General features: G+C 38.6%; 3 protein-coding genes and 1 non-coding gene across 10 annotated transcripts; 3 read left to right on the top strand and 1 right to left on the bottom strand.

Annotated features, from left to right (window-relative positions):
- The first annotated feature begins 69288 nt into the window (after positions 1-69288).
- LOC107821932 (E3 ubiquitin-protein ligase UPL4) lies at positions 69289-79529 on the top strand. 7 transcript variants are annotated; one of them, XM_075222637.1, is made up of 18 exons: positions 69289-69385; positions 70711-71339; positions 71445-71555; positions 71653-71769; positions 71865-72023; positions 72123-72284; positions 73970-74122; positions 74213-74331; positions 74420-75536; positions 75651-75746; positions 75948-77174; positions 77250-77474; positions 77557-77661; positions 78364-78444; positions 78533-78601; positions 78685-78813; positions 78931-79014; positions 79114-79529. In XM_075222637.1, exons 2-18 carry the CDS (start codon positions 70743-70745, stop codon positions 79177-79179), a joined length of 4617 nt encoding a protein of 1538 aa, XP_075078738.1. In that variant the 5' UTR covers positions 69289-69385; positions 70711-70742; the 3' UTR covers positions 79180-79529. The 7 variants fall into 7 exon arrangements, with proteins under 7 accessions (XP_075078738.1, XP_016503904.1, XP_016503890.1 ...); XM_016648418.2 differs by having other exon boundaries at positions 75945-77174; XM_016648404.2 differs by having other exon boundaries at positions 69351-69696; positions 75945-77174.
- On the top strand, positions 78059-78246 carry LOC142165670 (U2 spliceosomal RNA). Its single transcript, XR_012696321.1, has one exon. It is a non-coding gene; the product is annotated as a U2 spliceosomal RNA (small nuclear RNA).
- Positions 79530-81958: 2429 nt separating the features above from the next.
- Positions 81959-84533, top strand: LOC107821954 (pentatricopeptide repeat-containing protein At3g09650, chloroplastic-like). The gene has a single exon (XM_016648438.2). The coding sequence runs from the start codon at positions 82600-82602 to the stop codon at positions 84319-84321; it is 1722 nt and encodes a 573-aa protein (XP_016503924.2). The 5' UTR covers positions 81959-82599; the 3' UTR covers positions 84322-84533.
- Positions 84534-85487: 954 nt separating this feature from the next.
- On the bottom strand, positions 85488-107803 carry LOC107821960 (putative DNA helicase MCM8). The gene is made up of 17 exons (XM_016648451.2): positions 107519-107803; positions 106608-106748; positions 106402-106519; positions 106078-106300; positions 105739-105902; positions 104039-104299; positions 98620-98715; positions 98374-98526; positions 94609-94679; positions 94408-94526; positions 89393-89522; positions 88565-88616; positions 88327-88483; positions 88068-88242; positions 87739-87909; positions 87537-87650; positions 85488-85746 (listed from the first exon to the last, which is right to left on the bottom strand). The coding sequence occupies exons 1-17, from the start codon at positions 107696-107698 to the stop codon at positions 85702-85704; spliced, it is 2370 nt and encodes a 789-aa protein (XP_016503937.1). The 5' UTR covers positions 107699-107803; the 3' UTR covers positions 85488-85701.
- Between the last annotated feature and the right edge of the window lie 36376 nt (positions 107804-144179).

Below are 144179 nucleotides of genomic sequence, written 5' to 3'. Positions count from 1 at the left end.
TGGTCATGTGTGGTGACTATTGGGGGTCTGGAGACCAAAGTGGATCTTTTATTATTATGTATGGTGGATTTCGATGTTATTTTGGTCATGGATTGGCTATCTTCGTGTCGTGCTATCTTAGGCTGTCATGTTAAGACAGTCACATTGGCTATACCGGGTGTGCCACGGATTGAGTGCCGAGGTTTGACTGATTATGTTCCCAGTAGGCTAATCTCGTTCTTGAAGGCCCAACGTATGATTGGGAAGGGTTGTCTTTTGTATCTAGCCTCTGTGAGGGATGTCAGTGCAGAGACTCCCATTATTGATTCTGTTCCAGTTGTGAGGGATTTTCCCGACGTGTTTCCTGCAGACCTACCGGACATGCCACCAAACAGGGATACTAATTTTGGTATTGACCTGGTGCCGGGCACTCAACCCATTTCTATTCCGCCGTATCGTATGGCACCAGCGGAGTTAAATGAGTTAAATGAGCAGCTTCAGGAACTCCTTGATAAGGAATTCATTCAGCCTAGTGTGTCGCCTTGGGGTGCACCGGTTCTATTTGTGAAGAAGAAGGATAGCACAATGAGGATGTGCATTGATTATAGACAGTTGAACAAAGTAATAGTTAAGAACAAGTATCCTTTTCCTCGCATTGATGATTTATTCGACCAGTTTCAGGGAGAGAGAGTGTTCTCCATGATTGATCTCCATTCAGGTTATCACCAGCTGAAGATCAGGGACTCGAATATTCTTAAGACGGCTTTCAGGACCTAATATGGTCATTATGAGTTCTTGGTAATGTCTTTTGGATTGACCAATGCCCCAGCAGTATTTATGCATTTGATGAACAACGTGTTTCGGCCTTATCTTAACTCGTTTGTTATAGTCTTCATTGATGATATTCTGGTGTATTCGTGTAGTCAGGAAGAGCACGCGGAGCATTTGAAAGTGGTGTTGCAGAGATTGAGGGAGGAGAAACTTTATGCAAAATTCTCCAAGTGTGAGTTTTGGCTCAGTTCAATGGCTTTCTTGGGGCACGTGGTGTCCGGTAAGGGAAATTAGGTTGATCCGAAGAAGATAGAGGTGGTTCAGAGTTGGCCCAAACCGTCCTCAGCCACAGAGATTCGCAGCTTTCTTGATTTGGTAGGCTATTATTGCCGGTGTGTTCAGGGATTCTCATCTATTGCGTCGCCCCTGACCAAGTTGACTCAGAAGGGTGCTTCATTTGTATGGTTGGATGAGTGTGAGGAGAGCTTTTAGAAGCTCAAGACAGCCTTGACCACAACTACAGTGTTAGTTTTGCCATCAACTTCAGGTTCATATACCGTGTATTGTGATGCTTCGAGAGTTGGTATTGGGTGTGTATTGATGCAGGAGGGTAGAGTTATTGCTTATGCTTCTCGCCAGTTGAAGCCCCATGAGAAGAACTACCCCGTTCATAATTTGGAATTGGCTGCCATTGTTCACGCGTTGAAGATTTGGAGGCATTATTTGTATGGTGTGTTTTGTGAGGTGTTTACTGATCATCGTAGCCTCCAGCGCGCATTCAAACAGAAGGATCTCAATTTGAGGCAGTAGAGATGGTTAGAGTTTCTAAAGGATTATGATATCACTCTATTGTACCATCCGAGGAAGGCCAATGTGGTGTCCGATACTTTGAGCCGAAAGCCGGTGAGTATGGGGAGTTTGGCATACATTCCAGTTGGGGAGAGACCTCTTGTAGTTGATGTTCAGGCTTTGGCCAATCGGTTCGTGGGGTTAGATATTTCGGAGCCCAGTCGGGTATTGGCGTGTGTGATTTCTCGATCTTCCTTATATGATCGCATCAAAGAGCGCCAATATGATGATTCGTATTTGCTTGTCCTTAAGGACAGAGTTCAACACGATGATGCCAGGGATGTGACTATTGGTGATGATGGGGTGTTGAGGATGCATGGACGGATATGTGTGCCTAATGTGGATGGGCTTCGAGACTTGATTCTGGAGGAGGCCCATAGCTCGCGGTATTCCATTCATCCGGGTGCCTAATGTATCAGGATTTGAGGTAGCATTATTGGTGGAGGAGAATGAAGAAGGACATTGTGGGATTTGTGGCTCGGTGTCTCAATTGTCAGCAGGTGAAATATGAGCATCCGAGACTGGGTGGCTTACTTCAGCATATGGATATTCTGGAGTGGAAGTGGGAGAGGATCACTATGGATTTTGTAGTTGGACTCCCACGGACTTTGAAGAAATTTGATGCTATTTGGGTGATTGTGGATCGGCTGGCCAAGTCCGCGCACTTCATTCCTGTGTGTACTACCTACTCTTCAGAGCGGTTGGCAGAGATCTATATCCGGGAAATTGTCTGTTTGCATGGTGTCCCAATTTCCATCATTTCAGATAGGGGCACTCAGTTTACATTGCAGTTTTAGAGGTGTGTGCAACGGGAGTTGGGTACTCAGGTTGAGTTGAGCACAACTTTTCACCCTCAGACGGACGGGCAGTCCGAGCACATTATTCAGATATTAGATGATATGTTGCGTGCTTGTGTCATTGATTTCGGAGGCTCATGGGATCAGTTTCTACCGTTTGTAGAGTTTGCTTATAACAACAGCTACCATTCGAGTATTCAGATGGCTCCATATGAGGCTTTATATGAGAGGCAGTGTAGATCTCCAGTTGGTTGGTTCGAGCCGGGTGAGGCTAAGCTATTGGGGATAGACTTGGTGCCAGATGCATTAGAAAAGGTGAAGGTAATTCAGGTAGGCTTCGTTCAGCGCAGTCGAGATAAAAGAGTTATGCTGACGGGAAGATTCGAGATGTGTCCTACATGGTTGGTGAGAAGGTTCTGTTGAGGGTTTCGCCCATGAAGGGTGTTATGAGGTTTGGGAAGAAGGGTAAATTGAGTCCTCAGTTCATTGGGCCTTTTGAGGTGCTTCAGAGGATTGGGGATGTGGCTTATGAGCTTGCTTTGCCACCCAGCTTGTCAAGTGTGCATCTGGTATTTCATGTTTCTATGCTCCAGAAGTATATTGGGGATCCGTCTCATGTTTTGGATTTCAGCACAGTGTATTTAGATGATGATTTGACTTATGATGTGGAGCCAGTAACTGTTTTGGGGCGTCAGGTTCGAAAGTTAAGGTCAAAGAATATAGCTTTAGTGAAAGTGCAGTGGAGAGGTCGGGTCGTAGAGGAGGCTACCTGGGAGACCGAGCGGGAGATACAGAGCCAATATCCTTACCTGTTTGAGGCTTCAGTTATGTTTCTTGACTCGTTCGAGGACAAACATTTGTTTAAGAGGGGGAGGATGTGACAACCAACCAGTTGTCTCATGAGTTACCGCTCCGTTTTCCCCATTTCTGCTTCTTATTGCTTTGTCTACCGGTTATGGTGTGATTGGGTTGGTTGGCTCGGGTTCGGAAAGGTTTTGGTGAGGTTTGAGACACTTAGTCTCTTTTGAGAAAGCTTAAGTTGGAAAAGTCAACTAGATGTTGACTTATGTGTTATAGGCTCGGATGTGAGTTCCGAGGGTTTGGATAGCTTCGGGAGGTGATTTGAGACTTAGAAGTGTGATCGACATGTTTTTTAGAGGTCCGGAGTAGATTTAGGCTTGAATTGGCAAAATTGAAATTTTGGCGTATTCCGATTGATAGGTGAGATTTTGATATAGGAGTTGGAATGGAATTCTGAGAGTTGTAGTAGTTCCATTGGGTCATTTGGTATGTGTGCGCAAAATTTTAGATCATTCAGACGTGGTTTGGAATACTTTTTGATCAAAAGTGTAATTTGGAAGATTTTGGAAGCTTAAGCTTGAAACCGATGTGTTTTGGTTGATTCGATGTTGTTTGAAGTGTTTTGAAGATTGGTATAAGTTTGGGTGGTGGTTTATGATGTGTTTGTACTTTTGGTTGAGGTCCTGGGGGCCTCGGGGTGATTTCGGATGGTTGACGGAAGATTGGAGTTGGGTTGTGGCAGTTGAAGTTTTCCCATTTGCTATTATAACCGCACATGCGGCTAGGGGACCACAGGTACGGTCTCGCAGAAGCAAATTAGGAGTCACAGAAGCAGAAAGGGCCTAGGAAGGCTACAGCCGTAGAAGCGGATGAGGAGCCGCACCTGTGATGGCGCAGGTGCGGGCAGTGCATCACAGATGCGGCATCTGGGGCTTAAGTGAAAAACCGCAGAAGCGGTTCATTGACCGCAAAAGCGGTACCGCAAAAACGGGGAATTGGCCGCAGGTGCGAAATCCCTGGGCCAGAAGGTATAAAAGAAATACTTTGCAATTTTGAGTAGTCTTCACCATTTGAAGTCCTTTTTTGAGCTTTTTGGGAGATTTTGAAGAGGGAATCAAGGGATATCATCTGGAGGTAAGATTTTTGAGTCTAATAATCGATCCTATGGTATTATTTCACGGATTAGAGCTGTAATTAATGGAATTTAAGGGTTAAAAATTGGGGAAACTAGGGCTTGGTATTGGAGACCTAGACTTGAGCATTTGAGGGGCCATTTGTAGTCGGATTTGGTACTTTTGATATATATATATAAACTCGTGGGAAGATAAAGAATCTATTGATGTGAATTTTATCGAATTCCGAGACGTGGGCCCCGGGGTCGGGTTTTGGTAATTTCGGGATTTATGTCGTAAATTGATTATTTTTGCTTGGGCTTCGTTCTCCTAGCATATTTTGACGTTGTGATTCTGATTTTAGATAAATTTGACGCAAGGGGAGGCCGATTCGAAGGGCAAAGGCATCGCGGGCTAGAGTTTGGACCAGATTGAGGTGAGTAATGATTTTAAATGTTGTCCTGAGGGTATGAAACCCCGAATTGCATATCGTGGTGCTATATTGAGGTGACACACACGCTAGATGACGAGCGTGGGGTCAGGCACCATTGGAGATTGTGACTTAGTCCATCCCGAATGATTGTTTTATCGCGTATTTGATTGAAAACTATTTGCTATCATCATGTTTTGGTCTGAATGCCATATTTGGGCCTCGTGCTAACTATTTTTACCCTTAGGGAATTTTTACTGATATTTCCTCATTATTTTAAACTTTATACTTGAACTCAGTCATGCTATATTCTACTTTTTCATAACTCAGTCATGTTTACTCTGCTTTAACACTTAAAATGATATTTTAGATGACACTTTGGGCTGAGCATCATATTTTACTGTTGCCCGAGTGGCTTGTGAGATTCTGACTGAATAAGGCCAAGGGCCTATGTTGTGAGGAAATACTTGATTATGATTATGAGGCCGAGGGCCTGAGATTTGTACGTCACAAGGTGGCTTGTTGATATGAGGCCGAGAGCCTATGTGATTATGCCACGAGATGACTTGATATTGCTCTTGGGCCGTAAGGGGCCCCTCCAGGAGTCTGTACACCCCCAGTGAGCATGGGTACCCATTGTGATATGAGATAGAGCCCGAGGGGCTGGTATTTTTTCATGTGTTGCCCGAGGGGCTGATTCTGTTGGTATTGTGCCCGAAGGGCGGTTCTTTATGTGTTTACCTTTTTTATTTGCCTGTTTTTTACTTTCTTAACTATTTAAAAAGGAAAATTTTAAGAAGCTTAAACTGAAGTTAAGTGACTTTACATATTTTCACTGTTTCATTGCTTTTACTGGCTTTTACTGCTTCTTTATAGCCTGTTGATGTGCCTTTATTTGATTTCTTATTGCTCAGTCTGCATTTATTATTATTACTCACTGAGTTGGAGTACTCACTTTACTCCCTGCACCCCGTGTGTAGATTCAGACGCTTCAGGTCCTGCTTGCGAGGGTTGAGAGCTTCTAGTAGATTCAGAGTTACACTAGATAGCTGCTCGGCGTTCGCAGCCTAGTGCTTCTCCCTCTATCTTATTTTCTTCTGTTTTAGTTATGTAATAGTTGAGTATACTCTTTCAGACTTGTAGTATTATTATAGATGCTCATGACTGGTGACACCCCGATGTCGGGCTATGTCTATTCCGCAACTGTAATATTCACCTTATTTTGGGATTTTATTATGTTAAAGTCTTAATATTTATAATTATAATTGCTTAAAAATTAATTGGAAGTGTGTCAGCTGGCCTTGTCCTCACGAGAGACGCCATCATGACCGGGTCCGGATTTAGGGTCGTGACAAAAATCATATTGCTAGTGTATTTTTTAAATTATACATCTGTTTGATTAAAAAGAAGTTGTATCAGCTATATATCATATTTGTATCTCTTGTGTATCACCTATGTATCCCTGTGTATCGATAAATTATATATCTGTTTGATTAAAAAAGAAGTTATATCAGCTATGTATCACATTTATATCATCTATGTATCTCTTGTATATCATCTATCTATCTCTATATATCGGCTCTTAGTCATGTCTATCTTTGTGTAGTAACAAAGCTAACTAAAGGAAAACAGTCGTAGCAGTTAGAAAACTATGCAAATAGTTTTAGAGATTTACGAATAAGAGTGTGGCTTCATCAATACATATTTCAAAACCAAACAAACTGCAGAACTCATTATTAAGAAACTAACTATGCAGCAATCCAAAACGACTGTATCATCTATGTATCATGTGTGTATCATATGTGTATCATATCTGTATCATGCATGTATCTGTAAGAGATAATGTATCACAAACTACCGTAAATTTTTCATATTTTTAATTCACAACACAAAATCAAGGGAGAAAATACCAAAATAAACTAAACTGCAACACTCCAATATCGCACTAAAACTCATTAAACCTTTATAATGGTTCAAACATCTCATTTGCCATACAACTCTTAAAAGTATTCATAAAACTCAAACACAAACAAATCTGATTCGTCTTACAACAATGACAACATATCAGAACACAATACAAAACAAAATTATTGAGCTCATCCTACAACAATGACAAAAGTAACTACTTCTTCCACTTCCGCGACTTATTTTGTCGATCAATAATCTCATCATCGCTTTGCACGTCCGGTTCCATCTTCTTTCTAGCATAATCCCACAAGAGAGCACCAAATCTGCGTCGGTGTGCATAGGCATTGAATTTTTTAGGAGGCGGCCCTCAATGAAATACTCGGAAAATAATGTCGTAAATACACCGCAATCAGTGCAAAAATAAAAAGAAGAACAATTATCAAACTGCAGAATCTAAAAACAAAACAGATTGTGTTGAAAGAAATTCATACACTTTGACTTGTTGAGGCAGTCCTTCAACCAGTTTTACATTAAAGGGGGTAATCAAGTCCTTTGATTTGTAGACACCAGTGCGCCAATTGATATCTTTTTTGTTTAAATAGAAACGTGTGTGCACGAAAAGATAAGACAACAACACTGAATACTTGGCCATGGTCTTATGAACTTTGGCTTGATGAGCAACTCCACCGCGCATAGAGTCATACATATAAATGCACCTATCCATGAAGGATAGCACAACCATTATCCAATGCCATTGTTCTGCAGACGTGCTCGACAGTGTGCCATGGAACATTGGCATCCAAGACAAACCCCTAAATATACTCTGCAATGACATGTTCCGAATTGCACACATCACTGTCTGCATCTGTATCAATAAACGATTGCCACAACTAATTAAGTTTCTCGTCGAAATACCAATATGTGGTGGTGAACGTTATAGGTAGGTCTTTGTCATACTTCCCCTTCTTCCTCAGATAATAGAACAAAATATCAATGTGCTGAAATAAAACATAACAAATAACTAATCACTGAGTGCTCGTAAGCTTTAAGCAGCTACGCTTTTCAAACCAAATTCACAGAAAATAAAGGAAAATGAATGCTCACTACTTCTCTTGTGCCAAGCAAAATAGCAATTAATAATATGTTTTAACTTAAGAGGACTGATCACGTGTACACTGGCTAAAATTAAAAAAAATAATGTAAAAGTAACTTCTTACATACCGAGTCATCCAAAGGCTGACCATTATATATCAAAGTGTAAAATTATTTTTTGTCTTCAACATGATATACACCAAATCATAAGTAGGATTGAGTTCACTAACATGTTTCATGTAAATTTCATTCCTGGTAACAGATATGCAGAAAAGAGATACAGTAATTTGGTATAAAATAATGATATAAGCGACAATATATTAAAATATAAAATTGAACAAAACTCAAAATTTGGAAACATACTTCTTTCTGGACTTTTCTTCTTTGACCCACGCAGCAAATACATTCTACAAAGAGCAGTTAACGCCAATTCCGATTTTGCTTTGAAAAGGATGCTTAACAATATAAATTTACTTTTTTCTTTCGCCGCAACAACACTAGTACTGGAACCTGAATGAAATACAATAATGAATGGAGGTTTGTGACGATCCGGCCAGTCGTCTCATGAGTTACCGCTCTATTTTCCCCATTTTTGCTTCTTTATGCCTTGTTTATCCGTGTTATGTAGTATCGGGTTGGTCGGATCGAATCCGGAATGATTTTGGTAAGGTTGAGACACTTAGTTTCTTTTAAGGAAGCTTAAGTTGGAAAAAGTCAACCGGATGTTGACTTATGTGTTAGAGGGCTCAGATGTGAGTTCTGATGGTTCGGTTAGCTTCGGGAAGTGATTTATGACTTAGGAGCGTGATCGGAATGGGTTTCGGAGTAGATTTATGCTTGAATTGGCGAAGTTGATATTTTGGCGATTTCCAGTTGGTAGGCAAGATTTTGATATAGGGGTTGTAATGGAATTCTGAGAGTTGCAGTAGTTTCGTGGTGTCATTTGGGATGTGTGTGCAAAATTTCAGGTCATTCGGAAGTGGTTTGGTTGGGTTTTTTTATCAAAAGCAGAATTCGGAAGATTTTAGAAAGTTTGAATTGAATCCGAGGTGTTTTGGATGATTCGATGTTGTTTGAGGTGTTTTGAAGATTGGAACAAGTTCGAATAAGGTATTAGGATATGTTTGTGCTTTTGGTTGACGTCCCTGAGGCCTCGGGGTGATTCAGATGGTTGACGGAAAGGTTTGAGATTTGTTTGCAGTTGCTGAACTTTTGCTGCTTCTGGTATTTCTGCACCTGCGGATTGGGGACTGCAGGTGCGACGCCGCACGTGCGGGATATCGGCCGCAGAAGCAAAAAAGTTCCTGATGAGCAGCGAACGCAAAAACGGCTAGGGTGACCGCATCTGCGATGTCGCAAATGCGGAAGGTTGACCGCAGAAGCGGTTTTAGCCGTTAAGTAAGGAACCACAGAAGCGGTTATTTGGCCGCATATGCGGTACCGCAGAAACGATAATTTGGTCGCAGATGCGAAAATGACTAGGCAGAAAGTATAAATTGTGGCCTTTGCGAAATTTGAGCTATTTTACCATTTTTGACTTTGACTTTGGAGCTTTTTGGACGCTTTGAGAGAGGGATTTCAAGGGAACTTCATTGAGGTAAGGAATTTGGACTTAAAACTCGTTCCTATGCTATTATTTCACGGATTAGAGCTAGAAATTATGGAAATTAAGGGTGAAAATTGGGGAAAACTAGGGCTTAGTATTGGAGACCTTTGATTGAAGGTTTGGTGGACCATTTGAGGTCGAATTTCAGAACTTTTGATATGTATGAACTCGTGGGGAGATAAGGAATCTATTGACCTAAAAATTATTGAATTCCGAGATGTGATCCCGGGGGTCGGGTTTTGGTAATTTCGGGATTTTTGGTATTATTTGATTTTTTTCGCATGGGCTTCGTTCCCTTAGCATATTTTGATGCCTTGATTTTGATTTTAGATAGATTCGACGCGAGTGGAGGCTGATTCGAGGGGAAAAGTCATCGTGGAGTCGTATTTTCACCGGTTTGAGGTAAGTAACCATTGTAAATCTAGAATTGAGGGTACAAACCCCGGTATTTGACTTGTTTTGATAAATACGGTGATGCACATGCTAGGTGACGAGCATGTGGGCGTGCACCGGTAGGGATTTGTGACTTGGTCCGTCCCGTAGCAACTATTAAGCCACGTATTTGATTTGGGAACCTTATGATATTCCGTACTTTAGCTATTTATACTATATTATGGGTTGTATGTCGTGTTTGGGGCCTTGTGCCGACCTGTTGAGACCCTTAAGGGCGTTTTTACTATTTTTCCTCACTTTACTTGTTAAAAGCATATCCTCAGTCATGTTTTACCTATTTAAATGTTTAAAACTAGTTTTATTACTCCACTTATAATTGTGAGGACTGTTTGGGCTGAGTTCCCTAATTTCTATTGTTGTGCCCAAGAAGCTGTGAGTTAATGACTGAGAGAGGTTGAGAACCTAATAGTGAGGATATTATATATATATTATGGATCGGATTGCATGACGCAGCGATACTTATATGGATCGGGCTGCACGCCGTGGCGATATATATACTGGATTGGGCTGCATGCTGAAGCGATATATACTGGATCGGGTTATGCGCCGCAGCGATATGATATTTGGGCTGTAGGAGCCCATCCGGAGTCTGTACACCCCAGTGAGTGTAGTCGACTATAAATTACGGATTGGGTTGCACGCCGCAACGGTTACTATGATTTCTATTACTATGAGATATTAATGAGCCTGAGTGCTGAGAGTGAGTATTGAGTGATGAGAGTTGAGTCACGAGTGACTGAGAGGCTGCCCGAGAGGCCATATTCTGAGTGATACCTTGCCCGAGGTGCCCCGTTATGATATTTTTACTGATTTCACTCTTCTTTTAAAATAAGCCTCTGTTGGAAAAATTGCTAAGTATATGATTTCAAGTGTTTAAACTGAAATTTGATGATTTTACGATGAAACTGGTTTTAAACTGTGAAGTTGACCTGTTGTCCTGTTGTTTCTTCAGTTATATGATTTTTAATCTGCTCGTCACTGCTTCCAGACCTTATTTACTTTAGTTACTTACTGAATTGGCGTACTCACGTTACTCCCTGTACCTTGTGTGCAGATCCAGGTGCCCAAGTGGCAGAGTGAGGGTCCTCAGTATTGTCAGAGTTTGATGGAGACTACAAGGTAGCTGCATGGCGTTCACAGCCCTGCTTTTTTCCCTCTTATCCTTGTTTTCCCGCATTTTAGACTTGTTATGTATTAGACAGTCAGATTTATATATTTAGAGGCTCTAGACTCGTGACACCAGATATTTAGGGTTATGTAGTTCTTGTTTATTTGACTTCCGCTTATATTTTGTTGTTTTAAACACTTATTATAGAAATTTAGTATCTAAACATGTGCTAGATAATGGTTTTATAATAGTAACTTGTTGTGGTTAATGGTTTGGGTTGGCTTGCCTAGTAATATGATAGGTGCCATCACGACCGGGTATTTGGGGTCGTGACAAGTTGGTATTAGAGCCTAGGTTACATAGGTCTCCCGAGTCATGAGCCGGTTTAGTAGAGTCTCGCGGATCGGTATGGAGACGTCTGTATTTATCCTCGAGAGGCTGAAGAACCTTTAGGAAAATCTTCATATTCTTGAAATTCTTGTCATGCGAACTTGTTGATCCGAATACTAAACTTCTGTTATTCCACTCTCTCATAGATGATGAGGACACGTGCTACCGGTCAGGGTGGACGACCACCAGTTCCTCTAGTTGGGGCCACCAGAGGCCGAGGATACGGTCGAGGCCGTAGTAGGGGCAAAGCAGCTAGAAAAGCACCTACAGATCCACCAGTTGTCCCAGTTCAAGATCAGGTCCTAGTTGTGGATGCTACAACAACACCAGCTCAGGCACCAACTGTGTCCATTGTGATTCCAGGCCTTCAGGAGGCTTTAGCTCAGATCTTATCAGTGTGTACCGATTTGGCTTAGGTGGTTTCAATTACTATGGCCGCAACTACTTCTCAGGCCGGGGGAGGCACCCAAACTCCCATTGCTCGCACACCTGAGCAGGGACTTCAGACACTAGGGGCACCTCCAGCCTAGCCGGTTGCACCAACTCAAGAGTTTGTGGTACCAGTTAAGCCGGAGGACGAGCAACGTCGACTAGAGAGGTTTGGTAGACTCAAGCCTCCGACTTTTAGCGGTGCAGAGGGCAAGGATGCCCAGAGGGGTTCTTGGATAAGTGCCAAAGGATGCTTCACACAGTGGGGATCCTAGAGACCAGTGGTGTAGTTTTTACCACCTTTCAGTTTTTTGGGGATGCCTTCACTTGGTGGGAGGCGTATGAGAGGCGTAGGCCTATTGGTGCAGCGCCCCTTACTTGACAGCAGTTCTCTATTCTCTTTCTAGAGAAGTATGTGCCACAGTCTCACCGAGAGGAGCTACGCAGGCAGTTCGAGTAGTTGTGTCAGGGAAAGATGACTATGACGCAGTATAAGATGCAGTTCTCCGAGTTAGCCCGTCATGCGGTTTGGTTGGTTCCCACAGATCGAGAGAGGATTATGAGGTTTGTTGATGGTCTCACATATCATCTTCGGATTCTCATGACTAGGGAGTGGGTGACAGGTGCTACTTTCGAGGAGGTTGTTTACATCACCTATGAGATTGAGTCGATTCGCCGCCAGGAGCGAGAGGAGAGGGAGTCCAAGAGGCCTTGGGGATCTGGTAGCTTTGGTAGTACTCCTTCGAGGGGTCAGTTCCAGTAGGGCAGAGGCCGCCTATTCAGACAGGCTCATTCAGTTTGCCCAGGTTATTGTGGGGCATTATCGGGTCATGGTTCTCACAGTTCTCATCAGGGCCACTCATCACTCAGTGCCCTCCCATCCTAGAGTTCATATCGTGCTCCATCAGTGTAGGGTTCTTCCATGCCAGGCCCTTCTACTGGTCATTGCGGTGTTAGGGGTTCCCTTCAGTCCCCATCTTTAGCATCGGGGAGTTGTTATGAGTGTGGAGAGTTTGGGCATATGAGGAGGCGATGTCCTCGCCTTCATGATGGTTAGTCTCAGCAGAAGGGTCAACCGTCAACTTCTGCTCCAGTTACTTCACCACCCGCCCAGCCATTTAGGGGTGGAGGTCAGTCAGCCAGGGGTCGCCCTAGAGGGGGAGGTCGATCAAGTGGTGGTCAGACCCGTTTCTATGCTCTTTCGGGTAGACCAGATGTTGCTTCTTCAGATGCCGTGATTTTAGGTATTGTTTTAGTCTGCCACAGAGATGCCTCTGTATTATTTGATCCCGGTTCCACCTTTTCTTATATGTCATCATACTTTGCCCGTTATCTGGATACGCCCTGTGAGTCTCTTGTTTCACCTGTTCATGTATCTACTCCAGTGGGCGATACTGTTGTTGTAGACCATGTGTACCGCTCGTGTGTGGTGACTATTAGGGGTCTAGAAACCCATGTGGATCTATTATTATTGTGTATTGGTGGATTTTGATATCATTTTTGACATGGACTGGTTATCTCCGTGTCATGCTATTCTGGACTGTCATGCCAAAACAGTCACATTGGCCATACCGGGTGTGCCACGGATTGAGTGGCAAGGTTTGACTAATTATGTTCCGAGAAGAGTGATCTTATTCTTGAAGGCCCAACGTATGGTTGGGAAGGGATGTCTTTTGTATCTAGCCTTTGTGAGGGATGTTGGAGCTGAGACCCCCAGTATTGATTCTGTTCCAGTTGTGAGGGATTTTCCCGATGTGTTTCCTGCAGACCTGCTGGGCATGCCATCGGATAGGGACATTGATTTTGGTATTGACCTGGTGCCAGGAACTCAGCCCATTTCTATTCTGCCGTATTGTATGGCACCAACAGAGTTGAAAAAAAATTAAAAGAACAACTTCAGAAGCTCCTTGATAAGGGGTTCATTCGGCCAAGTGTGTCACCTTGGGGTACACCGATTCTATTTGTGAAGAAGAAGGATGGCACTATGAGGATGTGCATTGATTATATGCACTTGAACAAAGTAAAAATTAAGAACAAGTATCCTTTGCCTCACATTGATGATTTATTCGACCAGCTTTAGGAAGCGAGAGTGTTCTCCAAGATTGATCTCCGTTCAGGTTATCACCAGTTGAAGATCAGGGACTCGGATATTCTTAAGACAGCTTTCGGGATCGGATATGGTCATTATGAGTTATTAGTGATGTCTTTTGGGCTGACCAATGACCTAGCATCGTTCATGCATTTGATGAACAGTGTGTTCCGGCCTTATCTTGATTCGTTTGTCATAGTCTTCATTGATGATATTCTGGTATATTCGCGTAGCCAGGAGGAGCACACAGAGCATTTGAGAGTTGTGTTGCAGAGATTGAGGGAGGAGAAGCTTTATGCAAAATTCTCCAAGTGTGAGTTTTGGCTCAGTTTAGTGGCTTTCTTGGGGCACGTGGTGTCCAGCGAGGGTACTCAGGTTGATCTGAAGAAGATAGAGGCGGTTCAGAGTTGTCCTAGACCGTCCTCAGCCATAGAGATTCACAGCTTTCTTGGTTTGGCGAGCTATTATCTCCGTTTTGTGCAGGGAATATTATCTATCGCATTGCCCTTGACCAAGTTTACTCAGAAGGGTGTTTCATTTGTATGGTCGGACGAGTGTGATGAGAGCTTTCAAAAGCTCAAGACAGCTTTGACCACAACTCCGGTGTTGGTTTTGCCATCAGCTTCAGGTTCATATACCGTGTATTGTGATGCTTCAAAAGTTGTCATTAGTTGTGTATTTATGTAGGAGGGTAGAGTTATTGCTTATGCTTCTCGTCAGTTGAAGCCCCATGAGAAAAACTACCCCATTCATGATTTGGAGTTGGCTACCATAGTTCACGTGTTGAAAATTTGGAGGTATTACTTGTATCGTATGTCTTGTGAGGTGTTTACTGATCATCATAGCCTCCAGCACTTGTTCAAATAGAAGGATCTTAATTTGAGGTAGCGGAGATGGTTGGAGTTGCTTAAGGTTTATGATATCACTATATTGTACCATCCGGAAAAGGCCAATGTGGTAGCCGATGCTTTGAGCCGAAAGGCGGTGAGTATGGGGAGTTTGGCATATATTCCAGTTGGTGAGAGACCTCCTGCGGTTGATTTTAAGGACTTATCCAATCGGTTTGTGAGATTAGATATTTCGGAGCCTAGTCGGGTATTAGCTTGCGTGGTTTCCTGGTCTTCCTTAAATGACCGCATCAGAGAGCACTAGTATGATGATCCGCATTTGCTTGTCCTTAAGGACAGAGTTCAGCATGATGATGACAGGGATGTGACTATAGGTGATGATGGGGTGTTGAGGATGCAGGGCCAGATTTGTTTGCCCAATGTGGATGAGCTTCGGGAGTTGATTCTGGAGGAGGCCCATAACTCGCGGTATTCCATTCATCCGGGTGCCGCAAAAATGTATCAGGATTTGAGGAAGCACTATTGGTAGAGAATAATGAAGAAAGGCATTGTGGGATTTGTAGCTTGGTGTCTCAATTGTCAGCAGGTGAAATATGAGCATCAAAGACCGGGCGGCTTGCTTCAGCAGATGGATATTCCCGAGTGGAAGTGGGAGAGGATCACTATAGACTTTGTTGTTAGACTTCCATGGACTTTGAGGAAGTTTGATACTATTTGGTGATTGTGGATCGACTGACCAAGTCTGTGCACTTCATTCCTGTGTGTACTACTTATTTCTCAGAGCGGTTGGCAGAGATCTATATCCGGGAGATTGTTCGGTTGCATGGTGTCCCAGTTTCCATCATTTCAGATAGAGGCACTCAGTTTATATCGCTGTTTTGGAGGTCTGTACAACAAGAGTTGGGTACTCAAGTTGAGTTGAGCACAACTTTTCACCCTTAGATGGACGGGCAGTCCGAGCATACTATTCAGATATTGGAGGACATGTTGCGTGCTTGTGTCATTGATTTCGGAGGGTCATGGGATGAGTTTCTACCGCTTGTAGAGTTTTCTTATAACAACAGCTACCGATCGAGTATTTAGATGGCTCTATATGAGGCTTTGCACGGGAATAAGACAGATCCCCAATATACTTCCTGAGCATAGAAACATGAAATATCGGATGCACACTCGATAAGCTGGGTGGCAGAGCAAGCTCATAAGCCACCTCCTCAATCCTCCGAAGCACCTCAAAAGTCCCAATGAATCGAGGACTCAATTTACCTTTCTTCCCATATCTCATAACACCCTTCGTGGGTGAAACCTTCAACAAAACCTTTTCACCAACCATGTAGGACACATCCCGAACCTTCTTGTCAGCATAAATCTTTTGCCTCGACTGCGATGTACGAAGCCTCTCCTGAATCACCTTCACCTTTTCTAAAGCATCCTGCACCAAGTCTGTCCCCAATACCCTAGCCTCATCGGGCTCGAACCAACCAATTGGAGATCTACACCGCTGATTTTAGCACGGTTCAGTTGGATGATGATTTGACTTATGATGTGGAGCCAGTAGCTATTTTGGGTCATCAGGTTCGAAAGTTGAGGTCAAAGGATATAGCTTCAGTGAAAGTGCAGTGGGGAGGTCGGCTCGTGGAGGAGGCTACCTGGGAGATCGAGCGGGAGATGCGGAGCAGATACCCTCACCTGTTTGAGGCTTCAGGTATGTTTCTTGACTCATTCGAGGACGAACATTTGTTTAAGTTGGGGAGGATGTGACGACCCAGCCAGTTGTCTCATGAGTTACCGCTCCGTTTTCCCCATTTCTGCTTCTTTATGCCTTGTTTATCCGTGTTATGTGGTATCAGGTTGGTCGGATCGAAACCGGAATGATTTTGGTAAGGTTGAGACACTTAGTCTCCTTTAAGGAAACTTAAGTTGAAAAAAAGTCAACCGGATATTAATTTATGTGTTAGAGGGCTCGGATGTAAATTTGGATGGTTCGGTTAGCTTCGGGAGGTGATTTATGACTTAGGAGCATGATCGGAATGGGTTTCGGAGGTTCGTAGTAGATTTAGGCTTGAATTGACGAAGTTGATATTTTAGCAATTTCCGGTTGGTAGGCGAGATTTTGATATAGGGGTCGGAATGGAATTCCGAGAGTTGCAGTAGTTCCTTGGTGTCATTTGGGAAGTGTGTGCATAAAATTTCAGGTCATTCGGAAGTGGTTTGGTTGGGTTTTTGATCAAAAGCGGAATTCAGAAGATTTTAGAAAGTTTGGCTTGAATCCGAGGTGTTTTGGATGATTTGATGTTGTTTGAGGTGTTTTGAAGATTGGAACAAGTTCGAATAAGGTATTAGGATATGTTTATGCTTTTGGTTGAGGTCCTGGAGACCTCGGGGTGATTTCGGATGGTCGACGGAAAGGTTTGAGAGTTGTTTGTAGCTGCTGTACTTTTGATGCTTCTGGTATTTCCGCACCTGCAGATTGGGGACCGCAGATGTGACACCGTACGTGCGGGAGATCGGCCGCAGAAGCGAAAAAGGGCCTGATGAGTAGCGATCGTAGAAGTGGTTAGGGTGACCGCATCTACGAAGTCGCAAATGCGGAAGGTTGACCGCAGAAGTGGTTTAAGCCGTTAAGTAAGGAACCGCAGAAGCGGTTATTTGGTCGCATATGCGGTACCGCAGAAGCGGTAATTTGGCCGCAGATGTGAAAATGACTGGGCAGAAAGTATAAATTGTGGCCTTCGCGAAATTTGAGCTATTTCACCATTTTTGACTTCGGCTTTGGAGCTTTTTGGACACTTTGAGAGAGGGATTTCAAGGGAACTTCATTGAGGTAAGAAATTTGGACTTAAAACTCGTTCCTATGCTATTATTTCACGGATTAGAGCTAGAAATCATGAAAATTAAGGGTGAAAATTGGGGAAAGCTAGGGCTTAATATTGGAGACCTTTGATTGAGGATTTGGTGGACCATTTGAGGTCGGATTTTAGAACTTTTGATATGTATGAACTCGTGGGGAGATAAAGAATCTATTGACGTAAAAATTATCAAATTCCGAGATGTGGGCTCTGGGGTCGGGTTTTGGTAATTTCGGGATTTTTGGTATTATTTGATTTTTTTGCTTGGGCTTTGTTCCCTTAGCATATTTTGACGCCATGATTCTGATTTTGGATAGATTCGATGCGAGTGGAGGTCGATTTGAGGGGCAAAGGCGTCACAGAGTAGTATTTTTACCGGTTTGAGATAAGTAACCATTGCAAATCTGGAACTGAGGGTACAAACCCCGGTATTTGACTTGTTTTGATAAATGTGGTGACGCACATACTAAGTGATGAGCGTGTGGGCCTGCACCGGTAGGGATTTGTGACTTCGTCCGTCCCGGAGCGACTATTAAGTCGCGTATTTGATTTGGGAACCTTATGATATTCCGTACTTTAGCTATTTATACTATATTATGGGTTGTATGCCATGTTTGGGGCCTTATGCCAACCTGTTGAGACCCTTAGGGCATTTTTACTCTTTTTCCTCACTTTACTTGTTGAAAGCATATCTTCAGTCATGTTTTACATGTTTAAATGTTTAAAACTAGTTTTATCACTTCAAATTGAGAGGACTGTTTGGGCTGAGTTCCCTAATTTCTATTGTTGTACCCGAGAGGCTGTGAGGTTAATGACTGAGAGAGGTTGCGGACCTAATAGTGAGGATATTATATGTATATATTATGGATCACGCTGCACGCCGCAGCGATACCTATATGGATCGGGCTGCATGCCGCAGCGATATATATATTGGATCGGGCTGCACGCCGCAACGATATATATATTGGATCGGGCTGCGCACCGCAACAATATGACGCTTGGGCTATAGGAGCCCCTCCGGAGTCTGTACACCCCAGTGAGCGTAGTCGACTATAAATTACGGATCGGGCTGCACGCCGCGGCGGTTACTATGATTTTTATTACTTTGAGATTATAATGAGCCTAAGTGCTGAGAGTGATTATTGAGTGACGAGAGTTGAGTCACGAGTGACTGAGAGGCTGCCCGAGAGGCCATATTCTAAGTGATACCTTGCCCGAGGGGCCCAGTTATGATATTTTTACTGATTTCATTCTTCTTTTAAAATAAGCCTCTGTTGGAAAAATTGCTAAGTATATGATTTCATGTGTTTAAACTGAAATTTGATGATTTTACGATGAAACTGGTTTTAATTTGTGAAGTTGACCTGTTATCCTGTTGTTTCTTCAGTTATATGATTTTTAATCTGCTCGTCACTGCTTTCAGACCTTATTTACCTTAGTTACTTACTGAGTTGGCATACTCATGTTACTCCCTGCACCTTGTGTGCAAATCTAGGTGCTCGAGCGACAGAGTCAGGGTCCTCAGCATTGTCAGAGTTTGTCGGAGACTACAAGGTAGTTGCATGGCGTTCGCAGCCCTCCTTTTTTTCCTCTTATCCTTCTTTTCCCGCATTTTAGACTTGTTATGTATTAGACAATCAGATTTGTATATTTAGAGGCTCTAGACTCGTGACACCAGATATTTGAGGCTGTGTAGTTCATGTTTACTTGACTTCCGCTCATATTTTGTTATTTTAAACACTTATTTGGAAATTTGGTATCTAAACCTGTGCTAGAAAATGGTTTTATAAAAGGAACTTATTGTGGTTAATGGTTTGGGTTGGCTTGCCTAGTAATGTGATAGGCGCCATCACAACCAGGTATTTGGGATCGTGACAAGGTTGCACTGCCTTTGTAAGACATCTCTTTCTTTTTTCCATTTGTGGTGAAACTTCAGGAAGTAATTCAGACTCGTACAGAACAATCTAAGATTCAGCAACCTCTTTCTCAGATTGTTCCTTCATCTCTCCTGCCGCCTCATCAACACTTGCAGTCACACAAACAACGCCAGTCTGAGATTCGGGAACCTTTTATTTCTTAAATTCTTCCTCCGTCTCCCCTGCCGCCTCATCTGCAGTCTCACCAATAGCACCAGCATGCGCTACATCTGGTGTGAAAGTTACTTTAACAACAAACATGTTAACTTTCACACTAGAAGGTCCTTCCATGATATTGACACCTAACTGATCTGTTACATCGAGCACAATATTGTTACAATGATACTCACTAGTATCTCCTTGAGAATATGGAACATCTTTACCTTCACTTCCACCGACCTATTTTTTTAAAAAAGAATCAAATTATCAAAAACAACAACAAAATGAAAAGGGAAAAGTGCAAAATGCAGAACTAAACACACCTTACAACCATCCATTTCAACATCTTCATTGTTACTAAAATTCATATTGCTCACAAAATCATTATCGTCTTGACGATCACTGGTGTCTTCCTCTGGATGTGCATCATATTTGTCTTTGCTTGCACCAAGTTATTTTTAAGGAAAAGGATACATTAAGTTAACTAAAAAAATAAAAGGAAATGCACAATGGAAAAGAGACACATACCTTGAAATTTATCAACTCAAAGACTTCCTTGAATTTATCAGAAACATACTCCAAAAAGGAATTTAACTGCTTATGGAGCTACAAGATGAAACAAATAAGAAAGATAATAGATTTTGAATATACAATTTTAATAATACTTTCAAAAAATATATATAAAAAGACCAATACACATCAGCTTTTAACTTCTGCAACTCACAGTCATAATCAACAGGTTAGACATCCAACGCCTTTTTTGGTGGGAGGGGCTCCTTAATTGTTTCCGGGGTAGCGTGACAAAATCATTGCTATCATTAATAAGAAGTTTTCCCCTATTACGTGATGTCAAATATTTTTGATACTCATCGGTAACTTCAATAAGAAAAAGTAAATCTCCTTAGCTTTTCAGTTGTCGGGGAAATATTTTTAAACTACAAAGGTAACCAAAAGTGCTTCAGTCCTAGATGTATCAAAGATGTATAAAAACTGTATATTTCATGTATCACAATGAATTGCAGTGTATTATATATGTATATTCCATCAAGACATAAAAGTCGTTACCTTATTCCCTGTGTTGTTGAAGAAACCAATAGAGAAGTCATCACATATTGGCCTGTCTGTCATTTCCCAATTCAATATGCGTGGTGTATGATCTCCAACGCGAATAACAAACTTTTGATCAACTACAGTGCAATATTCATAGAACCACACTTGTAGTGCAAGAGAAAATCTACCAATCCTATAAAACTCATACTTTCCCCTCAACCTGTCCCTCACCGACTTCATTAAACCTCGAAACGCAATCTTACCCCAAGGAAACGATATATACTCACCACTCTCGACAAGATGGAAATCACGTTTACTTATAAATATCTTCTGAGCCTGAGTGGACATTGATTGTTTTGAGAAGAAGAAATGACAGTCTGGTGATGACGTAGTTAAGATTACAATCATTTATTTTATAAACACATTTCTAATGTCCACTCAAAACTAGAAAAATTAAGTATCCACCAACCTATTGGGTCCACTGAGTTACCCTTAATATGTTCATTGCCACAACAGTTTAAACCACTTACAACACCAAATTCCCGAAGACCAAAATGTAAAACACATTCGCCATTCAATTTAACATAAAATTGATCACACTTATCTTGAACCAACTCCCTAAACATTAAAGAACGAATAAGTTGTTCCTGGATAGAAACTCGAGGTAAATCAAGGAAATAACCAAAACAGATTTTCCTAAACATCCGAAGCTGGACATCAGTCAAATTTGACTGTAAGACCGATACGATGTCCACATTAGTGTATGATGTCCAATGAGTAACAGGAAAAGGCTCACCAACTGGAATATGGAGCTTCCAAGGCTACAAATACATGACACGAATTAAAAACAAACAAATACAAATTAAATCCAATTTTAAAAGAAGATTCAACAATAGAAAAAATTATAACTGAAATTGTATGTACCTTTCAAACTTTGTCAGGAATTTTAACTTTTTCTGCCTTCTGAACCTTACTTTTTTTTTGGTTTGACACCCAAATTCACTTCGTCCTTCACAACACGTTTTCTCTTGCCTTCATCATCATCCACTCTAACTCTTTTGCTCTTATTTTTCTCAGATTGTCCAACAACATCCTTCCGAGATTCTAACACTTTAACACTGTCAGAACGATTTTGTCTTCGTATATTTCGTTCATCAATTGATTTCGCAACTAAATCCGGGGTTAAATGAGGAGATAAACTCATCAACCTAGTTTCTCTTCTCATGTTGCTCAATTTCTCAATTCAAACTGACTTTAAATAAGGTGATGAGGAGATAAACTCAATTTGTCTTCTCATATTGCTCTGTTTCACAATTGAAACTAGGATCAATGAGAAAATTTTAAAAAAAAAATTATACGAACAAACTGTTATAGAATTTTGTGAAGAAATTGATGCAAAACTCGATCAAAACTTACAAAATCGTCTATAAAAAATACATACGATGAACTCTAACTAAACAATTCAGTCGCAAAATCCTAAAAAAAGCAACATCGCTTCTCCTAAAAATACATGCAATCCGAAAAATATATAAAACAAGACGTTTTCTGTCATGACCCAAAAATCGATCCGATCGTGATGATGCCTATTGTGAAACTAGGCCAGCCAACTTATTTCCAAATACTCCATATTTTATTTAAAACTTAAGAAAAATTATAGTTTTAACAGAAATCCAATAAAAGGTAAAAGTAATAATCAAAACAAGCGGAAAAAAAGTACAAGCCCGACCTCAGGTGTCACTAAGTCATGAACAAAATACTACAACTGTCCAAAATAAACAAGACTATCATAGTCTAAAAATATCTAACAAATATACTAAGAGGAAGATAAGGAAGGAGAAGGCAGGACTGTGATCGCCAGGCAGATACCTCGATATCTCCAAGGAAGGGTCTCCAACTGATATGATCAGCAGCCACTACCGTGACCCGAGATACCTGGATCTGCACACAAAGTTGTAACGACCTGACCGGTCGTTTTGAGCTTTTTGTAACACCATGCAAATTCAGCTTAGGTATGAATGAGTTAAAGGAGTAGTAAGGATATATTTTGAATATGTGAAGTCTCATCGGGATGATTATGGGTGAAAATAGTTGTTTCAAAATCAAGATGAAAAGTGAGGTGAATAAGATTTGACAAAATCAACTAAGTTTGCAGAAGGTCTGTATTCCAGCAGTGTTTACTGAAAATGTGTAAGAAATTTGGGAAAACTCAAAGCATGAAAGTTGTAGGACCTTGAAATAGATTTCCAACAATATATTGTGGAGCCCAAACGGAGCTTTGTGCAAAAGGTTATGTCTGTTTTATAGAATGGTGTGTAACCACCGCGTTCGGCCGCGTTTTACCGCGACCATGGTCGTGAGGTAGTGTTCCAGCGATTTACCATGGTCGGGACCGCGGACGCGCCTACTGGGATGTGGTGGCCGACTTGGGAAGTCATTTTTAGCCCTATTTCGCCCCCCACAACCCCAAAACATAAAAACTTGCCCTAGAAATGAAAACTCTCAAAAACCAAACTCCTTAAGGGTCCCTCCACCACCCAAGGTAAGTTCTAATGGTGATTCTAAGTTAATTTCGATTTCTCAACATCTTATTAACATGAGTAAACCCTCCATATCATTAGATATTCAATGGGGACACCATTGTTGAGAGAAGAAACCCTAGAACTCGAATTCAAGAAGATTGAAAGTCAAAAGGTAATATCTTCACCCTCTAATTGATTATATCATTGAATTAATGGTTATAGACTCTATTTCATGAGATATGAGTTGATGGGTTTGATAGAAAAGCATTGAACGGTTATAAGTTTGGGTTGTTGATTGTTGATTATTGGTTAAGGGTGTTGTTTACCTTATGGGTGATAAAGAATAATATTGATTATAACCATTTGAGACTTTAGAATTTATTTAGGAGCAAGAGAATGGGTTATTGGATGTAGAAACACCATTAATAAGGACTATGAAGCTTTATGCCACCAAGTGTTTGATAAAATGTCTAAGTGACCAAAACATGGGTATTGTCGCTAATTTGGAATCCCTTTGACTTGTATTAATATAAATTAGAGTTGAAAGGATTGGCGAATGTGGTATTATGCTCAAGAGTAGGCAGTTAAGGTATGTGAGGCTAACTCTCTATGTTTGGGAATGTTAATGATTCTCCCTACACTACGTTTCTTTTACGACATTACTAATTGCCTCAGAAAAATAGTTTAGCCTAGTTCCTTGAATAGTTGTAGAACTTCTATTCTCTAGCTTCATAACTCGTTCATGACTTTCATTCTGAACGTTGTGAGCCCAGTGCGTATTCAATATAGACTTGGGTTTGATGCCTCTGAGTCTTAGTATAGATTACTCAGTATGCCATAAACAGTTGAAGTTTCAGTGTTCATAGTCAGTTCAAGAATACATATCTCAGTCTACTCCTATTCAGTATTCCAGTATTATGTAACTCAGTGTGATCCAATATTCTAGTATCATGTAACTCAGTGTGATTCAATATTTCACTATCATGTATTGCAGTTTGATTCTCAGTTCCTGAATGTTGAACACCTGTATTTGGGCCTGAGGCCTAGTTTATATGCTTTATACATACTTAGGCCTGAGGCCGTAGTTTATTCTTTATGCATTTTTGGGCTTGAGGCCGTAGTTATGTATACGTATACTTGGGCCTGAGGCCGTAGCATGTGCACATATATATTGAGCCCGAGGCCGTAGCTTATTCAGATAAACAGGTTGTTCATATTTCAGAATAGGGAGTATTCATATCCTTACTTCCTTTGTTCAGTTAGGTTATCAATTATCATTTCAGTTATCAGTTATCACTTCAGTTATCAGTTATCAGTTCAGTTATCATTTCAGTTCAGTTTTGATAGTTATCATTTCAGTTATCAATTATCAACTCTCAATTATCAGCTCAGTTTTAGTTTAAGCATTTATAATTCTTTCTTTCAGTTGCTTTACATACCAATGCAATTCAAATGTATTGACGTCCCTTTTGTCTAGGGCCTGCATCTCACGATGCAGGTAATGATTTACAAGTTGATGATTCAGAGTGCTAGGATTCTCGTACCAGCTATTTGGTGATCCCTAACTCTTTCGGGGCATTATCATTACTACAGTTTTCAGTGTTTTCAGACAGTTAGTGTTTTCAGTACTTCATTAGAGGCTTCATAGACTAGAGTAACAGTTAGACAGAGTCTCAAACTTTTCATGTTAAGTCATGTAGGTTGCAAATATGTTTCAGAATTGTATTAGTATTTCCGCACTTTGATTTATATCATCCAGACTTTCAGTATATCAGTATGTGTTAGTTTATCTTCTGCATTCAGTATGTTATGATATCACATGTTGATTCAGCCAGCCAGTTGGTTCGCTCGGTCACATGTAGTCAGGCACTGAGTGCAGTGTTACGTCCAGGCCCAGGTTCAGGGCGTGACACTTTTGCACTTTGCTTGCCAGTTCTCGGGCATGACTAGACCCATGTGATGTATTATGACTTATGTAAATCATCAATTTTGGTTTTCAGGGTAATCAGAATGGATTTAGAAGAACAATTCTCAGTTTGAAGCTTAAAATTTGAAATGTTTGACCAAGTTTTGACTTTTTAGTATTCGACCTTGGATTTGGATTTTTATGATTTGATTAGCTCCGTTAGGTGATTTTGGACTTGGGACCATGTCCGGAATGTATTTTGGAGGTTTGTGGTAGATTTAGGCTTGAATTGGTGAAAATGAAATTTTGGCATTTTCCGGTTGGTAGCGGAGATTTTGATATATGGGTCGGAATGGAATTCTAAAAATTGGAGTAGGTTCTTTATGTCATTTGAGATGTGTGTGAAAAATTTTAGGTCATTCGGGCAAGGTTTGATAGACTTTTTGATCGAAATCGAAATTCGGAAGTTTTTGGAGTTCTTAGGCTTGAATCCATGGTTGATTTGATGTTTTGATGTTGTTTTGAGGGTTCTGAAGGTTGGAACAAGTTTGAATGATCATATGAGATATTTTTGCATGTTTGGTTGAGGTCTCGAGGGACGAGGGTGAGTTTCGGGTGGTTAACGGACTAATTCTTGGTTTTGAGAGTTGCAGATTTTGCTAGTTTTCTATTGCAGAGATTTTGTTCATCGCGTTCGCGGAGGGTTCATCGTGTTCGCGAAGGGTGTTTTTTGTGATGGTGATTTTGTTCTACATGTTTGTGAAGGAGAGGATGCGACCGTGAAGGTTAAGGCAATATGTGCATCACGGACGCGTGATTGGGGTCGCGTTCGCGAAAAAGGAGTGAGGCTGTTGGGGACCCCAGGTCCTTGTTCTATGCGTTCGTGAGACTAGTGTCGCATTCGCAAAAGCCTGGGCTAGTGATACATCGCGTTCGCGTTCGCGAAGGGTAAAGTGGAGAGGCAGTATAAATTGGTCTACGCGAACGCGAGAGGGTGGCCGCGTTCGCGAAGAAGGAAAATAATCCCTGGGCAAAATATTTTAAAAGTGGTTTTCGCGATTTTTGGTCTATTTCCTCCATTGTTGAGCGATTTTAGAGCTTTTTGAGAAGGATTGAAGAGGGAATTGAAGGTAAACACTTGGAGGTAAGACTTTTGAACTCAATACTCGATTCTATGATGATTCTTACTTGCTTGATCATGAAATTAGTGGGATTTAAGGCCAAAAATCGAGGAATTAGGGCTTGAAATTGGAGAGTGTAAATTGGGGATTTGATGGGCCATTCGAGGTCCGATTTTGATGTTCTTGGTATGTATAGACTCGTGGGAGGATAAGGATTCTATTGATGTGATTTTTATCGGATTCCGATACGTGGTCCCGGGGTCGGGTTTGGCCAATTTCGAGATTCTTGGTGTAAATTGGTTATTTTTGAGTGGGCTATGTTCCCTTAGCATATTTTGATGGTATGAATCTATTTTTGGTTAGATTTGGAGCATTCGGAGGCCGAGTCGAGAGGCAAAGGCATCGTGGGCTAGAGTTTGGACTAGATTGAGATAAGTAATGATTGTAAATGTTGTCCTGAGGGTATGAAACCCCGGATTTTACATCGTTGTGCTACTTTGAGGTGACACACACGCTAGATGACGAGCGTGGGATCGTGCAGCGTTGGGGATTGTGACTTAGTCCGTCCCGTATGACTATTAAGTCGCATATTTGATTAAAACTTGTTTGATATCATTGTGTTTTGGAAATTATTAGCATGTTTTGGGTTGAATGCCATATTTGGGCCTCGTGCCAACTGTTTTGGACCCTTAGGGGATATTTACTACTATTCCTTATTGTTTTGACTTCATATTTGTACTCAGTCATACTGTATTCTACTATTTTCATAACTCAGCCATATTTACTCCATTTTGGTATTTTAAATAATATTTTGGGCTGAGCATCTTGTTTTACTGTTGCCCTAGTGGCTTGAGAGATTTCTGACTGAGTGAGGCCGATGGCCTATGTTGTGAGGATATTATGAGATCGGGCTACGCGCCACAGCAGTGTTGTACTGATTCATGATTATGAGACCAAGAGCCTGATTTGTTACACCACGAGGTGGCTTGTTATGAGGCTGAGGGCCAGTTTGATTACGCCACGAGATGACTTGTTATAGCGCTTGGGCTGTAGGAGCCCCTCTGGAGTTTGTACACCTCTAGTGAGCGCGAGTACCTAGTGTGAGATGTGATATTGCCCGAGGGGATGTTGTTGTTTTATGTTATTGCTCGATGGGCTGTTCTTGATCCATGTTTGCCCGATGGGCGGTTCTTGATTTATGTTATGCCCAAGGAGCTGATTGCGAGTAATTGTGAGGTAGCCCGAGGGGCTGGTTCTGTTGATATTATGCCCGAGGGGCAGTTTATGGTACATGTTTTTGCCCTAGAGGCAGTTTACGCTTTTTATCATTTTTTACTCACTATTTTTATCACTTGTTTGAAACTATTGAAAGTTGTTTTAAAAGGTTTTACTGAAACTGAGCTTGATTCACGAAGTAAATGATTTCTGTACTGTTTTGGAAATGTACTGCATTTGTTGTAGCGTTATGATGTGGTTTACGTGTTTTCTTACTACTCAGCTTTCATCTACTTTTATTACTTACTGAGTTGGCGTACCCAAATTACTCTCTGCACCTTGTGTGCAAATTCAGGTATTTCTGAACCCGGCAGCGGATGTTGATTGCATAGTCATCGGAGTTAGCAATTTAGTTGTCCAATGTTCACAGCCCTGCTCTTCTCCCTCTTATTTTTCTTAGATTGTTTTTAGTATATTTTCAGACTCTTCGTTGTATTCAGATCTTAGTAGATGCTCGTGACTTGTGACATCCCCATGCCGGGCTTGTGTATTTATTCTGCATTATTCATTTTGACTTACATTATGAAATATTTGATTAATTAAAGACTTAAAAAATGACTTTTATTGAATAATGGTTAATTCAGGAATTGTGTCGGCTGGCCTAGTTTCACGATAGGTGCCATCACGACCGGGTTGGTTTTAGGGCCGTGACAAAGGTACATGGGGTAATGTGAGTACACCAACTTAGTAAGTAACAAGTCTAAACTATGGACTGACAGGTAGTGACGAACCAAACCTCAACAGGTATACAAATAACTATACGGACAAGTAGACATGCTTGCAGTTCAAGTAAAAGATCAGCAGTAAGTAAATACAATATGACCAGTACAGAGTATAAAGCTCAGGAATCTTTAAGTACCAATGCACAGATAGCATGATCAATGTTCCGTATGCATCCACTCACAAGTGCTCAACCACTCGATACTGTATATGGCCATCCGACTCAGGGAAGATCCATCCCGGAATATATATACATCACTGACCGTAGTCATCCGGTACGGAGGAAGGCTTTTCCAGTCCTATGGAGAAGATCCATCTCCAGGTATAATTACTTTGGACAAGATCAATGTCCAGGGAAGATCCATCCCTCAATTTTATCAACTGCGCTCACTAGGGGTGTAAAGACTTTGAAGGGGATCCTCTTAGCCCAAGCGCTATATCAAGCCAACAAAGGCATGATCAATATCTCGTTGCGGCTTGCAACCCGATCCGATATTGTCACTCAATATCAGGCTCTCGGCCTCACTCAGTCATTACTCTCCAATCTCACACACACGGGCTCAAAAATGTCATGATATTATCCCGAACAATGATATGATGTGTCAAATAGCAATAATCGAGACTGAGACATGATATAATATGCATGAACAAGACTGAGTGCAGAATATTAATGAAGCTAACGACTTGACAGCAAGAAACAACCTCTCGGGTCTCAACAGTATTGGCGTGAAGCCTTAACATGATAATTAGCATGATTTGCAACTCATTAACTTAATCATATAATTAAAACACATATATCAGCATGAAAGAGTCAATAAGCGGTGGCATGGAATGACCCAGGACGCAATTCTCACGGTGCACGCCCACACGCCCGTCACTTGGCATTTGTGTCACCTCAATAGTAATCATAGAACATATAGTTTGGGGTTTCGAACCCTCAGAATCAAGTTTGGAAGCGTTACTTACCTCAAGCCAAACCAAACTCTAGCCCACGACGCCCTTGTTTCTCGATTCGGCCTCCAAATGCCCCGAATCTAACCAAAATCAGAACCATAACATCAATATATGCTAAGGGAACAAAGCCCATGCAACAACAACAACAAACCCAGTAGTTTCCCACAAGTGGGGTCTGGGGTAAGATATACGCAGCCTTACCCCGCGCAAAAATAATCAAATGACATCAAAAATTCCGAAATTGGTCAAACCCGTCCCCCGGGCCCACATTTCGGAATCCAATAAAATTACATCAATAGAATCCTTATTCTCCCACGAGTCCATACATACCAATAACATCAAAATCGGACCTCAAATGGTCTCTCAATTCCCCAATTTATGTTCTCCAATACCAAAACCTAATTCTCCAATTTTAACGCTTAATTTCCATTGATTTCAAGCCTAATCAGTAAAATAATGCCATAGAATCGATTATTGGGTTCAAAAATCTTATCTCCAAGCGTTATCCCTTGAATCCATCTTCAAATCCTCTCAAAAAGCTCTCAAGCCGACTTAAAAATGGTGGAACAAGGCTAAAAATTGCGAAGGATAGCTTATATAGTTTCTGGCCCAGGGATCCCGCACCTGCGGCCTAAATCATGTTTCTGCGGACCGCACCTGTGATCAAGCTAACCACAACTGTGGTTTTTCATTAACTTCCTTAGGACCGCATCTGCATCCAGGAACCGCACTGCAGGTCCAGCAGATGCGCCCAACACACCGCATCTGCGCCAAGCTCCAGTTGACCCAAATCCGCTTCTGCAACCTCCTCTACGCATCTGCGGCGTCACACCTGCGGTCCCCAATCCACAGGTGCAGAAACAACAGAAGCAGAAATATTCTGCAACTCCGCTCAAATTCCAAATCTTTCGCCAACCTTCCGAATCCATCCCGAGTCCCCCGGGGCCTCAACCAAAAATACAAACAAGTCATTTAACAACACTCAAACTTGTTCCAACCTTCAGAACACTCAAAACAACATGAAATCATCAAATCACCCTCGGATTCAAGCCTAAGGATTCTAAAACTTCCGAATTCTGAATTTGATCAAAAAGTCTAACAAACCTCGTCCGAATGACCTGAAATTTTGCACACACGTCCCAAATGACACAACAGACGTACTCCAATTTCCTGAATTTCACTCCGACTCTGATATCAAAATTTCTACTACCAACCGGAAAGCGCCAAAATTCCAATTTCGTCAATTCAAGCCTAAATCTTCCACGGACCTCCAAAACACATTCCGATCACGCCCCTATGTCCCAAATCACCTAATGAAGTTATCCGAACCATCAAAATTTACATCCGAGTCCTTCTACCCATAAGTCAACATCCGGTTGATTTTTCCAACTTAAGCTTACTCAAAAGAGACTAAGTGTCTCATTCCTCTACAAAATCACTCCAAACCCGAACCAACCAACCCGATACCACATAATACAGCTGAAACAAGACATAATGAATCAGAAATGGGGGAAACGGAGCGGTTTCCCATGATATATATATATATATATATATATATATATATATATATATATATATATATATATATAAATATATAAAGAGAGAGAGAGTGAAAATTCGGTGTTTGTATACAAAAATAACGGACACAAAAATTGACATTAATTGAAACTATTTGGGCCAAAAATGACATTTGAGTCTTTTTTAGTAGATATTTTATTTTGGGCTATTTTTGGTTGGGAAAATTTGTAGAGTGAAAGTTTGGGTAATTTTCCCTTTTTTTATTCTCTTTTGATAATTCATCTGGTCCGTATACCTTTGTTTTATCAAAGAGTAATCCACAAGCATCGGGAGGAGAATCCTGGGGCCTTGCAAACTTATCCTAAATGAGCACATCCTTATATGAGATACATTAACACGGAAAAACTAGAGAAGGCTGCCACAGAGAAAGGTTCTATCTCTCTCCATCCAGGCTCAATAACTCCCATCACTGTAATTTCTTCCCATCTTCCCAAGTGATCTTAACTAATCCACCCTTTAACTCCGATCTATATCCATATAATTGTACCAGGCAAGGTGAAAGAAGCTATGTTCAGTTAGGCTTTCAGAAGACGGAAGAGAAAACACAGAGCTTGGGATGTTGCCAGCCCTAGCACTGATGTGGATTGTTTGGAATGAGAGGAATATGGGAGCTTTTGGTGGGGTAGAAAAAAATATTATTTATTTTTGGTGTACCCATGAGGTTCATATTTGTATAGAAATAAAATCGAATAATCCTGAGGAAGAGTTAAAATCGCATCAGGCGTTGTTCTTACCTAAATAGTATTTGGCCTACTTATTGAATAAGAATCAAAAAAAATTATTCTATGCAACATTTGGTAACTGACATAAAAGATTAAAAAGATATTTTATAAAATTATTAGGAATTGGTTGTGGTCAAATTACAAAGTAGATTCGACATAACTCTAATAAATATAGTAGTGATAAGAAATAGGTATGTTATTAATTATTTAAATCACCAAACTTTCTTATTTACACAATCTTTTAAGCGACCAGGAGAGTCACTTTTGAATTCTCTCTTAGATAGACCAGACTCGCTCTCTTTCGTTAGTAAGTATTTCGATTATTCTGTTATTGTGTATTTCATGTCATTGTAGTAACGTTTGTGAATTTGTAGCTTTGAGCATGAATTGGCTACTATTATTTTGGTCAATTGTTAAATTAATTAGAGATCAAAGAATTTATTTCATCATTCACAATTTGAATTGAGCAAGAAATGTTGTAGCAGGAATCTAAAATTATATGTTTAGTAAGAACAAAGCTAAATTGATCTTAAATTGTACAACTTTACTTTACGATGATTTCTCTTTTTCCCACTAATCGTTAACTTTGTCATACTTTTCTTTTAGATGTCAAATGAGGAACCCAACTTCAGTGTAACAAATTATTTTTCAATTACAAAATGAATTCAACACTATATACAAACTTGATTTGCCATGGAAGTTTTTAATTTCTTTAATGGACAATAATGTATGTTGGCCAAAAGATTTCACCAAATAAAAAAAATCACGACATACTTTTTTCTAGAACTATTAGATTCTTATTTAATTTATTTTCTCAAGATGTAATTTAGACATACAACTCGTTCCCACTAATTGTTTCATAAATATTCAAAACATAATTTTCAATAACTAAACCAAGATCACAAATAGCACGGTATAGCCAGTTTTCGGACTGGTCATTTAAAAATAGCCAGTGTTTACCAAGTCAATGAAAAATAACCACTATTTTGCTGCAACAGAGACCGGTACAGCATAATATACTGGAGTTCGGTGCACCTGTGTATGAATTCCAGTATATTATGCTGGACCGGTATACTTTGCTGACTCCAGTATAATATATTGGAGACTGGAGCACCGATGCTCTAAACTCCAGTATATTATACTGGACAATTATACTTGCTGGAACTCAGTATATTATGCTGGAGTTCTAGTGTACTTATGCTGGAACTCCATCATATTATGCTGGAGTTCCAGCATACTTATCCTGAACTCCAGTATAATCAGGGTCGTATGCAGGAATTTTTGTAAGCGATGTCGAAATTTATAAAAGAACTGGAATGTTACTTTGATTATCATACTTTTAGACAAGAAATAACCTTAGTTTATTGGTTTTGTTGAGTCTTAAGTTAAAAAAGATTTTGAATTCAATTCTACTTCATCACAATTTTTAACTACAAAGGCTCTCTCAAATATTTACAAAAGAAAAATGTGCTAGTTGAGATTTGAACCTTTGACCTCTTAGAGCAAAATCAAGCACAAAACCAACACATTAAGACACAATTTATGTCAAGTGGTGTCATTTTTTCTTACTTACCCGTTTCTGTACAGTATTAATACATATATTTAGTAAAATTTTCCGACAAAGCGGTGTCGTATGACACCGCTTGAGGAAGCGTGCATCCGCCCCTGAGTATAATATGCTGGAGTTCAAGCATACTTATGCTGGAACTCCAGTATAATATACTGGTGTATTTTTCGGGTTTTGAACAGTATTTTCGCTCAGATTTATCTTTACATGAAAAATAGCTAAATTTCGATTACTTTTGAAACAAGGCTATTTTTGAACGACCAATTATAAATCTGGCTATTTTTGAATTTTTCCCGTCCAAATTAGATAAAGAAGTTTAAATTAATTGAAGCTGGACAAAGAGGGTGACGAGGAAGTTGTTCGTATTTGTTTTACATATTAGACAAATAAATACATAACATATATTTTTAGATAAACTTTATCACTTAATCATGAAATTAACATATATTATCACCGGTATTTTAGAAAGCGTGGGCGTATGGCGAGGCGTTTTACATATGTTTCATCAAGGCGTAAGCCCCTAAGAACTGGGCATAAATTTAATTTTTAATATTTTATAAATAGTATAATTACAGTGAATATTTATAAACAGGTAAAATGTGTGCGTGTGTGCGCGCGCGCGCTCGTGCACGCTCCATTCCCATAAAAAAACTAGTCAAAACAATATATTGTATGCTACTTACAAGAACAAGTAACTTGAGTCAAAAAGAATAAAGTATTCTACACGGAGGAACAAAAAGGATGACTAACCTGCAATGAAGAAGAATGAAGTTCTCTTTATATTTGTAAAAAAAAATTAAATATTCGTTGCTTTTGGGAGATATTAGCAAACTAGCGGACAAGATAAAGAATTGGGAAAGACCATAAATTAGGGCTTCAATCAATAAAAAAAGGTCTTGACTTTTAAATTTAATACATTTCAGTTCATTTTTAAATTTTTTGAGTAATTACAAGCTGACTTTTGAGAATTCGGGTATTATATAAAGGACATATTCAACAAATTTTGTTTTCATTCGAAAAAGTCTCCCGGGCTTCCGCCTCACTATAAAAACGCGCCTCAAACGCTTGGACGTACGCCCCCAATTGTTGGGCGTACGTCTCTTGAGTCGTTCGCCCCACATCATCGCCTCGGGACATTTTTGATGTGCCATGCCCCAAAGCTCGCCCCGAAAACGCCTTTTAAAATACTGATTATCACTTTATCTTATCATTTAATAATGATAAACTAATAACTATAGGACATATGTTTATATATAATTCTATCACTTAATCATGATTAATTAATATATATTTCACTTCAACTTATTGCTTAATCATAATAAATTAACACCGTCCGAAGCACGCACTGTTTAGCGTAAAATTTTCTTTGCAAGTATTTTTTTTTTTTTGGTTTAACCATTAGGTATTCGAAGTGTTGTAGCAGGGCTCATCTAGATTCATCGCAAAATAGGAGCGAAGTGCAGCAATAAATATTTTTAAATTCGTTATTTAAAATATATCCACAATTTATAATATATTTAAATATTAGTCGATTCACCTAAATTTCAGGACTAAGTGTCACGACCCGGATTTTTTATCCTCGAGAGTCGTGATGACGCATACTAGTGAAAGCTAGGCAAGCCAATTGTTTCAATTACTAACCCTTTTCGTTTTTATAATCCTTTAACAATGGTGAACAAACATCATATAAGCAGCGAAATAATAAAGCGGAAGACTGGAATATAACGACTTAATAACAACTCCGATACAGATCCATATAAAACTACCCAGGACTGGTGTCACAATCTCACAGACTGTCTAGGAATACTACAAATAGGAGGTTCGAAAGATAAATACAATTAATTCTGAAATACATAGAAAGAACAGCAAGGAAAGATAGAAGGAGACACCAAGGCCAGCGGACGCCTGCTGGACAATCTCGGGTCACCTGAATGGACTAAAGGCAACAACCTCACTGCGGTCCAAAAGCTGCAGCACCGGGATCTGCACACAGTATAGAGTGTAGTATCAGCACAACCGAACCCATGTGCTGGTAAGTTCTTAGCCTAACCTCGGCGAAGTAGTGACCAGGCTAGGACAGACTACCAAATAAACATGTGCAGTTAAATCATATACAAAAGAAAAATAAAAGCAAATATTTACAGTTAAGGATAGGAGGGGGAAAGCATGCTGCGGGAAGTATCAGATAACAACAGAATATCAATAGACAAATGTAAGGAAACTACAATTCAATTGCCAACGAGAATAAGGAGAATCAGAGAAACCGTTGCGGCGTGCAACCCAATCCCATTTCATACCAAACCGTTGCGGCGTGCAACCCGATCCCATTTCATAGAATACCGTTGCGGTGTGCAACACGATCCCATTTTATATAATACCGTTGCGGCGTGCAACTCGATCCCATTTCATATAATACCGTTGCGGAGTGCAATCCGATCTCATTTCATATAATACCGTTGCGGTGTGCAATCCGATCCCATTTCAACTCAACATCAATCATAAAAGAATTCCGACAAGGGAATAAGAGTATAACAACAACATCCCGGCAAGGGAGACAATATCATAAATAATAACATCCCGGCAAGGGAATCAACAATGATAATCATCATATTAGGCATGAATAAATCACAATGGAGTCACAACAATTACAATACGAGACTCACGGGCATGCTTGACACCGACGTATAGATACTCATCACCATGCCTATGCGTCATACTCCATAATTAACACATAGCAATTAGGACACAACTTCTAATTCCTCAAGCTAAGGTTAGACCAAACACTTCCCGCGATGTCACGAACCCAAGTCAAGCTTCAACTACCGCTTTACCTTTTGTTTCCACCACCAATTCACTAGTATCTAGCCACAATTTACTTAATGGTACCAATAAATGCTAAACGAATCAATTCTAATGCATGAAATAAGTTTTCCAATGATTTCTCCAAAAAGTCAAAAATCAACCCCAGACCCACATGGTTAAAACCCGAGGTTTGAACAAAAACCCGATTACCTATTCACCCATGAACTCAAATATATAATTTATTTTGAAATCGGACCTCAAATCGAGGTCCAAATCCCCAAAATTCGAAAATCCTAAGTTCTACCCAAAACACCCAATTTCCTCCATGAAAACTCTTGATTTTGAGTTGAAATCATGTAAAAAGATATTATAGATTAAAGAAAATGAGTTAGAAATGACTTACAATCGATTTGGAGAACAACTTTTCTTTAGAAAATCGCGCAAGAGAGTTTAGGGTTTGAGGAAGTTTAAAAAATGAAGAATTTTCGGCTAAGTTATAATTTGCACAGGCGCAGATATCACATTTGCGAAGTCAGGTTCGCAAATGCGGCCCAGGCTTCGCAAATGCGAAGGTAGGCCAAATCCTGCTTTCTTCGCAATTGCGAACAATTGTTCGCATTTGCGGTCCCTGTTGAAGTCGCATTTGCGACATAAGCCTCGCAAATGCGAAGGTTCCTGCCCCAGCCCATCATCGTAATTGCGATGGGTCTTCGCAAATGCGAGCTCGCAATTGCGAGTCAGGCTTCGCAATTGCAAAGCCTACAGACCTGCAACACACAATAGTTCTTCCTAAGTTCAAAACACTCTGTGGCCTATCCAAAACTCACCCGAGCCCTCGGGGCTCCAAACCAAACATGCAACCAAATCCAAAAACATCATACGGACTTGCTCGTGTTATCAACTCACCAAAATAACATCAATAACTATGAATTTAGCATCAAAATCAAAGAAAAATCTCATGAACTTTTAAGTTTCATTTTCAACAACCGAGGGTCCGATTCACGTCATTTCAAGTCCGTTTCTTACCAAATTTTACAAGTTCAACCTAAATACCATATAAGACATATACCCGGCTCCGAAACCATAATACGCGCCCGATACCATCAAATTCAAACTCATTTAGATTTCTAAAAGCTCTTATAATTTCGGTTAAATAAATTTTTTCAAAAATTTATTTCTTGTGCTTGGGACCTCGGAATTCAATTCCGGGCATACGCCCAAGTCCCATTTTTTTCTACGGACCCTTCGGGATCACCAAATCACGGGTCCGGATCCGTTTACCCAAAATATTGATCGAGGTTAACTTAAATTCATTTTAAAAGCAAAATTTATCATTTTTCTCATATTTTCACATAATAGCTTTCCGGATATACGCCCGGACTACGCATGCAAATCGATGTATGGTAAAAGGAGGTTTTAAGGCCTCGGAACACAGAATTTACTTTCAAACAAGTGATGACCTTTTGGGTCATCACACTAAGTATCCTGAATTTGGAAATTCAGGAGTTAGTGTCCTGAATTTTTGAGCTGCTAATTTAAAATTCAGGACTAAGTATCCTGAATTTATGAACTACTAACTTAAAATTTAGGACATAAGATTCGAACTTTTGGACATAATTTTCGAACTTTAGGACACAATGTCCTAAAGTTTGAACTTTGAGATTTAAACTCTAGGATGTCGTGTCCTGAAGTTTGAGTGAAATTGCCTACATTATAAATTGTGCATATTTTAAATTAAAATATGCTTAAAAATGGCTACCTAGTGTTATTAACATAGTACCAGATAACAGTTTTGAGCACCCCCCATTTAAAATATAATGGTTTAAAAAATTATTTAAAGTTTGGCCAGCTTTGGCAAGTTTCAGACTGCTGATGCTGTTACTGCTTCTTCTTCCTCAGCCTTTCGGGTTCGAAATTCTAAACTATCATACTAGCTCATACTCGTAGGTATGAAATTTGAACAATCAAAATTAAAACTTCAGACTTTATGATATGGCTAGAGCCTATATTTCGTCTAAAAGGTCTGAACATTGAACTACATTCGAAATTCAAACCTTATGTATGAAGTTAAGGCTTCAGAAGTTAAAACTTCAAAGAAAAAATAAATTAAATTTAATTTTTTTATAAAGTTCGACTACTTTTACTTAAATTAGCATAGTGTGCCTGTGAGCACGTGATTTTTGCTTCACGAAAATTACTCCAAAAGAAATTGATAAATAAAATAAATTGCCTCTGGGTACGATTTTGAGAATTTTGCGTGACATTTTGGTTAATTATTCTTGTCTGCGAGTGTTTGTTATGTTTTAGTTAATTGAAAAATACAAAAATACATGTTGCATGCCTATTTAGGATTTAATTGTGCATTTTGGAATTAATTAAACCATAGTTTGGTTTTAAAAAAAAAAAGAAAAATCACAAAAAATGTGCATTTATCCTATTTTTGTCATTTAAATGTGCCATTGTGTGATTTTATTTTATTTTTAATGTTTTTTCTTGTGTGTTAATTGTTGTTAAAGGGTAATTAATATTTTGTAAGGTTAATTTTGATTTTTTTTACAATTCAAATTAGGAATTTTAGTAATTAGGAATTAAAAGAAAATGAAAGAAAAAGGAAGTGAAAATAAGGAGAAAACCTGACTAGGCCATTTCAATTTGGGCCAAAATCAGGCCCAAGTCTCACCTTCACCCGATCCAGACCAGCCAGCCTCGAAGACGGGCGAAACGACGTAGTGTGATGTCGAAACTGCGTCGTTTCGTCGTCAAAAATCACAGCCGTCCACCCAAATCAATCCAACGGTCCCTAACGACCAACCCTAACCCGTAAGCAGCCCCGACCCGTTTTGCCCACACCGGTCCAACCTACTCTGAAGCCAAACGACCCCGTTTTAATTAAATGAATTAATCAAAGTCGTTGGATCCCATCATCCAACGGCCCAAATTAGTCCATTTGATTTCAATATATCAAAATCCCTACCCCTTAGCCCCCAAACCTAATCAGACCCTTACCTCCCTTTCGTCTCTAACCTAGAGACCAACCCATAATGCCGCCTCACTCTGCCACCGGAAATTGCCTCACGGCGGTTTCGGTGGCCCAAACCTCCTCATTTTTACACCATAGCTCCCCCACCACCTCCTCTCTCCAAATCCGCACTCAGTTTACCTCGAATCTCAACGAGGCTCTTCGAATATTCAATCGAAGATCCTCACCCCAAACCCTAGCCTATCAACTTGACCCCAAACTCACACCTTATGACCACCGGACCTCCCTCGTTCCTAAACTACCCCTAGATTGCTTCGAATCACACCGGGAGATCTCGAATCAGGAGTTTCAAGATGATAGCGGAAGCTAGGTCAGAGACTGAGGTCAAAACGGACCTTAGTCGAATGTGTTCTCGTTCAAGAACACTCGACTAGGGTTCGCCTTGGCCTCAAGTCCCAAAAAAAAATAGGCTCCGGAGGTTCGAATTCAGTCCCTGTTTGATTGGTAGGTCTCCGTTCAATTTTTCTTTTTCTATTAGTTTTTGCTCAGTGAATTCGTCATTTTACTCCTTTCTTATTATTGTTCAAATCATTTAATAGTCAAATGATAGGTAGTTTTATAGTCTATCTTTGTAATTCAATAAAGAAGGTGGACTATAGGATTTATATTCGACTGAACTGTTTTTCTACAATTTTACTTAGTTTCGATGTATGATAGTTGGGGTTTTGTTTTGTTTTAAATAAATATATCGAATTGTTGGAATTGAACAAGTTTAGGTAATCCTAATTGGAGCCGGCATCAGTCTGAAATAATAGGTTAATCGTGAACATGTAGATAAACCTAGTTAAGGCGTGAATTTGGGCTAATTGTGTGAATTAGGTATTAAGATTTGGCTCAGGAAGCTTGTTTTTTAAAAGGGGGATTTGTTTGGTTTGAAGGGGTAAGTGTTGAATAGGTTTAGTTCTGCCAGTTTTAGGCAGAAATAAAAAGGCCATTAATTTTATAGAATCAGTAGGCTTGACATATTTGAAGCGCGATTCAATGTAGAAAGGATAAGAACCTTAATCCAATAGGTTATTCAAGTTAACGAGTTAGCTTCAACAAACTTTCGTAAGCATCAGTAATTAAGGTGGGTTTAGTTTCAAATAGTTGAAAAGCATTTAGTCCCAATGAATCAATTCGTCTAACAATGCGAGTTTAATCTAGCTATAGGATAATTAGTTTCTTTTGAATATGTTATTTGTCGATGCCGTATTTTATTTATAATTTCAATTTTAGTAATCTTCTCTTCCGATAACATTTGTCTTAATCTAGCAATTAATATGTTACATTTTTTTAGCATGTAATTAATTAGGATTTTTCTCTTTTATTTTAGAGACGAATTTAATAGAAATGTAGTCACTTAGGATATCCTTAAAATAAAGGAGGCGTGCTTCACCAAAAAATAATTACAAAAATTGCGGGGCCCTCAATAAATATTGTACTAATTTTTAGACTTCGGGATGGGCCGTTTTAGTGAATTTCACGGCCTTCCCCAAAATAATAACGCATTAATCTCTTTAGGCGCGTATTTTAACATTATCTTCCTAAACTCGAGTGCACATTTATGTGACTCAAATCCAAATCCCAATGAAGTCGAAATGTGTCAACAACCATGGGTGCATTTATGTGACGTGATTCGAGACGTGTTTTCACAACGTTGCAATTCTCTTTTAAAATAACAATAATAAAAGCGGCTAAATGTTAAAATTTGCACATAGACTCATAATTGTTAAAATCAAATAATTTACGCCAAAGATTACAATTGAGCGACCGTGCTAGAACCACGGAACTCGGGAACGCCTAACACCTTCTCCCGGGTTAACATAATTCCTTACTCGGATTTCTGGTGCACGGACTGTAATACAGAGTCATTCTTTTCCTCGATTCGGGATTCAACCGGTGATTTGGGACACCATAAATCTCCCAAGTGGCGACTCTGAATTAAATAAATAAATCCTGTTTTGATTGTCCTTTAATTGGAATAAACTCCCTTCCGCGTCCCTTTTGCGGGCGGCGCGAGCGAAAAAGGAGGTGTGATAGCTCTGGCGACTCTGCTGGGGATCAGATAATTTTACCCAGAACCACGGGTTCAGGGTTAGAAATTCGAGCTTGATAAATTGTTGTATTTTGGCTTTATTATCTGATATTCTCATATGATCTGTGCTTAATATGCAAAATGATGCTTATTACTGCTTTGATATTATTTAAACTGTACATATAAACTGTGCCGAAACCTTCTCTTCTCACCTACGGGGATGTGCTTACTGGTTGAGACTCCCTATTCTGTTAGTGTCATACCCTATATAAAAGAGGCTCGGAAAGTTTCTAAGCCGACTGGCCTTTTGGTTCCCGGAAAGGAGCTCCTTCCTCAACTCGAGTTGTCTGCTCGGGTACACTATCTAGAACATATACCCAGGTTGAACCTAGAATAACTTGACTTCATGCCGGATCCCTAGTAGGAACGTTTATTTGCATCATATTGCATTCGGCTTAGGGGACTCAACACAGGGGTTGGGTCCGTCTAGGACAAGCAACCTGAAATGAAAAAGACCATCCTGTTGCATCTTGTTTGTTTTGCACATTTATTTGCTTCAGATCTGCATGTTGACCGGCTTCTGAAATCAGGAATTTTTTTTGAGAAAAAAAAAAGAAAAAAAAGAGTAGGGAGATAACTAAAGAAAAAAAAATTAAAAGAAAAAAAAACCAATGGCCAAGTAGTGTCAAAACCCTGCCAAAATTTTGATTTTTTTTAGCTTGATTTATTGGGAAAGAAAGGAGTATTGTTTACAACGTTCAGTTTATAGGGGCGAACTATGCCGTTTTGATTCTCACAGGGCGTGAGATACGTAGGCAACCCTCGTCGGGTCCAACCTCCCATTTTACAAAAATAGCCTAAAAAATGTCAAAAATTTTAATTTTTCGTCATAGAGTCGGGTGATGCCGTTTTTATCAAAAATAGCCGAATGTTCCCAAAAGGAACGCCAGAAGGTTGACTTCGTATAAACGGCCACTTCTGTCATTTTTTATTTTATTATTGATTGATTAACTCGCACAACCTTAAAATCTTCGTACCTGAAGTGCTGAAAGGTCGTGTTCGGAAGATCTGGGTTTTTTTTTTGTTTTAGGAAAAATGATCAAATCATTTTGAGTCAAATAAATTTTCTTTTGTTTAATCATATTAATAAATGTGCAGAATGAGCACGACTCAAATTGAACCTTTTTCAATCATGAATAAAATCCCCCTCCAGTTGCGGCTATGGTGGAATGATTTATGCAAAGAAGGGCATGACGAAATCAAGAAACATCTGAAAGATCTCACGAGTTTGTTGGGTATCAAGCCTCGAGGGGATATTATAAGGGCACTGGTCCCTTACTGGGTCCCTGCGCACAATGTCTTCCACTTCTCGGACTTTGAACTCACCCTAACTTTAGAGGAAATAGCAGGGTACATCGGCAGTGCTGAAGTTTCGTTGAGGCATAAATACCTGGTTTCTCTAAGAGCCGTAGCAGTGCACCGGTTTTTGGACTCATTAAAGATAGTCAGAACAATCCATAACCCTGATTTGGCAAAAGGTTTTTGCACTCTGAGCTTTATATACCAAAGATACGGCCACATAGGAGGATTCGACAAGCCAGAAAACAAGTTGTGCATCAAAAGTAATCGTCAAAAGTGGGATGAACATAGACGAGTTGCTTTCATGATAACCTTCTTAGGGCTTTTAGTGTTCCCAAGAAAAGACGGGAATATTGACATAAAGATAGCTGGGGTCATAAGTACTTTGCTCACTTAATAGGATAGCACGCTTGCGCGCATGATTGTATCGGTTATGTTCCGAGCTCTCACGGCCTGCAAAGCCGGAGGGAACTTTTTCGAAGGGTGTAACTTGTTATTGCAAATGTGGATGACTGAACACCTATGTCACCGAGCCCAGTTCCTGAGCCATGGATCTTCTGAGAAAACCTGCATAGAGGAGTTCTACACCAGAATTAATGAGGTCCGCCTACCTGAAGGAGTCTAGGCATGGACCTCATATTTCCGGACCCTCAACGCCAGTCAAATACAGTGGACACTGGGATGGTTACCGATCGACGAAGTCATATACATGCCATTAGCTAGGCCCAATTTTCTCTTGATGGGACTTAAGAGCATTCAACCTTATGCGCCATATCGGGTTTTGAGGCAACTTGGGAGGTGTCAGATAGTGCCGAAAGATGAGGACCTGAGCACCTAGATGATTGAGATCAGTTCCGATGGCCAGTTTCCTGAAGCAAGGGTCCGCCAGATTTGGAGCCAATGTCAATACTTAGAGGCAAATACTTATGTACTGAATCAAGCAAGAGGGGAAGTTTCACCCGGATATCAGGCTTGGTACAAAGGGGAAATGTCGTCTGGAAGGCCGGCTAAAAGACCTCACCTTCAAGAATTTGCCAAGTCCTTACAAGAGCATTGGGACTGGTTGGCCAAAGAGCGGGAATATCTTGCCGAAATAGGCAAGCTGAAACAACAAATTAAGGATCTAAAATTTGAGAACAAAGTGCAGGTTGCTGCCAACGAAGGAGAAAAGAACAAACTAGCCAGAGAAATCGAGATCCTCAAAGCCAGATACGGAAGATGAAAATGGATGCCGACAACCAACGGAGAAGCCAGGCCGATAAAAGTTTGATAGCAGGGTTAAGGAATCAGGTCGCTGAAAGCCGAAAAAACTTGGAAAGATCCGAGGCTAGCATAGCAAGAATACGGGCCAGATGGGCAAAAGGTACAGCAGCGCGGAAAAAGCACCTATGGCAAGTGAGAAGGGATTATGAAGGGAGCGTTGCAATATTAAGAGAAATAAATTCCACTCTCAGTGATCGGGTCTTTAAACAAGCCCGAGATGCTAGAACAGACAGGGAACGCTGCTATGATTCAATAGCCCGAATGGAAGAACAAATGGAGAGGTTCCAAGATCAGCTCATTGACAACACTCAAGTATTTGGATTATAGAATCAACGAATAGAACAGCTGTGTATGGAAAGGGATAGAATCAGGGGTAGGATCGATGAAATTGGGTGCTACATCACCACGAAGTGACTAACATGTGAAGAAATGCCCCGTGATATCCTTTTTGCCTCAGTCATGGGTTATGACCACCGGATCATGGAGGAATTAAAAAGCTTGCAAAGAGGCCTGACACCAAAGCCCGCGGAAAGGCCGAACGATGCCTCGCGGGCACCAAAATTCAAGGCTTTAATGTATCCCTAGTTCAAGTCTGCACTTGTTTGTTTTTAAGAGTCTGTTGTCTACCTTTCTGTTCTCTTTTCATATCAAACATTATTAATAGTGTGGAGTCTGTATTTCATTTGTTTTTCTTTCAAATGATAGCTTGTAATAGCATATTTTGGTAATAGAATGCAAAATTGTGTCTTTATTTTACTTTAGGCAGAACTACGCCCGGTCTGATTCATGCGGGGACATGATACGTAGGCAATCTACATAATATTAGACCTCCATCACTAAAAAAAGGGGGGGAAAAGGCAAAGTAAATACATAAGCCGGAATGACGCATGTAGTCGAAGCAAAGACATGTTAGAAATGGTTAAACTGCCTAGGAACATTGCATTCCCCAATGTGAAATTGCAATATGTGTTAAACTCTAACGCTAACAAGTTTGTTGTTTATATCAGAGAAAGAGATTTCAAAACAGTTAGCTCGTTAGAACGTTCTGGCAGATTACCATTACCACACAAGATCAAAAGGGCCCATTCCGGAAAGTATGTCTGGTTCGGACAAAAGTGTTGAGGAGGAAAAGACGGAGATGCAAATGATGAAGGAGGAAATGGACAGGTTGAGACAAGAGATTGCTGGGATGCACCTAGCCTGGGCTAAGGGACAAACACCACCAATACTTCCCCCTACTCCTACCCTTTCACCAGCTCGGACTCCGGAACACCCTTCCACTGGTCCATCAACGAGCTCCCCCATTGCCCAATACTATCAAGGGGAAACTTCCTATAATCCCCAAGCTTCACCACCTAAATAAAACCCTCCTCCACCAACTGTTCCTGTTTTCGTGACACCTCCACCCGCCACATTGCAAAAATCACCTAATGAACCAGTGTTTCAGGTTCAAGACAATCAATACTATCATACTGAACTCACCTTCAAAGCACCCGAGCCATACACTTACACCCCTCACATTCTGTTCCTAACAGAAACTGAGAGGCCAGCTAAGAATCCGGAGCAGGATGAAGTGTTCCGTAAAGTGAAAAGCCTGGAGCAATCCTTCAGGAATATGCATGGATTGGGCAGCCAAGTTAGTGTGGCCTACAAAGATCTATGTCCCTTCCCCTATGTTCAATTGCCGGCAGGTTTTAAGATGCCAAAGTTTGACTTATATGAGGGACATGGTGATCCCATGGCACATCTACGAGGTTTCTGTAGTAAGATGAGAGGGGCAGGTGGAAAGGATGAGTTGCTGATTGCTTATTTCGGTCAAAGTTTAAGCGGGTCCGCATTAGAATGGTACACGAGGCAGGATCCTAGCAGGTGGTATACTTGGGATGATCTAGCACAAGCATTTGCAGGTCATTTCCAGTATAACCTTGAGAACGTCCCCGACCGTGTCACACTGTTAAAACTTGAGAAAAAGCCCGGAGAAAGCTTCAGGGAATTTGGATTCCGTTGGAGAGAACAAGCAGCAAGAGTCGATCCGCCAATGAGGGAAGGTGAAATGGTGGACTACTTCTTACAAACGTTGGAGCCAACCTACTTTGGTCACCTGGTGACGTTGGTTGGTAAATCTTTTAATGAAGTAGTAAAAATGGGCGGCATGGTTGAAGAGGGACTCAGGTCCAACAAGATAATGAGTTATTCGGCAATCAAAGCCATAACTCAGGCTATCCAAAGCGGCACGGGAGCACCGCTCGGGAAAAAGAAGAGAGAGGAGGTCGCAACAGTCGAAGCAGGTACTTGGTCCAGATCAAGAGGTCCAGCCCCTCGCTACCAAACCAGGCCCCATTACCCAAATTATCCACACAATCCATACAACCCTCCACAACCCTATTATCCACCACAAGAGCCCTATTTCTCCGTCCATCACACCCAAACTTACATCCAGCCTCCGGCTCATCCGCAATGGCGTGCGTCGGCTCCCCAACATACATATCTACCTCCACAAAACACATATCCCCCTCCACAAAACACATATCCACCACCAAGGGCCTACAGGAATCCTTCAGGGTCAAGCTTCCGCGGAAATCAGGCTTTCAGAAATGAAAGGATGCAGAAGCCGAGAACATTCACTTCGTTGGGAGAAACGTATACTACTCTGTTTCACAAGTTGAGGCAGATAGGCTTATTAAGTCCTGTTGAACCCAAATTGCCAAATCCCCTTCCCAGAAATTTGGACCATTCAGTAAGCTGTGAATACTGTTCGGGGGCTCCCGGGCATGATACTGAGAAGTGTTGGAAGTTGAAGACTGCCATACAAGATCTTATTGACACAAATAGGATCGAGGTTCAGGCACCAGAGGCACCCAACATCAATGAAAACCCGTTACCGGTGCACCATGAGGCCCACATGATCAAACTAGTGCACGAAGGAGGGAAACTTAAAACACCCTCACAAACGGTAATGATGATTCGTGCCAGTCCGAACGAAAATTCGACCAGTGGAAAGGCAGTGGTGCAGTTGGGAAAGGTAGATGACAAGCCATTCGTGGTAGTAGGGAAAGGTTCGTCTGTTGCTGCGAAGAAGCCAGAGTCAGCCAAGGCAGTACTGTAGGGAGTATCAAGCACACCCGTGTTGGTGGTAAAGGGGGTCCACGTAGAACCAGTTGTTATCAGACCAATCATGCAGTTGCCGGTAACAAGTGAGAAAGTTGTGCCGTGGAGCTACAGTCAAGTGACAGTGATGCATAAGGGAAAGGAGGTGGTGGAAGAAGTATGCGAAACTCAAGGGCTAACTCGTTCGGGAAGGTGTTTTGTTCCCGCAGAATTGAGAAGGGTCAATCCTGTAACAATAAAGAAGCCAGTAATGGAGGAAGAAGTAGAGGAGTTTTTAAAGAAGATGAAGGCATAGAACTACTCAATTATAGAGTAGTTGTGGAAGACCCCGGCCCTGATTTCGTTGCTATCTTTGTTAATCCATTCAAGCGATCATTGTCAGGCCTTAATGAAGATTCTGAACGAAGCCTATGTCCCGGACAAGCTCTCAGTGAACCATTTGGAGAAAATAGCTCACAAAATCTTCGAAGTAAATCGAGTAACATTCTCTGACGATGAGTTACCGGTAGAGGGTACTGAACACAACAGAGCACTCTACCTGACGGTAAAATGCGAAGAATCGGTGGTCACTCGAGCACTAATTGATAATGGGTCAAGTGCCAATATCTGTCCTTTGGCCACTTTGAACAAACTAAAGGTTACTGATGATAGGATCCACAAGAACAGTGTCTGCGTCTGAGGTTTTGATGGGGGCGGTACTGACACAGTGGGTGATATCGTACTGGAATTAACCATTGGTCCAGTCGAGTTCACCATAGAATTTCAAGTGATAGATGTGGCGGTGCCGTACAATCTTTTGTTGGGATGACCCTGGATCCACGCAGCTAAAGCAGTGCCTTCTACACTGCATCAAATGGTCAAATTTGAATGGGATAGACAAGAGATTGTGGTACACGGGGATGACGGCACACATGCCGTCAGTGATGCTATTGTGCCCTTCATAGAAACCGGCGATGACAAGGGCCCATAGTTTTATCAGGTTTTCGACGCAGTCTCAGTAGACAAAATTCCTGAGGGTGGGGGCCTTCCACTTCCTAGAGTCACAGCTGCAACCTTCATGATAGCCTCAGAAATGTTGAATAGTGGGTTTGTACCAGAGAAAGGTCTGGGGATTGATCTGCAGGGAATGATCCAGCCAGTTTCCTTGCCTAAGAACTTGGATACTTTTGGGTTGGGATTCAAACCTATAGCAACGGATGTAAAACGGGCCCGCAAATTGAAGAAAAGAGTTTGGGTCCTTCCTAAGCCAATCCTACGCCTGTCTAGATTATTTGTCAAAGCAGGGTGCAGAAAGTTGCCAGTCTCGGAAGTTCTTGGACCCTTGATAGGGCCAGATGGAGATTTGAATGAGGGCTTTGAAAGAATGTTCGCAGATGTCAACATGATAGAAGCTGGAGAGGGTTCCAGTAAGGCAGACATACAGTTTGTGGGTCCTAAGGCCAAGGTCAATAATTGGATAGCTACTTCTCTTCCTACTCGGAGGGAGTCCTGGTAGTTGGCTCTGATTTTCCTTCTTGTTTTCTGGATTATTCTAGGGTTGTAATACAGATTCCTTTTTATTGTGTTCAATAAAGTGTGAAACCTTGTTATCCCATAATTCAATAAAACGAAAAGTTTCTTCTTTATTTCTTATTTTATATGTTATTGTTAATTTTGTTTCCTTCGTTTCTTTTTCTAAACAGTTCTTTTCATACTGGTTCTAACGACATGGCATGCACAACAGATCTTCAATCTAATCGAAAAGATCAATCTGATTCTGAACTAACTATACAAGAGGTCGATTATGATAATGAATCGGAATACGATGAGGATGAAGCCTTTGAGGAGATAAATAGGGAGTTAAGCCAGTTTGAAGAAAAATCCAAGCCCAACTTAAATGACACAGAAGCCATCAATTTAGGGGATGCCGGTGATATCAGAGAAACTAAAATAAGCATCCACATTGCACCAAATATCAGGGAGGAATTGATCAAAACACTTATTGAATTTAAAGATGTTTTTGTATGGTCATATGATGACGTGCCAGGGTTAAGCACAGATTTAGTGGTTCATAAATTGCCCACTGACCCGGCATGCCCTCCCGTCAAGCAGAAATTGAGGAAGTTCAAAATGGATATGAGTGTGAAGATTAAAGAGGAAGTAACCAAGCAGCTGCAAGCAAAGGTTATTCGTGTCACTCGATATCCTGATTGGTTGGCTAATGTGGTGTCGGTGCCGAAGAAAGATGGGAAGATCAGGGTGTGTGTCGATTATCGCAATCCGAACAGGGCAAGCCCAAAGGACAACTTTCCTTTACCCAACATCCATATCTTGATCGACAATTGTGCCGGACGTGAGATCAGATCTTTTGTGGATTGCTATGCTGGGTATCATCAGATTTTGATGGATGAGGAAGATGCGGAAAAGATGGCATTCATCACGCCATGGGGGACTTATTGCTACCGGGTAATGCCATTTGGTTTGAAGAATGCTGGGGAAACGTACATGAGAGCAATGACCACTGTGTTTCATGACATGATCCACAAAGAGATTGAGGTGTACGTGGACGATGTGATCATAAAGTCCAAGCATCAGGAAGACCACGTAGCAGACTTAAAAAAGTTTTTTCAAAGGCTTCAAAGGTATGATATTAAGCTCAACCCGGCCAAATGTGCATTTGGTGTTTCATCTGGAAAGCTGTTGGGATTCATCGGCGAGGTATTGAACTGGACCCGTCAAAGATCAAATCTATCCAAGATTTGCCACCGCCGAAGAACAAGACATAAGTAATGAGTCTGTTGGGAAGGTTGAATTACATCAACAGATTTATTGCACAACCCACAACAACCTATGAACCCATCTTTCGGCTATTGAAGAAGGATGTCGCAGTAAAATGGATGGCGGAATGCCAGGAGGCATTTGACCAGATCAAAGGATATTTATCAAATCCACCTGTATTGGTTCCACCTGAGCCAGGGAGACCGTTGATTCTTTATCTAACGGTCTTGGAGAATTCGTTTGGCTGCGTGTTGGGGCAACACGACATTACAGGAAGAAAGGAGCAAGCCATCTATTATCTCAGCAAGAAGTTTACAGTATATGAGGTTAAGTACACTCAACTCGAGAAGACATGTTGCGCCCTAACTTGGGTGGCCCAGAAATTGAAGCATTATTTGTCCTCATATACTACTTATCTCATTTCCCGCTTGGATCCACTAAAGTATATTTTTCAGAAGTCTATGGCCACAGGAAGGTTAGCGAAATGGTAAATATTACTCACAGAGTTTGACATCGTCTATGTGATGAGGACAGCCATGAAGGACCAAGCGTTGGCAGATCACTTGGCTGAGAATCCTGTTGATGAAAACTACGAGCCGTTGAGGACGTATTTTCCTGACGAGGAAGTAATGCATATAGATGAGTTGGAATTACCTGAGGAACCAGGTTGGAAGCTTTTCTTTGATGGAGCTGCAAATGCGAAGGGTGTTGGAATAAGAGCAGTACTTATTTCTGAAACAGGACGTCATTATACTGTTACAGCTCAGCTGCGTTTCTATTGTACCAACAACATGGCTGAGTATGAGGCATGCATTTTGGGTCTGCGATTAGCTGCAGACATGGATGTCCAGGACGTTTTGGTCTTGGGAGACTCGGACCTCCTGGTGCATCAGATTCAGGGTAAATAGGAAACGCGGGATTTGAAACTCATACCATATCGACAATGTTTGCACGATCTGAGCAAGCGATTTCGATCGGTGGAGTTCAGACACATCCCAAGATTTCACAATAAGGTTGCCGATGCATTGGCCACTTTAGCATCGATGTTGCACCACCCAGACAAAATTCATGTTGACCCGTTGCACATCCAGGTTCGTGATCAGCATGCCTATTACAACATGATAGAAGAAGAAGTGGATGGCGAGCCATGGTTTTATGACGTCAAGGAGTACCTCATGATGGGGATATACCCGGAGTAGGCCACCGGAGATCAAAAAAGAGCTATTCGGCAATTGTCAAGTGGATTCTTACCTAGTGGAGGAGTGTTGTACAAATGAACCCCAGATTTGGGATTGCTGAGATGTATAGATACCAGTCAAGCCACGACAATTATGACAGAGGTACATGCTGGAGTTTGTGGGCCACATATGAGAGGATATGTATGGGCGAAGAAGATTCTTAGAGCAAGGTATTATTGGCTCACTATGGAGCGTGATTGTATCAATTACGTACGGAAATGCCATCAATGTCAGATACACAGTTATTTGATTCATTCTCCGCCGATAGAATTGCATACAATGTCAGCGCCATGGCCATTTGTTGCATGGGGCATGGATGTCATTGGGCCTATTGAGCCGGCAGCTACCAACAGTCATAGGTTCATTCTGGTGGCCATCGACTATTTTACTAAGTGGGTTGAAGCTAAAACTTTCAAGTCGATAACCAAGAAAGCAGTGGTAGATTTTGTTCACTCCCATATCATCTGTAAATTTGGGGTCCCAAAAGTGATCATCACGGATAATGGTGCTAATCTTAACAGCAATTTGATGAAAGAAGTATGTCAACAGTTTAAGATTCCACACCGTAATTCCACACCATATCGTCTTAAGGCGAATGGAGCAGTTGAAGCAGCCATCAAGAACATCAAGAAGATACTGAGGAAGATGGTAGAAGGATCCAGACAATGGCATGAAAAATTACCATTTGCATTGTTGGGTTATCGCACTACCGTCCGGACTTCAGTAGGTGCAACCCCTTATTTGTTGGTATATGGAACCGAAGCAGTAACACCTGCGGAAGTTGAAATTCCATCCTTTCGGATTGTCGCTGAGGCTGAGATTGATGATGACGAGTGGATCAAAACCCGATTGGAGCAGTTGAACCTGATTGATTAAAAAAGATTGGCAGCTGTGTGTCATGGCCAGTTATATCAAAGGAGAATGGCGAGAGCCTACAACAAGAAGGTGCACCCCAGAAAATTTGAGGTGGGACAGTAGGTGTTGAAACGAATCCTGCCACATCAAGCCGAAGCAAAAGGCAAGTTCGCCCCAAATTGGCAAGGACCGTTCATTATAAACCGAATGTTGTCCAATGACGCTTTATGTTTAACAGATATAGAAGGGAAATGCGTCGACATGGCTATCAATTCCGACGTAGTTAAGAGATATTATGTATGATCTCTTTTGATTGTAATTGTTGTTTGTTTGTGGTTGGCATTTATCGGAGAATGAAATGACGGAGGCAATTCTTTCTTATATCCAAACATTTTTTCCTTTGCTTCCCCTTTTGAGCCTCATTTATTTTTTCATATCCCTCTTTTGGAATCAGTAACTAAAATGAAAAAAAAAAGAAGGGAGAAAAATAATGATAATAAAGACAAAAGAAAAGTCACGAGAAAAACAAAGGAATTGGGAACTACATTTGACCTGATTCCTCAAAGAAGGATACGTAGGCGCCTCACAGCTCCGTCATAGTGTAACAAAAAATAAAAATCCCCCAAGCAAGAAAACTGGGACAGAAGTTATGTTTTAAAGTTTCAAAAGAGGTTTGATTCCAAGAGTTGTAATGTTTCACCCATCAAAATTATTTTTTGAATTTTTGATAGCTTTTTCTTTTAGCTAGACACGAAAACCCATATTGATGTCCAAAAAAGACCTCCCAATCAGTATCCGAAAAGTGCCAATTCATTGCAAACGGAAGTCGGGAACAACCATCTGATCCCCAGTAAAGAAGAGGATCATAAACTAGAAATGAATTGATAGCCGAAAGAATCCCCAGCAGAGAGAGTCATATCGGCAGCACTCCAATCCCCAGCTGAAAAATAAAATAAAATGAGAAAGTCTTATCAATGAAAACCTTCACAGGCACCATAAGGCGACGGAAGTTTGAGAGAAATAAAATGAGAGAGTCTTATCGGTGAAAACCTTCACAGGCACCATAATGCGACGGGAGTTGAGAGAAATGATAGAGTCTTATTAGTGAAAACCCCTCGAAGGGCACTATGAGGCGACAAAGCAAGATTGGCAAGAAGGATCCGCGGTTGGCAAAGAGTTGAGTGTTTTATTTATCCCCGGCGGGATGAGGCTATCCGAAAGATTGATTGATACAAATAGATTGGGTTGATTAATCCGGAATGCATGACATGATTGTTGGGATCGGTTATATCTTTCAGATAAGTTATTTTCTTTCTTTTTCCCCAGCATTTGTTCAGAAAGACTTCTTCTTTTTCTATTTTTTGAAATCATCACCTTTTCATTTCTTGGTTTAAAGACTTTACCTCCCCAGCAGTTCGTTTTTGAAAAGGATCTTCAAAGCTTACTACCAGTTGCCAAAATGGTGCAAAGCAAAATGCGAATAGGATAGGCCAAAGATAAGGCGACAAAGCAAAAAGAAGTTGGTCGCAAGACCAAATGATGAATGGGTCTAGATCCCAAGAGGACCAAATTTCCAGGGAAAGTTGGAGAAAAACGGAAAAGCAACAGTTAAAAGGTTATGAGGATCCCCAGCAGATTTGCGAGATATAGGAACAACTCCGACAGATTCTCGACCAAGTTCCATAATGGTCGAACAACACAGAGCGGGAAAGGAAGAGAAAAGAAAAACCATCCGCAGCAGGAGTGTCATCCTCAGCAATAATATCCTCCCCAGCAAGTTTTATAGCAAAGAAGGGAAAAGAAAAAAGGAAAAACCATCCCCAGCAGAAGTGGCACGACCACTCGCCCCGTTTTAAACTAACAAATTTTTCTTTGATTTTAAGTAGGGAAAGGAAATATTATTGACAGCAGGAAGACAGGGTCACAAAGAAGATTATCAAACTGGGGCAGAAAATTTTCTCTCATTACGAAAATTTTCTTGAAATCAGATAGCCATTTGGGAAAGAGAGAAGATAACACAAGTTTTGAAGGAAGTAAAATCCTCAGCAGTACACGAGAAGGGAGATACAAGTTTTAAAAGGAGAGCAATCTTGGAAGAAGCAAGATAACCCGAAGTTGTAAAAGCAACGACCTTTGAATCAATACCATCTCCACCATTGTTAAAAGGAGGAAGATAATTTCCCAGCAGTGTTATTCCCAGCAGTTTTCGAAGGAACAAAACCAGTTTGGAAGGAAGCAATTGTTGGTGTCAGGAGCCCGCCTGGAGAATGGAGGTGTTAAAATTTAAGAAGTTGTTGAAGTTAGGAGCCCGCCTGGAGAATGGAGGTGTTACATTTTCAAAGTTGTTGAAGTCAGGAGCCCGCCTGGAGAATGAAGGTGTTAAAATTTAAGAAGTTGTTGAAGTCAGGAGCCCGCCTGGAGAATGGAGGTGTTAAAATTTAAGAAGTTGTTGAAGTCAGGAGCCCGCCTGGAGAATGGAGGTGTTACATTTTCAAAGTTGTTGCAGTTAGGAGCCCGCCTGGAGAATGAAGGCTGAACTATTGAAGTTAGGAGCCCGCCTGGAAGAATGGAGGCTGAATTATTTTTAAGTAGTTAAAGAAGTCAGGAGCCCGCCTAGAGAATGGAGGCTGGATTATTCTCAAAAAGTTGTTGAGGTTAGGAGCCCGCCTGAAGAATGGAGGTGTTACATTTTAAAAAAAAAATTGGAGTCAAGAGCCCGCCTGTAGAACGGAGGTTGTTAAATTTAAGTTGGAGTCAGGAGCCCGCCTGGAGAATGGAGGCTGGATTATTCTCAAGAAGTTGTTGAGGTCAGGAGCCCGCCTGGAGAATGGAGGTGTTACATTTTAAAAAAAAAAATTGGAGTCAGGAGACCGCCTGTAGAACGAAAGTTGTTAAATTTTAAGTTGGAGTCAGGAGCCCGCCTGTAGAACGGAGGTTATTTATTTTAAGTTGGAGAAGTCAGGAGCCCGCCTGTAGAATGGAGGTTGCTAAATATTAATAAAGAAGTCAGGAGCCCGCCTGGAGAATGGAGGTGTTATTTTAAGTTGTTATTGGAGTCAGGAGCCCGCCTGGAGAATGAAGGTGTTACATTTAAAAAAGGTTGGAAAAGTAAGGATCCCGCCTGGAGAATGGAGGTTGTGTCACCTTTCAAAAGTCAAGTTGGTGTCAGGAGCGTCCCCGCCTGTAGAATAGAGGAACACATTTCAAGATCAAATCGGAAGTCAGTAATGAGGAGGGTTACAACAAAAATCCCCAACATAACAAGCTTTAATGATGGAAGCAGTGTCCCCAACAGACAGAACGGAATAATAAAACTTATGCTCAGAAAAGCAAAAGGTCAATGTCATCCCCAAAAGTTTTCGAAAGAAAGGCACCAGAGGAAACACAAGCCGACAAGAGACACAAGAGCATGGATGAAGATCTAGATAAGATTTTGTAATTCATAGACTATAGTTTAGTCTAGCTTCTTATTTTCTTTTAGCATAGTGTAATAAGGAGGTCGACAAGCAGTAATAACAGCATGCAAAAGCAGTAACATTGCAGTCCCATGGTAGTCCCAGCTACCAAAACTTCCCGAACTACATTAACCTGATTCCCTTTTAGCCAGGGATATGTAGGAAACCTTCGAAGCAAAGGTTCGGTTAAATCTTTCAAAAAAGTGCTTCACACGGAGTACTCGAACGGGCAAAAATTGCTCGTATCCGCTCACTTTATCTTTGCACGAAAACTATTTGTGTTTTCGGACAAAGAGGGGCTGTGAGCACGTGATTTTTGCTTCACGAAAATTACTCCAAAAGAAATTGATAAATAAAATAAATTGCCTTTGGGTACGATTTTGAGAATTTTGCGTGACATTTTGGTTAATTATTCTTGTCTGCGAGTGTTTGTTATGTTTTAGTTAATTGAAAAGTACAAAAATACATGTTGCATGCCTATTTAGGATTTAATTGTGCATTTTGGAATTAATTAAACCATAGTTTGTTTTAAAAAAAATCACAAAAAATATGCATTTATCCTATTTTTGTCATTTAAATGTGCCATTGTGTGATTTTATTTTATTTTTAATGTTTTGTCTTGTGTGTTAATTGTTGTTAAAGTGTATTTAATATTTTGTAAGGTTAATTTTGATTTTTACAATTCAAATTAGGAATTTTAGTAATTAGGAATTAAAAGAAAATGAAAGAAAAAGGAAGTGAAAATAAGGAGAAAACCTGACTGGGCCATTTCAATTTGGGCCAAAATCAGGCTCAAGTCTCACCTTCACCCGATCCAGACCAGCCAGCCTCAAAGACGGGCGAAACGACGTAGTGTGATGTCGAAACTGCGTCGTTTTGTCGTCAAAATTCACAGCCGTCCACCCAAATCAATCCAACGGTCCCTAGCGACCAACCCTAACCCGTAAGCAGCCCCGACCCGTTTTGCCCACACCGGTCCAACCCACCCTGAAGCCAAACAACCCCGTATTAATTAAATGAATTAATCAAAGCCGTTGGATCCCATCATCCAACGGCCCAGATTAGTCCATTTGATTTCAATATATCAAAATCCCTACCCCCTTACCCCCCAAACCTAATCAGACCTTTACCTCCCTTTCGTCTCTAACCTAGAGACCAGCCCATAACGCCGTCTCACTCCGCCACCGGAAATCGCCTCACGGCGGTTCCGGTGGCCCAAACCTCCTCATTTTTACACCATAGCTCCCCCACCACATCCTCTCTCCAAATCCGCACTCAGTTTACCTAGAAACTCAACGAGGCTCTTCGAATCTTCAATCGAAGATCCCCACCCCAAACCCTAGCCTATCAACTTGACCCCAAACTCACACCTTATGACCACCGAACCTCCCTCGTTCCTAAACTACCCCTAGATTGCTTCGAATCACACCGGGAGATCTCGAATCAGGAGTTTCAGGATGATAGCGGAAGCTAGGTCAGAGACTGAGGTCAAAACGGACCTTAGTTGAATGTGTTCTCGTTCAAGAACACTCGACTAGGGTCCGCCTTGGCCTCACGTCCCAAAAAAAGGCTCTGGAGGTTCGAATTCAGTCCCTGTTTGACTGGTAGGTCTCCGTTCAATTTTTCTTTTTCTATTAGTTTTTGCTCAGTGAATTCGTCATTTTACTCCTTTCTTATTATTGTTCAAATCTGAAGGTTTCATGTTTGCTCTGTATTTAGTTTCTTCTTTAGTTTCCTGATTGATTCGGATCAGTCAGTATTAGTAAGTTTGTATAAATTCATTCAGTCCCGTAATTGTTCGACATTGTTGTTAGTTCAAAGTATGTCACCTGTGATTATATGTAATTTGTGCTTATGTCCATTGTACTTCAGTATGCTTACAGTATTCAAATTGTTTTGTTTAGGTTTGATTTAGAAAGTATAATTTGTTTCAAATATGAACAATATGCATTTGTGTCAGTCGGTTTTGATTCCTGTAGTTCATTGCAGCTTTGTTCCAATTATGTCATTTGGTTAATAAGAAATTAATTTCATAGTTTTAGTAATCAAATGGATAGGTTTTAAGTAAATATAGATACAGTTCTTTATATTTCAGTGTTTAATTGAGCATTGGTTTAGGTTAACCAGTGATTAGTTTACCTGTTAGATCAATTGGCCATAGCTGATGGGATTCCGGGGTGTTAGAGGAATAGAGAAATAGAGAAAGTTGGTTTACTGATAGTAGTGGGAAGTGAGACACCAAGATACCATAATTTAATGTAATAGTGGAAAATTGGTTTGACTAAGTGGTCTGTCCAGTGAGGTCCTGATGTGCTTTAATTTGAACTAATTGATAGGGGGACCACTAATGAATGAGAGAGGTTTGGCTGATTAGGAATGAATAGTTAGAATTATATTTTATTGTTAGTGCTTTGTTAATAGGGTATTAATTAATACCCTAATGGGGAACCAAAGGGAGTGGAGGGGTTGATTAAGTGGAAAATGCAGACTTAGTGGAGATTGAGTGGAAAATTCTGATTTAGTGAAAAAGAGGGTCGGGCAGTAAGTTGAAAGAAAGGGCAGATTTGTATAAAAAGGGGTTGGGGACTGATTTTAAGGGGAGCTAGAATTACAGGGAGAAAGATTCTGGAACAGGAAAAAAAAATTCAGGGTTTAAGTTAAGAAAGAACTGATTTTTCAGAACTAAAAATTGATTCTTTGAGAGTTAAAAACTAAAAGTGAAGCCTTTCTTTACGGCTGAAAATCAGAATTCTGTTACTGCTTCCATGGTTTGCATTTGGTACTACTGATTTTCGAATTGGCTTTCTTGGTTTTTCTTTTGGTTTTGGAGTGTTTGTTTCGTTTGAATTTCTGGGTTTCTATTTGGTTTTCAAGTTTTCTATTTGGTATCTGAATCTGGCTCTTGGGTTTCTGCCGCTATTTGTTACGGAGTTGTTCTGTGTATTCCTGCGCTGTTGCTGTTGTTGTGTTGTTTACTACTGTCCTGCTGATCTTCCTCTTCTTCATTTGTTACCAGGTACATTCTCGAATCACAAGGTCATGTAACTGCTGAAAAAATGAAAGACAATGCTCGAATAGTCGAGTATTTAAGTTGTACTGATAGCTTTAATAGTCAAATGATAGGTAGTTTTATAGTCTATCTTTGTAATTCAATAAAGAAGGTGGACTATAGGATTTATATTCGACTGAACTGTTTTTCTACAATTTTCCTTAGTTTCGATGTATGATAGTTGGGGTTTTGTTTTGTTTTAAATAAATATATCGAATTGTTGGAATTGAACAAGTTTAGGTAATCCTAATTGGAGCCGGCATCAGTATGAAATAATAGGTTAATCGTGAACATGTAGATAAACCTAGTTAAGGCGTGAATTTGGGCTAATTATGTGAATTAGGTATTAAGGTTTGGCTCAGGCAGCTCGTTTGTTTAAAAGGGGGATTTGTTTGGTTTGAAGGGGTAAGTGTTGAATAGGTTTAGTTCTGCCAGTTTTAGGCAGAAATAAAAAGGCCATTAATTTTATAGAATCCGTAGGCTTGACATATTTGAAGCGCGATTCAATGTAGAAAGGATAAGAACCTTAATCCAATAGGTTATTCAAGTTAACGAGTTAGCTTCAACAAACTTTCGTAAGCACCAGTAATTAAGGTGGGTTTAGTTTCAATTAGTTGAAAAGCATTTAGTCCCAATGAATCAATTCGTCTAACAATGCGAGTTTAATCTAGCTATAGGCTAATTAGTTTCTTTTGAATATGTTATTTGTCGATGCCGTATTTTATTTATAATTTCAATTTTAGTAATCTTCTCTTCCGATAACATTTGTCTTAATCTAGCAATTAATATGTTACGTTTTTTTAGCATGTAATTAATTAGGATTTTTCTCTTTTATTTTAGAGACGAATTTAATAGAAATGTAGTCACTTTAGGATATCCTTAAAATAAAGGAGGCGTGCTTCGCCAAAAAATAATTACAAAAATTATGGGGCCCTCAATAAATATTGTACTAATTTTTAGACTTCGGGATGAGCCGTTTTAGTGAATTTCACGGCCTTCCCCAAAATAATAATGCATTAATCTCTTTAGGCGCGTATTTTAACATTATCTTCCTAAACTCGAGTGTATATTTATGTGACTCAAATCCAAATCCTAATGAAGTCGAAATGTGTCAACAACCACGGGTGCATTTATGTGACGTGATTCGAGACGCGTTTTCACGACGTTGCAATTCTCTTTTAAAATAAAAATAATAAAAGCGGCTAAAAGTTAAAATTTGCAAATAGACTCATAATTGTTAAAATCAAATAATTTATGCCAAAGATTACAGTTGAGCGACCGTGCGAGAACCACGGAACTCGGGAATGCCTAACACCTTCTCCCGGGTTAATAGAATTCCTTACTCGGATTTCTGGTGCACGGACTGTAATACAGAGTCATTCTTTTCCTCGATTCGGGATTCAACCAGTGACTTGGGACACCATAAATCTCCCAAATGGTGACTCTGAATTAAATAAATAAATTTCATTTCGATTGTCCTTTAATTGGAATAAACTCCCTTTCGCGTCCCTTTTGCGGGCGGCGCAGGCGAAAAAGGAGGTGTGACAGTGCCCCCTCCCCCTCCCCCATCCCCCGAAAGGAGTGGTGTTGGCGGAATGTCGCTAATTTTTATGGTCTTAGCAAAATGTCCCTTTTTTTACTTGAACACTATAGTTCTTTAATTTTTAAAGCTTGAAAGTCTTGTTTGATGGTGAAAATTTTTGGTGATCTACAGCAAAAATCTCAAAACTCCATTGTTGGACCTTAGAAAATATTGAAGAAGAAATCTCCTAGTTTTTTAAGCATACCACATGAAATCTTCTTGTTTTATGCTCTTGGCATATGTTAGCTAATTGGCGTCGGCTATTCTGCCATGGAAAGAGGAAAAGGTAGGGGAAGAGGAAGACCTAAGACATTACTTATAGTTACTTTTGGAAGTTCAGTAAGTACTCGTATGCAAACCAATAGCTATGGGGGAAAAGAAATGGTGACCCCAAAGGCCATAGATTTTAATAGTGAGATAACCCAGGAAGAAGAGTGCTCCTCATCACAAGGCAGACGGATTATGGGCAGATTAGAGCTTGAATCTCTAGTGATTGCAAATTTGCATAGCAACCAACTGCAGAAAAGTCCTAATTCAGAAATTTTAACTCTTGTGAAGAAAGGACCTGAACTAGAACATGAGAACCCTAAGGCACCAGAAGGGGAACCATAGAAGCAGTCATGGGTGTCCCTATTCAAAAGAATAGATCTGCTGCTAATGGTATGAATCTAACCTACATTCCCCCTCAAATTGTTGATGGCAAATTGGGGGTAGAGTTAGAAAAGGAGGAAGTAGACAAAGAAACAGAGAAGTGGAGGTATGCTCTAATAGTATACTTTATTGGAGAAGTTCCCGGTTATAATTCAATAAAAAGATATGTTAGAATGTTGTTGAACCAGATATTTACTTGCATGAAGAAGGATACTACATGATCAAATTTCAATCTATTGAGGATTTGATTGAGATTTATCATGATGGCCCTTACTCTATTGGTAGTAGACCCATTATATTGAAGGTGTGGTTTCCTAATTTCGACTTCAATTCTAACGACCCGACCGGTCATTTTAAAAAATTTCACTTTACTCGGTTGTTTAAGGGCACGAGTAGCTCTGTATGATGTAGTATGACTTATGTGAATCGTCGGTTTTGGTTTTTCAGGTTATTCGGAATTGATTTGGAAGAATGATTCTCAGCTTGAAGCTTGTAATTTGAAAAGTTTGACCAAGTTTGACTTTTAGTATTTGACCTCGAATTTGATTTCTAATAGTTCTGTTAGCTCCGTTGGGTGATTTTGGACTTAGGAGCGCATCCGAATTGTGATTAGGAGGTCCGTAGTGGAATTTGACTTGAAATGGAATTTTGAGATGTTTGACCAGGAGTGGACTTTTTGATATTGGGGTTGGATTCTGATTCTAGAAGTTGGAGCAGGTCCGTAATGTCATATGTGACTTGTGTGCAAAATTTGAGGTCAATTGGACGTGATTTGATAGGTTTCGGCATCAGTTGTGAAAGTTTGAAGCTTCAAGTTCAATGATTCCGAATTGAGGTGTGATTCATTGTTTCGATGTTGTTATGTGTGTTTTGAGGCCTCGAGTAGGTCCATGTGATGTTATCAAACTTGTTGGTATGTTTGGATGTGATTTCGAGGGGCTTTGGTGAGTTTCGGGTGAGGTTCAGAGCATTTTGGAGATTTTGGCCAAGGTTGGAGGTTGCTGGTTCTGGTGTGGCTGCACCTGCTTTTGGTTTGCGCAGGTGCGATGGCCGCAAAAGCGACCAAGGGGTCGCAGGAGCGAAAATATTGCTGGGAGCAGGGGCCCCCAGAAGCGGAGATTTGCTTCGCATCTGCGAAGGCACAGATGCGGTAGGTTGAGCGCAGATGCGGTTGGAAGCGTAGAAGCGATATTTGGGTGCGCACTTGCGAGTGCGCAGATGCGGCTAAAGTGTCCGCAGATGCGAAAGTGCTGGGCAGAGTTATAAAATGGAGAGTTTTGTTCTTTTTTTCATATTTTGAGATGTGGGACTCAGATTGAGGCAATTTTTGGAGCAAATTTTATCACAAGGATTAGGGTAAGTGTTCTCTACTCAGTCTTGGTTATATTTCATAAATCTATCTTTGATTTTAGCTTTTGGTTAATGAGTTGAAAGATGAAAATTTTAGGGTTTTGGCCTAAAGTTTCATAATATGAATTTTTGAGTTTTGAACACCGATTTGGAGTCGGATTTGAGTGAAACTAGTATGGTTGGACTCGTAATTTAATGGGTTGTCAGATTTTGTGAGTTTGGTCGAGTTTTGAGGCGTGAGCCCGGGTGTATTTTTGACCGAATTTGGGATTTAACTTAGGATTCAATCCTTGACATTTGTAATTGATTCCTTGGGCTTTATCTAATGTATTTGAGTTATTTTTTGGCTAGTTTTTAGCCGTACAAAGGTCGCTACGCGCGTGATGGCATTCTTGGAGAATCGCTTGGCTTGCTCGGTGTCGGAATTGGCTTGTTTCAGATAAGTAACTCTTTTAAACTTAGTGGTGAGGATATGAAACCCCGAATTACGTGTTATGTGATTGATGTTGAGTTGACGCACATGCTAGGTGACGGGCATGTGGGCGTGCACCCTGTGAGTTGTGACTCTGTTCTTTCCAGGGCACTAAATAGTGGCCCTATTTTATTGATATCTGTGTTTTCACCATGTGATAAAATAAATGAACTGTACATCATACTAGATATCATGTTTAGGATTTATGCTGATAATGTCAGGACCCATAGTGGTCATTTCTTGCTTTCATCTCATTGAATTCATTGATATTTCGTACTCAGTCACATTCATGCATTCATATCATTTCTTAGTCTCAGTTGTTACTTATTGATACATCATATCATATTCTGGGTCAGTTTTCATAATATTGTGAGCCCGTGAGTGAGACTAGAGAGATTGATGACTAAGTGAGGTCGAGAGACTAATTATGAGTGACAGTTATGGGATCGGGATGCACGTCGAAGCATGTTTTATTGATTATTGAGTAAGGTCGAGGGCCTGATTGATTTATGCCATGATTGGCTTGTTATAGCGCTTGGGCTGAAGGAGCCCCTTTGGAGTTTGTACACCCCTAGTGAGCGCAGTTGATTATATTCAAGGATGGATCATCCCTTGGTATGGAGATGGATCTTCTCCATGAGGCTGGATTGGCTTGTTTCCTCGGTATTGGGTGACATATAATCAGTAATGTATATATTCTAGGATGGATCTTCCCTAGGCCGTATGGGCCATATAGAGTATCGAGTGGTTGAGCATGATGAGTAGAAGGTGTGATACAGTGAGGTTGAGTACTTTGAGAGTGTGCGTACATGATTCATCTCTGAGGTACATGACATTGGCATGTATATATGACATGCATGCATAGAGACACATTTTCCTCATGCGGTACGGTATCACGTCATTCATGATATTTTACACACATTGATATATGATCATAGAGAGGTATCTCATACTTGTTATCTTGAAAGAAAATGAAACATCTTATTCATTGTGAAAAGGAGTTTTGGAAAAGAAAATACAATTTTTCAAACTATCTCATATTTCACGACATTTTCGGTAAAGAATTTGGGTTTTCATTGATACTCTTGAAAGGCGGAACTCTTTTGAGAAAATTGTGAAAAAACTAAACACTTTATCTCTAAGTTACTTCCTTATTTATATGCTTTACATTGTTATGAATTGTTATTGGATATTGGTGTTGGACTTGACCTATGTTCTAGCTCGTCACTGCTTTCAACCTAAGTTTAGGTTTGTTACTTTTTGAGTACATAGGGTCGGTTGTACTCATACTGCACTTCCTGCCCGGTGCGTGCAGATCCCGAATGCCGATATTGCTGCGTTCGATGGTTGCTGGATTTGAAGGTGTACCTGCATTCCTGTTGTAGCTGCCTCTTGTTCACGATAGCCTTAGATTATAAAACTTGTCTATGTACTATTCAAATAGAAGACGTATTCTTTTCATGTCAGCTTGGTAAACTCTATTACTAGAAGCTCATGATTTGTATTACAAGTCCTTGGGAAATGTAATAGATCCAGATAATTTTTTTTGTTTAATTGAATTATTAACATTATTGAAGTTAGATAGTTATTAGTTGGCTTACCTAGCGGGTTGGGTTAGGTTCCATCACGACTAGTAAATTTTGGGTCGTGACATTAATAAAGAATTTTCTACTGAAATTCCATTGTAGGTTAGATTTCCAAAGCTACCTATGAACTGTTGGGGAATAAACTCATTTAGTAAAATTTCTAATGCCATTGCAAATCCAATTTTTGTTGACGAATGCACTACTAAACAAACTAGGATTTCTTATGCAAGGATGCTGATTGAGGTACATGTTACAAAGAGGTTGCTCATTACAATTGAAGTTAAAGATCCAAATGGAAAGAAGTTCCAGCAGGAGGTCGCATATGATTGGAATCCTGAGTTTTGTGAACAATGTCCGGTTATTGGACACAAATGCATAACTCAGCATAGAGTGGAAAGACAATAGGTCAATCAAAATAGAAGAAAGGATACAGCAAAGAAGGTTACACAAGTATGGAGGAAGCAAGGACATAGCCAAGAAATCATCACAAGCACTAAAACAAATAACATCCATTTGAAGGATGTTGGACCTAGCACATCTTAAGGCAATGTTTTATTTGAGAAGTCACAACAAGGCCAGGTCACTACAATAGGCCAAGCCAGCATGATGTCTTCCCAAAACACAGATGGTAATAGATAAAGGAGACAGATCTCATAAGCTGATGAAAATTACAGAACAGAGCCTGTATCTAGAGGAAAAACAGCCATGAGTCCAAAACTAAACTTGAAAAACTTCCCTAGTTTGGGATCCATTAAGATTAAGAATGAATTTTGGGCTATTCAACATGGGACTTGTGAAGAAATTGAACCTCCTAGATAAAGAGGAGGGGCTCATAATAATAATCAATGATTTGGTTATTCTGGAATATTAGGGGAGTGAACAAGAGGTATAAACAAAAGGAACTGAGGAATTATATCAAAGCAAAGAAAATCAAATTGGCTGGAATAATTGAAACAAGAGTTAAAGAGCATAAATTTCAAGCAATCAGTAGAAATATTATACCAAGATGGGAAGCTTTGAATAACTACCAATATGCATCTAATGGGAGAATTTGGATTGTTTGGGATCCTAACACTTACTCCATCAGTTCCAATTTATGTGAACCTGTTTGACTGGGCACGAAGTTTAAAAAAATAAAGACTTTTAGAATTTATGGTTCTAAACAAGTCAAAAAGGAGCCTAGCGTATTTGTGTGGTTATAAAGCTTCTCGTTAAGGGTAAAATTGTAAGTTTAAGATAAGTTATTTCCAAATTTAGAAAGGGATCATTCTTTTTGGAACAGACCAAAAAGGAAATAGGTTCACATAAATTGGAACGAAGGGCGTATATAGTTAAGCACCTCAGGTCAGACAGTCAGTTCATTCATTGTCATGTTAAAGACATTAAGAGCTTGGTGGACTGTTTTCTAATTGTGATCTATGGATTTAACACTATTGACCAAAGGAAACCTTTGTGGAGTTCATTACAAGAAGTAGCTCAGGGTATCTCTAAGCCTTGACTTATTAGTGGAGATTTTAATGATGTGCTAACTTCAAATAATAGAATAATGGGTAATCCTGTGACATATGCTAAAACACAAGACTTTTCAGAGTTTGTATCTGAGCTAATGGTGGATGAATTACCATGGAAATGAGCATATTATACATTGACCAATATTCAACTGGGGACAGATAGGATATGTTGTTGACTGGATAGAAGCTTGGGCAATTTTGAATGGATGATGCAATGGGGGTAGTGTTATCACTGAGTATGATGTGCCAAATATTTTTGACCACTTTCCAATGTTACTCAATTTTCAATAGAGATAAAGGAATATGAAAATCCCTTTCAGGTTCTTCAATGTATGGACTGAACATACATCTTTTTTGACATAGTTACCATAATTTGGGATCAACCTCAGAAGGGTTATAAAATACAAGATGTGTGGAACAAGCTGAAAGCATTGAAGGTGTCGTTAAGACAACTAAATAAGGAGGAATTTAAGGGTATTACCAGAAAAATTGAGAATGCAATAATAGATCTATAACAAATCCAGCAACAGATAATCAATCAGTGCACAAATGATCTATTAAAGCTGAAAAAAGAAACCATTTTGAATATAGAAAAATGGTCTTTCATTGAAGAGAGTGCAATAAAATAGAAGGCAAGAGCAACCTGGATCAAACTTGGCGATGCTAATACCAAGTACTTCTCTGCAATGGTGAATGAGAGACAAAACAAAAAGCAAATAGTGAAACTTAATTCCTTGACTGGACAAACTCTATCTGATCCTGAGTACATTAAAATGGAGATTCTAGATTTCTATAAGGGGTTGATGGGAACATTTTCCCATGCACTACCAGGAGTAGACAAACTTACAATGAGGAATGGCCCTAAATTGAATCAGCTCCATAGAACAATATTATGTGAACTAGTGACTGAGGAAGAGATTACTGAAGTTGTAGCATCCATTGGTGATAATAAAGCACCAAGTATTGATGGATATAATGCTTTCTTTTACAAGAAAGTTTGGCACATAGTGAAGAAAGAGATAAGTGATGTAGTTATAGATTTCTTCATATCTAGGAAGATGTATGCTCCTATCAACTGCAATGATTACTTTGGTTCTTAAGGTTTCAAATCCTAGCACAGTGAAAGAATACAGACCAATTGCCTGTTGTTCAGTACTATATAAGATCATCTCTAAGGTGTTGGCTACTAGGCTACAGAAGGTTATATCTCATGTGACTTCTGAAGCACAAATAGGATTTATCCTAAGAAGAAAAATTATTGATAATATTATATTGGCACATGAATTAGTCAAAGGGTATACCAGGAAGAACATTTCAGATAAAGTCATGATTAAAATTGATTTGCAGAAGGCATATGATTCTATTGAGTGGGTCTTCTTGGAGAAGGTTATGGAGGAGCTAGGTTTTCCAGATAGATACATTTATTGGATCATGCAATGTGTCAAAATAGTCAGCTCTACTATAATGGTAAATGGGGAAATCGTTGTGCCTTTCTCTGTTGCCAAAGGTTAAGGCAAGGTGACCCCATTTCCCTTTTCCTCTTTGCCATTTCTATGGAGCTCCTGAGTAGGAATTTGAATGACCTTAAACATGACAAAAAGTTCAAGTATCATCCAAGATGTGCAAGACTGGGGATAACACATTTAAGCTTTGCTGATGACCTTCTGTTGTTTGTAAGAGGGTATGAAAGTTCAGTAACAACATTACAAAGCTATTTTAAATAGTTTGCCAGTGCATCAGGACTATAGGCCAATATGAGTAAAAGTTCTGTATATTTTGGAGGATTTCCCCAGCCTATTAGAGATAGAATTGTCTCTAAATTGGAGTTTGTGTATGTGGAACTACCTTTCAAGTACTTGGGTATTCCCTTGTCAACAAAGAAACTAAGTTTGATCCAGTGGAAACCTCTTATTGATAGAATCATAACTAGAGTCACCTCAGGGACAACAAAAAAGCTCTCATATGTTGTGAGAGCTCAACTAGTCCAAACTGTTCTATTTGGTATGCAATCCTAATGGGCACAAATGTTTATATTACCTGCAAAGATGTTGCAAATCGTAGAAGAACACTGCAAAAGTTTTTTGTGGTCAGGAACTAAATTGATCACCAAGAAGACCTTGATCGCATGGGACAAGGTATGCATCCCCAAAGCAGGAGGAGGGTTGAACTTGACAAACTTGAAATGCTGGAACAAAGTTGCACTAGCAAAATCTTACTAGGATCTATCTCGCAAAAAGGATAACTTATGGATCAGATGGGTTCATGAATACTATATAAATGGTAGACAGATGAATGAAATACCTATTCCTCAACAAGTTTGTTGGATGATAAGGCAAGTCATCAACAATAAGGAGATAGTGAACCAGCTTCACTGTGAGTTTAATCTAAGAAAAAACATGATCAGACAAATATACTTACAGCTGCTAGGAGATTATCCAAAGGTGCCATGGAAGTGTCTGATGTTTCAAAATGGCGCACGACCAAAATCAAGATTCACGTTGTGGCTAATGTTGCATGGAAAGTTACTGACTACAGATAGGCTACTCAAGTGAGGATTAGTACTAGATCCAAGTTGCAGTCTATGTCATAACCATCAAGAATCAAGAGATCACATCTTTGTGGAATGTAAATTTGCAGAGAAGATATAGACAACAATTCTTGACTAGATGAAAGGAGCCAATTTTCAGTGGACCAATTGAGAATCACATCTATCGTGGGCAATTAAAAATGCTAAGGGAAGAAGCCAGCTAACCCGAATTTCTAAAATAATATACACTGAGTGTATTAATGCAATATGGATGGAGAGAAACATAAGAATGTTTAGAAGAGAGCCACTGCCTGACAAAGCATCAAACGAGAGATTGTATACATTTGCAACATCAGAGCTTCAGAAGGAATCAGGAACTTAGTCCAAAGTTTTATGATGTAATTGCATTCTGTATTAGTGTTTCCTTAAAGTAGCAGAGCTTAGGGAGTACTTTTAGATATGAGGCTTTAGAGATCTTTTTAGTTTTCCTTTGATTAGCCAACTGGTCTACAGTGCTAAAGTTTTGTATTGTTTCAAAACCTCAGGTGATAAATAAAATTATTAGTTACCAAAAAAATATTGAAGAAGACAAAGTGAGTCTTTTTGATTTGATTTTATTCGACTAAATTGGTGATTGTGAATTATTTGTGTGGTATTTGGTTGGTATTGGAGCAAATTTGGGGTGATTTGATTGAAATTAAAGGTGCAAATTGAAAGAGCACCATATTAAAACAACCCAGAAAAAATATGTCAATCTGGTTGACTTCGATGAACAACTTAACAAATAGATAAACAAAATATAACATCAACTCTACAGACCTGGTAGAGAAATTCCTGCTTGACAGAAGTATGACAATCCGGTAGACTTCAATGAACAACTTAATAAATCGGTAGAGTAATAATAGCATCAACTATACTGGATTGGCAGAGAAATCTTCAAGAGCAAAGGTATGACAATCCGGTAGACTTCGATGAACAATTTAATGTGGTAGAGAAACCCCTAAAAAGTTTGTGCGGATCTAAGGTCATTTTCTAAATATCGCCAATTTTGGTGACATTCCGCTAAGACCACTCGAAAAATCCCTTTTGTGTCAAGCCCCCTATTTTTTAAATAGCAATCCTAGAACTAATAATTTGTACACTTCATCTAAATTCGAATTGCATGGCCTACGTAGCCACTTTTAAGTATGTTGTTGGACTAGAACCCGAAACTTTTGGTGGAAATGACACTACGTAGCCACTTTTAAGTATGTTGTTTAAAATATATCAACAGTTTACAATGTATTTAAAGATTAGCCAATTTCGCTCAAACTTCTGGACACGACGTCCTAAAATTTAAACCTCAAAGTTCAAACTTCAAGACATCGTGTCCCGAAGTTCAAAAATTGTATCGAGAAGTTCGAATAGTATGTCGTGGATTTTAAATTAGTAGTTCAGCAATTCAAGACACATAGTCCTGAATTTCAAATTATCCGTTCAAAAATTCAGGACTTAGAGTCCTGAATTTTTAAATTCATGATACTTAGTCCTAAAGTTTGGGTGAATTGACTAGTATTTAAATACATTATAAATTGTGAATATATTTTAAATAACGGGCTTAAAAATGATTATTGTTGGACTTCGCCCAAACTTTTGTTTAAGAATAACAATTATCTTCCTACACAGCTCTCTATGGTTGACATATATTTGTATATGATCAAAATTCCATGTAGTCTATCACGTGTTACCTTTTGATGGTGAAGCTGCATCGACCTTGATAGTTTCTAGTGTAGATACCTTAATCTCATACAATGTGTTTCCTCTTAGAATTTCATTCTTCCTATAATTAACACTCAACCCCCCCACCCCCACCCCCACCCCCTTTTCGCTACTCTGTTTTTCATCATTATCTATCATCAAACATCATCATCCTTTATTTTTCCATTGTATATATTTAAACACGCACACACACACACTGAACTTGGTGTTGTATGTGTAAATATTCAACGCAGAATTTGTGAAGAAGGAGAAGATAAAAGGGGAAGTAATTAAAAAGAAAAGAAAAGAAAAGAAAAGATCAATTAAACTCCACCGCCTTAGGTACCCAAGAATTAATTTTTCTATTTTTTTGGTTGAAAAGTGATTATGGGTCGTGTAATTTTCATCTTTTTGCACTTTTTAATCATCTGGGTAAAGGCTATTTATCCGACAGAAATTGCATACTTTGTGCTTTTGCCTATTGCTTTAAGCTGATCACCTCCTTCAAATTGCAGAAACTATGTATGTATGATGTATGTGTGTGTGTGTGTGTATGTATTTGCTTAAATCACTTGGACTTTTTCTGGGGTGTCTTTTTTTTTTTTTTTGGAGGCTTTTTGGTCGAAAGAGTGCATTTTTTGTTGTTGCTAATTTTAGTGTTTTAACGTTGATATGTTGTTCTACTGTAATGGATTAAAGTTATATACAGTGACTTTTTAGAGATTCTTTTACATGTATCAGTGAAATTTAACCTATTATAGCATGTTAGTTACCTATAATTACCTTAAAGAACCTGATCCTATAAATATCTTTATACCGTCACTCAAGCGGAGCTAGAGTGCCGGGAGCGGGTTTCCTAGTTTTGGTTCGAACCTCGTATTTGTCTTAAAAATCCCAATAACTTAAAACGATTAGAATCTCGAACCCATAAGCTTGAAATCCTGACTCCGCCTCTGCCCCGTCAGTGCGCATTACATAAACTCACTCTATTGCTATAAGCATGTACTGTCTGTTTGTTCTACTAAATGATCAACATATAACACTATGATGACTTCGTTTGGGAGGTTCTCCTTGTTACTGGTTAATTTGTTGTGACATATTTTGTAATTCCATAACTAGAGAAGTCCAAAATTTTGTTTCCATGGATTAATCAATGAGTGGATTATATCCACAACTTGTGCTATTTATACAAGGATAAATTGGCCTTATGAGTCCTCTATATCTGTTTTGCTTGTTAGAAATTTTTATCCAAATTTTTTGTTTAGATGGCTGAAAAAAGTAGATCTGTTGATGTTTGGTGCACTTGAGAATGATTATGGGTTGTTAAGAGAGAAGTGCTTATAATAATATTGACAGGACTGCATATAGAACTGGCTTGGTGTTGTTTAATGGGAAACCGGGGGCAGAAAAGAACTGAAACTGTTGATGAACTGCCTGCCGATAAGCGAGCCTGTAGCTCCACAGAATTCAGGCCAAGTACCTCTAATTCAGTGGTTCATACTACAATGAGTTCTATACACGAAAGCCGCAATGGCGATGTGGACACATCATCGTCAAGTTCAGGGTCAAGTGAAGGTGGAAAGGACTCTGCTTATGGATCTTGTGAATCTGATAATAGCTTCAGGGACTATTACAGGCGGCAATCGCTGGACAATCAGGGCAAATTCAAAGGAATTTTGTCAAGTTTGAGCAAGGAATTATCTAACGAATCAGCGCTGTTGGCTGCTCTTACCGAGCTATGTGAATTGTTATCTTTTTCTCCTGATAGTTCGATCTCAAACTTAATGGCAGATTCATTTTCTCCCATTCTTGTAAGATTGGCTAGACATGAGAGCAATCCTGATATAATGCTATTAGCTATCAGGGCAATGACTTATTTGTGTGAAATTCATCCTCGTTCTTCGGCCTACCTAGTTAGACATGACGCAGTTCCTGCCCTTTGTCAAAGGTTAATGGCCATTGAGTACTTGGATGTGGCCGAACAGGTGTGCCAAGTGGTTTATCAATAATTTATCTTCTTTGTACTAAAGTAAATAGTAGAAAGCTTTTTAGGTGGATTCCTGTGGTTGATTTTTTCTTCTTCAATATAGTGTTTGCAAGCACTGGAGAAAATTTCCCATGACCAGCCGATTGTGTGTTTGCAATCTGGGGCTATCATGGCTATTTTAAGTTATATTGATTTCTTTTCTACAAGTGTGCAGGTAAAACAATAACATTAAGAATCTGCTATTGATAAACTGATGAATTGAAGGTTGAGAAGTTGATCTTCTTCTCTTTGTTTTTATTTATCTGTTGCAGAGAAAGGCACTCTCAACTGTAGTAAATATTTGTAAAAAGCTTCCCTCTGAATGTCCGTCACCTTTGATGGAGGCGGTTCCCATTTTGTGTAATCTTCTTCTATACGAGGATAGACAGGTATAATTTGTTCCAAGAGCTGTTCCTGTACTGATTCATGTTAAGTATTTAGTGTTACAATTTTATAACATTGAAATGGTTTCTTCATCTTTCAGCTTGTTGAGAGTGTAGCCACTTGCTTAATTAGAATAGTGGAGCAAGTATGTCGCTCTTCCGATATGTTGGATGAACTCTGTAAACACGGTCTGGTTCATCAAGCCACACATCTCATAGAATTGAATTGTCGAACAACAGTTTGCCAATCAGTTTATGTTGTAAGCTGTTGTTTGTTTTAGTTGCAGTCATCAGATATGAATATCCCTTGTCTACATTCTTCATTGTCTTGGTTTAGAAGTAATTTTTTCCCATGTTAGGGTTTAATTGGGTTACTTGTCAAACTGGCTGCTGGATCTATTGTGGCTGTCAGGACTCTCTTTGAACTTAACATCAGCCGCATATCAAAGGACATTTTATCCACTTATGACTTCTCACATGGGGGGCCTTCTACTCTGACGGTTGATGGGCATTATAATCAGGTCTTAGCCTTATATAGTGTCCTTATTCTTTTAATTGTTGATTATTATGTTATTTTAAATGAAATTCTATTTCGCAGCTATACATATGAAAAGGGAATTGTAGCATAGATTTGATCACAAAGAAAAAAAAGAAGCAACAGGGAGTTGTCATGTGAAAGAATTTTTTATTAATCATAGTTCTTGGTATGTTATCTACTTACGTCTAGTAGTCATTAAACCAGTTAAACTTTTGGTTTCTCAAAGATTGTTGGTAACTTTGACCAGATAATTCTCTGTTGCCTGGGAGTTTGAGGAAAGATATCAAAGTAATATTCGTTTGGTCGAGCATGGTTTTTGTGCTTTATCTGTTGACTCATTCACAGGCGCTTGCTCGGATTTTACCTGTCAAGTTGAAAAAGAGGGGGACCAATTAGGTTGCACTGTAGTTTTTGAGTGATATCAATGTCTACTCTTTTATGTGGAAAATAAGTGATCCGTCATGGCTTCATTCTGTTTTAGTATGAACTCATGGATTGCTATTAGAGGAGCTGCTGGGTGTTCTTGTTGGAACAGATAGAATGTGGAAGAGTGATGCTATCATGATGAAAATTTAATATTATTCAAGTGTATGATCTTGGACAACTGCATAGTTAACCAAGTTTATGAAAGCTAAGAGCTATGGTTAGGTTAGGGTTTAAAGGACTGCTTCTTTGTTAGAAAGAGAAGGAAGAAGAGTAGTATGAATTAATAAAAGGGAGTGTAGAGGAATATCCCCATAAATTTGATGTGCAAGTCTTGACTTGCAATCTTGGAGTAGAGGAATACCACCATAAATTTGATATGCAAGTCTTGATTTTTTATCAAGTAACAATGATTTTATTGATACTGGGAAAGCTCCTATATACAAGAGGTATGCCAAAAGTAGAGAATCGGCAGAAAGATATGATTCTCTATGAAAGACATCCATCGTCTATAGAATTAGGAACCTCATGGGTGTACTAAAAAGACATTAAAAACGGGAGGCTATTTCTCAGATGTACAAAATCAAGCTCTTTCCATTCAAAAGGTCTCCTATTTCTCTTCCTCCATACTATGCTAATTGAGAGAATTAGCATTTTATACCTTTTAGTCTTAGATTTTAGGAGAGGGAAATAGGAAAAAGATAATGGTTGAAAGGTGGCTGAAAACCAAAAAGGTAAAATCACTTCAACGTTTGAATAGGAGTCATCCCAGACCCCATTTATGGAAATACACTGGGTTCTTCGTTGTTGTTTGAATAGGAGTCATCTGGATCTTTTCACATAAAAACATTGTAAATCATGCGTCTGATCGCTGAAACAAACAGCTAGCATACAGTGGTGGGATCATCAGGAGTTCAACATTTTGTGCCCCTGCTCAATTTTGATGAAATAGTGCTGAACTTTGTCTGTCAATCAAGTAACTTCTTTTCATTTAGGTTTGTTTAATATCAGCAGATATTAAAAAAATATCAGCAGATGTTCCATTACTTTCTTCCTTTATGGGGTTGTAGCAATTCTACCTATTGGGAAGCATTAATTTGAAGTGTTTCTTGTCTTTTGGTAGCTATATATAAGTTTAGGATGTCAATTATTGAAATGTCAGTGTCTTGGCTCATATCTTGTCAGATGGTTATGTCTCTACATGTGATGACTGCTGAAGCAATAGTGTTCTATTGTCTTCCTCAGGTAGACGAAGTTCTCAAGTTGTTAAACGAACTTCTTCCTCCCATATCCAGAGAGCAGAATATCCAACTAGCTGCAGACAAAGAACACTTCCTCATCAATCACCCTGATCTTCTGCAGAAATTTGGCTTTGATTTATTTCCTGTGTTAATCCAGGTGGTTTCTCTTAGTTGTGGTATCTAAATTAGTTTGCTCTAGTTTTTGTCATTCTTTCTTTAACTAACTTTTTTTTTAATCATCAAACAGGTGGTCAATTCTGGTGTAAATTTATATGCTTGTTACGGCTGTCTATCTGTTATCAATAAGTTAGTTTATTTCAGCAAATCTGACATGCTCGAATTTCTTCAAAATACTAATATTTCAAGGTGAGATGGTTTCATTTACTCCATGCTTTTAGCAAAATCTTAATATCTTCTTTCTATTAGGCTATATTGACTTATCTGTATCTTGCAGCTTCTTAGCTGGAGTTTTTACTCGCAAAGATCCTCATGTTCTGATACTAGCCCTTCAGATTGTTGATAAGCTTCTAGAGAAGCTCTCTCATGTTTTCTTGAACTCATTTGTGAAGGAAGGTGTTCTCTTTGCTGTTGATGCACTTCTTTCACCGGAAAAATGTTCGCAGTTTCTATTTTCAGATGAAACCTGCCAAGGATCAGTACCATGTGCTGCAATAAAATGTCTTTGTTTTGCTTCTGAGTCTCCAACAGGACCCGAAGCAAGGACCTGCAAGATAGAGAAAGAAACTGTTCAAAATCTTGCTAGGCATATCAGGACCAATTACTTTGCAACAGACTCAATGAATCCTGAATTAGGAATAACCGATGTTCTACAGAAGCTGAAGACTCTATCTTCTGCGTTAACTGATCTGGTCCATAAAGCTAGTAGCAGCATTGCTCCTCTTCAAGAGAAAGAAGACTTTTACCCTGTTTTGCATCAAATTATGTCAGAGTTAAACGGAAATGGTGCCGTTTCCACGTTTGAGTTCATTGAAAGTGGAGTTGTAAAGTCTCTCGTGAATTACCTTTCCAATGGCCAATACTTGGGACAAAAGGTAGATGGTGATGGTTCAGTAGATCAGCTGTATATTGTAGAAAAGAGATTTGCGCTGTTTGGTAGATTACTTTTGTATAACTCAGTCTGTCCTCCGGAAGACTCCGCCTTTCTTGCACTGATAAAGAGATTGCACAGTGCACTTTCCTCTGTGGAAAACTTCCCAGTCATCTTGAGTCATGCGTCTAAGCTACGAAACTCGTATGCTACTGTCCCATATGGGCGTTGTACTTCATATCCTTGTCTGAAGGTCCACTTTGTGAAGGGAGACGGGGAGTCGTCACTTGGAGATTATACAGAGGGTGTTGTGAATGTAGATCCTTTTTCGCCTTTGGAAACAATTGAGGGATACTTGTGGCCAAAAGTGAGTAAAAGGAAAAGTGAGAAGTTGAAACCTCCCACTCTGGCTATAGAGGAAGAGTCATCGTCTCGTTCATCACAAGATGCAAGCACGTCTCAAGGCAAAAGTCCAGGACCCATGGAATTGGACACCACATCCACCAATGCCCATGAAACACAGGTTTGTTTATCAAAATTTTATTTGTAATAATTGCTTCTCAATCTGTTACATTTATACCTTTTATTTAATGGTAATGAGCTTCCTTCATTCAAGATTCTTACGGTTTTCTCTCAGGAGGTGAAGGGTAACTTACAACTATCTGTTGAAGTGGAAACTATGGATATAGAAAAAACAAAGAGTGATTCAATGGATATTTCAAATATTAATGCAGTAAGTTTTTTCCTTTGGTAATAGTTTTAACAAGTTATTTCTTATGTACTTTTAGCATGTCCTCAATTTTTTCTTTGCAATGTGTAAGTGATTCTGTATTGTGGTATAAATAGCCGCGGAATCTTATTGGCTATGTCAAATCAACGTACTCTGCATTCTGACATATCCCTGATGTTATGTTCCAATGTTGCCTTGAAGGAGTCTTTGGAGAAAGGAAAACTTTGTTCGTCTGAAGATGATAGTAGCACAAGTTTAGAGTGTACTGGATGTTCTGATGATGAAGATGTTGCACCAAAATTGATATTCTACTTGGAGGGACAGCAGTTGAACCAGAAGTTGACCCTATATCAAACTGTACTCCAGCAGCAGATTAAAGCAGGGAATGACATCATTACTAATTCAAGCATGTGGAGTCACGTACACAGGGTGATCTACAGAAGATTTGTGAGACATAAACCAGGATGTGCTCAGAGTGGCAAACACGTCGTAGATTCTACTCCATCTGAGAAACCTATAACATGGTGGCAGTACACCCCATTTTTCTCTAGCATGTTTGGCTCTGAAATGGTTGATCTTGAGAAATCAAGTCCAACTTATGACATCTTATTTCTTCTGAAAAGCTTGGAAGGCCTGAACAGGTTCAGTTTTCATCTCATGTCTCGTAGGAAAATATACGCTTTTGCAGAAGGGAAGACCACCGATTTTGGTGATATAAAGGTCACAAATTCTGATCTCCCTCAGAATGAATTTGCAAACACTAAATTGACAGAGAAACTAGAACTGCAAATGAGGAATCCTTTTTCTGTTTCCGTAGGTGGCATGCCACCTTGGTGTGGACAGTTGGTTAATTCATGCCCCTTTTTGTTTGGTTTCGAGGCAAGATGCAAGTATTTCCGCCTGGCTGCATTTGGTCAGCCACCAATCCAACCTGAACCGTCATCTCATAATATGGCAGGGGGTATGAGCGGTAGGCATCAAAACAATAGTGGCCTTCGCCGGAAAAAAATCTTAGTTCATCGAAATAGAATTTTGGATTCTGCAACACAGATGATGGACCTCCATGCCGATCAGAAGGTTGTCATTGAGGTGGAATATACTGATGAGGTCGGTACTGGTCTTGGACCAACCTTGGAATTTTTTACCTTGGTCAGTCATGAGTTCCAGAAGATTGGGCTAGGGATGTGGAGAGGTGATCGCATGGCTAGTGGAACCGTGAGTGTAGAGGAGGAATCTGGAATGCTCTTCTCTTCTTTTGGTCTCTTCCCTCGCCCATGGTCCCCTTTATCCCGTTCGTCAAGTGGCCTAGAGTTCTCTGAAGTGCTGAAAAAGTTTGTGCTTCTGGGGCAGATAGTTGCAAAGGCTCTCCAAGATGGCAGGGTTTTGGATCTTCCTTTATCCAAAGCATTTTACAAACTTGTTCTTGGGAGGGTATGCTCCATTTTTAATAGGCCACTATGTTAGTTCTAGTTCGTGAGTTTTCCTTATGTTCTCTTCTTTTTGTAGGAACTCACGGTATATGACATCCAGTCATTTGACCCCGAACTTGGTGGGGCTCTCCTAGAATTTCAGGCTCTTATTGAAAGAAAAAGACATCTGGAATCTGAGGGAAAACCATCATTAGACCTTGAACTTAATTTCCGGAATACGAAAATTGATGATCTTTGCCTTGACTATACTCTTCCTGGATATCCAGATTATGTCTTTAATTCTGCATCCGATGCAAAAATGGTTAGGCACTCTACAAGTTGATGCCTGATATTTTATGAGATTCTAACTGGCTAATCATTGAAGTTGATGACTTGCTTTCTAGGTTGACATGTCTAATTTAGAGGAATATGTTTCACTCATTGTGGATGCTTCTTTAAATTCTGGGATATCAAGACAAATTGGAGCATTCAAGTCAGGCTTTGATCAGGTCTGTGTCAACCAAACGATCTTTAAGTATAATCTCTTCTTGTTATAGATCTGCAACTATAGTTTGCATCAGGGGAAAATCAGTTGAATGATTTGTTAATTACTCTCTGGAAGTGGTAACACCAGAAATTTGTAAGAAATCCCATGTATGTTTTCATCACATTTTAAGATTTGCTGGTCTTTTGAAGTATGTGTCATCCGGCGCATGAACACTAGCAAGCCAGTTAAAGTATTTAGATATTAGCTTTCATGTAACGGAACTATCCAGAAAATTATGTATTTTAAAGATTGTGCAATCTCATCTGCATTTGAAATACTATGACACTGTTTTTTCTTATTGAAATGGCAGCATTTTGGAGCTGCTTCATCAAATTAAATGAGAAAATCAGTTACCCCACATATCTTATATTGCCATAAGATTTGGTTGGATCTGTTCTTATCAGTGTAATATCTAATATGTGGGTCATCAACCCACATGATATTAACTCAATTTTTTAAGGGGGAGTGTCCATTAAGGTAGCTTGCTACTTGGGCTCTCGCGCGTCGCCCATGCATTGCACTACTGCACGGGCCTGGCGCACCCCTCCAAAAAAAGAAAAGAACTCTAAAAGTAGTTCACATGTTACTCATTTTTTTCTTTAAAGTCTTCGCCCTCTCTATAGCAGTCCAATATCAGTCCTCTTAAATGTTGTCTGTTCCTCAGGTGTTCCCCATCAAACATCTTCAAATATTCACAGAGGATGAATTAGAGCGACTGTTGTGCGGAGAGTGTGGATTTTGGAACGTAAGTTTTGCTTCCCAAGCAGCTATTGATATACCTTAAAAGCTCAATTTCCTGTTACATTTTCATTGATTATCATTCTTTTGTGCAGTCCAATGAGCTTCTGGATCACATCAAGTTTGACCACGGGTACACTGCTAGCAGTCCTCCAGTTGTAAATGTTTGTATCATTTCTTATCTTTTCAGATTTTATTCATGGAACCAATTGCTTATTTTGACAATTGATCTCCTGGAAAATTGCAGTTACTCGAAATTATGAGGGAGTTTGACAGCAAACAACAGAGAGCATTCCTGCAGTTTGTGACTGGTGCACCTAGACTGCCCCCAGGGGGTCTGGCATCTCTAAGCCCAAAGTTAACAATTGTTCGGAAGGTCTGTACAATGTAGATTTCCTGAGTGCATAATATAGTCCAATTGACAAGAGGAAGATATTCGTATTATACTTTGTTACTTCCTGCTCTAATGTCAAGCTCTTTTGGTTTGTCGCAGACTTGCAGTGGTTGGGTTGATGCTGACCTGCCTAGTGTGATGACATGTGCCAATTATCTGAAGCTACCACCTTACTCTTCAAAAGTCGAGTCCTTTCTCTTTCACTGCCTTGTGTGAGGTCTCTTTTGTTTAATATTATTTGGCAAAACAAATAACTTTGTTTATTCTCTCTAAATTTTGCAGGAGAAAATGAAGGAAAAACTGTTATATGCCATAACTGAAGGACAAGGCTCATTCTACCTTTCATAGGTTCGCTGTCTTGGTCAATCAGGTACATAGCTTGTGAATATATAGTTCAGAGTAGGTGGCGGCTGGGTAAATTGGTGACATAGGAGAAGAATCACGGTAGCGGGTCGTTGGTTGTGGAGTTGAACAAGGAGCTGATTACTGCTGCTGCACTGACTAAAACTTGGTGGTTGTGTAAATCAATGGTTAAGTAGTATAATAAAGTAGTTAGTCCAGTTCTTAAAGGTGAATTGTACAGTGAAAAGTTCTTGGGGTTTTTTTAAAGCTTGGTTCAGTTAGTTTTTGGTACATATAAACTATGTACAGGAAACAGTTGCAGATTATATATTCCACCTAAGGTCAGTTTGATGGAAGATGAAAGTGAAATAGGTTAATTTACTCTCTTATTTTGTTTCGTTTCGTTCTTTTCTGTTCTTGAGGTTACAGCGTGATGGAAGTATATTAGCAATGTATCTCCTGAAATGAACTTGAACCAAATTGCAAGATTTTTATTGCAACTGGTTGGACAAGAAAATTTACTTTGGTCTGAAGGCCAAAACCACAACCAAATAGAAGCTCCCTTCAACACTTCTTATGTAGGAAACTTTACTTGGTTCTGATACTAAACTTAGCTTTCTTTTTACTAACCGTAATAAGTAGTATTGATTTAGAAGGGGAGCCTTGGCGTAATTGGTAAAGTTGCTGGCACGTGACCAGAAGGTTACGGGTTCGAGTAGCGGAAACAACTTCTTGTAGAAATGTAGGGTAAGACTGCGTACAATAAACCCTTCTCCGCACCTCGCACGTAGCGGAAACTTAGTGCACTGGGCTGCCTTTTTTTTTTTAAATAGTTTTGATTTGGTCATATTCATCTTTCTTCCTTCCTTGCTTCCCTCTTCCTCTTCTTGCCCTTCTTGAACTGGGGGTTTATTGGAAACAACCTTTCTACCTGCATTAGATAGGGGTAAGGTCTGCATACAAACTACCTTCCCCAGACCCCACATGTTGGGATCAGACTGGATTTGTTGTTGTTGTTATTGATTTGGTCATAAGAGGATGGATCTAAACTCTTTCATTACCATTGATTTTGTAGTGATTATGGCTTAAAGGAAATGGAGGGTCAAAAATCTTTATTCTGATTCCTCTTTCTTCAATTGGATTCCATCTATTTCCAACAAAACAATTCTGTGACAACTATGGGTACCAAATTATAGAAACTTGACATATGCAATTCTTCAACAGTAACAACATATTTCTTTCAGGGGTTAGAGTTGTCTAATTTGTTACAGAATCGACTTTAGACCGTAAGCCGCATGTACTACCCAAATCGGGAGATCTACGTGGTTTGCCTACTGAAAACGACAGTTAATACCATATACAATTAAAATATGTATTTTTTCCTGTATACCTACTTTTTAAATTTATTTTACCATGTATACTTATTATATGTTTGGTTTGAATACTGTATTCTAAATTAGATTAATATAGTATGTATGGTTTGATATTGTATTCCAAATTAGAATATTATGATATATTTAGTTTGAATATTGTATTCTCCATTAGAATAATACGATATGTTTGGTTTGGATATTGCATTCCAAATTAGAATATTGTAGTATATTTAGTTTGAATATTACATTCCAAATTAGAATATTGTGGTATGTTTGGTTTGGATTGTATTTCAAATTAGAATCGTGTGGTATGTTTGGTTTGAATTGTATTTCAAATTAGAATCTTGTGGTATGTTTCAGAATATTTGGAAGATTTGGAGGTATAGAGTAATATTTTTGGAATATTTGATGTAATTTCAAAGCTTAGATATATCATGAAAGTGAGTCTTACAAATAAATATATTATAAAACTTTCCCCAAAACATTCCTTCTACTTCTCCCGTAGTGTTTCAACATAATCAATTAAAAATTTGATTAAACGAATAAAATCATAAAAAAATATTTAATTAAAATGTATCTTACATTCCTTCTCCAATAATTTTTCAACATAATCAATTAAAATTTTGATTAAGCGAATAAAATCATAAAGAAATATTTAACTAAAATATAGCTCTTACTTTATATCACATCCATTTGATCCATGAAATTTTACTTTGTTGTGGTTTCTAAGAAATGTAAAATAAAAAAGAAATAGAAATATACTTCCCTGTATCATGCATGAACGCGAGATACTTTGTGAATCGAGCTGTCTTTTTTGCTTGTAAAAGAGTTCCAACGAACTGTTTCTTATTTATTCTTACATCACGTAGGCCACACTTTCATTTATAGCCTGTATGGCCAAATTGGAAAAATCTGCTTATTTTGAGAAGTATTTTTCTTAAAAGTGCTTTTAAAAAAAGTACTTTTAGTGAGAAGCAATTTGTATTTGGATAATTAATTTGAAAAATATTTTTGAGCAGCAATTAATATTTGAACAAGCTGTTAAAAGGTGTTTCTAAGTGTATTTTTCTCAAAAGTGTTTATGGGGAGAAGCTACTTTTTTCTACTTCTCAAAAACTATTTCTATTTCTACTCAAGTATTTTTTTTTTTCCTTCAAAAAGCTTGGTTAAACACGTTAACTTTGAAGAAAAAAAATATTTTTGACAAAAAAAGTAGTTTTGGCGAAGAAAAAAGCTTAGACCAAATATGCTAGTAGTCGACCTTGATAGTCCAAACAAGTGTCATAATCTAGACAAACTCCAGTTAAAAAAGTATCCTTTTTTTAATAGAAACTTGTAAGAAAAGAAATCAAGAAAAGGAGGAAAGTACAAGAGCCACCCAATAAATGATTGCCAAAACAAGAGGAAGGGAATATCCTGACGTAGTTCATCCCTTCTCCACCCAAAAACCCCTTTTAACCCCTCAAAAAATAAAACAAATATCTCACACCACCTTATCACCATTCCCCCAATTTTAAACACTGCTCCTTCCCCCTTTCTCCTCTTCTTTCCCAAATGTTCAAGAATTCATGACAACTCTACTACCCCCCACCCCCCTTCACCCTCCCCCACTTCACCATCTTCTCCATTTCCTTTCTCCCACAAAAATCTTTCTTTCCACTTTACTTGTAAAGCTACAAGCTCATTTCGACCACAACCAACTTCAAATTCCTCAAACCCCACTTCCTTAATACCTTCCAAGAACTCATTTTTATCTTCCCCTGATAATACCCTTTTGACCCTTCTACAGCAAAGGAAAACTGATGAAGCTTGGTTATACTACACCAAGAATCTTGATCAACAACAACTACCTAACCCCACTTGCCTTAGCCGTTTAGTTTCTCAATTATCTTATCAAAATTCCACTGTCAGTCTCCGCCGTGCTCAGTCCATTATCCAACGCCTCCGCCACGAGCGGCAGCTCCACCGTCTTGATGCTAATTCCCTTGGTCTTCTTGCTAGTGCTGCAGCTAAAGGTGGACATGTTCTTTATGCATCTTCTATTGTTAAGTCTATGTTAAAATCAGGTTATCTTCCGCATGTTAAAGCTTGGAGTTCTGTTGTTAGTAAACTTGCTTCTTTAGGTGATGATAGTCCAATGGAAGCTATAAAGATTTTTAGTGCTGTTACTAAAAGGGTTAGAAGGTTTTCTGATCCTGCCGTTGTTAAGTTGTCGAAGCCGGATACGGCTGCGTATAATGCTGTGTTAAATGCTTGTGCTAATATTGGTGATAAAAATAGGTTCTTGGAGTTATTTGATGAGATGAATGAGTTTGATTGTGAGCCTGATGTTTTGACTTACAATGTGATGATTAAGCTTTGTGCAAGAGCTGATAGGAAGGATTTGCTTGTGTTTGTATTGGAAAGGATAGTTGAGAAGGGAATTCCATTGTGTATGTCGACGTTTCAGTCTCTAGTTGCTGCGTATGTTGGTTTTGGTGATTTGGTAACTGCTGAAAAAGTGGTTCAAGCAATGAGGGAAGGGAGGAGGGATCTTTGCAAGATTCTAAGAGAGGCCAATGAGGAAAAGCCGTGTTTGAGTGACACAGATGTGTTTGAAAAGTTGCTTCCGAATTCTGTTAGTTCAAGAGATAATGAGCCACTGGAGTTGTCTCGAGTATTTGAACCGAATTCTAGGATGTATACGACTTTAATGAAAGGTTATATGAATGCAGGCCGTGTTACAGATATGGTGAGGATGCTCGAGGCTATGAGGCATTTAGGCGATAGTGAGAGCCACCCGGACCATGTCACTTACACAACGGTTATTACTGCGTTTGTGAAGCAAGGTTCAATGGATAGGGCACGGGAGGTACTCGCCGAGATGGCCAGAATTGGCGTGCCTGCTAATAGAGTCACTTATAATGTTCTAATCAAGGGATATTGCCAGCAACTGCAGATTGACAAAGCTGAAGAGCTGATTAAGGAGATGTTTGATACTGGAATAGAGCCTGATGTGGTTTCCTATAACACAATTATTGATGGATGTATATTGGTCGATGATAGTGCAGGAGCTCTCTCTTACTTCAATGAGATGCGAGCGAGAGGTATTGCTCCGACCAAAGTAAGTTACACCACTTTGATGAAAGCCTTTGCTTCGTCTGGTCAGACGAAGCTAGCTAATAAGGTATTTGACGAGATGCTTAAAGACCCTCGAGTTAAGGTTGATTTGGTCGCTTGGAACATGTTGGTTGATGTATACTCTAAGCTTGGAAAGGTTGAGGAAGCAAAGAGTGTGATTGAGAGGATGAAAGAAAACGGAATCTACCCGAATGTGGCTACTTATGGGAGTCTTGCAAATGGAATTGCTTTGGCTAGGAAGCCGGGGGAAGCGCTTTTGCTTTGGAATGAGATAAGGCAGAGGTGCGGGATGGGAACAGGAGAGGAGTCTAATCCTTCTTCAGGTCTTCCACCATTGGAACCTGATGAAGGACTGTTAGATACTTTGGCAGATATATGTGTTAGGGCAGCTTTCTTCAAGAAAGCTTTGGAGATTGTTGCCTGCATGGAGCAACATGGGATACCACCAAATAAGACTAAGTTTACTAGGATCTACGTTGAGATGCACTCGAGGATGTTTACCAGCAAGCATGCATCGCAAGCTAGACAGGACAGGAGAAAGGAGCGAAAACGAGCAGCTGAGGCGTTCAAGTTCTGGTTGGGATTGCCCAACTCCTATTATGGAAGTGAGTGGCGTCTTGATTCAGTAATTGACGAAGAATATGGATCGGAGTAAGTGAAGGTGAAATGGATCAGCTTATAGAACATAGATATTATACTTGAATATAGATCTGAAAGTTTGTTATGTTTATACATTTGAATAATCTGATACAGCTTTCTACTCAATTCTAGTATAGTTGGAAAGCAGGACTTTAATGTGATGAAGCCCTGAATTAACCATACTGTATTCCATCTTTGATAAAGAGCAATTATACTTTTATGTCCTCAGCTTGTTTGGGACGAAGGCATAGTAGTACTAGTAGTTGTGGTAATTAGTACTTTTATGTGCTACCAAACTTCGTGAGGTGTATACAATTACAAGAGTTCCAGTTACCGTACCTATTCATGTTCAAGACTTCTGTCTCTCACCGTTAAGAATTATGGTGGGATGAATAAGTTCCTTCTACCTTTAACAAAAGGTCTCAGGTTCGAGACCAGGGAATCTAAAAGATCCTGGTAGAGAGCACTTTCTCTTTAATGAATCGTACGTGGTGCAAATCCAAATTCATCCGGGCTCAAAGCAAGTATCTGACACCGAGTGGCAAACCAAAAAAAGAATTCTACCACTCGAGTATAACCTTGCATCATATGGTTCTTGTTTCATTTAGCAAAATGTTATTCTTGTTTTAGCTTGTGCTGCAACTACACCCTTAGGGCCCGTTTGGTACGAGGGATAAGGGATAATTAATCCCGAGATTAAATTTGAGATGAGTTTATCCCACATTTAATTAGGATAAAATCGCAGTATAACTAATCACGGTATTAGTTATCCCGGGATTGTAGTGCTATATTTATTTCTATGAGAGTGGGATAACAATCCCTAGATAACTAGTCTGGGATAACTTATTTCCCAACCAAACAACCCCTTAGTTCCCCTCCAAAAGGAAAGCCTATAAAACAGGTTCGAACGGGTTACATAATGCTTCACTTTCTTCTCCTCGAGACTGGAGCCTGGAAAGGAAATCATTTGACATCTTGCTGGCCAATAAGAGGCTATATTTCCTATTGGTTTCGATTTATTGCTCCTTTTGGAGAACGGTAAAAAAACCACCATGATGTTATTTCCACCTTATTCATGAACGTTTAGGAGTTGACAATTCTTTCATCAATTTTACTTGCTCAGTTCATGCTGAAATATTAAAAACTAGGCTTGCAACATAGCAATAACATAACACGGAATGATATCAACTTATATGTGTTAATTTCTTCAGAATAACCTGAAGGTGGCATATTTAGAACTATTCACATGAAAAGAACAAATTAACACATCAAGAAGCCAAAAAGGTATGACGCCTTTTCCATAAACTAGCGTAAATAATTACGTACAGCTTCTGGAAAAGAAACAAAAAGACATGATTTTAATTGTCCCCTTTGTGTTAGTGTTAGTGTTATTCGACTATCTTCTTGACCTTGATGTTTGTGAATAAGATGATGATACCACCTGCATGAAGATGGTTTAAGACGTCAATTCAAGATATTCAACAACTCGAAATTTTGCACAATGGGTGGGAACCCAAAAATTTGATACAAAGAGTGATATTTTCATTATAAGTATGAGAAACTGATAGCTAAGAAGCAAAGAGTAGCAAATGAGTTTCAAACTTTCAATGATCGGTTGGGGGGGTAAACATACTGAAAAACTGTTGTTCTGGTATTCAAATTCCCTGCCTCCTTTTGAGTTTCAAACTGAGGCAGTAATTTGTAAAGAGCAAATTGTGCTTTTGGTACTCTATCAGATACGCATGTTTTTTGTTCTACTTTTAAACTCTACATGATAACCTGACTTAAAACAACGTGCAAAAATGAGACCTCATAACGTGTTATTTTTTCAATGGAAGAATCATGTGTCTTGTAAATGACTCATTTATCATCTATAAATTTATTTTTAGATGAAATAAAAACCCATCAATTGGCTCCAAAAGTCTACCCTTACCTCTATGCAGTGGCGGATCTAGGATTTTGTACAAGCGAGTTCAATCAAAGAACACAGTAGTCGATTGTACGAGTGCAGTGGTAAACACAATTTGTGTACTGCTCTTTTTTGTTCATCAAATCGCTTCAAAATAAAGTCATTTATTTTTTGTTAAAAAAAAAAGTAGGAAGAAATTTTTAAAGAAATCTGTCCTTTTAAAAAAAAATTAAAATTTATCGATATAAATTAACAAATTTTGTTTAAGAAATTTAGCAATTTTAACCAAAAAATATTTAACCTACTTAAAAATCATATTATAACTCTAAAAAATTTAACATACAAAGTTGTTACAAACAAAAGACACGGAAAAAAAGAGTTATAAACTAAACTAATTTATACAAATTATTAAAGAAAAAGATATCTAATCAAACAAAAAAATTTAATATAACACAAATTAACAATTTCAGTATAAACTAAACGAAACTAAATTAAAAGATTATAAGTAATTTCGATAAAGCACTAGAACAAAAATTCACTTTCTAGAAAGGTTTAAATTTTTTTGAAGTAAAATGGAGGAATTTAATAAGAATAGCTTTTATTGAATTTAAATAAAGAAAAGAAATCATAAAGAAAAGTAAGAAAACAAAGACAAAATAGGAAACAACAAGGCCTAACAATAGGCAAAATAATATATACGTTTAGCAAAAACGCCATAAGCTAGTTTGCTGCCTTAGCAGAGATTCGATCTTGTGACCCCAGTTTTAAGTACTATGAACCCGCTTGACACTGCTCTTACAACTTCTGTTAGTGTCAAGTGGGTTCAGATATTATAATATTCACCAATTTCATAATTTTTTCAAGAAATTCCGTGGTAAAAATAATTAATTTTTCCAACGAAGCGGGTTCAACTGAACCCCCTTTCTACAAGCTACGTCCACCCCTGCCTCTATGGTGCATACTAAATTAAGTCCTTCGAGTATGGAATTAAAAGAATAACCATCTTTTGTTTTAAAAATATTTAACTTTTTTAGACAAGATGAAATAAAACAACTAAGTTTTAATATTATATCAGGACAAAAAACGAACCTGGCTGCTTAATAGTTAACACCCTCCTGTGAACTAATTGGTTGCCTTTTATTTGATTTTATACAAAACCAACAACTAAATAAATTTATTGTAAATATTTTTAAAACAAAAGAAAACTACTTATTTTAAAGTTATATTATAAGTATGACGGAAAAAAGTATCAACCTTATAAACTAGATTCCAAACCGCAATTTGGCTATCTCGTAAAATATAAAAGCCAGACATTATGATACCTGATATGTCTTGGGACCCTTCTTTAGTAAATGACCAACAGTATTTAGATTATCCACAAGTGTATCAATATCTGGAACGTTTAGTGCAATCCGATCTGCCAGACTATATATTTCCTGAAAAAATAGATACTCGTATCAGGCTTTTTCCAATTCTTGAGCCGTACTTTTGCCAGAAAATATACAATGGTGAAATGATGCTTACTGAAATTGAAAAGCAATCCTTTTGCTGCGATTCTGACTGCTTATGCAATTCACTCAAAAACCGCTTTGCTTCTTTCTGTTGACTCATTCCTCCACTCCGTCCAAAATCCACAAAACCATGCTCGTCAACATACTTATCATACAATGATTCATTCATTATTTCCACAACATCCTGAAAATTGATCATACATGAATTAAGGGCCTATGGATAGAGCGATTTGATGATCAAGATCATAGTAAGTCTGGAATGACTTTTAGAAAATGATTGTAAATAGCAAAATATTGTCTAGAAACTGTATGGAATGAGCAACTACGAAGACAATAATTTACCAGAGCATCTTGCTCAGTTATCTCTTCTCTTAGATCCACTCTAGCTCGAGCTTGTGCCAACCTTACTAAGCTTTCTAATTGCCTTGCTGTTATTGGTGTACCATCAGCGGACGTATTATGATCTCTCAACTTCAAGTAAAACTTCTGCAAGATATCTGCTGCTGGTTTTGTCATCCTTGAATCAAATGACAAGTAGATAAATAAACATTTGAAAAAGTAGATAAAACTTTGAAACACTAAAGAAAGCAGTTATAACAACCTAGGAAATATATAAGTTCTTGCATAAGCAATGTATATACGCAGAAGAGAGCCAGGCAATGGAACAAAATCGCTGTCTTTCTTAGGGTCAAGTTTCAGTTTTGCAACTAAAGAACCCTGCTTTGCATTCAAGTCAATTTCTCTAACATCCAGCAAGGCTGCATAAAACAAAACAAATAAATAAGAGCAATTTGTATAAAAGTATTTCTTGCTGAGATAGAGGTTGGTAAAGGGCAAACCTGTACATAACCGTTTCGTGCTTGGTGGCTGCTCTACACTTTTTGCATGAAGCTGACAAGGAAAAGCTTTAACTCGTGCAGTTTTTTCACATGAATAAACAGTAGATAATAACCATATAACTGCATCGACTGATAAAATTTCACTCAATTGTAATGCACAACATGCATGATAGTAATAGGAGCTTTTCCTCGATAACTCTCGAAAATGATGCAAAAGCCAGCAGGCCAAGTGACAGGATCGGTTTTTTCTTTGCCAATGGTTACCTAATCTTATGACACCCAAATCGAGGATGCCATCAAAGAGTTATCTCCCATCAAGCCCCCTCCCGTTCTTTAGCTTGCCTGCCCTCACTTGAACTGTTGACATACTAAATGGCTAATATGAAACTCCAGCACTGCTATCTCAGTGATTTCGAGTGTTCGAACCAGTTAGACAACACATATAGCACACCACCTCTTTGCCCATGATGACTAATGAAATGGAGAGTGCTCCTGTCCCTCTAATCTCAGCTTCATTTCTAACGAGAGAATGTCAAATGTTGATAGGTCGTATTTATTCATACTTCCACTATCAAGCTTAAGACAGTGCAACATAATTTTTCATGACATCAAAAGCTCCAACAACATAATGCAGTATGAGTCAATTTAGATAGTGTTTCATACTGCTCAAGTTGAAAATTTAAAAGAAAGTGATTACTGCAACTGGAATTGTCTCCATATAGGAAAAAAAAATTGCAATGCAATGATGTTGACAGTTAGATACTTCTTACAAAGCTTAATAATTTTCAATTTGCATGAACATTTGCAGAAAGGAGTGAGGACACTTACTGACATAATGTGCTCAGAGAGTCGCTTGTCCAGCACTTCATCAGGTTTATCAAGTAATATGAAGACCAAATCAAATCGTGAAAGCAAAGCACCACTCATCTTCAAGTTCTCGTTCACAGTTTTTGCACGGCTGCAAGAATATTTTTACACGTTATTACCATGGATTAATAGATTTTAAAATACCAAGATGATAATGCAAGTATTCTGATGAATCTAAGTTTTCATTATCATATGAGATCAATCCCTCTCCTTTCTTCTTTCTTCTCTTTCTTCTACGTGTTACTCTTGATCCTTCAACCACCAGCCCATCCCACAGTTCCCTTTGCCATATTCCGCTCCTCCCTGCCCACCTCAAGTCCTATATTATCAGTATAGTTCAACTTCTCCTCAATACTCTCTCACACCTAGTTGTACCTTACCAACCTTCCTTTTTTTTTTTTTTGAGAAGGTAACATTTGTGTGTATTGATATATAATAGTACATAGGTTGTACTGAAACCATATTTACAATATGCAAAAGGATAGACTACTGAGCTACAATCCTAGCAGTATTCTAGGACTTTTAGAATCGATACAATATCTTCTGGCCACTTTTGTTTACACAAAAAATAAAAAAGTAGGACACAATCATTTTGATCTTCTGTATTGAATTGCTACTATCCTCAAAACATCTAGAATTTCTCTCCTTCCATATTGTCCACCATATACATGCGGGGACAGTCATCCATTTATCTCTGCTTCCAGCTCCAGTTCCAGCTTCATCCCAACTAGTGAGCACTTCAATAATCTTAGAGGGCATTGTCCATGAAATACCTCTAAGGTTAATGAATATCTCCCATAGTTGATCTATGATCCTGCAGTGTAGAAACAAATGGCTAACTGTCTCAATTGTTTCCCCACATAAAAAAACACCTAGAGCACAGTAGGATCCCTCTCTTCATAAGATTATCCTGGGTCAAGACTGCCTCCTTTGCAAATAACCAATTGAAACAAGATACCTTGTAAGGTATCTTAACTTTCCAGATGTGTTTCCATGGCTAGTTAGTGATCTGTACATTAGTATGATTAAGCATCTTGTAAGCCTCATTCACCTTGTAGATTCCTTTGTTGTGGCCCTTCCACCATAGTGCATCCCTACCATTCTGAAGGCCTTTGAATGCTTCCAGTTGCTTGTAAAGTTCAGTCAACCTCGTCAACTCCCAGTCATTCAGCCTTCTTCTAAGTCTTCTTCTAAGTATCATATCCCAACCTTGAGGGGTCCACATTTCAGCTATTGTCTTTTGCTGGTGTTGAGCTAAACCATACATATCGGGAAATAGTTCCATCAAGCTTCCAAATCCCATCCAATTATCCTTCCTGAAAGAAGTTTTGGTACCACTCTTCACTCTGATGCAGGATTGGCTCTTCACTATAGGCCAGAGTGTTTTTTTTTTTTTTGATTTGCACCGGGTGTCCGAGTCTCTATGAGACTCGACTAATCCCGGGAGTGCACAGGCCCTTGGCAAGGAGTTTCCCGCAAGTGTACCACGGTTAATTCAGGTTTTACCCAGTCTGATGGCCCTCAAAAATTGTTTGCACCCAGTGGGTTTCGAACTTGAGACCTTGAAAGGGAGCAAATCCCAAGGCTCAAGTCAACTGCCACCAGGCCAACCCCTGAGGGTTACTATAGGCTAGAGTGTTCTGATAGACTCAGTGTGTTCTGAGATCCACTATAGACCACAGTGTTCTGATGGATCTCCATAAACTAACCTCATATGTTGTATTGACTTCCTTTGAAACCCAGTTGTTTTCCTCTCCATACTTAGCTTTGATGACATTACACCATAGGGATTGAGGTTCTTGAGAGAATCTCCATAACCACTTCATCTTAAGAGCCTTGTTTTCATTTTTTAAGTTCCTGATGCCTAGCCCACCTTTGTTTTTGTCAATCGTCAAAGATTTCCATTTCACTAGGTAATACCCCCTTCTTTTCTTTGTTTCCTTGCCAAAGGAAAGATTTTCTGAGTCTATCCAGTCTCTGAATAACACTTACAGGGATGGGAAAGAGTGACATCATGTATGTAGGAAGTGAGTCAAGTACTGAATTGATTAGAATCAATCTTCCTCCCATAGAAAGGTACTGAGCTTTCCATCTGGATAACTTCTCACATTTTTCAATGACTGTATTCCATATCTCCTTGGACTTGGACTTAGCACCTAAAGGCATGCCCAGATAGATAGCAGGAAGAGATCCTACTACACCTCCCAAAATCAGTGATAGTTGCTCCATCTCAGGCACATCATTGATTGGATACAGATGACTCTTTTTCCAATTGATACGTAATCCTGAAGTACCTTCAAACAAGACCAGGATGATTCTCAAATACCTCAACTATTCTTCTTTTGCATCACAAAAAATTAGAGTGTCGTCAGCATATTGGAGATGTGTAATCTCCAGATTGTTGTTGCCCCTTCTTGCTACCTCGAACCCTTTGATCCATCCATTGATTTTTGCAGTTTTGATCATATTGTTTAGCCCCTCCATAGCAATTATGAAGAGAAAAGGAGATAGGGGATCTCCTTGTCTGAGCCCTCTATGTGCAGGGAAGAAACCTTCTGGGGATCCATTAATGAGAATGGAGAATTTAACCGAAGATATGCAAGCTCTCATCCAATTGATCCATTTCTTCCCAAAACCCATTAGTTCCAGCATTTTCAACAAGAATCTCCAATTCACATGATCATATGCCTTCTCAATGTCTAGTTTGCACAAAATTCCTGGTTTTTTAGTTTGTTTCTTGAATCTACTACTTCATTGGCTATTAGAACAGCATCCATTATTTGTCTTCCTTTGATAAAAGCCATCTGTTGTGCATCCACCAATTTGCTAATCACCCTTTTGAGTCTCTCTGTTAGAATCTTTGAAAGCAGCTTATTAAAGCTGCCTATTAAGCTTGGCCTGAAGTCCCTGAGTTCCTTGGCTCCAATCTTCTTAGGAATCAAGGCTATGTATGTTGCATTGAAGCTTCTTTCAAAGAGTTCCTAAGAATGGAAATTATGGAGAGCCTCCATGATATCTTGTTTCAAAATGTCCCAACATTTGATGAAGAAACTCATAGGCCCCGGAGCCTTATCTACTGCACATAGCTTCAAACAAGATAGCAATTCTTGTTCTTCAAAGTTGCTTTGTAAAAGCTCTTTTTCTTCTTCTGATATTGTGGGGCAGTTGTCGAAATTGACTTCGGGTCTCCATTCCATAGTTTCTGAATAAAGATTCTTGTAGAATTCAATGATCTCAAGCTTGATTCTCCTTGGTTCCTCAATTGTTTCATCATTCACCACTAGTTGATCGATGTTGTTGCATCTTTTACGCGCATTAGTAGTTTGGTGAAAAAACTTAGTGTTCTTGTCTCCTTCCTTAAGCCACAGAGCCCTAGATCTTTGCCTCCATGCAGTTTCTTCATTTTTCAGATGTTCCTCATATTCCATGAAGGTAGAAGCCTTCCTCACAGATTCCTCCTCAGTCAATGCTCTTGTTTCTTAAATGGCATCAAAGACTGCCAAATGTTTTAAAAGCTCGGTTCTTTGAACCCCCAAGTTTCCTTGGCTACTTTTGCTCCATTCTCTGAGTTTGCCTTTAACGCTTTGAGTTTGCATGCTAACACATAATCTGGCCTCCCGTGAAATTCAAAAGAGGTCCACCGTTCTCTGATCCTGTCTACAAAGCCTTCAGTATTCAACCACCAGTTATCAAACTTAAAGTAGGATATGGTTTGCTCCCAACCTTCTTCCTCCTCTTCTTTTTCTTCTTCCCCCTCCTATTACCATGCCATCTGGCAGCCACCTTCCTCTTCTCCCCTCCTTTTCTCCTTACCTAGCTTCCACTCTTCTTCACTACTCTTCTTTTTTCTCTCTTCCTCTCGTCCATCCATTCCGTAAGCCTAGTCCTGACCCTGCTCAATTCTATTGTTTTGTTTTCTATTCTCCATTGTTGTACATCAAGCTACCAATCATGCCACTGCTCTTTCTGCCTTGTGTTTTGTCTCCTGTATTGTACATCAAGCCACCAATTATGTCACTTCTGTTTTTGCGTCTGTTTTCATTTCCTCCGCTATTGTTACATCAAACTGCTAAATACACCCCTACCATTAAGCGCATCTTGATCACGTGGAATTTGACAGGATAAACAGATAATATATCAAATAGGCCAAAAATTAGCATTAGGCTAGGCAACTAAACAAATAAGCAAAATTATGAAGAGCTTGTGTGCACTTTAGCCCAATAATGATCAAAAGACATCAACTTTTCGACTGCACATAGCAGCAGGGACATTTCTGTAAGTCACGTTACAGGAGGCTAACCACCTGTGTCCAATTCCCTTCATGGCCCTGGGGAAGATGTGGAGATTCTAAAGTCCCCAGTAATGTAGCTTGTTTTTGTTGGGTGCTAGGAGATGATGCACGCCTTACCCAGATATATTTGCAGAAAAGAGAAATGATGATCTTTCAGTAAATGCTTCATGTGTAAAAAGGAGGTGGAGGACAGCAGTCATCTGTTTCTGCATTGTTCTTTAGCTAGACAACTTTGGAACTTGTCTTCTGACAATTAACATTATTGGGATAAAATGGGTGATGCCAGTCTGTTAAGGAGCTCTCTAGCAGCTGGATGGGCTGCAAATGCAATAAAGAACTGAAAGATATGGAGAACAATTCCAGCACGTGTCTGTTGGGTCTACGGAAAGAAAGGAACCAGAGATGCTTTGAGGGCGACATTACTACTTTACTTATCTTAAACTAAAGTGTTCATGTTTGGTAACTCTCTGAGCTAATCTAAGAAATGTATATAAGGAGGATAGCATGACCACTTGTATGCGGGATATCCCCTCTTTTGTAATGTCCAGCATTATCGCCATGCTTCGCTGCTTTATCAATAATTCTTTGCTTACATAACCCAAGAAGTGATCTAAAGGCATCAAGTATCATTAAACCAACCATCCATAATATTCAAATGAATACATGAGTGAGTTTTTGAAAATACTTGTAGTGGCCACCGACAGGGTTCGCTGCTGCTAAAACAGATGTTCGTGCTGGCAAACTTGCAACAAGTCCCGCCTTTGCAACAGAGACGCATTGTTGTTCCATAGCCTCTAATAGGGCCTATACTCATGATAAAATAATTAGGTCCTGATATTAAGTGTGAAATACCAATTGACAGTATAATTCATTTAATAAAAAAGACCTGATGTTCTGCAGACAATTTGTCAAACTCATCAATGCAACATAATCCACGATCTGCAAGAACCATAGCACCTAACCATGCCAAAAAGCAATGCAGGCCAGTATAATTAAGCATTTCAGGACCCAGATGACTACCATAAGCAATGACTAAAGGCATAATTTATCTTCCACTTAAAGAGGAGAAAAGAAAAAGGGAAAAAAGGAAATATAGAGGAATCTTTATGTCTTTTACAATGAGTGACACAGGATATAATAGTACTTGGACAGGAATTACAACACTCTCTCCTCAAAACTCAAACGTGATGATGCAGTGCTCCATATAGCTACTTGAATATAACTCTTTGCTGCTATTGATATGATGATCTGAAAACCATCCGCCAGTTCCATGCTTATATTGGTTGTTGACTATTTTATTCCTTCTCAAGCTTCAATTCCATAGTCAGTTTACCTCGGAGTATGTCAAGCCAAGATATATCGCAGTAATGGTTGGTTGTCTGAAAATGCATATCGCTTATGACCTATGCTGCTAAAAAGTCTTTCTTTTTGAAATGATGCCGACAAGTCTTGACTGACTTGCATCTTCTGGAGCTAGAAGAAGATCAAGCTGAACATGAGCAACGTATAATAAAGTTGCAGCTTATGGGCAGGAGATCGTGTCTATTGGGCTATTGGCAGAAAATTGGAAGAGTGAATGAAAGCTACCAAAACTTTCAGAGAGAATATAGGCTACCAAACCTAGGTTGGGATCACTGCTCTTGCTGAAAAATAAAAAGAGAAATGGCAATGAGACACTTGCTCTTGTTTGTGTTCTGCCTCATAAGATTCTTTTCTGAATTTTTCTTTCAGATTCGCAGATGCGTGCTCCTCCTCTTAAACAGTTAAACTCTAGTACTAGATCTATCCCAGTGATTCACTAACAAATCTTTTCTTTTAATTGGTAGCATAAGTGCTTAACTTGTGAATCTTGAGTGCTTAACTATACAAAATGGATTCATTTAGCACATTTGTTTCTTATTAAGATCTTTTCTTCCCAAGAACCCTATTTACGTCTCTATGATTCATTGACTGATAATAACCTTCACGTTTTACAATGTCTCGGCCGCCAGTCAGAAAGGGCAAAAACCTTTGTGAATCGCCAAAATGCCTGCCAACATGCTTGTCCTCAGAGTCTCACAATTGCAAGCCCTAGAAATTTTAGTTACCAAGCATTGCTCAGTAGCAAGTTCATTTTTTTCCCCGAACCATTCCTAACACTAAAAACCAAAGGGCAACAGGATGATTAGATGAGGCAACATCAACAACAAACCCAGTATATTCCCACAAATGGAGTGTGGGGAGGATAGTGTGTATGCAGACCTTACCCCTACCTTTAAAAAGGCAAAGAGGCTGTTCGGTAGACCCTCGGCTCAGGAAAGATAAAGCGAAGGGGCAATGACAAGCAAACCAATCAGAAAATTAAACGAAAACACACAACTAACACTAGGTAGTGCAATTAGAAAACCGAAGCGAAGGCAACAACAAGTAATAACAGAAGTCTAGAAAGACGAAAATACACGGAAGACACTAAGTGGTGTACCAAAGCTACTATAACAAACAAAGGCAAAGCTCGACTACCTAACCCTCTACCCTAATTCTCAACCTCCACACCTTCCTATCCATGGTCATGTCCTCAGTAAGCTGAAGCAACGTTATATCTTGCCTAATCACCTCTCGCTAATACTTCTTCGGCCTGCCTTTACCTTTCCATTGGCCCTCCAAGGCAAACCTCTCACGCCTCCTCACCAGTGCATATGTGTCTCTCCTCTTCACATGTCCGAACCATCTTAGCCTCGCCTCCCGCATCTTGTCATCCACAGAGGCCACACCCACCTTGTCCCCATAACTTCATTTCTAATTATGTCTAACCTCGTATGTCCGCACATCCATCTCAACATCCTCATCTCAGTCACATTCATCTTCTGGACATGGGAGTTCTTGACTGGTCAACACTCCTCCCCATACAACATAGTCAGTCTGACTAGCGCTCTATAGAACTTTCCTTTTTAAGTTTTGGTGGCACATTCTTATCACACAAGACACCGGAAGCGAGCCTACATTTCATCCATCCCCCCTCCCCCCAATACGATGTGTGACATCCTCGTCGATCTCCCCATTCCCTTGAATAACTGACCCAAGATACTTGAAACTCTCTCTACTAGGGATGACTTGTGAGAGCCAACATCAAAGAAGAAAATATAAAAGCCTTTTCCCAAGAGCAGAAGGAGATCCTTCTATTGAACAAAGTATTCATCAGTTACATATAAAAGTATGCAGAACTCAGAGTGACAAATTTAAACTCTCCGGGAAAAATTGTTTGCCAAACAGTTTTCTCATGTCGAACTGATGCCTTGACAGGCTAATAATGAGATAGCTGAGAGTCAGTTTATCTTCTTCACTAGAACACACATATCAACTGGGTGACCAAAAGCAGAAGCTTCCGTGTGCTCAAGCAAGTTTCTTCCAATTGAGGAACCTTTTTGTAGATTCAATGTTTTAAAGAATCACCATCCTCAGTGGTTATTCTATTGCCACATAACTTATCAATGAGGAGGCAGCAATACTAGCAAAGTCACCAATCATATGAGCAACCAATGATGAGTGTTAATATCGGCAGAGTCACCAACTTCTAATTGTGAGTATTCCTTTTTGACTTCTATGCTTCTGGTTGAGGCTGCAAGACCCCACACTGATGTGCTTCAAGATTGTGGTAACACTTGCTGTATGAAAATTGATATATATTGATATTTTTCTGGTATTACCAGAAATGTTTTAATTAAATGTGAGAACCGCCTTGTTGAGAAGTTAAAATGCTAGAAGGGGGTCACATTTATTTAGTTAAATATTATAGGTTTACAGCACGATCCTTTACATGCTTACCTGGTTCTTTTTATAGACCAAAACCTACTCATTCCACACAGAAATAAATTGCCATGTTTAAAGCTTAAACTATTAGAGATCGGACAAAGTTCTTTGTATGTTTTAGGTCAACAGTCTTAGTTGTCTCTTCATTTGATATTACAACTAAATATCATTCCTATAGCTCCGGAAGATTTATTGGCTCTTAACTAAACCAGCAGGATGTTTAATATGCTTACCTGTTATAAGTTGGAGTTAGAACCAAAATTCACATAAGCTTGCATAGTAATGTTTTTTTAATAAGGTAAGATTTTATTGATATACAGTACTAAAATAGTACTGTTGGGGAATTACAAGAAGCAGGACTTGTTTTACATTACAGACTCGTCACATTCAACAAGTCCAACTTTTCCTCTTCGGATTGAGAAGGGAAGTAGGTTTCTTTGTTGGATTTTGAAGCTAGACAAATATATTCCATCAAAAGGCAAAGGAAAAAAATGTTGTCTTGTATACAACAATACGGATTATAAATTTCTAAAAAATATAGCTAGACAAATTTACGGGCAATTCATGATTTTTCCTCTATCTGGAAGGTAAGAAAGGACACTATCAACCAACAAACTAGGAACCATTATGATAGCATCAGTTTGATTACAAGGAACTATAACAAGTTCAAATCATTTTAAAAAGACACAACCTCCCTCAAAAATAAACAAATTAATAAGAATTCTCATAGAACTGAGATACACCAAAAGTTCATTTTAGTTCCCATGTGTGTTTGACATTGCTTTAAATATAACTTTCTGCAAAAGGATCCAATAGATTGGTGAATTTCCAAATTGCATCCCACACAAAAAGAAGAAACCATTACCCGCTTCAAACGCATAGTCACCGGTCAAAGGATCCTTGACAACAGCAACAGTGAGGCCAGCATTGGTTGTTGCATTACCACAAATGTATATGCCACGAGGAGAAATGGAAGCTGCCGCTTGAAGTAGTTGACTTTTACCCAATCCAGGATCACCTAAATTGGTTTCCAGAAGTTAAAAAAATTGATAACTGCTTTCCAGAATTTATTTCACAAGGACCAAAGAAGGCAAACTGTTCTGTCACATACCAACAATTATTATGTGGATATCTCCTCTCACAGGAACCTTATTCTGATCCATTGAATGCTTCCGCACACCCCCGAATAAAGCTAATGTAATTCCCGCTATATAGGAAAAAAAGAGAATAAGAAAAAGAGGAAAGAGGATCAAGCCATCTATAAACCCACAGAATGACAACTTGAAACAGCTCAAGGGAACAAAACAAATTCCTCAAAACACAATGTAAACAAAACAAGGAAGGAGTACGGTCTTGTTTCAATTGTATGTATGTCCTTTTTCCATGACTCAAATACCTGTAGTTACAATAAGGAAACACAAGTTACAGTAATGCAAGAGTTTTCGTGGCACAAAAGCAAGCAAGCCAAACACTTAAGCAGTAGAACAAGTGATAACAATCTCCTCCATATTAGCTCAGGCAAAGAGAATATTTCAGTGTTTTTCTTCTGGTTAAGAGGAAAAAGATGAAGAAAATCTAAAGTAAATGGAAGATAAGCTGTGTTTTACCTTTGATATATTTATACCTAATGAATTCAATCAAAGTACGCTCTTCCATTCAAAGGCTTTCCGAGAAAAGTGGCAGGATAGACCGTTGACAGCTCAAGAAATCAAGTCCCTACTTCATGAGATAGAGCTCACCAAAGCCAAAAAAAAAAGGGAAACAGAAATGATGACAACAATGACAACAACAACAACAACAAAAAACTCAGTTTGATCCCAATAGATGGGGTCTGGGGAGGGTAGTCTGTACGCAGACCTTACCCCTACCTAATGCAGGTAGAGAAGTTGTTTCCAATAGACCCTCGGCTCAGGAAGGGCAAGAAGAAGAAGAGGAAAGCAAGGAAGGAAGAAAGATGTAAGAGAAAAGAAAAGGGAGAGATAAGGGATAAGTAGTATCAAATAATAGCAACAGGGAATACAATACATGAGGTGAACAAAACCACATAGCGTAATAAAAATCTAAGAATTTGAAGGGACATGCATGCTACTAAGACTATCGGTGAACAACTATAAACTACCATCTAACCTTCTACCTTAATCCTCGACCTCCACACCCTCCTATCCAGGGTCATGTCCTCAATGAGCTGAAGCAACGTCATGTCCTGCCTAATCACCTCTCCCTAGTACTTCTTAGGCCTACCTCAACCTCTTCTCAAACTCTCCATGGCCAACCTCTCACACCTCCTGACAGGAGCATCAATGCTTCTTCTCTTAACATGTCCGAACCATCTCAGCCTCGACTCCCGCATCTTGTCCTCCACGTAGGCTACTCCCACTCTGTCCCGGATAGCTTCATTCTTAATCCTATCTCTCATGGTACACCCACACATCCATCTCAACATCCTCATCTCCGCTGCTCTCATCTTCTGCACGTAGGAGTTCTTGACTGGCCAACACTCAGCCCCATACAGCATAGCCGGTCGAACCACTACTCGATTAAACATACCCTTAAGTCTTAGTGGCACATTCCTATCACACAAAATACCGGAAGCGAGCCTCCACTTCATCCATCCCGCTCCGATGCGATGTGCGACATCTTCGTCAATCTCCGGATAATAGACCCGAGATACTTAAAACTCGCTCTCTTGGGGATAACTTTAGCATCAAGCTTAACCTCTATGTATGCATCATGGGTCCCATCCTTGAATTTGCACTCCAAGTATTCTGTCTTGGTTCTACTCAGTTTGAAACCTTTAGACTCCAAGGTTTGTCTCCAAACCTCCAACCTCGCGTTAACTTCGCTACGCGTCTCGTCAATCAACACTATATCATCAGCAAATAGCATACACCAAGGCACCTCCCCTTGAATGTGACGCGACAGTACATCCATCGCCAAGGCAAATAAAAGTGGACTAAGAGCCGACCCCTGGTGCAACCCCATCACCACAGGGAAATGCTCCGAGTCACCACCCACAATCCTCACCTAAGTCTTAGCATCATCATACATATGCTTAATCACCTTAATGTACGCTACCGGAACGCTGCTAACCTCCAAACACCTCCACAAGACCTCTTCGAAACTTTATCGTATGCCTTTCTCAAGGTCAATAAACACCATATGCAAATCCTTCTTCCTCTCCCTGTACTGCTCCACTAATCTCCTAACCAGATGAATCGCTTCCATAGTCGAACGCCCCGGCATGAATCCAAACTGATTCTCGAAAATAGACACGCACCTCCTCACCCTAGCCTCCACCACCCTTTCCCAAACCTTCATAGTGTGAGTCAATATCCTGATACCCCTATAATTGTTGCAATTTTGGATATCACCCTTGTTCTTGTAAAGTGGAATCATCGTACTCCACCTCCATTCTTCGGGCATCTTCTTTGTCTTAAAAATAACATTAAACAGCCCAATGAGCCACTCTAAACCTGCCCGCCCCGCACTCTTCCAGAATTCCACCGGGATTTCGTCTGGCCCCGTCGCTCTGCCCCTGCACATCTTATGCATCGCCCCTTCCACCTCCTCTACCGTAATCCGCCTACAGTACCCAAAATCCCGCAGACTCTCGGAGTGCTCCAACTCACCCAGCACAATGCGTCTATCCCCATCCCTATTCAACAGCTTATGGAAGTATGTTTGCCATCTTCTCCTAATGAGTGCCTCGTCCATCAACACTTTGTCATCCTCGTCCTTGATGCACTTGACTTGGTCTAAGTTGCGGGCTTTCCTCTCCCTCACCTTGGCCAACCGATACAACCTCTTGTCCCGGCCTTTGCCCTTGAGCTCCTCGTACAAACGAGCAAACGTCGCGTTCTTAGCCGTCGTAACTGCTAACTTTGCCTCTTTCTTTGCCTTTTTGTAACACTCCCGATAAGTCCTTTTTTCCTCCTCGTTTGTACTCTCTACTAGCTTCAAATAAACAGTTTTCTTAGCTTCCACTTTACCTTGAACCTCTCCATTCTATCACCACTCCCCTTTATGACCCCCAGGAGAGCCCTTCGTGACCCCTAAGACCTCTCTAGCAGCTACCCTAATGCAATCCGCAGTCGTGAACCACATACTAGACGCATCCCCCATACTCATCCAGGCCCTCATAGCCAACAACTTCTCCCCTGACTCCTGAGCTTTGTCCTTGGTCAAGTTACCCCCCTTTGATCTTAGGTTGCCTGCACCCCGCCCTCTTCCTCCTACTCCTCTTGATCTCCAGGTCCATAACTAGGAGCCTATGTAGAGTCATGAGGTGCTCACTTGGAATGACCTTGCAGTCAGTGCACAGACCTTTATCACATTTCCTACAAAGAAGATAATCAATCTGAGTCTTGCCCAATGAATTTCGGAAAGTGACCAAGTGATCTTCCCTCTTCGGAAAACTCGAGTTAGCTATAACCAAATCAAAAGCTCTAGCAAAATCCAACAGTGAATTACCTCCCTCATCCCTATCCCCAAAATCGTACCCGCCATGCACATCATCATAATCCCTAGCACTAGCCCCAATACGACCATTGAAATCTCCGCCAATAAACAACATCTCTGTGTGTGGGATACTACGCACCATCTCGTCCAAATCCTCCCAGAATTGCTTCTTGACTTCCTGGTCCAAACCTACCTGAGGAGCGTATGCACTAATCACGTCTACAGTAAACCCACCAACTACCGGCTTAATACTCATCAACCTATTATTTACCCTCCTAACCTTAACCACGAGCTCCCTGGAGTCCTTGTCTACTAAAATACCTACCCCATTCTTACCCCTAGCGCTCCCTGAGTACCATATTTTAAACCCGTCTACATCTCGTGCCCTAGTACCCTTCCATCTAGTCTCCTGAACACACGCTATGTTGATCTTCCTCTTCTGAAGAATCTTACCTAACTCTATAGACTTCCACATCAACGTCCCAATGTTCCAAGACCCAATTCTCAGCCGAGAGGCTTTCTTACCCCCCTTCCCACCCCTGGACCCCAACCTCAACCCCACCCAAGGACAACAATGACAACAACTACAAAGAAATTAAACAGCATAAAAATCGGGTATCCTCCCGTGCCAGAGAGCAAGTCTGAATGAAAGACCGTCAGATATAATCATAATTACTCCATTGTATTGACAATTTCAAAAACTAATGTAGTATGATTGATGGTGGTTGGCCAAGCAGGCCCTCGTCATCTAGTGGTTTAGCATATCAGAAAGATCTTAAATGTCAATGTCGATTCCCTTCCTTGAGGAACAGAAGAACTTCCCCTTCCGTTTTTAGGTATAAAGTAGCAAACTGACTGAAGTACAAGATTTCAAGAACACAAACATCACAATCTGCTGTCTTCTCAAACATTAGCATACTGAATAAGTATATGACAGAATGATTCCTCAATATAAAGCTTTTTCTTTTGCGTATACCCAAAAACAGAGACACTCTTGGAGGGTAAATCTTGATACAAAGTACCATAAGGACTGACAGAGATTCTGAACTCTTGTTTAAAGATAAAAAATTGCATGAGATGCATTGGATTAGTCAATCATCCTGGATCATACTTCCTATTTATGGAAGAGAGATCACAGGATACCATCAAAATTTGAACAAAATTCTTGTTATGTGTCTATAACTGCTTGATTTACTTTTCAACAGCAAACACAGTTATGAGCAGATTCACTTTCGGAGATATTCTCAGTCCACTATATCCTGATAACTTGTCCTTGATGCCCTCAATTCTATTCCATTTTAGCTGGAGATAGATTTACACTGGTGCAAACAGCAGTATGGAAGAAGTTTTATCATAATGGAGACCTTAGACATATCTCAGCACCATCAGTTGTAAGTACTTGCCTCGTGATTGTTGCTTCTTCAGATATAAGCATTTAGTCATGACTATTAAAATTGACCACTGTCCCTCATCAGAGCTTTGAAACGTGCATGATTCTCTAGTTTAATAGTAGACTAGTGCAAACTGTAAAAATTAGAGCTAGCATAGCTTGTAACATTTTTCTTTCTTTTATCTTTTCTAGGATTACCACCTGAATATTTGACCTCAAAGGCTCGGCTCATAACAGCAATCATCAACAACAAGGAGTCAACTCTTGGAACCTATATAGATTGCTTTCCTAAAACTAATACAAAGTCAAGGAGAAAATAGTCACTCGCCCCTTAGACGTGAATCTGGTCGATTTCTATTCTTCAGTAAAAGGTACACATCACCATACGAAAAGGGATTACGACTGGAAGGCATTAATCCAGTGTCCAAAGACAAACAATCCTACCCCAGATAATTACCCTATGCTGTGAAAATGAGATATAAAGAAAAGCCAAATGTCCAACAAGAGGGTTAGATACAAAGAACCCAACTCATCTTCTAAGACTGTCAATGTGATATATGTCCTAATACAACCAGATAAGCTCTTGTTCATCACCATGCAGTAGAGTACACATCAATAAATTAAAGAAAGATAGCTTATTAAAGAAATAATAATAATAACTCATCCCAGTCGTTATGTATACCTTTAACAAGCTCGTGACCATAGATCGAGGGACAAATAGATTGAAGTACTTGTCGGAAGACATCAGAACCGTATTCTTCAGAAAACTTAACAATAAACTCCAAATCCTTTGAAGTGAATGAGAATAAATCAAAAGGCTCTGTAGATCTAGCATTAGAATTATCTTGTGAACCCTGGAGTGTTGATTGAGACTTCGAGTTTGTAATAGAAATTACTTCTACGTACAAATAGTGAAGTCCTTGATTCTTGCTTTTTGACTTTCCTGCATTTACCAAGGTTCGCTTATAGTTAACATCTGACATAGATTAACAGAAAATGAAGTACATAGCAGCAAATCAAAAGCAAAAATTTGATCCAGTTAACAACAGCACCTACAATATTATTCAATGTGACTGTCTCGTATTTTTTTCCAGTGCAGTAGGAAATTGGTAAAATGAGTTTGTCTGTCCCAGATATCAGTTATTTCAGACAAAGGCAGAATATCTGTGATTTTTGGGCTCAAAGTAGGGTGCTAAAACATAACTAATTCGAATGTCAATTTGTTATAAGGCACTCTATCGATATATCATTTTGAATCCATTGTGTTATGTGCAACAAAATTTACGGAGAAATCATAGGTTACTTGATCTAGTTAATATGCATTTTGAATGACAAGTATATTAAGACATTAAACCTTCTTTACATGGAGGAACAAAAGCAGCATTCGTACTTAATACATTATTAGAAATTTCAAAGTGCATTACCATTTGCACTCTGTGCAGACAGCAGTAGAACTTAATAAAATAGGTTCAGAATAAAAGATAGGAACATATAAGAAGGTACTGCCTTTAGATTTAACCCAAGATGTTCAGATTTTTTAAAAGTCTTTAAAGCTATACAAACAATAAGCTACAAGATTCATTAATGCTGATGATATTACTAGTCTGCATCAGATTTAAGCTTGCAATTGAATCTGATTCCTATTTCGTATCGGTCAGGAGCATGAGTTTTGAAGCATGTGACTCGAAACATACTTTTACATGAAATTAAAAGACTCATGCGTCAAAACAAGGTCAGCACACTGCATCAACTTTTCTCAAAAATTCCTCCTTTACAACAACAACTTACCCTGTGTATTCCCACATTGTGGGGTCTGGGAAGAGTAAAGTGTACGCAAACCTTACCCCTACCTTGTGGAGGTAGAGAAGAGGATAAAGAAGACTTCTCCTTTATATCCTTAATTCAGAAGGGGAACCATATGTTACAATCCAATCAAAGAATGCTATTGTTGATGATCACGTATATCATCTAACTCAATGGAGAAAATCAGATGGAACACGCTTTTTGCTGCACTAAAATAGAAACAAACTACATTTAAAATATGAGTAAAGCATCATGCAAGTGATTGAATGAAGTCTTCTTTCATTTCTCAGGAACAATATTACACTATGTGCACTCTATATATGTATATTATATACACACACACACACACTCTAATATATATGGAATGGAAGGAAATTAGGAGTATAAGAAATTTTGCTCATAAGATGCAGCAACCTAACTGTGAAACTTTTGTTGGGAAAAACATTTAGAATTTTTGTTGAAAGGCGTAAAGAGACTCACAAGAGGCAGGACAAGTATCTTAATTTGCTTTACAGGTGGAGGAAGTGCAATTCTACAATCCATACACATCTATGACGTGTCCTCTATAAAATGATTTACCTCCTCCAATATCCATGTAGTTGTTAATAACCCTAATTATACCAGTGACAGTCACAATATCTCCAGGGATGCATGCATCCACAAGATCTTCAGATAGTTCACATTCAACAGTTCGAGGTACTCGCCCTTCTTCATGATTTTCAGATTTCAGCAGCTCCTGAATTCTAGGAGAAGCAGATAATTATAAGATAAGAAATGAACAAGATAATACCAAGGTGAGAAGATGAATAAAAAGAATAACAGAAAAGATAGTTTCTGTTAAATCTTTAACTCAAATAGTATGATTTATAAAGATGTTTAAGTGCAGACATCAAAAGACAGCAAAGAAGAGGAATTTACCTTATTTTCTGAAAGTCTATAAGTCGAGCTGTAGACCTTATGGGATTAAAAGTCCTGCATTTGCAACCTTGCAATTTACATATTGGTGGAGGTGAAAATTTTCCATCTGGGAAGTCACGAGTAATACTGATTCCACATTTAGTACAAGTAAAATCCATTTGCATCACCAGAGGCTTGACTGTGCTGACTTTTACCACTGTACCACGTACAGAGACAAGCCTATCTGTCAATTGAAAACATCAAAACTCAATTATTTAGAATCTAAGTAGCATTAAACTGCTTGATATCTAAAGAGTAAATGTAAAGTTGAATATCATCTTTTACCAATATAAGCAGCTTTTAGGTTCTTCAATGCAATCATTGATTCAGGGTAGTTGTGGAGACGGATATTTATCTTCACAAAATCATCAAAACTTTCATCTCCCAATTTCTCAAAGAAAACCTGCTAGCATCAGCAACACACCGATACAAGTAAGGTAAAACGATATAAATATGTGAAAAATTGAATTTCATAAATATAAATATACTACCTTGTGTAATGCAGCACTCATACACAATAGAGCATCTTTAGGTTTACTCTCTAAAATTGCAAGAAATTCCTGTAGTTCAGAAAGTTTACGGAACTGGAGAAAGTCCAGTGGCAATGAGAACGTGCCATCAACCTCCTTCACCTAGAAATAATAATTCAATGTCAGTCCTTAACCTTTATCTTAAAATTCTAATTATCATAATTATCCAGCAATTGAAAATAACTTGGCCAATAAATCAAAATCTTACATGATAAAGTCAGTAAATCAGCCATTCTCCTTTACTACTAGTACCAAACTATGCCATAAATTGACAGACACAGACTCGAGTGGACAAAGTTTTACATTCAACTACAGCAATTGAAAATTACTTAGAAGTAATGTTACATTAGAAAATCAATAATCAGTATTGTTTCTTTTACTAATAGTATCAATTTAGCCTTCATTCAAAGTCACAGATACAGACCCCGATCATTAAGTTCATCTTCGAAAACATCAAATACACTAACAGCTTAGCAGAGTCAAAACCCTAGGGAAAATAGCAAATACACTCGAAATTTGGAGTACGATAGTCAATTCATAAACTCGAGGGGACAAAGTTTTTCATTCAAATACAACAATTTAAAATTGCTTAGAAGTAATGTTACATTATAAAATCAGTAAATAAGTAATATTCCTTTTACAAATAGTATCAATTTCGCCTTCATTCACAGCACATATACAGACTCCAGTCATCAAGTTTTATCATTAGAAAACATTAAATACACAAACCGATTAGCCTAAAAATCCTAGGAACCAGCAAATACTCGGAATTTGGAGTACAACGGTCAATTCATATAAATTTCAATGTACATACAGATAGCCATTTCTCAATTTGTACTACACATTACAATTTTCTTTAAAATCAAGCTAACCTGAGAAACGAAGTGTTCGCCGGAAGGAGAAGAGAAGAAGCGAGCAAGCTGAGAGGAGAGGCGGACTTTGAACTTGGAGTCATCGAGAGAGAAATCGATTTTAGGGAAATAGAGAGACAATATTTTGGAGAAACCGCTAAAATCCGTCAATCTCTGTTGAATCTTCCCGTTCTTCATCATCTCTCCGCTCACGGCGAAATGGCTATTGCGACTGCAATTGGTCCAACGCTCTCCACGACGAAAAAACTTCACGCTGTTTTGGCGGGAAAAGAACACTCGCTAACAAAGCCCTCTCTTTTACCCGAGCGGCAGCCTTAAATATATATATATATATATAGCCTTAAAAAAAGCCACATGACATAATTAGTTACTAATTAGTTATTTAGCAAATAATTAATTATTGATTAATAATTTTTGAATTAAAATTAAAATATATATAAAAAACGAAAAAAGAGGGTATCCATCGTGAAGAAGAAATCACCCAATAAGAGTTTTGTACTTGACAAGGCACTAAACAACAACAATAACAACGACCCAGTATAATCCCACAAGTGGGGTCTGGGGAAGGTAATATGTACGCAGACCTTACCCCTACCCCGAAGGGTAGAGAGGCTGTTTCCAAGAGACCCTCGGCTCAAATTGACAAGACACTAAAAAAAAAGTGGAAAGCATATCAGTGATATCAATGTCGAAGCTGTAAAAGAAATATTGTGTGTGCTCTTCCTTTTGTTATTGTAAAACTAGCAGGTAAAGCCCTGCATCAATAGACGACCAATGGCATTCTTAGTCTAACTCCTAACTAGCTAGTCTCACTCTATTGTGCTGTAGAAATATTCACAGCTTTCCCCTAACCTACAACCTTAATGTTCGACCTCCATAATTCCCTGTCAAGGGCCATGTCCTCAGTAATCCTAAGTCGCGTCATGTCCTGTCTGATCACATCTCCCCAATACTTCTTAGGTCGCCCTCTACAATTAAAAAACGAAAATATATGTATATAAAAAAAATTACTAACCATTCAAATTGAGTGGGAGTAGTTTCAAGTTGGAGTTTTAAAATTATTTTAAAATAAAAAAACTTTTGATTCAAATTGTGGAGTAGTTTCTTTCTAATATTGTAATGTGTGTGTGTATATATATATAAAGAGAAGTAAATAATTATATGATGCCAAGTGGTATAACCATAAGACAATAAGTGTAGATTTTTAGGACAAAGCTCCAACAAAGTTGAAACTTTGAAATTATTTTATAATAAGAATCTATATAAAAAAAATTGCTAATTCAAATCCATATCTATATCTATATATTATTAAAAATCAAAGAAAAAGGCATCACATTAATCCAAGTGGTAGCCTAGAAAAAACCATATGGCATAATTGGTTAATAACAAAGAAATTATCTATTGAAAAGATTACTTTATTTGAATTAATAAATATAGATATCTATAATTAACTACAATTAAAAAACAAAAATATAAGTATATAAAAGCCCATTCAAATTGAGTGGAGTAGTTTCAAGTTGGAGTTTTAAAATTATTTTAAAATAAAAAAGCTTTTGATTCAAATTGTGGAGTAGTTTCTTTCTAATATTGTAGTGTGTGTGTGTGTGTGTGTGTGTGTGTATATATATATATATATAAAGAGAAGTAAATAATTATATGATGCCAAGTGGTATAACCATAAGACAACAAGTGTAGATTTTTAGGACAAAGCTCCAACAAAGTTGAAACTTTGAAATTATTTATTAACTAGTGTTAGAACTCGCGCGATGCGCGAATATTTTGAAAGAGTATTAGTCTTATGAAATTATAATATGATATATCATATTGTTTAATAAAATTTAGTTGCTATTTTATTTTGTAATGCAGTGTGCATAAATATAACAAAATCTATATAAATTAAAGAATACGCATCATATGGTAATCAAATAAATTATTTGATCCTTATTCTATTGTTTATTAAATTAGCAAGTACTTAGAACTATTTATTTTTACTAATGTATTTCTTTATTAACTTGTATATTGTCTTGATATTTTGTCATTATTTTTCTTTTAATATAAAATAGATATATATTTTCTTACTTTAATTTTTCTAACTTATGTTATACTGTTCAAAAGGTCTAAATTTGTCAATAAATTCTTTGAGTATTATTTTTGTACCTTTTGTTATATTTAATTGATTTAAAATATAAATATCCTAATATTATCTTTATCCCCTATTTTCGTACATTCTTTTCTACTGAAATATTTGATTAGTTTTTATTAAATAATGTAATATTTTGTTTACTAAATTATAACTTTTAATTTATCAAAACTAAAAAGAGATAAACTTTTTATTATTTTTTCAAAAAATCTATCCATATTTTTAATAATTTTTGTTATATGTTAAATAGTATCCTTATCTTATGTTAAATCTTATGTATATATATATCCTAATAATATCTTTATATTTTTGTATTATTCAATAAGTAATGTGGATTCTATTTAAAATACAATTCGTTACTATATATATATATATATATATATATATATATATATATATCTTTTTTTATTTTATTGAAATTTTTTCTTTATATTCTTTTTCTTGTAATAAATTTTTCATATACTTTTATTTTTCTATTCTATTGCTCAGATTCAAACTTATCAATAATATTTTTGAATATATTTATCTATTATTTTTATTTTATTTTTAAGTTAATTCAAAGTATAAATTCTCTCACACTATATCTAGTTCCCCTGTATTAGTTTTTCTATTATAAATTTTATATAATTATTCTATCTAGTGTTTAATCCAATAATATACAAAATAAATAAAAGTGCATATGCCTGTACTTTATACTTTATACTTTACCAAAATCTCAAGGTATATAATTTGTCTTTGGAGTTTTATTTTACAATTCAAAAACTTGGATAAGATTTGATTCATTTTATTTTTCAATTCAAAAGCTTGAATAAGTTTTGAATATGATTTGATTTAACAAAGTAAATATATAGAAGATATATTGATTATTATTTTATTATTACACATAAGAAAAAGATACATAAATCTAAAACATATAGCTTAACGCATGCTATTTCAAGCTTAAATTTTCGTTCTCGTTTATTTTCAACATAAAATATGGAGTTTTAATTTTATTATTTTTCAATTTTTGTTTACGCTTATAGTTATTTTATAACTATCTCATCCTAGATCCTAGAATTTAGATGCAAAATTTAAAATTGATATTCTTTTATATTTCAAAAAAAAGTCAATTCAAATAATTTTATCCCCCTCCCTCTCTCTCTCTTTATCTCTCTCTCTAATATATATATATATATATATATATATATATATATATATATATATATATATATATATATATAGATAGATAGATAGATAGATAGATAGATAGAAGGTATATTTCCTTATTTGACAATATCCCTACAAACTCTCCTTAATATTGCCAAGTGACTTTTTAATAGCTTGCCACTTGGCTTAACCATAATGCAAATATATATGGTAACTTTATTCCTTTAATATATATATTATAACTATCTTATCCTAGATCCTAGAATTTAGATGCAAAATTTAAAATTGATATTCTTTTATATTTCAAAAAAAAGTCAATTCAAACAATTTTATCTCCCTCCCTCTCTCTCTTTATCTCTCTCTCTAATATATATATAGAAGGTATATTTCCTTATTTGACAATATCCCTACAAACTCTCCTTAATATTGCCAAGTGGCTTTTTAATAGTTTGTCACTTGGCTTAACCATAATGCAAATATATATGGTAACTTTATTCCTTTAATATATATAGAGATTGTTACACATAAGAAAAAGATACATAAATCTAAAACATATAGCTTAACGCATGCTATTTCAAGCTTAAATTTTCGTTCTCATTTATTTTCAACATAAAATATGGAGTTTTAATTTTATTATTTTTCAATTTTTGTTTACGCTTATAATTATTTTATAACTATCTTATCCTATTTCCTAGAATTTAGATGCAAAATTTAAAATTGATATTCTTTTATATTTCAAAAAAAAGTCAATTCTCTCTCTCTCTCTCTCTCTCTCTCTCTCTCTCTCTCTCTCTCTCTCTCTATATATATATATATATATATATATATATATATATATATATATATATATATATATATATATATATATATATATATAAGATATATTTCCTTATTTGACAATATCCCTACAAACTCTCCTTAATATTGCCAAGTGACTTTTTAATAGCTTGCCACTTGGCTTAACCATAATGCAAATATATATGGTAACTTTATTCCTTTAATATATATATTATAACTATCTTATCCTAGATCCTAGAATTTAGATGCAAAATTTAAAATTGATATTTTTTATATTTCAAAAAAAAGTCAATTCAAACAAGTGTATAAATTTTGTATAATATTTGTACATAACCTACATAATGTGTATATATATATATATATATATATATATATATATATATATATATATATATAAAGAATAGGTACTCATTGCCTCGTATTGATGACCTATTTGATCAGCTACGGGGTGTCAAGGTATTCTCAAAAATTGATTTGCGGTCTGGGTATCACTAGTTGAAAATTCGGGATTACGATATTTTGAAGACAACATTCAGGACCCGTTATGGTCACTATGAATTTCTTGTGATGTCTTTTGGGCTGACTAACGCCCCATAAGCATTTATGAACTTGATGAACAGTGTATTTCGGCTCTATCTTGATTCATTTGTCGTAGTATTTATTAATGATATCCTGGTATACTCACGTGGCCAGAAAGAACATGCACAACACTTTGGTATTGTATTGCAGAGACTGAAGGAGGAGAAACTTTATGCAAAATTCTCTAAGTGTGAGTTCTGGCTTAGTTCAGTAGCATTCTTGGGGCACATAGTGTCTGATGAAGGGACTCAGGTAGATTCGAAGAAGATAGAGGCAGTTCAGAGTTGGCCCAGACCATCCTCAGCTACGGAGATCCGGAGTTTTCTCAGCTTGGCAGGGTATTATCTCCGATTTGTACAGGGGTTCTCTTCTATTGCTACACCTATGACCAGATTGACCCAAAAGGGTGCTCCGTTCAGGTGGTCTAAGGATTGTGAGGAAAGCTTCCAGAAGCTCAACTGGTGTTGACTACCCAGAAGCGCAGTGTTGATGCAAGACGGTAGGGTGATTGCCTACGCGTCCAGACAGCTGAAGGTACATGAGAAGAATTATCATGTGCATGACCTTGAATTGTCAGCTATTGTTCATGCCTTGAAAATTTGGCGGCATTATTTGTACGGTGTTCGTTGTGAGGTTTATACCGACCATCGGAGTTCACAACAGTTGTTCAAGCAGAAGGACCTTAATTTGCGACAGCGAACGTGGTTAGAATTACTTAAGGATTATGATATTACCATATTGTATCACTCGGGAAAAGCCAATGTGGTGGCCGATGCTTTGAGTCGGAAGGTGAAAAGTTTGGGCAATCTAGCATATTTATCGGTAGCAAAGAGGCCATTAGCATTGGAGGTTCATGCCTTAGCCAACCAGTTCATCATATTGGATATCTTGGAGCCCAATCGGGTTCTGGAATGTATGGTTTCTCAGTCATCCTTATATGACCGCATCAAGGAACGCCAGTATGATGATCCTCATTTACTTGTTCTAAAGGATACGGTTCAGCACCGTGATGCCAGTGATGTAACTCTTGAGGATGATGGGGTACTGAGGATGCATGGTCGGTTGTGTGTTCCTAATGTTGAAAGTTTGCGTGAGTTGATTCTCCAAGAAGCTCACAGTTCGTGGTATTCCATTCCTCCGTGTGGTGTAAAGATGTATCAGGATTTGAAGCAGCAATATTGGTGGAGGAGAATGAAGAAGGTCATAGTAGAGTATGTATCCCGGTGCCTAAATTGTCAATAGGTGAAGTGTGAGCACCAACGACCAGGTGGATTGCTTCAGAAGCTAGAGATTCCAGAGTGGAAATGGGAGCGGATTACTATGGATTTCATTGTTGGGCTTCCACGGACTCAGAAAAAGTTTGATACAGTTTGGGTGATTGTAGACATATTGACCAAGTCAGCTCATTTCATTCCAGTAGTGACGACTTACTCTGCATAGCGGTTGATGGAGATTTATATTCGCGAAATTGTTCACCTTCATGGTGTACCAGTGTCTATTATTTCCGATAGGGGCACACAGTTTACATCACGGTTTTGAAGAGCAATGCAGCGATAGTTAGGCACACAGGTACAACTGAGTACAACATTTCACTCTTAGACGGATGGACAGTCTGAGCGCACTATTCAAATATTGGAGGATATGCTACGTGTTTGTGTCATTGATTTTGGGAGTTCTTGGGATCAGTTCCTACCGCTAGCAGAGTTTGCTTATAATAACAGTTACCAATCCAGCATTCAAATGGCTCCGTATGATGCTTTATATGGGAGACAGTGTCGGTCTCCGGTGGGTTGGTTCGAGCCAGGTGAGGCAAGGCTATTGGGTACTGATTTGGTTCAGGATGCCTTGAACAAGGCCAAGTTGATTCAGGAACGGCTTCGCACGGAACAGTCTAGATAGAAAAGTTATGTTGACATGAAGGTCCGTGATGTGTCTTACATGATTGGTGAGAAGGTCCTGCTGAAGAGTTCACCTATGAAAGGCATTATGAGATTTGGGAAGAAAGGAAAGTTGAGTCCTAGATATATTGAACCTTTTGAAATACTTAAAAGGATTGCTTTGTCACCTAACCTATCGGGTGTTCATCTAGTGTTTCATGTATCTATGCTCCGAAAGTATATTGGGGATCCGTCACATATTTTGGATTTCAGTACAGTTCAGTTGGATGGTAATTTGACTTATGTTGTATAGCCGGTGGCAATTTTGGATCGGCAGGTTCGAAAGTTGAGATCAAAGAACATAGCTTCAGTGAAAGTGCAGTGGAGAGACCAGTCAGTCGGAGGAGCTACTTGGGAGACTGAACGGGATATGCGGAGCAAATATCCACACCTATTTGAGACTCCAGGTATTTTTCTAAACCCGTTCGAGGACGAACGTTTGTTTAAGAGGGGGAGAATGTAACGACCTGACCGGTCATTTTGAATAGTACAACCCCGTTTCCCCATTTATTGCTAAATTCATGCTTTACAGTTGTTATGTTACTTGCCGAGGTAATTGGTTTGGGTTCGGTGAGGTTTTGAAATGAATTGAGACACTTAGTCTCCAAGAAGGGAGCTTAAGTTGAATAATTTGACCGAAAGGTAAAATATGTGTAAACGACTCTAGAATAGAATTTTGATAATTCTAATAGCTCTGTATGGTAATTTCAGGCTTAGGAGTGTGTCCGAATAATTATTTCGAGGTCCGTAGCTAAGTTAGGCTTGTAATGGCGAAAATAAGAAATTTAAGTTTGGAAGTTTGATCGAGGAGTTAACATTTTGATACAGGGATCAGAATCCAGTTCTGAAAATTTTCATAGCTTCATTATGTCATTTATGACTTGTGCGCAAAATTTGAGGCAAACCGAAATTTATTTTATAGGGCAGTATTCTTGGAATCTTATAAATAAATAAAGAGCAGTCGTACTCTTACTGCAAGATGTAAACTAGTGTGTTTACAAAAGAAAATTAGACCATGTCACCAAAAGTTTGTTTCTCTCCATCCATAAAAGTCCACATTGGGTAGGTGAGTTCACTCATTAAACTTATATATTTATATGCAATCACTATTTATTGAAAGACCTTATCAACCCCAGATTGCGAATTCTCCCTTTCTTCATTTTTGGACTTATTTGAGGTACTTATACTTTTTTTAAATTTGGTTTATTTGTTAAAGTTTTGGTCTTTATTTTATGGCAGTCTAGTATTTGATTAAAGTAAGTAGCTTTAATTCGGGTTTAGTCTAGTAAAGTTTTGATCTTTATTTTGTGGCGGTTTAGTATTTGATTAAAGTAAGTAGTTTTAATTCGGGTTTAGTCTAGTGAAGTTTTGATCTTTGTTTTATGGTAGTTTTTTTATATTAAAGATGTTAGATTTAAATCTTGATAAGTGAAATGAGTTTTACTCATTGCTTCATTTGGTTGTCTTATGGTTGAGTAGTTTTCTTTTACTGCGGGATTTTATAGTACCATGTAGATTGCTCAAAACTTTTTTTTACTTTTTCTTTTCTGATTACTTTTCTTTCATTGTTGTGCTTTTGGCCAAAACGTTTGGAACTTTCTTTTTATGTTTCATCCAGATCTCATCCAGGATATTTTTGTTTCTTTAGTTTACAATAGTTCCTTTTCTTGGCACCTTTTTATGATTTTCTTTTTGGTACTGCTCTGACAACTGATTGTTCTTCCATCTTGCTATCGGATCTGCTTCACATTTGCTTCCATGAACTAGTTTTGTAATTATTATTTTTCTGGTTGTTGTTGTTGTTATTATTTTGGCAAGATTCGAGTCATTCAGAATTGAATAATCGAGGAAAAGGACTACTAGTGGATTAAATTGGAGCAAGTCGAGCTAAGTGACTTGTCTAACCTTGCGTGGAGGACTTTCCCTTAGGATTGGTATTAATGTGCTAATTGCAATGTATTGAAAGTCGTGTACATGAGGTGACGAGTGTGTACACGAACTAAATATGGAAGGTTATACTTTTAAATTGTGTAGATCACTTTTGCATATTAATTAAATCATTTACTCTTGTTATATTCATTGTCATTGAATTATTTTCATATCCTTGAAATTTATCTGACCTTTTCTTGCTAATTTCATATCTGTTAAATTGAAACTTGTTTCTTTTATTTGTGCTCATTATTTGAAGTTTTTTTTTTAATTTAATTATTTTAAATATGAAGTATTTGGCATGGTAAAAATTGGTATGGAATCAAGGTGATAAATTGTGAAATATTAGTTGTTGAGATTTTACACCCATCGAGATTGAGTCGTGAGCTTTTTATTGTGGAAAATATTGTTGTTGTTGATTTATTTTGGCAAGTTGAAATATTTGAGCACTTGAGGTGCAGATTGTGATATTGATATGCATGCGGTGGTATAAGGTTTGGGTGTTGAAACGCATGCGGTGAGATAAGGATGGCTTGATACACGTGGCTAGTAGGGGAACTACTAGAAGTCATGCGGTGAGATAAGGGTGGCTAAAACGCGGGATGCTATTTCGGGAAAAAAATATTTTCTTTAAAATTAAATGTGAAGGCTCCCGTGGTGATATAAGGAAATGAGATACTGTGAATTAATTTATGATTTGGGACTACGAGGCGGTACCTCGGGAGTGCCCCTGCTGATATTTCTTTACGGCTGCATTTACTTTCTAGTTATTTTATGACTCTTTATTTATTGAATTGAAGTTTTCCCGTCAGTAAGTTATTATTAATTGCTCTTATTTTGTGTTGTTAAATTTTGACATAATCTTTATGTGACATGTTTCCATTTGTCATTACTGCTATTATATTGTTAAACTTCTTGCCCTGTCTTGTATTATATTCCAGTAAGGCCCTGACTTCACCTCGTCACTACTCAACCGAGGTTAGGCTTGACACTTATTAGGCACCGCCGTGGTGTGCTCATACTATACTTCTGCGCATTTTTTTTATGTGCAGATCCAGGTACTTCTTATCAGACCATGTACCCGTGAGCTAGCGGTGCATGGAGACTTCAAGGTATATCTGCCAGCGTCCACATACCTAGGAGTCCCATTCTATCTTTACTATCTTGTTTCTTTATCTTTATTAGACTCTGATATTTAGAGCTATTTTAGGACTCCTTCTAAAAGCTTGTGACTTGTATTTTCACCAGGTTTTGGAAATTTTATTATGTACTGATTAATGGATATTTTGAGAGTTTTTAAATTGTTATTTGATTATTCTGCATGTCACTAGGCTTACCTAGTATTAGAGACTAGGTGCAGTCACGATATCCTACGGAGGGAAAGTTGGGATCGTGACAAGTTGCTCAACATCTCTCAACAGGAGTATTCATATATATAGATTTTAGGATTAAGAAACTTACTCATGAGTGGAGATAGCTATGTTCATCATTATGTGTTGGTCAGTAAGAATAGTGTTAAGGCTAAAAGTGACTTTTGTTAATCATTTCGGTGAGTTTGATGTAATTTTTAAATAATTAATTTCAATTGTGAATTATATTCCCTATCGGTATGAGGGTTCATTATATGTTGTAATTTTATTTAACGGAAATTATTTAAAAGAAGAAAGAAAGGAAATGAAAAGAATTCAGTTGGCACAATGTGCAAAATACTTATGATTTAGAGTTGAGGACGAGGTTCTCACAATTTTTAGCGGATGTGAAATATTTAAAACATGTTATGTGCTGCTATTGAAGTTATATGAGGACGAGATACTTGTGATGAAAATTTATGTGTTTAAATTATCCTTCTTGTAAAATTATAATTTGTACTATAGTATTATCACAAATTTATGCATGTTAGGTTTATTTGATAATTCTTTTATGTGTTATTGTGCATATTTTTGCTAAATTCGTATTGTAATTATTTAGTTTCAACCTATGAGGTGAGTGCCAAGTGGCGTAAAATGTGACTCGTTAATTCAGGTAAATAATTATGAGGTCTTCATGCCTCATGCCTTGTTGTTAGGAAAGTGGAGGTTTGAAACGAGATTTTGTTTCAGCAAGTTAATTGGCGATGTTGTAATCAGTTATGGATAATTATTAAGACCAGAGATGTAGTTATGGACATATATATGATGTGTTTTATGTTCATATATCATTATGATGATGCAATTCTTGTAATGCTGAGATTAATGTTATTGATTTGGGTTGTAAATGTGTTGTTAGGAGTTATTTTGGTGTTACTTTGACAGGTCGATAGGCCCAATTACAAGGGAGACTCTGCCGAAATTTCTATAAAATTTGAGAGTTAGTCAAAATTTTGGGAACTTGAGGTGTGTGAGAAAAGAGTGAAGATATGTGCAGAATTGGGGTTGACTCTACTTCTCATTCGAGGACGAATGATCCTAAGTGGGGGAGAATGTAACACCCCGGAATGTTTTTGAAGTACTTAAGTTATTAAGAAAGTTGATGTGCGATAATTATATTATTTTGTGTGCAAAGACAGACTATTTAATATGATGGATATCAATTGGATATGATAATAAGTGTACGAAGTATATTATAAGTGATTTGGGGTCTAAGGAGAAGCCTAAGTCTAAGCCAAGTTGTAAAATTTCAAGATAGACTAAAATTTTAAATGAGCACGCACAAGATTACACTTTGGGCGAGCATATCTACATATATATAAGGTGTTATGTGATGACCAACGCATCAAATTAAGGTCTTTGAGTCTAGTTTCTAACGCTTCAAACCGTTCATCATTTGGACATTTGTACAAAACGTTATGATTGATTTACTGAAGGCGGGTAATGCTGTGTTCGACACCTGCGACTTACCTGGACAGATTACAAAACGCGAGTTTCAGCCATTTTTAACACATTTGGAGCTATGGAGCTCGGATTGAAGCGATTTTTGAGGCGATTTTGACCATATGGATTGGGGTAAGTGATTCTAACTCGATTTTGATTAAAATACATGAATCTATTGTTGTTTTTATCATGAAATTAGTGAATTGGGTTGAAAATGGTAGAAATTCTCTATTCCTTAGATTTAAGATTTGGAGGTCGATTTATTGTTGGAATTTAGTAATTTTGGTATGGTTGGACTCGTGGTTGAATGACCGTTCATATTTTGTAACTTTCGTCGGATTCCGAGACGTGGGCCCCACGGGCGATTTTTGATCTAATTTTAGATTTTATTGGAAAATTTGGTATTTTCATATGGGATTGATTCCAATAATTTGTGTTGATTGTATTGAATTATTTTTGGCTAGATTCAAACCATTCAGAGTTGGATAATCGAGGAAAAATGTCAATTATTGGATTGAGATAGCATGATTTGAAGTAAGTATCTTGCCTAACCTTGTGTGGGGAAATTTCCTCTTAGGCATTGAGTCTTATGTGGAAATTGTGTGATTGAAAACCATGTACGCGAGGTGACGAGTACGTACTTGGTTTATATGTGCAAATTATATCGGTTAAAATTCGTAGACAACCTTATGTATTAAATTGAAAAATTGTTGAGATTTATTAAATCTCTTATTTGTCATGTCTCATTCCTTATTTGTCTAGATTATTTTTATATGATAATTTGGTGTGATTGCTACTTGACTTTTATGTGAACTCTGTGTTTGTTTGAGTTGCTATTTTTATGGAAATAACTTTCATTATTGATTTTATCTACATACAATTTAAATGAGAAATTTAGTTAATAAGATGAATAAATCTATTTATTTCACGAAGTTGTGAATTAAAAAAAAAGTGTGTTATGTCTTGATGAATTTCTTTTCAGTTCATGCGGTTGAAATTGATATTGAGTTATAAAAGGCTGTAAATCATATTGAGGCGAAGTGTTAAATTGTGAAATATTATTTTGTTGAGTTTTCACTCCCAAATATTTTGTTAGAATTTTTGTGCGCATTATGACCGAGCCGTGGGCTTCTTATTATGGAAAAATAATGTATTGTTGATTTATGTAGCAAGTTGTAATATTTGGGCGCCTGATGTGCAATTTGTGATATGTTGTAATATTTGAGCACTTGACGTGAAATTTGTGATATGTTATAAGATTGGGGCACTGGATGTGAAATTTGTAATATGTTGTAATATTTGAGCACTTGATGTACAATTTGTGATATGTTTTGATATGTGATCACTTGAGGTGCAAGTTGTATTATGCTGCGATAATTGGACACTTGAGTCTTGAGGTGCAAGTTGCATATGTTGTGATATTTGGGCACTTGAGGTGCGATTTGTGAAATATTGTGATATTGATACGCATGCGGTGACATAAGGCCAGGGTGTTGAAATTCATGCGGTGAGATAAAGGTGGCTTGAAATGCGTGGCTAGTAGGGGAACTACTAGAAGTCATGCGGTGTGATAAGGGTGGCTAAAACGCGGGATGCTATTTCGGGGAAAAATATTTTCTTTAAAATTATATGTGAAGGCTCACGCGGTGATATAAGGAAATGAGATATTGTGAATTTATTTATGATTTGGGACTACGATGCGGTACCTGGGGAGTGCCCTGTTGATATTTCTTTGTTTATGTTCTTGTCTTTGGTGATTTTGTTTCATTAATACGTAAATTCTTATCTTCTTTCGTGATGTACTAGTTAACGTTATTATTATTATTATTATTATTATTATTATTATTATTATTATTATTATTATGTTTATTATTATTATGTTTATTATGTGTTTGTGCTCCTTGTTGCAATGTGTTGGCTTTGACTTTTTAGTACGAGACTTTGAAGATTTATATTTTTGGTTTTTAGTGATTTTCAATGATTGAGTTATTTTAAATAAAAGAAATTGCTATTATGTTTTAAATTAATAAGTTTTACATCCAAATCAATAGTTTATATGATGCTTTAATTTAAGTGCAATGTCATTTTCTTCACTCAAACTATTTATAAAGTAAATTGTTCGTGCATATTTTTTTATATATTGATACTTTTGGCACGTGAGTTGTCCGTGCAGTTGTGATAGAAATATGGGCACGAGGTGCCGTAAAAATATAAAAGTGGGCTGAGGCCTGTATTACGAAAAATATGAAGGTGGGCTGAGACCCGTATTTTTATGATTGTGAAATGAGGTGTCACAATGTGACTTTTATTTGAAAGAGCTATATTCAAAATATTATTTCAAAGAATTAGATTCGAAAGATATTTATTTGAAGGAAGTATATTCGAAATATATTTATTGGTAAGTACTATATTCTAAAGATTATTATTTGAAAAATATTTAGATGAAAGATGTGTAATTGAAGGACTTGATTAAATAGTTGTACTTGTAATCATAATTTGTTGAGCAATATTTATGGTGTTCTTGTTGTCCTGCTATGTATGTCACTTGTTAATTATGAAAGATTTGTAATTGAAGGATTTGATTAAATGGTTGTACTTGTATTCATTATACATTGAGCAATATTTTTGGTGTTCCTGTTGTCCTTCTGTTTATATCACTAGTTGATAATTGTTGCTATCATTGCTATTTGTTTTCTATTATTTTGGTATGCTATATTGCACAGGTTATTAGATGTGTCTTGACTGTACCTCGTCACCACTCTACCGAGGTTAGTCTTGATACTTACTGGATACCGCTGTGGTGTACTCATACTACACTTTTGTACATTTTTTTTTGTACAGAGCCAGGTATTGGAGATATAGGACTCATACAGAGTTAGAGTATGATCGCAAGGATTCAAGGTAGGGTTGTTTGGTCGTCGTAGTCCCTTGGAGTCTTTCCCTCTTATTGTACTGTTAATTATTATTCGAGCAGTAATGTATATTTAATTTTCTTCAGATCATTTCATGTATTAAGTTAGAGTTCGTGACTCAGTACTACCAGTCTTGGGAGGTTGTATCTTTATTTTTGCTGTTGGTTTCGATAATCCTTTAAAAAAATGGCTTGAATTGTTATTATAACCAGCTTACTTAGTCTTAAATATATATATATATATAGAAGATCTATTTCCTTATTTGACAATATCCCTACAAACTCTCCTTAATATTGCCAAGTGACTTTTTAATAGCTTGCCACTTGGCTTAACCATAATGCAAATATATATGGTAACTTTATTACTTTAATATATATATAGATATAGGTTATTACACATAAGAAAAAGATACATAAATCTAAAACATATAGCTTAACGCATGCTATTTCAAGCTTAAATTTTCGTTCTCATTTATTTTCAACATAAAATATGGAGTTTTAATTTTATTATTTTTAAATTTTTGTTTACGCTTATAATTATTATATAACTATCTTATCCTAGATCCTAGAATTTAGATGCAAAATTTAAAATTGATATTCTTTTATATTTAAAAAAAAAAAAAAGTCAATTCAAACAATTTTATCTCCCTCCCTCTCTCTAATATATATATATAGAAGGTATATTTCCTTATTTGATAATATCACTACAAACTCTCCTTAATATTGTCAAGTGGCTTTTTAATAGCTTGCCACTTGGCTTAATCATAATGCAAATATATATGTTAACTTTATTACTTTAATATATATATATATATAGATAAAAATCTTTATAATTTTTTTTTTGCTAATTCAATCCATATCTATATATTATTAAAAACCAAAGAAAAAGGCACCATATTAATCCAAGTGGTAGCCTAGAAAAAACCACATGGCATAATTGGTTAATAACAAAGAAATTATCTATAGAAAATTTCTTTCTAATATTGTAGTGTGTATGTATATATATATAAAGAGACGTAAATAATTATATGATGCCAAGTGGTATAATAATAGGACAACAAGTGTATATTTTTAGGACAAAGCTCCAACAAAGATGAAACTTTGAAATTATTTTATAATAAGAATCTATATAAACAAAAAAAAAATTGCTAATTCAATTCCATATCTATATCTATATATTATTAAAAATCAAAGAAAAAGGCACCACATTAATCCAAGTGGTAGACTAGAAAAAACCACATGGCATAATTGGTTAATAACAAAGAAATTACCTATTGAAAATTAATAAAGAAATTAACTACGTAAATTAACTACTCAAACATGGATGAGGTTTTGTTTAGGTTAGTTAATTTCTTTATTTTATCTTTAAAATCATTTTAGTTTTTATTTTTCGAAATAAAAAGTGTATTTATTCATAAATTCAAACAATATTATTCAGAAAAATATAATAAAATTTAAAATAAAAAATATTCAAATCCACACACACACACATATATTATTAAAATCCAAAGAAAAAGGCACCACATTAATCCAAGTGGTAGCCTAGAAAAAGATCACATGACATAATTGGTTAATAACAAAGAAATTATCTATTGAAAACTAACAATGAAATTAACTACCTAAATCAACTACTCAAACATGGGTGAGGGTTTGTTTTAGTTAGTTAATTCTTTATTTCAATTTTAAAATCATTTTCATTTTTCTTTTTCCAACAAAGATGAAACTTTGAAATTATTTTATAATAAGAATCTATATAAACAAAAAAAAAATTGCTAATTCAATTCCATATCTATATCTATATATTATTAAAAATCAAAGAAAAAGGCACCACATTAATCCAAGTGGTAGACTAGAAAAAACCACATGGCATAATTGGTTAATAACAAAGAAACTAGGCTCTGATACCAACTTATCATGACCCAATCCCCGAAACCGGTCGTGATGGCGCCTCTCGTGAAGACAAGGCCAGCTAGACCAAAACGGAACACCTCTTTTAAACAGTTAATCATCATAAACAGTAATAACATATAATAAACGCTCATAAATTGCGGAATTTAACGATAATAACAACATGAATTATCCCGACACAGCCCAAACTGGGGTGTCACAAGTCATGAGCAACTAAGGATCTAGACACAAGCCTACTGAATAGTAAATTTGATACAATAGTTCTAAAACATGGAAATGATAAGATAAGGGAGGCACGGAGCTACGAACGCCAACAACTACCTCGTAGTCTCCGAATCACTACCTGAACTGGGAGAATCAGCACTCAGGAGCGGACTCTGCGATGCCTGAATCTGCACACATGGTGCAGGGAGTAATGCGAGTACTCCGACTCAGTAAGTAACAATTATAAATAATGGCTGAAAGTATGAAAACACGTAAAGACACAAAGCAATTCCATATTAGGCAGTAAATCAGTGAAGAATCAAATGATATTCCTTTTTAAAACAAGTAATTTAACAGGTAAATAACAAGTAGAAATCCGTCTCTCGGGCTCAGTATCAATTGCTCAACATAGTATCAACCCCTCGGTCTCACTCTCAGTACAGTATCAGCCTCTCGGGCTCATTCTCAGAATAGTATCAGCCCCTCGGGCTACCTCACAATCACTCATATCAGCCCCTAGGGCATAACATAAATCACTCAGAACAATGGGTACCCGCGCTCATTGTGGGTGTGCAGACTCCGGAGGGGCCCCTTACGGCCCAAGCGCTGTATCAAGCCATCTCGAGGCATCATCACTCGGCACTCAGCCTCACATCACTCAAGCCACCTCGTGGCATATAAAGTATCTCAGGCCCTCGGCCTCATATCACTCAGCATATCCTCACATATGGCCCTCGGCCTCACTCAGTCCAAAAATCATCACAAGCCCCTTGGGCATTAGTAAAACAGTAGTTCTCAGCCCAAAACATGATGTAGAAATATCATTTAAGTTTCAAATCTGAATAAAAGTGGCTGAGTTTGTAAAACAGTAGATATCAACAGGACTGAGTTCAAATAATAAGTCAAGCAGTGAGGAAAATCCCTGAATGGTTCAAATAGTTGGCACGAAGCCCAAATATGGCAATCAGCCCAAATCATGATGATACCAATTGAATTTCAGTCAAATATTTGGTAAAATCATCAATCGGGATGGACCAAGTCACAATTCCCAGTAGTAAAAGATCTCATGCTCATCATCCAGCGCGTATCTTGCCTCAATATAGCACTACGATGTAAAATCCGGGGTTTTAAACCCTCAGAACATCATTTACAACCATTACTCACCTCGAACTGGCTAATTCTCTAGCTCGCGATGCCTTTGCTCCTCGAATTGGCCTCCACGCGCGTCGAATCTATCCAAAATCAGAACGAATACGTCACAATATGTTAAGAGAACAAATCCCAAGCGAAAACATTCGAAAAATATCAAAAATTCCAAAATTAGCAAAACTCGAGCCCCGGGCCCACGTCTCGGAATTGGGTAAAATTTACATTTTCAGAATCCTCATACCCTCACGAGTATAACCATATGAAAGTTATCCAATTCCAATACCATTTGGCCCTTCAAATCATCATTTTACATTTTTGAAAGGTTTCACAATTTTCTTCCCAAATTCCATCCCAAATCACGAATTGAATGATAAATTCAATGATAGATTCATGTACTCTAGCCAAAATCTGAGTTAGAATCACTTACCCGATGAATTTCTTAAAAAACCTTCGAAAAATCGCCAAAAATCCGAGCTCTCTAGGTCAAAGTATTAAATAAAACCTAAAACCGCGTATTTATAGAGTACCCTTCAGGTTTCACCCTCCGCTGGCCACATCAAATTGACCGCGATCCGCGCAAGCCAGTGCGGTCCGCACAAAAGTGATCGCGGCTGCACAGGCTTCTCTATGCAGTGATAGACTTTAGTATTTTGGCCATAACCTTTGCTACAAATGTCCAAATTGCGATATCTTTTCCTTTCTGGAAACTAGACACGAAGGGCTACAACTTTTGTTTTTGAATTATCCCCAAATTCCTTGTAGATCAAAAGATATGAGCTTCCGAAGTTGGACCGACGACCTGCAGGTCTTCATGACCGCGGCCCGCGTCACTTGACCGCGCCCAGCGCAAACAGGACCGCGCCCCCCGCACAAATGACTGCCCCATCCATTTTCTAAGTTCCGGGATGTCCGTACTCGCTCAAAACTCACCCGAAACACACCCGAGGACCCTGGGACCTCAACCAAATACACTAACGCATCCTAAAACATTATTCAACCTCGTTCCAATCATCAAAATACCTCAACAACACCAAAACCATCAAATTACCTCAAATTCAAGCCTAAGTTCTTCTAAAACTTCTGAAACACGCTTTTGATAAAAAACCCAACTAAACCACGTCCGAATAACCTAAAATTTTGCACGCATATCCTAAATCACATAATGAAGCTACAACAACTCTCGGAATTCCATTCTGACCCTCGGATCAAAATCTCACCTATCAATCGGAAATCGTCAAACTACTAACTTCGCCAATTCAAGCCTAATTCTACATCGGGCCTCCAAAATAAATTCTGATCACGCTCCTAGGTCTCAAATCATCTCCTAGAGCTAACCGAACCATTGGAATTCATATTCGAGTCCTCTAACTCATAAGTCAACACCCAGTTGACTTTTCCAACTTAAGCATTCTTAAAAGAGACTAAGTGTCTCATTTCTTACCAAATCCTCTCCAAACTCAAACTAATCAACTCGATCACATGAAACACAGATAATGAAGCGTAAAGAAGCTGAAATGGGGGAAATGGAGTGGTAACTCATGATACGACTGGCCGGGTCGTCACATCCTCCCCAACTTAAACAAACGTTCGTCCTCGAACGAGTCAAGAAACATACCTGAAGCCTCAAACAGATGAGGATATCTTCTCCGTATCTCCCACTCGGTCTCCCAGGTAGCCTCCTCCACGGGCCGACCTCTCCACTGCACTTTCACCGAAGTTATATCCTTTGACCTCAACTTCCAAACCTGGCTACCCAAAATAGCTACTGGCTCCACATCAAAGGTCAAATCATCATAAAACTGAACCGTGATGAAGTCCAAAACATGTGACGAATCCCCAATATACTTCCGGAGTATAGAAACAAGAAATATCGGATGCACACTCGACATGCTAGGTGGCAAAGCAAGCTCATAAGCCACCTCCCCAATCCTCCGAAGCACCTCAAAAGGCCCAATGAATCGAGGACTCAACTTGCCTTTCTTCCCAAACCTCATAGCACCCTTCATGGGCGAAACCTTCAGCAGGGCCTTCTCACTGACCATGTAGGACACATCTCGAACCTTCCGGTCTGCATAACTCTTCTGACGCGACTGCGTTGTACGAAGCCTCTCCTGAATTACCTTCACCTTTTCTAAGGCATCCTAAACCAAATCTGTCCCCAATAGTCTAGCCTCGCCGGGCTCGAACCAACCAACCGGAGATCTACACCGCCTCCCGTACAAAGCCTCATATGGAGCCATCTGAATACTCGACTGGTAGCTGTTGTTGTAAGCAAACTCTGCAAGTGGTAGAAACTTATCCCATGAACCTCCAAAGTCAATAACACAAGCACGCAACATGTCCTCCAATATCTGAATAGTACGCTCGGACTGTCCGTCCGTCTGAGGATGAAACGTTGTGCTCAACTCTACCTGAGTACCAACTCTCTCTGCATGGCTCTTCAAAACTGCAAAGTAAACTAAGTACCTCTATCTGAGATGATGGAGACCGGAACACCATGCAACCGAACAATCTCCCAGATATAAATCCCTACCAATCGCTCTAAAGAATAGGTAGTACACACAGGGATGAAGTGCGCAGACTTGGTCAGCCGATCCACAATCACCCAAATAGCATCGAACTTCTTCAAAGTCCGAGGAAGACCACTCACAAAATCCATGGTGACCCTCTCCCACTTCCCCTCGGTAATAACCATCTGCTGAAGCAAGCCACTCGCTCTCTGATGCTCATATTTCACCTGTTGAAAATTGAGACACCGAGCTACAAATCCCACGATATCTTTCTTCATTCTTCTCCACCAATAATGCTGCCTCAAATCCTGATACATCTTCGCGGCACCCGGATGAATGGAATACCGCTAGCTATGGGCCTCCTCTAGAATCAACTCTCTAAGCCCATCTACATTGGGCACACAAATCCGGCCCTGCATCCTCAACATACCATCATCATCGACGGTCACATCTCTGGCATCATCTTGCTGGACTCTGTCTTTAAGGAAAAGCAAATGCGGATCATCATACTGGCGCTCTCTGATACGATCATATAAGGAAGACCGAGAAACCACACATGCCAATACCCGACTGGGCTTCGAAATATCCAATCTCACGAACCGATTGGCCAAGGCCTGAACATCAACTACAAGGGGTCTCTCCCCAACTGGAATATATGCCAAACTCCCCATACTCACTGCCTTTCGGCTCAATGCATCGGCCACCACGTTGGCCTTTCCCAGATGGTACAGAATAGTGATATCATAATCCTTAAGCAACTCCAACCATCTCCGCTGCCTCAAATTAAGATCTTTTTGCTTGAACAAATGCTGAAGACTGCGATGATCAGTGAACACCTCACAAGATACGCCATACAAGTAATGTCTCCAAATCTTCAATGCATGAACTATGGCAGCCAGCTCCAAATCATGAACGGGGTAGTTCTTTTCATGGGGCTTCAACTGAAGAGAATCATAAGCAATAACTCTACCCTCCTACATCAACACACAACCAATCCCAACTCTCGAAGCATCACAATACACAGTATATGAACCTGAAGCTGATGGCAAAACCAACACTGGAGTTGTGGTCAAGACTGTCTTGAGCTTCTGAAAGCTCTCATCACGCTCGTCCGACCATACAAATGGAGCACCTTTCTGAGTCAACTTGGTCAAGGGCGATGCAATGGATGAAAATCCCTGAACAAACCGGCGATAATAGCCTGCCAACCCAAGAAAGCTATGAATCTCTATGGCTGAGGACGGTCTAGGCCAACTCTGAACAACCTCTATCTTCTTGGGGTCAACCTGAATACCCTCGCTGGACACCACGTGTCCCAAGAAAGCCACTGTACTGAGCCAAAACTCATGCTTAAAGAACTTTGCATAAAGCTTCTCCTCCCTCAATCTCTGCAACACAACTCTCAAATGCTCTGCGTGCTCCTCCTGACTACGCGAGTACACTAGGATATCATCAATGAATACTATCACGAACGAATCAAGATAAGGCCGGAACACGCTATTCATCAAATGCATGAATGCTGCTGGGGCATTAGTTAGCCCGAAAGACATAACAAGAAACTCATAATGACCATATCTAGGTCCTGAAAGCAGTCTTAAGAATATCTGAATACCTGATCTTTAACTGGTGATAACCCGAACAAAGATCAATTTTGGAGAATACCCTCGCTCCCTAAAGCTGATCAAATAAATCACCAATGCAAGGAAAATGATACTTGTTCTTAATTGTTACTTTGTTTAATTGCCTATAATCAATGCACATTCTCATCGTGCCATCCTTCTTCTTCACAAATAAAACCGGTGCACCCCAAAGAGACATACTAGGCCGAATGAACCCCTTATCTAGGAGTTCCTAAAACTGTTCTTTCAATTCTTTCAACTCTGCTGGTGCCATACGATATGGCAAAATAGAAATGGGCTGAGTGTCCGGCACCAGGTCAATACCAAAATCAATGTCCCTGTCCGGTGGCATGCCCGGCAGGTCTGCAGGAAACATATCGGAAAAATCCCTCACAACTGGGACAGAATCAATACTAGGAGTCTCAGCTCCAACATCCCTTACAAATGCTAGATATGAAAGACAACCCTTCCCAACCATACGCTGGGCCTTCAAGAAAGAGATCACTCTACTAGGTATATAATCAGTCATACCACGCCACTCGATCCTTGAAACACCCAGAATAGCCAATGTAACTATCTTAGCATAACAGTCTAGAATAGCACGACAGGGAGATAGCCAATCTATGCCCAGAATAACATCAAAGTCCACCATGCCCACTAGCAACAAATCAACTCGGGTCTCCAGACCCCCAATAATCACAACACATGACTGGTACACACGGTCCACAACAATAGTATCTCCCACCGGGGTAGATACATGAATAGGTAAAGAAAGAAACTCTTGGGGTGTACCCAAATAATGAGCAAAATATGAGGTCACATAAGAATAGGTGGAACCAGGATTAAATAATACCGAGGCATCTCTGTGGCAGACTAGAACAATATAGCTCTTAACCTTGCAATCAACTTAATTAATAGTAAACTCCCCAACTTGGATCAAATCCATATAATAAAACGCACTCAATAAATCATAACGCACATACTCTATTGTTGTTGTAATACCATAGTGAGATTGAACTCACTCCTTCATAAGCTTGTGGAAACACAAATCATATGAAATTTTAACTCTTCTGCAATTCTTGCATTCACTCACACAACAGTTAAACCCACTCTCTAGGAAGCACATATTAGATTTCAACGCATATTCGTCACTTGTAAATGAGATCTTCTAATAGACAACATAAGGATCATACCACTTTAGAACACTCCGCAGGAGATAACCCACCTGTTTTGCCTCCAATTAACATTTTGTATACCTTTCACTGTCATACACATTACACAGTCACTTAATCTTCCTGAGTCTAAACTCATACCATAACATGAAATTTACTTCACTCCATAACTTGGGGCTACACATCCAATTACAATGGAAATCAAACACTTAATGGTTCATCTATCATCCAGCAGACCTTCCTCGCCACTTCCGAGTCATATAGATACATCTCGTAGTACTAACATACTCATCACGTAGCTATCCAGCCGTCATTCAAACCAATAGGGGCAATACCGAACATATAAGTTCAAAACACTTGCTCACATAATCAACACCTCGGTGCTCAAGCCATAGGCAAAGATCCGACCTCAAGTTCTCCAGACCGGCCCAATATCAACTCATAGAGATCATATCTCACCCCTCGATCGGGGAATCACAAGCCGTTGATGCACATCTGATACTGAGCGCTCATACACGCATACGAACACGTGGAAGGAATTTCAATAGTTACTTTTCAAGCTGAATCAAGGATGCACGATAAGAATTCAAGAATGTGAAGTTTTTTTCTAAATGTTCTGCAGCCTCTCGAGGATAAATACAAATGTCTCCGTACCGATCCGCGAGACTCTACTAAACCTGCTCATGACCTGTGAGACCTATGTAACCTAGGCTCTGATACCAACTTATCACGGCCCAATCCCCGAACCCGGTTGTGATGGTGCCTCTCGTGAAGACAAGGCCCGCCAGACCAAAACAGAACACCTCTTTTAAACAGTTAATCATCATAAACAGTAATAACATATAATATAACGCTTATAAATTGCAAAATTTAACGATAATAACAGCAGGAACCATCCCGACATAGCCCAAACCGGGTTATCACAAGTCATGAGCAACTAAGGATCCTGATACAAGTCTACTGAACACTAAATTCGATACAATAGTTCTAAAACATGGAAATGATAAGATAAGGGAGACACAGAGCTGCGAATGCCAACAGCTACCTCGTAGTCTCCGAATCACTACTTGGACTGGGAGAATCAGCACTCAGGAGCGGACTCTGCGATGCCTGAATCTGCACACATGGTGCAGGGAGTAAGGTGAGTACTCCGACTCAGTGAGTAACAATTATAAATAATGGCTGAAAGTATGAAAACACATAAAGACACAAAGCAATTCCATATTAAGCAGTAAATCAGTGAAGAATCAAATGATATTCCTTTTTAAAACAAGTAAAGCAAGTAATTTAACAGGTAAATAACAAGTAGAAACCCGCCCCTCGAGCTCAGTATCAATCGCTCAACATAGTATCAGCCCCTCGGGCTCACTCTCAGTACAATATCAGCCTCTCGGGCTCACTCTCGGAATAGTATCTGCCCCTCGGGTTACCTCACAATCACTCATATCAGCCCCTCGGGCATATCATCAATCACTCCAAACAATGGGTACCCGCGCTCACTGTGGGTGTGCAGACTCCGGAGCGGCCCCTTACAACCAAAGCGCTATATCAAGCCACCTCGTGACATCATCACTCGACACTCGTCCTCTAATCACTCAAGTCACCTCGTGGCATATAAAGTATCTCAGGCCCTCGGCCTCACTCAGTCCAAAAATCATCACAAGCCCCTTGGGCATTAGTAAAATAGTAGTTCTTAGCCCAAAACATGATGTAGAAATATCATTTAAGTTTCAAATCTGAGTAAAAGTGGCTGAATTTGTAAAACAGTAGATATCAACAAGACTGAGTTCAAATAATAAGTCAAGAAATGAAGAAACAATGATAAAAATCCTCTAAGGGTTCAAATAGTTGGCACGAAGCCCAAATATGGCAATCAGCCCAAATCATGATGATAACAATTGAATTTCAGTCAAATATTCGGTAAAATCATCAATCGGGATGGACCAAGTCACAATCCCCAGTAGTGAAAGACCTCACGCTCATCATCCAGCGCGTATCTTGCTCAATATAACACTACGATGTGAAATCCGGGGTTTCAAACCCTTAGAACATCATTTACAACCATTACTCACCTCGAACTGGCTAATTCTCTAGCTCGCGATGCCTTTGCCCCTCGAATTGGCCTCCACGCGTGTCAAATCTATCCAAAATCAGAACGAATACATCACAATGTGCTAAGGGAACAAAGCCCAAGCGAAAACATTTGAAAAATATCAAAAATTCCAAAATTAGCAAAACCCGAGCCCCGGGCCTACATCTCGAAATCATGTAAAATTTACATTTTTAGAATCCTCGTACCCTCACGAGTCTAACCATACAAAAATTATCCAATTCCGATACCATTTGGCCATTCAAATCATCATTTTACATTTTTAAAAGGTTTCACAATTTTCTTCCCAAATTCCATCCCAAATCACGAATTGAATGATGAATTCAATGATAGATTCATGTACTCTAGCCAAAATCTGAGTTAGAATCTCTTACCCAATGAATTATTTGAAAAACCTTCGAAAAATCGTCAAAATCCGAGCTCTCTAGGTCAAAATATTAAATAAAACTTAAAACATCGTATTTATAGAGTACCCTTTAGGTTTTACCCTCCACGGGCCGCACCAAATCGACCGCGGTCCGCGCAAGCCAGTGCGATCCGCACAAAAGTAACCGCGGCCGCACAGGCTTCCCTCTGCAGTGACATACTTTAGTATTTTAGCCATAACATTTGCTTCGGATGTCCAAATTCTAATATCTTTAGCTTTCTGGAAACTAGACACAAAGGGCTACAACTTTTGTATTTGAATCATCCCCAAATTCCTTGTAGATCAAAAGATATGAGCTTCCGAAGTTGGACTGACGACCTGCAGGTCTTCATGACTGCGGGCCGCGTCACTTGACCGTGCCCCGCGCTAGTGCCACCACGCCTAGCGCAAACAGGACCGCACCCCGCGCACAAATGACTGCCCCATCCATTTTCTAAATTCCGGGATGTCCGTACTTGCTCAAAACTCACCCAAAACACACCCGAGGCCCCCGGGACCTCAACCAAAAACACCAACGCATCCTAAAACATTACTCAACCTCGTTCCAATCATCAAAACACTTCAACAACACCAAAACCATCAAATTACCTCAAATTCAAGCCTAAGTTCTTCTAAAACTTCTGAAACACGCTTTTGATCAGAAACCCAACTAAACCACGTCCGAATAAACTGAACTTTTGCACGCATATCCCAAATCACATAATGAAGCTACAGCAACTCTCGGAATTCCATTCCGACTCCCGGATCAAAATCTCACCTATCAACCGGAAATCATCAAACTACTAACTTCGCCAATTCAAGCCTAATTCTACATCGGGCCTCCAAAATAAATTCCGATCACGCTTTTAAGTCTCAAATCATCTCCTAGAGCTAACCGAACTATCGGAATTCACATCCGAGCCCTCTAACTCATAAGTCAACACCCGATTGACTTTTCCAACTTAAACCTTCTTAAAAGAGACTAAGTGTCTCATTTCTTACCAAATCCTCTCCGAACTCGAACTAATCAATTCGATCACATGAAACACGGATAACGAAGCGTGAAGAAGCTGAAATGGGGGAAACATTGTTAATAACAAAAAAATTATCTATTGAAATTAACAAAAGAATTAACTACCTAAATTAACTACTCAAACATGGGTGAGTGTTGGTTTATGTTAGTTAATTTTTTTATTTCATTTTTTAAAATTATTTTCTTTTTTCTTTTTTGAAATAAAAAGTGTATTTATTCATTAAAATTCAAACAATATTATTGAGAAAAATATAATAAAATTTAAAATAAAAAAATATTTTAGTAATAATATATATATATATATATATATATATATATATATATATATATATATATATATATATATATATATATATATATATCTTAAGATGTATATATAGTATATAAATCGAATATATATTAAATATTTAATATGCTAATAATCTATCTATATATTATTAATAGCCAAAGAAAAAAGTACCACATTAATCCAAGTGGTAGCCTAGAAAAAAGACACATGGCATAATTAGGTAATAAGTAACAAAGAAATTATTTGTTGAAAATTAACAAAGAAATTAACTATCTAAATTAATTACTCAAATATGGGTGAGTATTGGTTTAGCTTAGTTTATTTCTTTATTTCATTTTTTAAAATCATTTTTCTTTTTCTTTTTTGAAATAAATTTTATTCATTAAAATTCAAACAATATTATTGAACAAAATATAATAAAATCTAAAATAAAATGATATTTTCAAGAGTAATAAAATATATATCTTCTATTATATTACAAAAATATTAAACAAGTAATATACTAATAATTTCTATTAACAATATAATTATACTAAACATTGGATAATATAATTAACAAAAATACATAACAAAAAGTTATTTGATGATTATATAAGTACCTTTAATTTAATAGAGATTATATTCATTAAAATTCAGACAATATCTATTCTATTTATATAGAATAGGAGAAGCAAATCATCATGATAATTTCAAATGTAACATCAAAAAATTAACAAAGTGAAATTTTTTAAGGACAAAGCTCCAACAAATTTGTAGATTTAAAAATTATTTACAAAAAAATGATAAAAAAGACACAACAAAATTAACTACCTAAAATTAACTATTCAAACATGGATGATATAATAAAGATAAATACATAACAAAAAGTTACTCGATGACTACATAAGTCCCTTTAATTTAATCAAGAATTTGTTCATTAAAATTCAAACAATATTTTTTAGAACAATAGATTAAAATTTAAAATAAAAATTATTTCAAGTGTAATAAAATATATATCTTCTATTATAATACAAATACAAAGTAGCAGAGAAAAATATTAAATAAAGTAATATACTAATAAAAAATTATATTAACAATGTAATAATACAAAATATTGGATGATATAATAAAGAAAAATACATAACAAAAAAGTTATTTGCTGCGCTGCCTCTATAAGTCCCTTTAGTTTAATAGAGATTTTATTCATTAAAATTTAGATAATATTATTATGAACAACAGAATAAAATTTAAAATAAAAAATACTTCAACAGTAATAAATTATATATCTTCCCATATATTACAAAAAGAAAACGAGTAGACAAAATATAAACAAAGTAATATACTAATAAAAATTTCTATTAACAATGTAATAATACTAAACATTGGGTAATATAATAAAGAAAAATATAGAACAAAAAAGTTATTTACTGACTATATAAGTACCTTTGATTTAATAGAGATTTCATTATTGAGTATATCGTATTGACAAACAAGATGACAATTAAAATTTATTAAAGCAATACGATCTAATAAGATCAAATAAGCCTGATCATAATTAAATTTAATTAATATTTTTTTAATATTGACCGCGCATCGCGCGGGTATGACTACTAGTTTATATAGAATAGGAGAAGCAAAAGCACTACATTAAGACAAGTGTCTTAACCACAAAAGGCCAAGTGGCATTGTTAAGATAAAATAAACTACTTTTCTAACTAATTTTTTTTAATTTTAAATTTTGAAATAATTGGTTACACTACTTGAATTAATAAATATAGATATCTTATAATTATAAATAAAAAAACGAAAATACAAAAAAAAATTCTATTCATTCAAATTGGAGTTTTAAAATTATTTTACAACAAAATAACAAAAACAATAAAAAATAAAAAACTACCTATTCATATTGGAGAGTAATTGCTTCCTATAGTAGTAGTTGTGGTTGAATTAATAAATAAAGATAGCTTATACTTATCAATAAAAAATAAAAAAACAACAAAATGTTTAACAATATTAAGTAATGGATAATACAATTAGATAACCAAGAAACAAATATATATAAATAGTTAGAATTATTATGAGAAAAGTCATACATATACACATAACTAAATCATAATAAAAAAATATTCATAAATGAAGAATACTAAAAAAAAATCAAATGATATCGTAAATATACATATACTAATTAAATTTCTCATCTAGGAAAATTTAGTTAGTAAATAGAACACATAATTTCATAATGAAAAGTATAAGAATACCTCGAGTGCAAATTTGGAGTTGAGCCGACGGAAGCGGGAGTTGAAGTGAGGCTTGACTCTCAAGTCATTCCCAAGATAGGTAGTTTCAAGTACCTTGGATCGGTTATTCAGGGGATCAAGGAGATTGACGAGGATGTCACACACCGTATAGGGGTGGGGTGGATGAAGTGGAGGTTAGCGTCGGGAGTCTTGTGTGACAAGAAAGTGCCACCGTTACTAAAAGGTAAGTTTTATAGAGCAGTGGTTAGGCCTGCCATGTTGTATGGAACTGAATGTTGGCCGGTAAAGAACTAACACACCCAGAAGATGAAAGTAGCAGAGATGAGGATGTTGAGGTGGATGTGCGGGCATACAAGGATGAATAAGATTAGGAATGCAGATATTCGAGAGAAGGTAGGTGTGGCCCCCATGGAGGACAAGATGCGGGAAGTAAGACTCAGATGGTTCGGGCACATTCAGAGGAGGAGCACTGATGCACTGGTAGTGGGCACACGGAGAGGTAGAGGGAGACCTAAGAAGTATTGGGGAGAGGTGATCAGACAGAACATGGCGCGACTTAGGATTACTGAGGACATGGCCCTTGATAGGGAATTATGGAGGTCGAGCATTAAGGTTGTAGGTTAGGGGAGAGTGTGAATATTTCTACAGCACAATAGAGGGAGACTATCTAGTTAGGAGTTAGACTAGGAATGTCATTGGTCGTCTATTGATGCAGGGCTTTACCTTCTAGTTGTACTATACCAGCCATCTATTTCGTATTTCGTATCCTGTATTTCATATTTCATATCTCTTATATATTGTTGTTATTTTTATTACGCATTTTTATGGTACTAATGTATCATCTCCTATTGCTTTTTTTGAGCCGAGGGTCTCCTGGAAATAGCCTCTCTACCCTTCGGGGTAGGGGTAAGGTCTGCGTACATATTACCCTCCCCAGACCCTACTTGTGGGATTATACTGGGTCGTTGTTGTTGTTGTTGTATTAGTACACTAATTAATTATGTCACGACCCGGATTTCCCACCCTCGGGGTCGTGATGGCGCCTAATAATAGGAGCTAGGCAAGCCAACTTAAATTACCTACCGTTTAACACACATTCTTTTCCATAATTATCAACATGTAATAAAGGCAACATAATTAAAAATTTCAAGCGGAATTCTTAACTTATATAAAAACTAAATAGAAATGCGAAAAGTTTAACATAATCCTCTACCCAAGATTGGTGTCACAATGCTCACGAACTTCTAAGATTTACTAAATACAATCGTCTGAAAGAAAATTATAAACTGTTTGTTTCGGTACAAAAGATAACAAACTGAATAAAGAGAGAGAGAGACTCCGGGCCTGCGGACGTCAGCAAGGCTACCTCGGTGTCTCTGGACTGAAGTCAGCTCCCGATCAAATCCTACTGCTGAGGTCCAAAAGCTGCTCCTGGATCTGTGCAAAAAGATGTACAGGGTGTAGCATCAGTATAACCGACCCCATGTGCTGGTAAGTGCCTGGCCTAACCCCGGCGAAGTAGTGACGAGGCTAGACAGGACCTACCAAAAACAACCTGTGCAGATATATGCAATAAAAGGAAATATACAGAATTTAAACAGCTAAGGGGGGGGGGGAGCATGCTATGGGGAGCTAACAGTTTCAAATAGAAATCATCAATAACAGAAAGAAGTAACAAAGCCAGAATGTCAACAAGAATCAAAAGTCAACAATTTGCACGGCATCACCCTTCGTGCTTTTACTCTCGTCCTCACCAAAATAATACACGGTATCACCCTTCGTGCTTTATGCTCTTCCTCACCCAAACAACAATCACAAGGCAAATAGGGTAAGGAAATCTATAACCTCGAAGTAAATCAAATAAGAACAAGTAATGAAAGAAACAACATAACTTGGATATCAACAAAGAATCAGAAAGCAACAAATACACAGCATCACCCTTCGTGCTTTACGCTCTCGTCCTCACCAAAGCAATCATATAAATGAAATATGCACGACATCACCCTTCGTGCTTTTACTCTCTTTCCTCACCATATAATCAATAAAATCGGCACGGAATGGTATATCGTGCGACACAACATCACCCTTCGTGCTTTACACTCTTTCCTCACAATAGCAAACAATGCACAACATCACCCTTCGTGCTTTATCACTCTTCCTCACCCAAGCAATAATCACAAACAAGGGGCAAGGGAGTAGACAAATAATGATAGAAACCCCGGCAAGGGAATACAAATAAACAGCTAACTCCCGGCAAGGGAGCACAATTAAGCAGTTAAAAACCCGGCAAGGAAACAATATCAATAATCTCATCATCCCGATAAGGGAGATAGTCAACAAAGCAATAAGCATCTCGGCAAGGGAGCAATTCAATAATTCTTTCTCTTTCTTTCACTTTTACCTCTTATCTCACTTTACCACCTGAGCCAACGCTCCAAAGGGGTTCAATCATTTCATATACTTTCACGCTTTATGATATACTCGAGCCAATGCTCCAAGAATGTACAAATCATAATTCTTCCTCAAACTCTTCACATTATATGAAATTTATCAATTTAACAAGGAAGAGGTATCACAAAATCCAAATAAACACAAATAAGACTCACGGTCATGCTAGACTCCGGTGTATAGATACTCGTCACCATGCCTATACACCGTACTCAACAATTAGCAAATAGCAAACAACACTCTAATCCTATTCCCTCAAGCCAAAGTTAGAATAAACACTTACCTCGGTCCAAAGAATAGCAATCAACCCTCAAATACCGCCTTTCCTTTATAATCCGACTCCGAAACAACGATATTTAGGCATAATTAATTCAATAATATCAATAAAGACTCGATAACAAAATCCCATAGCTTAGATATGAAGTTCCTAGCATTCTTCCAAAAATACCAAAATTCGACCCCGGGCCCACATGGTACAAACACGAGGTTCGGACCAAATTCATATCACCCATTCATCCACGAGTCCGAATATATAATTTGTTTTCAAATTCGACCCCAAAACGAGGTCCAAATCAAGAAAAGGTAGAAAGCCCTAACTCTACCCCACTCCCCCAATTTCTACCCTAAATTACATGTTTTAGGCCAAGAAATTCAATAGATGTTGATGAAAATGGAAGAGAATAAGTTAAAGATTACTAACCCAAGAGTTTACGGTGAAAGAATGTTTCAAAGATCGCCCTAGAACTTTGGAGAAGACAAGCTTTATGAAAAATGGTAGAACCCCGTAATGGGTCTGTTTTGGACTTTTAAAATAACTGGGCGGAATTGCCCTATGCGATCGCGGGAAAGGGAATGCGATCGCATAGGGGAAGGTAGGCTGGTCACTGCGATCGTGGGATGATGAGTGCGATCGCATAGAGGGTCAAAGCGGGGCTGAGCCTTTTGTGAATTACGATCGCAGAAGGGAGTGTGCGATCGCATAGAATGAGTTTGCAGAGGTACGCGATCACATGGCCTATAACGCGATCGCATAGAACAAAACTGGGTGACTCCAAAATAACTCTACGCGATCGCAAACATACCTATGCGATCACATAGAAGAAAATGACGGGGCACTGACTGCAGAAATTCTGCAACACTTCCTAAGGCCAAAAACACCCCGAACCGCCTCCGAATCACTCCCGAGCCCCCGGGGCTCCTAACCAAACACACACACTAACTCAATAACATCCTACGAACTTACTTGAGCAATCAAATCGCCAAAATAACATCAAAATCAATGAATCAAGCCTCAAAATCATCATTTTTTTTCAAACTTCATAAACTTTCAAACTTAGAGTTTTAGGTCCGAAACACGTCAAATGACATTTAATTTCAACAAAATTTCACAGGAAGCGCTTAAACGATATATAAGACCTGTACCGGGCACCGGAACCAAAATATGGGCCCGATACTAACGCTTTCTAATCCATTTTCATTTCAAATTTCCAAATAAATTTTAGAAAAATAATTTCTTTTAAAAATTCATTTCTCGGGCTCGGGACCTCGGATTTCGATTCCGGGCATACGCCCGAGTCCCATATTTTTCTACGGACCCTCCGGGACCGTCAAATCACGGGTCCGGGTCCGTTTACCCAAAATGTTGACCAAAGTCAACTTTAACCATTTTAGAGCCACAATTTATCAAATTTCACATAATTTAACACATAAGTTTTTCCGGCCACGCGCCCGGATTGCGCACACAAATCAAGGCAACTAAAGGTGAGGTTTTCAAGGCCTCGGAAGCACGGAAAAAGGGAGAAAACCGATGATGGCCCTTTGGGTCGTCACATTCTCCACCTCTAAAACAACCGTTCGTCCTCGAACGGACATAAGAAGGAAGTACCTGAGTCGGGGAAAAGGTGAGGATAACGGTCCCGCATATCGGACTCAGACTCCCAGGTCGATGCCTCAGGAGGCTGACCTCTCCACTGAACACGAACCGAAGGAAAACTCTTCGACCTCAACTAGCGAACCTGCCGATCTAGAATAGCTACCGGCTCCTCCTTATAAGATAAGTCCTTGTCCAACTGGACAGTGCTGAAATCTAACACGTGGGATGGATCACCGTGATATTTCCGAAGCATGGACACATGAAACACTGGATGTACGGCTGATAAGCTCGGTGGCAATGCAAGTCTATAAGCCACCTCTCCCACTCGATCAAGAATCTCAAATGGACCAATGAACCTAGGGATAAGCTTGCCCTTCTTCCCAAATCTCATCACGCCCTTCATAGGCGACACTCGGAGCAATACCCGCTCACCAACCATGAAAGCAACATCTCAAACCTTTCAATCTGCATAGCTCTTTTGCCTGGACTGAGTTGTACGAAGTCTATCCTGAATGATCCTGACCTTGTCCAAAGCCTCCTGAACCAAATCTGAACCCAACAACCGAGCCTCTCCCGGCTCAAACCATCCAATCGGAGATCGACATTGCCTACCATACAAAGCCTCATAAGGAGCCATCTAGATACTCGATTGGTAGCTGTTGTTGTAGGCAAACTCTTCTAAAGGCAAGAACTGATCCCATGAACCTCCAAAGTCAATGACACAAGCTCGGAGCATATCCTCCAATATCTGAATAGTCCGCTCGGACTGCCCGTCCGTCTGAGGATGAAATGCTGTACTCAACTCAACCTGGGTGCCTAACTCTCGCTGGACTAGGGCTGTGCACGGATCGGGTCAGATCGGATTTAGCATATTTCGGATTCGAATTTCGGATTTCGGATTCTAGAAAATGCAATCCGAATCCGATCCGAATTATATCGGATCAGATCAGATTTTAAAGTTTGGATCGGATCGGATATCGGATCGTATTATTATGCCTCAAAGTTAAACTAATATGTATATTTTCTTTGTAAAAGAGGCAATACATTAAGAAAAATTCATGTTTATGCAATTATGAGAGTACTATGGTGCCAATATAGCTAAATCTAGCAATTCTAAAGGTAATAACTTGGAGGTTGATGTAAATTAAAGTGTAGTATTTATACATGTCCTAATAATTTCAGATTTCGGATTGGATTGGATTAAAATATACCAATCCGAAATCCGATCCGAAATCTGAAATTTTAATAAACATAATCCGAAATCCGATCCAATCCGAAATCCAAAATTCAAAATTGAATGGATCAGTTCGGATTTAGGATATCCGATCCGAATGAACAGCCCTACGCTGGACTGCTTTCCAGAAATGCGAGGTAAACTGCGTACCTCGGTCCGAAATGATAGATACCGGCACACCATGAAGGCGAACAATTTCCCGGATATAGATCTCAGCTAACCTCTTGGATGAATAAGATACTGCCATAGGAATGAAATGCGCTGGCTTGGTCAGCTTATCAACAATGACCCAAACTGCGTCGAACTTCCTCCGAGTCTGCGAGAGCCCAACAACGAAGTCCATAGTGATCCGCTCCCACTTCCACTCGGGAAGCTCAATCCTCTAAAATAAACCACCAGGCCTCTGATGCTCATACTTAACCTGCTGACAATTCAAACACCGAGCCACATAGGCAACGATATCCTTCTTCATTCTACGCCACCTAATAATGCTATCGCAAGTTCTGATACATCTTCGCGGTGCCCGGATGAATAGAGTACCGGGAGCTATGGGCCTCCTCTAAAATCAACTCTCGAAGCCCATCCACATTAGGCACACAAACTAGACCCTGCAATCTCAAAACTCCATCAGCATCTAAGGCAACCTGCTTGGCACCTCCACGCTGTACCATGTCCCTAAGGACACATAAATGGGGATCATCAAACTGCCGATCATGGATATGCTCTAATAACGAAGAACGGGCGACCGTGCTAGCTAATACTCTACAAGGCTCAGAAATATCCAACCTCATTAACTGATTGGCCAAAGCCTGAACGTCCAAAGCAAGCGGTCTCTCGCCGACCGGAATATAAGTAAGACTGCCCATACTGGCTGACTTCCTACTCAAGGCATCGTCCACCACATTGGCCTTTCCCGGGTGATATAGGATAGTGATGTCATAATCTTTCAACAACTCCAACCACCTCCTCGGCCTCAAATTCAACTCCTTTTGCTTGAACAAATACTGAAGACTCTTATGATTCGTGAACACCTCATACGCCACGCCATACAGATAGTGCCTCCAAATCTTCAATGCGTGAACAATGGTTGCCAACTCCAAATCATGCACTGGATAGTTCTTCTCATGAACCTTCAACTGCCTCGAACCATAGGCAATGACCTTGCCATCCTGCATCAGCACTGCACTAAGTCCAATACGCGATGCATCACAATAGACTGTATAAGGCCCTGAACCTGTGGGCAAAAAAAATACCGGTGCCGTAATCAAAGCTGTCTTGAGCTTCTGAAAGCTCGCCTTACACTCGTCCGACCATATGAACTAGGCTCCCTTCTGGGTCAACCTGGTCATCGGGGCCGCAATAGATGAGAACCCCTCCACAAACCGACGATAGTAACCTGCTAACCCCAAGAAACTCTGAATCTCTGTGGCTGATGCTGGTCTAGGCCAGTTCTTGACTGCCTCAATCTTCTTTGGATCAACCTGAATACCCTATGCTGATACAATATGACCCAGAACTGCAACTGAGCTCAACAAGAACTCACACTTCGAGAACTTAGCATATAACTAACTATCCCTCAAGGTTTGAAGAACTACTCTAAGATGTTGCTCGTGCTCCTCCCGGCTGCGGGAATATATCAAAATATCATCAATGAAGACCATCACGAACGAGTCCACATAAGGCCTGAACACTCGGTTCATCAAATCCATAAAGGCTGCTGGGGCATTGGTCAACCCAAATGACACAACCAAGAACTCATAATGCCTGTATAGAGTGCGGAATGCTGTCTTAGGGACATCAGATGCCCTAATCCTCAACTGAGGGTAGCCAGATCTCAAGTCAATCTTTGAAAATACCTTGGCACCCTGAAGCTAATCGAACAAATCATCAATCCTAGGCAGTGGATACTTATTCTTAATTGTAACCTTGTTCAATTGCCGGTAATCAATGCACATTCTCATCGAGCCATCCTTTTTCTTTACAAATAGAACCGACGCACCCCAAGGCGATACGCTGGGTCTAATGAAACCCTTCTCAAGTAAGTCTTGCAGCTGCTCTTTTAACTCTGGCAAGGCCATGCGTTATGGCAGAATAGAAATGGACTGAGTGCCCAAAGCCAAATTGATGCAAAAATCAATATCCCTATTGGGTGGCATCCCTGGCAAGTCTGATGGGAAAAC

The sequence above is a fragment of the Nicotiana tabacum genome, chromosome 10 (genome assembly GCF_000715075.1).
Source record: "Nicotiana tabacum cultivar K326 chromosome 10, ASM71507v2, whole genome shotgun sequence".
Taxonomy (NCBI): domain Eukaryota; kingdom Viridiplantae; phylum Streptophyta; class Magnoliopsida; order Solanales; family Solanaceae; genus Nicotiana; species Nicotiana tabacum.
The sequence above is the reverse complement of the archived record's forward strand: the minus strand, read 5'-3'. Positions and strand labels throughout refer to the sequence as shown.

Bases quoted from the DNA above. Each gene is read 5' to 3' on its own strand.
- LOC107821954 (XM_016648438.2), top strand. From the start codon at position 82,600: ATGTTAAAATCAGGTTATCTTCCGCATGTTAAAGCTTGGAGTTCTGTT.
- LOC107821932 (XM_016648418.2), top strand. From the start codon at position 70,743: ATGGGAAACCGGGGGCAGAAAAGAACTGAAACTGTTGATGAACTGCCT. The intron at 74,332-74,419 runs GTGAGATGGTTT...TGTATCTTGCAG, and splicing joins CAAAATACTAATATTTCAAG to CTTCTTAGCTGGAGTTTTTA. The intron at 78,602-78,684 runs GTTTGTATCATT...GGAAAATTGCAG, and splicing joins GCAGTCCTCCAGTTGTAAAT to TTACTCGAAATTATGAGGGA.
- LOC107821960 (XM_016648451.2), bottom strand. From the start codon at position 107,698: ATGATGAAGAACGGGAAGATTCAACAGAGATTGACGGATTTTAGCGGT. The intron at 106,301-106,401 runs GTAAAAGATGAT...TTCAATTGACAG, and splicing joins CCTAAAAGCTGCTTATATTG to ATAGGCTTGTCTCTGTACGT. The intron at 94,680-98,373 runs GTAATGGTTTCT...TGGCATGGTTAG, and splicing joins TGACTATGCGTTTGAAGCGG to GTGCTATGGTTCTTGCAGAT.